General features: G+C 39.3%; 10 protein-coding genes across 25 annotated transcripts in view; 3 read left to right on the forward strand and 7 right to left on the reverse strand.

Moving 5' to 3' along the window:
- Positions 1-6374, reverse strand: part of LOC128615302 (pentraxin fusion protein-like) — an 11809-nt gene extending 5435 nt beyond the window's left edge. Inside the window, exons 1-4 of the mRNA XM_053637278.1 lie at positions 6280-6374; positions 6032-6096; positions 3757-4335; positions 1437-1442 (exon numbers count right to left, since the gene is read on the reverse strand). Coding sequence (XP_053493253.1) covers positions 1437-1442; positions 3757-4335; positions 6032-6092 — 646 coding nt within the window. The 5' untranslated portion in view covers positions 6093-6096; positions 6280-6374. The remainder of the gene's footprint in view (positions 1-1436; positions 1443-3756; positions 4336-6031; positions 6097-6279) is intronic.
- Positions 6375-15298: 8924 nt separating this feature from the next.
- On the reverse strand, positions 15299-21606 carry LOC128615312 (pentraxin fusion protein). The gene is made up of 5 exons (XM_053637287.1): positions 21544-21606; positions 21296-21360; positions 17477-19620; positions 15971-17193; positions 15299-15887 (listed from the first exon to the last, which is right to left on the reverse strand). Exons 2-3 carry the CDS (start codon positions 21354-21356, stop codon positions 19001-19003), a joined length of 681 nt encoding a protein of 226 aa, XP_053493262.1. The 5' UTR covers positions 21357-21360; positions 21544-21606; the 3' UTR covers positions 15299-15887; positions 15971-17193; positions 17477-19000.
- Positions 21607-36682: 15076 nt separating this feature from the next.
- LOC128615345 (pentraxin fusion protein) lies at positions 36683-40718 on the reverse strand. Of its 2 annotated transcripts, XM_053637347.1 has the most exons (3): positions 40250-40718; positions 39983-40053; positions 36683-37596 (listed from the first exon to the last, which is right to left on the reverse strand). In XM_053637347.1, exons 2-3 carry the CDS (start codon positions 40041-40043, stop codon positions 36950-36952), a joined length of 708 nt encoding a protein of 235 aa, XP_053493322.1. In that variant the 5' UTR covers positions 40044-40053; positions 40250-40718; the 3' UTR covers positions 36683-36949. The 2 variants fall into 2 exon arrangements, with proteins under 2 accessions (XP_053493322.1, XP_053493314.1); XM_053637339.1 differs by lacking the exon at positions 40250-40718 and having other exon boundaries at positions 39983-40218.
- A 5120-nt stretch (positions 40719-45838) lies between these two features.
- Positions 45839-64810, reverse strand: LOC128615321 (pentraxin fusion protein). Of its 5 annotated transcripts, XM_053637323.1 has the most exons (5): positions 59826-60414; positions 58446-58499; positions 57300-58332; positions 49314-49384; positions 45839-46933 (listed from the first exon to the last, which is right to left on the reverse strand). In XM_053637323.1, the coding sequence occupies exons 4-5, from the start codon at positions 49372-49374 to the stop codon at positions 46290-46292; spliced, it is 705 nt and encodes a 234-aa protein (XP_053493298.1). In that variant the 5' UTR covers positions 49375-49384; positions 57300-58332; positions 58446-58499; positions 59826-60414; the 3' UTR covers positions 45839-46289. The 5 variants fall into 5 exon arrangements, with proteins under 5 accessions (XP_053493298.1, XP_053493305.1, XP_053493288.1 ...); XM_053637313.1 differs by lacking the exons at positions 45839-46933; positions 49314-49384; positions 59826-60414 and adding exons at positions 54434-55274; positions 64724-64810; XM_053637307.1 differs by lacking the exons at positions 45839-46933; positions 49314-49384 and adding an exon at positions 54434-55274 and having other exon boundaries at positions 59826-60436.
- Positions 64811-66846: 2036 nt separating this feature from the next.
- On the reverse strand, positions 66847-74426 carry stub1 (STIP1 homology and U-Box containing protein 1). Of its 3 annotated transcripts, none has more exons than XM_053637384.1 (8): positions 73391-74426; positions 72701-72888; positions 70787-70985; positions 68837-69002; positions 68666-68744; positions 68515-68580; positions 68206-68322; positions 66847-68068 (listed from the first exon to the last, which is right to left on the reverse strand). In XM_053637384.1, exons 2-8 carry the CDS (start codon positions 72815-72817, stop codon positions 67943-67945), a joined length of 870 nt encoding a protein of 289 aa, XP_053493359.1. In that variant the 5' UTR covers positions 72818-72888; positions 73391-74426; the 3' UTR covers positions 66847-67942. The 3 variants fall into 3 exon arrangements, with proteins under 3 accessions (XP_053493359.1, XP_053493369.1, XP_053493379.1); XM_053637394.1 differs by having other exon boundaries at positions 68524-68580; positions 73391-73735; XM_053637404.1 differs by lacking the exon at positions 68515-68580.
- Positions 74427-74548: 122 nt separating this feature from the next.
- On the reverse strand, positions 74549-81339 carry luc7l (LUC7-like (S. cerevisiae)). 3 transcript variants are annotated; one of them, XM_053637367.1, is made up of 11 exons: positions 81093-81338; positions 78510-78580; positions 77135-77229; positions 76911-77009; positions 76532-76642; positions 76267-76410; positions 75977-76153; positions 75814-75902; positions 75664-75693; positions 75357-75527; positions 74549-75244 (listed from the first exon to the last, which is right to left on the reverse strand). In XM_053637367.1, exons 4-11 carry the CDS (start codon positions 77004-77006, stop codon positions 75172-75174), a joined length of 891 nt encoding a protein of 296 aa, XP_053493342.1. In that variant the 5' UTR covers positions 77007-77009; positions 77135-77229; positions 78510-78580; positions 81093-81338; the 3' UTR covers positions 74549-75171. The 3 variants fall into 3 exon arrangements, with proteins under 3 accessions (XP_053493342.1, XP_053493334.1, XP_053493348.1); XM_053637359.1 differs by lacking the exon at positions 78510-78580 and having other exon boundaries at positions 81093-81339; XM_053637373.1 differs by lacking the exon at positions 81093-81338 and having other exon boundaries at positions 78510-78599.
- A 1211-nt stretch (positions 81340-82550) lies between these two features.
- On the forward strand, positions 82551-89766 carry fam234a (family with sequence similarity 234 member A). 3 transcript variants are annotated; one of them, XM_053637418.1, is made up of 13 exons: positions 82607-82730; positions 83594-83760; positions 84630-84886; positions 85084-85194; positions 85356-85541; positions 85633-85760; positions 86120-86258; positions 86641-86770; positions 86936-87085; positions 87252-87333; positions 87887-88039; positions 88302-88404; positions 88613-89766. In XM_053637418.1, exons 2-13 carry the CDS (start codon positions 83735-83737, stop codon positions 88864-88866), a joined length of 1719 nt encoding a protein of 572 aa, XP_053493393.1. In that variant the 5' UTR covers positions 82607-82730; positions 83594-83734; the 3' UTR covers positions 88867-89766. The 3 variants fall into 3 exon arrangements, with proteins under 3 accessions (XP_053493410.1, XP_053493402.1, XP_053493393.1); XM_053637435.1 differs by lacking the exon at positions 83594-83760 and having other exon boundaries at positions 82551-82648; XM_053637427.1 differs by lacking the exon at positions 83594-83760 and having other exon boundaries at positions 82593-82730.
- A 2151-nt stretch (positions 89767-91917) lies between these two features.
- LOC128615394 (trichohyalin-like) lies at positions 91918-95422 on the forward strand. 2 transcript variants are annotated; one of them, XM_053637449.1, is made up of 2 exons: positions 91918-92207; positions 92490-95422. In XM_053637449.1, exon 2 carries the CDS (start codon positions 92516-92518, stop codon positions 93929-93931), a length of 1416 nt encoding a protein of 471 aa, XP_053493424.1. In that variant the 5' UTR covers positions 91918-92207; positions 92490-92515; the 3' UTR covers positions 93932-95422. The 2 variants fall into 2 exon arrangements, with proteins under 2 accessions (XP_053493424.1, XP_053493432.1); XM_053637457.1 differs by having other exon boundaries at positions 92514-95422.
- A 7027-nt stretch (positions 95423-102449) lies between these two features.
- Positions 102450-114578, reverse strand: LOC128615448 (protein NLRC3-like). 3 transcript variants are annotated; one of them, XM_053637556.1, is made up of 11 exons: positions 114517-114578; positions 113456-113549; positions 112579-112652; positions 112380-112496; positions 112161-112218; positions 111481-111685; positions 109626-111268; positions 108232-108405; positions 105382-105555; positions 102951-103124; positions 102450-102680 (listed from the first exon to the last, which is right to left on the reverse strand). In XM_053637556.1, exons 3-8 carry the CDS (start codon positions 112629-112631, stop codon positions 108370-108372), a joined length of 2112 nt encoding a protein of 703 aa, XP_053493531.1. In that variant the 5' UTR covers positions 112632-112652; positions 113456-113549; positions 114517-114578; the 3' UTR covers positions 102450-102680; positions 102951-103124; positions 105382-105555; positions 108232-108369. The 3 variants fall into 3 exon arrangements, with proteins under 3 accessions (XP_053493531.1, XP_053493541.1, XP_053493548.1); XM_053637566.1 differs by having other exon boundaries at positions 107548-108405; XM_053637573.1 differs by lacking the exon at positions 102951-103124.
- Positions 114579-122836: 8258 nt separating this feature from the next.
- LOC128615485 (cytochrome c oxidase subunit 6B1) overlaps positions 122837-125000 on the forward strand; it is a 4178-nt gene continuing 2014 nt past the window's right edge. The window contains exons 1-2 of one of the 2 annotated variants that reach the window (XM_053637631.1): positions 122837-122950; positions 124891-125000. The exon at positions 124891-125000 is cut by the window's right edge and continues 7 nt beyond it. In XM_053637631.1, the coding sequence (XP_053493606.1) occupies positions 124902-125000 (99 nt within the window). In that variant the 5' untranslated portion in view covers positions 122837-122950; positions 124891-124901. Of the gene's footprint in view, positions 122951-123651; positions 124352-124890 lie in introns of those variants that run through there. The other variant, XM_053637635.1, reaches the window with a different exon arrangement.

Below are 125000 nucleotides of genomic sequence, written 5' to 3' on the forward strand. Positions count from 1 at the left end.
TGCGGCCTCAGAAATTGTTCTCTCGATAATAAACTGAACAATAAATCCCAGAACTCAGTAACGCTGCCCACTCTCCAATAGAAATATAATTGTTCCTTCTTCCTACATTTTTGTTTCATTATTTTTTATATATAAAAATGCTGTATATTGTGATTGTGATAGACTATCAGTATTATTTCTACCAGTTTGTAAAAACACAATCTTTCCCTCTGCATTGTGTTACTATAAAGGACACCAGACCACACCTTCCCAAATTACTGGGGATTTATTTATTCTCCTGTAGACAGAATGGAAGTAGTACATGTGCAGTATGGATTCTCTCTCGCACACACAACCTGCTGTGAGAATGAGACTTAGCCCATTTTTACTAATCAATCTAAAAAATTATCCTCATTTTGACCCTAATCTTAACTAATCAGAACTGTACACACCCGTTGTCTTCAGGAGTTCTTAAAAATCTGCACTGGTGAGAATGTGAATTAGCATCACATTACATTAATAATCAAATACACCACATATCTCCCCAACCTTCTCCTCTAGTTCCTGTTTCATTCTCTCTATCTCTTCATCTTTCTTTTGTATTTGCTCTTTCTGTTGCTCTATCTCTCCATCTTTCTCTTTTATTTCTTCTTGCAGTTGCTCTATCTCTCCATCTTTCTCTTCTATTTCTTCTTGCAGTTGCTCTATCTCTCCTTGTAGTTCTTGTTTCATCCTCTCAACCTTTTCCTTTTTCTTTTCCAGTTTCAGTCTTTTACACTTTTCTCTCAAGATGTCCAGAAGGGTCTGCATTTTTCAGTAAGAATCCACACTGAGTGAATGTCCTCCTCTGTAACTATTCAGAAAAATCAGTCAGTCAAAAAAATACACAGTTAGAAGAATTAAAGACTTTTTTACATTATGAACGTAAGGACTCACCTGATAAAACACTACACTGAGCAGCAAGCATGGTCATCAGGAGAGACCATGAGGTCACACACAGACAGACAGAGAGAGACAGACACTGACTGACTGTCGGTCACATATGAGAGCACTTCAGCTCTGCGAGCACTGAGACCCACACTGTTCCTTTACCCACTCATACCAGGGTGTACACTTCAGTCCCAGGTCAAGTTAATCTTTTGAAAAATTTGTGGAGGATAAGAGACGTGCTCCTACTCCTGATTGCTCACTCCACTAATCCCCTTTCTTCTGGAAGCTGTAGGTAAAATGCCATCATGGAATTTTACTTTAAGTAAGATTGAAGTTTCCAGAAGAAAGGGGATTGCTTGAGAGTGAGCAATCAGATATTAAATTCACTCATGATCGAAGTGTAGACCAACAGATGACATGGAGATACGTTTTAAACGACAAACAAAAAATGACAGGCGATGTGTACATAAGATTTAAATGACAACAAAAAAAACAGATGGTGGCTGGACATGTTTTCCGACATGCACCGAGGCGTATCTTCCTGTACTGCCTGTGCCCAAGCCAAGGTACACTACCTCATTCGCAATCATCGGACTTCTGATCAGGCAACCTGATCCCAATTACACACACACCCCTCTTTATATAGAGGCGTTGTCCTGCCAGCTCTTTGCGAAGTAAACTTTGGACCAAAGTTCTTCAGCCTTTTATCAACTTCCTTGAGCTCCTCCATCATCTCAGGATCCATATCCCTTGCTTTTTGCTTAAGATCTCTCACGGTTCCTTTCAGGGCTTCCACCTCTACTGTTATCTCCTCCAGCATTTCTTCCTTTTCAACAATCATTTGCACCAATACATCACAATGTTTTTTCCAGCCACCTTTAACTATCTGCTGCCTGCTCTCCATTTTGTCCCATCGCTCTTTCTCCTTCTCCATGTTTCTTCTCTCTTCCTCAAGCTGGAGCACCAAGCTGTCCTTATCAGCCTGAAATGTTCTCATCATTTAATCCCTTTCCTTCACCAGAGCCTCCATCTCTTCTCTCATCTGAGCTTCTCTGGCATCGCTGTCTCTCAGCTGGAGCTCGAATCTCTCTTTCTCCTTCTCCATGTTTCTTCTCTCTTCCTCAAGCTGGAGCACCAAGCTGTCCTTATCAGCCTGAAATGTTGCCCTCATTTCATCTCTTTCCTTCTCCAGAGCCTCCATCTCTGATCAATTAAAATGATAAATTACTGAGAAACAACGTGAGAAAAACATGAATGAGTTAATACAACAAATATTAATAACAAAAAAATAGTTGTTCAACAATTAAATAAAGATATTTCCCTCATCAATTTTTTTTTTATTTAAGACAAATTAAAATGAGGAATTTAAAGTAAAACCGGGTCTGAACTGTGTGGAAGCTTTTCTCCACCACATTAGTAACATCTTTAGTCTAAAGTCGTTCTGGTCACATGACCTTTAATTACACAGAAAACTTGTTTTATCCAAACAAATATTTTTTCTCTTGCTTACCTGATCGTCCTTTTATCTTCTTTCATTTATGCAAACTTATAAACTCGCAGTAGTGTGTGTGTGTGTGTGTGTGTGTGTGTGTGAGAGAGAGAGAGAGAGAGAGAGAGAGATAGACTCTACAGCAGTCAGTTTGTAATTCTGCGCACTAGTGTGATTTCTGATGAGGAAAACACACACTGTTCATTGGTGATAACTGATTAGAATGTTAAATAAGTTTAAAAACTACTTGCACTACAGTCCCTTGAGGTTTACACTTTACAGTGGAACCAGTCGAATAAACTTTATTAATGACTGATGGCGTGACTTTCACTCGACTGTGCAAGGCATCATGGGTAAAGGGTGTCTCTGGTTAAGTGAAACACAAAAAAGAAAGAAAGAAAAGGGAACGATGGAAAAGTGTGAAAGAATAAAAAGAAACCAATAAACTAAGAAATAAAGAACAAAGAAGGAAAAAATGTAGAGATAGTGTTATAATAGTGTGTGTGTGTGTGTGTGTGTGTGTGTGTGTGTGTGTATGTGAGATTAGTGTATAGTCTGTGATTATTAATTCTAGTCTGTTAAAACTTAAAAGCTAGATGATTTGAGTTCAGCCGTGTCTTTATTAAACATTTACACTCTTTAATCAGTTTCCAGCTTTCAGAAATTCACCAGAGATCCAGAACATACCTGATCTACAGGTTTACACTAATCACATCTAATAACATCAACTCCTCACATTAAACCCAGCATCACACACACACACACACACACACACACACACACACACACACACACACACACACACACACACAGAGCAGTACAACACATCAACTGCTCAATATGTTCCTGTTGATTAAGTGTTCATGGATCAGAAGCTTTGATTGATTAACGATAAACCCGGTTCCCATGGAAACAGAGACAGAAAAAAAACAACTTTTTTTTAAATGGAAGAAAAAAGATTTCTAATAATCTTTTTTTTTTTCTAAAAAAGATTTCTAATAATTACAAATAAATCAGTCCAAAATATTTTGTCAGATTTATTCAAAGAACGCCTCCAACAAAACAGTTTTTGTGCTGCAGAGTTTTAAAGTTACACAGTAAGAAGAAAATGGAAGAGAGGGTAAATCAGTAATCAGGTGAAATCTAAGATTGAGCTAATATACATTTTTGTTTCAGAAACAGAGGATTTCTCTAAGAATACATTTTATATCTTAATCACAGACACTGATTCATCAGGAATGATAGTCACATTAGATAGTCTATTAGACATGGAAATCAAAGGAGAGAAATTCAGAAGCAGGTGTCAGAGACTTTTTAACAGTATTCTTCAGACATGTACTTCTCAACAACATTCCCATGGATTTTGTACTCGAGAAAATCCCAGTTGAGCACGTTCCCACTCGGAGCATTGTATTTTTTCTCATACAGCTGCTCAATCTGACATTCACTCAGAACACTATCAAACATGTGTACATCTGTAATTTCACCCACAAAGCTCTGTTTTTCATCAAAATTACCCAAAAATGAATCAGGATCCTGTCCGATAATTATAGCTCCATTTGGATGTACATTATGGCCACGCCTGTAGATGGTCAGCATGCTGCGGCATCCGTCCACCCAAAATGCGGTGTTTCCAGTGCTCGAATCCCAGGTGACACACAGATGAGTGGGTAAAGCTGACAGCATCGGGAGAGTAAAGAATGCAGCATCTTTACTGCTTCTCAAGTATAGAGAAAGTCTTCCATTTTTTTCTCTCCACACATTGAGCTCGTCAGCCTCTTGAGTGCGATAAGCGAACAGGATGATCTCTCGCTCGTACCAGATTTGAGTAGCAACGCGCATACAGAGTGTGAAGGCCTGCAAATTCAGAGGTTTCATTGGTGTGAGTTGCACATAGGCAGAGCTTGACTCTTCAGGGAAGACAAACACCTTACCTACTGGGAAAAATAACACAGAATAATACAGTTGTGTCCAAAAACCTCATGTGCACTTCTATTAACTGTTTTTATTCATGTGTTAGCCACAATGAACACAATCAGACATACTGTAGATTTAATGAATAAAACAGTGGTGAAGGTGATGAGGGAAAACTCCCAGAGATGAAGGATGGTGATGGATAGTGAGACTATAAATCGTTACAGAATAAAGGTGTAGAAGAGTAAAGACAAACAGTACTGAGTGTGTTGAAAGGATGTTCAATATGAACATATGGGATCATATTTGGGAACACAGTAAGGATTTAAAATTGGCATTAAATACATAAATATTCAGACCTCAGACATAACTACAGAATTGAGCGCTATTCAGAAGTTACGGGAGCATTACGAAAGGGCGTAAAATTCCTCTAAAGCAGGTGTGTCTCATTTACATGCCATTCTGACCTTGTACTTAAGTTATTTTTTAAAACAATGTGTTTATATATGGAATCTTTATTGTTCTAACTCATTTGGTAAGAACTGGCAACTGGGGGTGCTATTTGGGAAGAGTGCTAGGTCCCCACAAATCATCCAATCCATATACAGCATTCATTTGACAGGGTAAACTTTGAGCTGTCACCACTACTTGAATGGTAGTTCCCAATCTTACCCAAATTGGCCACTGGGGGCTCTATTCAGTTTTTTATCACATAATAAACAAGTATATCTCTTGTAAAATAAGGTGTAAAGTAAACCATAAATTTTTCCCTTTGGACCATTTAATCCTACCCTCTCAAATGTCTGATAATTTGAATAATATGAAAAACTTAGTTTTGTGAACTGCTCCTAGAATTTTTGCCCAATCTTCAAAGTTGGTGACAAATTACTCAGCAGTACCTGAAACTCAAAAATAATCAAAAACATGTCAAAAACAAGATTTGTAAACAATATGGCTGCCACTTGCTTATAAATCCTAGTGAGGCGGTCATTAATAGGGGGCAGATATAAGTTCAAATAACTGTGTCTCAAGCCATATAAGTCTAGTTGAGCTGAAATGTGGTGTACTGCATTGGCATGCCAAACTGTAACTGGATTTAAATTATGAGTGAATTACTTCAAAAACATCAAAAGCTTTCAGTAATGAGCATTGAGCTACATATATTCACAAAACTTGATAAGTATGTTCTTTTCTGGTCTCTTTATTGTTGTATGTAACTTGGCAAGAACTGATCATAGGGGGAGCTATTTGTGAAGGGTGCTTGGACCCCACAGATTGCTGCTTGTGGCTGTACTTCTTCTTCTTCTTCTTCTTCTTCTTCTTCTTCTTCTTCTTCTCATTATTATTATTATTATTATTATTATTATTATTATTATTATTATTTAAAGCAGTGCCTTCTTGGATAAAATATCATTTTAACTTTTAAAATTTGAATTTGATTAACAAAATGTGGTTTTATGCAGTTTAATTGAAGTAGTATCATGTATTATCTACACCAGTATTTCTGTAAAGCTGATTTGTGATAACACATATTGTTAAAAGCACTATACCAATAAAACATTTTACTCAGTTGATTTAAATTATATGAAGTCTGAGGTCATTAACAAAACACCAACAGCAAATAGTCACAGTAACGTAAACATTTTAGTCACATAAATGTAAACATTTTTCTAAAGGATTCTTAATTTGATTTGACATAAAATGTTGATAGAAACTTACAGTCAGTGGCTGAGGCCAGAACCAGAAGAAGCAACAACACCACAGTCACCTTCATCTTCATCTTACTGCAATTGTTTATTATTTAATAGGAAGTTACATAGTTAAATTATTAGAAATAATCATAACAGTTATATATAACAGTTATACTGTATATCTTAATGAAATTATGGTACCAGAGAAATATTACTGCAGACTATTTAAAAAATGCAGATTATAATATAAACAGCACATTTTATGAAAAAACTTACTTTTTTGAATACTTCTCAGCAAAAGAGAAATGCAGCTTTTGCTTAGAATGACTTGCACTTGTACATCACAGTGGATTTATAATGAAACGTGTGGGAGGAGGTTGGGCGTATCCAACCCAGTCTCACAGATAAAAAATATTTGCATTATTTTTTCCATGGAATGAACAGTCTGTCTCCCTGTTTTAAATATATTTGAAAAACAATAGTACATCTATCAAAGTCTTTGACCATTTGACATGCTGTGAAATCAACAAAACTCACTGGGCTTGGTAACGTCAATGATGTCAAATCACAGACAAAGTTATCCCTTGCATCCTAAAATGGCTTTTTCTTTTCACTTTTAATAAAACAGTTAATAAAACAGTCCCACACACATCTCTAGTTGAGAATGATTATGAACTGGAGTAATGTAGCTGAGGTAGAGGAACTGTCAGAGCCACAGGTGACACAATATACGGACAATTCAACTGCTTTTTTTTTTTTTTTTTTTTTCCACAATGTTTTACAGGGTACTAGGGGCAGAGTGGTAGGGTTCAGATTTAATTCATAACTCATGCAGGATGTCAAGTAAAGGAGGTGCTGATGAGGTGCTAATGCAGTTTAATCAGACAACAACAAATCCAAAGAATAAGGCAGAAGACAATAATCATGGGCAGGCAGAGGTCAGGCGATCAGGCAAACAGCAGAAACAGGGCAGGGCAAAGAGACAAAGTCAAAAATCTAAGCAAAGTCAACATACCAGAATAAACAGACATGATAATAAGGTTTAGTAACAACAGAGACAAGGCAACTGAGCATATACTTCACAAAGAGTGAATGCATAGAAGGTCCTTTTAAACGGTACTGATTGTGCTGTGAATTGGATGGAGGTGTGCATGATTAGAATGAAGGTGAGTGTTCTGGGAATTGCAGTCCATGGCGGCCATGTTTGTAGGACGAAGTGTAGGATGGGAAATGTAGTCACTGGTTTGCTGTGATATGACAGAGCCCCCACCCCCCCAGGGGCACTTCTCCCAAAGCGGCAAAATACACTCCCTCCCACAGCGGTCCTGGCCCTCTGGGCAAAATGTTCACACAGCCCCTCAGGTTCCAATGCAGGAATTGTCCAATAAGTAGTGTTGTGGATAAAAATGACATGAAATAAACATGAGGGAGACCTAGTATCCAGTAAAGGGGAGAAGAAGAAATGACGACGGGCACCTAGACACACAGAAGCGGTATTAGGCGGATATTGACGAATTGGATTCACACTTTAAAGATCTTTTAAGAGTAATACACTATGGTTTATTAGTCAAAAAGTCAAAAAGAAGTATAAGAGCTGAGGAGTGCTAACACACACACACACACTCTCTCGTACAGTCAAGGGCGGGCATGTAGACATAACACACACACACACTCTCTCTGTCTCTCTCTCTCTCACACACATAATATTATAACTTTATAAGATTAATAAAAAGGAGTATTACGATATTATAAGGGTAATATCTTATAATAATAAAATATATTCTCTTTATAAAAATAAAGAGTAGTAGGATATGTAGGATAGTAGAAGGGTAATATAATGATATTATGAAGTAGGAAGTACAGTAAACCATTTTGCAAGCAGTATAACTATATATAAAACAGAGATATAGAGCAAATGTGAAAATAAATTATAAACTAGAAATACAGAAAAATGTAACTTACTCATAATTCAGATGGTGAAGATTCTTGTCTCGCAAGGAAGGCCTTAATTTTAAGAGAAAACCATGAGGAGCCATTTATAAGGGTAGCTGAGTCAAGCTGCCCCCCCCCCTCCCCCCGCGAGATAATAGTGAGACCAAGGTCACTCTAAATTGTTTTGTCTCTCCGCTTTTGAATCTTATGGTAACTTGGAAAGCCCTTTTCCAAAACATAATGGTAACTTGGAAAGCCCTTTTTCAGAACCTATTGGTAAATTGGAAAGGCCTTTTTCAAAACATAATGGTAATGTAGATGAGCTCTTTTTTAACCCTATTGGTATTGATATCATAGTCTTTTTGAAATATATTGGTTATCTACTGTGTAAATACAGTATAAATACTGGAGCTTGAGCTCCGGGTGTCAGATCACTTCTGAGAATTCTCATCGGTGTGGATCTCGTGTGGTGGAACGGAACAATAAATCTGGACCCTTGCTTCTTCTCACTCACGGCTGGTGTCTTTTTTTCTATCTCCAACTGGGTTCAGAGGTAGATGTGAGTATTTGCTTCTATGTTGAATTTTAAGTGTTTTTGGGTAATAGGCTAAATTTGAGCCAGCAGTAGCAGGTTCATCAAGGAGCCGAGGAGTAGACATGAGTCTGGGGCTGGTTCGCTGGAATCATTAGGTAAGACCCAGGCTTGGGAAGTTGTGTCGTCAACTTTAGACGGGGGTTTGACTTGGTGCACTTTCTTGTGGCCTTTCTCGTCAGCCTTTCATAACTCATGCAGGATGTCACATAGAGGAAGTGCTGACAGAAACATTTGCAGGTATGGCAGTTTAATGAGACAACAACAATTCCAAAGAATAAGGCAGAAGACAATAATTAACAGGCAGAGGTCAGGCAAACAGCAGATACTGCAGTTATTTAGCAGTTATTAAACCCCTGATTAAAAAACCTGACCTTGTCCCCTCTCAACTGTCCAGCTATAGACCTATATCAAATCTCCCCTTCATCTCTAAGATCTTAGAAAAGGTTGTAGCAAAGCAGTTAATGTCGTACTTACATCGAACAATATTCATGAAATGTATCAGTCAGGATTTAGACCTCATCACAGCACAGAGACAGCGTTAGTTAAAGTAGTAAATGACCTTCTACTGACCTCTGATCAGGGTTGTATCTCGCTGCTTGTGTTACTCGACCTTAGTGCAGCTTTTGATACTATAGATCACACTATTCTCCTTGATAGATTAGAAAATGTTGTTGGCATTAAGGGAACAGTCCTCTCCTGGCTCAGGTCTTATCTGACCGATCGTTATCAGTTCGTAGATGTAAATGGTGAATTCTCCATGCGTACTGAGGTTACTTTTGGAATTCCACAGGGTTCTGTTTTAGGCCACTGCTCTTTAATTTATATATGCTACCCCTAGGACAAATTATTCGTAAACATGGAATTAGCTTCCACTGTTATGCTGATGATAGTTGTATGTTTCAGCGAAGCCAGAGGACAGACAGAAGCTTAGTAAAGTTGAGGATTGTGTAAAGGACATTAGACATTGGATGTTAACTAACTTCCTTCTACATAATTCTGGTAAAACAGAAATACTTTTATTAGGCCCACGTGTAGCTAGAAGTAATCTTTCTGATCACATGGTTACTCTGGATGGACTTTCTGTTTCATCATGTACAGCAGTTAAAGACCTTGGAGTGATTATTGACTCCAGCCTATCATTTGATGCTCATGTAGATAATTACTAGGATAGCTTTCTTTCATCTCAGAAATATTTCTAAAATAAGAAACATATTGTCACTACATGATGCGGAAATACTAGTTCATGCATTCGTCACCTCTAGATTAGATTACTGTAATGCCTTACTGTCTGGATGTTCCAGTAGGAATATAAATAAGCTCCAGTTAGTCCAGAATGCAGCTGCTAGAGTCCTAACTAGAACTAGAAGATACGACCATATCACACCAATATTATCAATACTGCATTGGCTCCCAGTAAAATCTCGCATTAACTATAAAATACTTTTATTAACCTATAAAGCACTAAACGGTCTTGCGCCACAATATCTAAGCGACCTTTTGGTTTTATATGATCCGCCACATCTACTTAGATCAAAAGATGCAGGCTATTTGACGGTACCTCGAATAGTGAAGGCTACAGCAGGGGGGAGAGCTTTCGCTTATAGAGCCCCACAGTTATGGAACAGTCTTCCTATTAGTGTTCGGGAATCAGACACAGTCTCAGTGTTTAAGTCTAGGCTTAAAACGTATTTGTTTACTCAAGCCTACCCTGACTAGATTCTGTTCTACTACTTCGCAGTCATAATAATCTTTTTTCTCCCTCTCTCCTTTCGCCGAGCCCCACACAAATTTATGGAGATACTAGAGATCCAGATCCTTTCTGCCTCTGGATGGAGCTCTCATCTACTCCAATTCCAGACTGCTGGGACTACGGCTGCTCCTAAGGCCATACAGACTTCATATAAATCCATAATGAACTTTTTCACACTAACTGTTGTTACCCAGATGAGGATGGGTTCCCTTCTGAGTCGGGTTCCTCTCAAGGTTTCTTCCCCTTAAAACATCTTAGGGAGTTTTTCCTCGCCACCGTCGCCACTCAGTGGCTTGCTCAGTTGGGATAAATTCACACCTTTAATATCCGTATACCATGTTGATATTTCTGTAAAGCTGCTTTGAGACAATGTCTATTGTAAAAAACGCTATACAAATAAAATTGAATTGAATTGAATACTGGGCAGGACAAAGAGACGAAGTTGTAAACCTAAGCAAAGTCAACATATCGGAATAAACAGACACGATAATAAGGTTTAGTAACGACAGAGACAAGGCAACTGAGCATATACTTCACAAAGAGTGAATGCACTGAAAGTCCTTTTAAACTGTGGTACTGATTGTGCTGTGAATTAGTTGGAGAGGTGCATAATTAGAATGAAGGTGAGTGTTCTGGGAATTGCAGTCCATGGCAGCCATGTTTGTAGGACGAAGTGTAGGATGGGAAATGTAGTCACTGGTTTGCTGTGATATGACACAGCCCCCACCCCCCCTAGGGGCGCTTCTCCCAAAGTGCCAAAATATACTCCCTCCCACAGCGGTCCTGGCCCTATGGGCAAAATGTTCACACAGCCCCTCAGGTTCCAATGCAGGAATTGTCCAATAAGTAGCAGGTTCTTCAAGGAGCCGAGGAGTAGACATGAGTCTGGGGCTGGTTCGCTGGAATCATTAGGTAAGACCCAGGCTTGGGAAGTTGTGTCGTCAACTTTAGACGGGGGCTTGACTTGGTGGGCCGTCTCATGGCCTTTCTCGTTGGCCTTTCATAACTCATGCAGGATGTCACGTAGAGGAGGTGCTGACAGAAGCATTTGCAGGTATGGCAGTTTAATGAGACAACAACAATTCCAAAGAATAACACAGAAGACAATCATTAACAGGCAGGCACAGGCAAACAGCATATACTGGGCAGGGCAAAGAGACGAAGTCGTAAACCTAAGCAAAGTCAACATACCAGAATAAACAGAGACAATAATAAGGCTCCTCTCGGGGAACCGTCACCATATCATGGTAGAGAGGTTTGTGTGTCCCTGTGAACCTGAGGGCTGTGTTGTCTGGAGCCTTGTGCTTCTGGTAGGGTCTCCCAAAGCAAAGTCATCTCAGGGGAGGGGCCAGACTAAGAATGGTTCACAGAAACCCTCATGAAAAAAACAAAGAGAGGAGGCGTTACCCTGCCTGGAGGAAGCCCGGGGCCCCCATCTGGAGCCAGGCCGAGAGGGAGGGCCCGACTGCGAGCGCCTGGTGGCTGGGTTTGCCACGGAGCCCAGCCGGGCAAAGCCCAGAAAAACAACGTGGCACCCTCCTCTCCATCCTATGGGCCCACCACTCGTGGGGTGAGCCGTGGGGGTCGGGTGCGCTGCTACACAGGTGGCAGTGAAGGTCAGGGGTCTCGACGGACCAGACTCGGGTGGCAGAGGCTGGCTCTGGGGACGTGGAATGTCACCTCTCTGTGGGGGAAGGAACTGGAACTTGTGCGGGAGGTGGAGTGCTACCAGTTAGATCTGGTGGGGCTTACCTCTATGCACAGTCTTGGTTCTGGAACCGTACTCCTGGATAGGGCATGGACTCTATTCTACTCTGGAGATGACCAGGGTGTGAGGCACCGGGCAGGTGTGGGGATACTCACAAGTCCCCGGTTGAGCACCGTTGCGTTGGAGTTTACCCCGGTGGATAAGAGGGTCGCCTCCTTACGCTTACGGGTTGTGGGGGGGTTGAAACTCTGACTGTTGTCTGTGCATATGCACTGAAAACCAGGTCAGAGTATTCGGCCTTCTTGGAGACCCTGAATGGAGTCCTGTATGGGGCACTGGTAGGGGACTCCATAGCTCTGCAGGGTGACTTCAAAATGCAGGTGGGCAATGATGGAGATACCTGGAGAGGCGTGATTGGGAGGAATGGCCTCCCTGATCTAAACCTGAGTGGCGTTTGTTGTTGGACTTCTGTGCTAGCCATGGATTGTCTATAACAAATACCATGTTCGAACATAAGGAGGCTCATAAGTGTACGTGGTACCAAAGCATCCTAGGCCGAAGGTCGATGATCGATTTTGTAATCGTATCATTTGATCTGAGGCTGCATGTTCTGGACACTCGGGTGAAGAGAGGGGCAGAGCTGTCAACTGATCACCATCTGGTGGTGAGTTGGGTCAAGGGGTGGGGGAAGACTCTGGACAGACCTGGAAAGCCTAAATGGGTAGTGCAGGTGAACTGAGAACGTCTGGAGGAGGCCCCTGTCCGTGAGATCTTCAAATCACACCTCTGGCAGAGCTTTTCTGGCACCCCTGTGGAGGTTGGGGGCATTGAGCCTGAGTGGGCAATGTTCAAAGCCTCCATTGCTGAAGCTGTGGCTGAGAGCCGTGGTCTCAAGGTCTTAGGTGCCTCAAGGGGTGGTAACCCTCGAACATCGTGGTGGACACCGGTGGTCAGGGAAGCCGTCTGACTGAAGAAGGAGGCCTTCCGGGATGTGTTATCCCGGAGGACTCCGGAGGCAGTTGCAAGGTACTTACAGGCCCGAAGGGCTGCAGCCTCTGCCGTGAAAGAGGCAAAGCAACGGGTGTGGGAGAAGTTCAGTGAGGACATGGAGAAGGACTTTCGGTCGGCACCAAGGTGTTTCTGGAAAACCATCTGCCACCTCAGGAAGGGGAAACGGGGAACCATCCAAGCTGTGTACAGTAAGGATAGGACGCTGTTGACCTCAACTGAGGAGGTGATTAGACGGTGGAAGGAACACTTTGAGGAACTCCTGAATCCGACTAACACGCCCTCTAAGGTAGAGGCAGAGGTGGAGGCTGGTGGGGGATCATCGTCAATTTCCCTGGTGGAGGTCACTGAGGTAGTTAAAGGACTACACAGTGGCAAAGCCCCGGGGGTTTGATGAGATCCGTCCAGAAATTCTGAAAGCTCTGGGTGTGGAGGGGATGTCTTGGATGACACGCCTCTTTAACATTGCGTGGAAGTCGGGGACAGTGCCAGAGGAGTGGCAGACCGGGGTGATGATTCCCCTGTTCAAAAAGGGGGACCAGAGAGTGTGTACCAATTATAGGAAATCTGGGATTTTTTTTCCATCAGAAGTGAACAGGTTATTTATTTATTTATTTATTTATTTATTTATTTATTTATTTATTTAAAACAATGCAAGGAAATATTCAATGTCTGGATTTTTTTATATTCAACATTCTGCATTAGTTTTAGGTTACTATTTAAATTTAAGCAAATTTGTGATACAGTGTTAACTATTGTGATACTGACTATGTGGTTAGATTTCCTTATAATCTTGTTCCTTCTACTAATAGGGCAGTGGCAGTGTTGGCTCGGTGGTTGAAGGTTCTGGGTTACTGATCAGAAGGTCAGGAGTTCAAGCCCCTACACTGGAAAGCTACCACTAGACCCTAGAGCAAGGCCCTTAACCCTCAAATGCTCAGATGTATAAAATATAGAAATGTAAGTCACTCTGGATAAGAACATCGGCCAAATGACGTAAATGTAAATGTAGTTTATCCGGTTTCCTGATCACCTGACTTACCTGTGAGTTTGCTCAGTGTTTGTCTCGTTTCCAGTGAACTGCTCTACCTGCACTTATATCTGTCTCAACCTCCATTGTGTAACCCAATGTACATAATTTTAGTGTTAAAGAGTTTGTAAAATGTTTATTTAAAAAAAGAAAGAAAACAATATTGAATGGGTATCAATATCCGAAAACAAACTGCTGAGAGCTGCTCGTGTACGTTTTCTCCCCTTAGTTTCGTTTTCTCCAAAATGTGTTTAAATGCAGAGGGCGAGGTTTCAGAAGACAAAGCAAATGTAAAACCATGAGGCGTAACCCTGTGAAATCACGGACTAACTAAAAACATTGTTCACTGTTATGTTTCACTTAATTAATGATACTTTTTAAGTATAATTATATCATACTACTTTACTATAGTAAATATTTATATAGAGTACTTTTGTCTAATTTATTTCTATAATATAAACTTTATATAATTAATGTATTCATTGCATTTATTCACATATTTATTCATTATTTACTCACATATGACAGTAGAAGTCATATTTAATTTAATCAATATTCAAAAACAATAATAATAAAAGACAGTATGTGCACGTTTGTATTTTTTTTTTCTCCTAAAAGGTTTCTATTTGTTTTTTACTTGAATTTTGTTGGTTGCTGTTTCACATTAAAGGTGGAAAAAGATCTGACATGATTTATCTTACATTTTTTTACATCAGATAAACCTGCAATTTTAACAGGGGTGTGTAAACTTTTTATATCCACTTGACCGTTTTTAAGCGAGCTGGGGTTCACTTCAGCAAATTTAGATAGTTTATACTATAATTGTACACAAATGCATTGTTAGAGAACATTTTTTGGATTAGTTGTTGTAACAAACTTTAAACTTTTCACCAGACGCGTTATTTCTTATTACTTTAATTATTTTTTAAATCATTCATTTCACTTTTACTCAACTGAATTATTACTAGAGTAGCCCCTTGTTTGTTTCTTCCTTGTTTACTTAACCTTTGGCCTTGAAGTAACATGATGCAGCCTCAGAAATTGTTCTCTCGATAATAAACTGAACAATAAATCCCAGAACTCAATAACGCTGCCCACTCTCCAATAGAAATATAATTGTTCCTTCTTCCTACATTTTTTTAAATTATTTTTTTTATATAAAAATGCTGTATATTGTGATTGTGATAGACTATCAGTATTATTTCTACCAGTTTGTAAAAACACAATCTTTCCCTCTGCATTGTGTTACTATAAAGGACACCAGACCACACCTTCCCAAATTACTGGGGATTTATTTATTCTCCTGTAGACAGAATGGAAGTAGTACATGTGCAGTATGGATTCTCTCTCGCACACACAACCTGCTGTGAGAATGAGACTTAGCCCATTTTTACTAATCAATCTAAAAACAAATTATCCTCATTTTGACCCTAATCTTAACTAATCAGAACTGTACACACCCGTTGTCTTCAGGAGTTCTTAAAAATCTGCACTGGTGAGAATGTGAATTAGCATCACATTACATTAATAATCAAATACACCACATATCTCCCCAACCTTCTCCTCTAGTTCCTGTTTCATTCTCTCTATCTCTTCATCTTTCTTTTGTATTTGCTCTTTCTGTTGCTCTATCTCTCCATCTTTCTCTTTTATTTCTTCTTGCAGTTGCTCTATCTCTCCATCTTTCTCTTCTATTTCTTCTTGCAGTTGCTCTATCTCTCCTTGTAGTTCTTGTTTCATCCTCTCAACCTTTTCCTTTTTCTTTTCCAGTTTCAGTCTTTTACACTTTTCTCTCAAGATGTCCAGAAGGGTCTGCATTTTTCAGTAAGAATCCACACTGAGTGAATGTCCTCCTCTGTAACTATTCAGAAAAATCAGTCAGTCAAAAAAATACACAGTTAGAAGAATTAAAGACTTTTTTACATTATGAACGTAAGGACTCACCTGATAAAACACTACACTGAGCAGCAAGCATGGTCATCAGGAGAGACCATGAGGTCACACACAGACAGACAGAGAGAGACAGACACTGACTGACTGTCGGTCACATATGAGAGCACTTCAGCTCTGCGAGCACTGAGACCCACACTGTTCCTTTACCCACTCATACCAGGGTGTACACTTCAGTCCCAGGTCAAGTTAATCTTTTGAAAAATTTGTGGAGGATAAGAGACGTGCTCCTACTCCTGATTGCTCACTCCACTAATCCCCTTTCTTCTGGAAGCTGTAGGTAAAATGCCATCATGGAATTTTACTTTAAGTAAGATTGAAGTTTCCAGAAGAAAGGGGATTGCTTGAGAGTGAGCAATCAGATATTAAATTCACTCATGATCGAAGTGTAGACCAACAGATGACATGGAGATACGTTTTAAACGACAAACAAAAAATGACAGGCGATGTGTACATAAGATTTAAATGACAACAAAAAAAACAGATGGTGGCTGGACATGTTTTCCGACATGCACCGAGGCGTATCTTCCTGTACTGCCTGTGCCCAAGCCAAGGTACACTACCTCATTCGCAATCATCGGACTTCTGATCAGGCAACCTGATCCCAATTACACACACACACCCCTCTTTATATAGAGGCGTTGTCCTGCCAGCTCTTTGCGAAGTAAACTTTGGACCAAAGTTCTTCAGCCTTTTATCAACTTCCTTGAGCTCCTCCATCATCTCAGGATCCATATCCCTTGCTTTTTGCTTAAGTTCTCTCACGGTTCCTTTCAGGGCTTCCACCTCTACTGTTATCTCCTCCAGCATTTCTTCCTTTTCAACAATCATTTGCACCAATACATCACAATGTTTTTTCCAGCCACCTTTAACTATCTGCTGCCTGCTCTCCATTTTGTCCCATCGCTCTTTCTCCTTCTCCATGTTTCTTCTCTCTTCCTCAAGCTGGAGCACCAAGCTGTCCTTATCAGCCTGAAATGTTCTCATCATTTCATCCCTTTCCTTCACCAGAGCCTCCATCTCTTCTCTCATCTGAGCTTCTCTGGCGTCGCTGTCTCTCAGCAGGAGCTCGAATCTCTCTTTCTCCTTCTCCATGTTTCTTCTCTCTTCCTCAAGCTGGAGCACCAAGCTGTCCTTATCAGCCTGAAATGTTCCCCTCATTTCATCTCTTTCCTTCTCCAGAGCCTCCATCTCTGATCAATTAAAATGATAAATTACTGAGAAACAACGTGAGAAAAACATGAATGAGTTAATACAACAAATATTAATAACAAAAAAATAGTTGTTCAACAATTAAATAAAGATATTTCCCTCATCAATTTTTTTTTTATTTAAGACAAATTAAAATGAGGAATTTAAAGTAAAACCGGGTCTGAACTGTGTGGAAGCTTTTCTCCACCACATTAGTAACATCTTTAGTCTAAAGTCGTTCTGGTCACATGACCTTTAATTACACAGAAAACTTGTTTTATCCAAACAAATATTTTTTCTCTTGCTTACCTGATCGTCCTTTTATCTTCTTTCATTTATGCAAACTTATAAACTCGCAGTAGTGTGTGTGTGTGTGTGTGTGTGTGTGTGTGTGTGTGTGTGAGAGAGAGAGAGAGAGAGAGAGAGAGAAACATGTTTTGGTATAGAATCAGAATCAGAACATCTCCATGGCATCAAAAAGCATCATTCCGTGACATCACTCCATGACATCGTTCCCCACAGATACACGAGTTCCTGATAACACACACTAACACTGTTCCACTGCTGCTAATGCTTTCCCTTCTTTTACATTTTTATAACAAACTTAAAGAAGAATAAAATAATAAAACATCTCAGATTTAAAACTCTACAGCAGTCAGTTTGTAATTCTGCGCACTAGTGTGATTTCTGATGAGGAAAACACACACTGTTCATTGGTGATAATTGATTAGAATGTTAAATAAGTTTAAAAACTACTTGCACTACAGTCCCTTGAGGTTTACACTTTACAGTGGAACCAGTCGAATAAACTTTATTAATGACTGATGGCGTGACTTTCACTCGACTGTGCAAGGCATCATGGGTAAAGGGTGTCTCTGGTTAAGTGAAACACAAAAAAGAAAGAAAGAAAAGGGAACGATGGAAGAAGTGTGAAAGAATAAAAAGAAACCAATAAACTAAGAAATAAAGAACAAAGAAGGAAAAAATGTAGAGATAGTGTTATAATAGTGTGTGTGTGTGTGTGTGTGTGTGTGTGTGTGTGTGTGTGAGAGATTAGTGTATAGTCTGTGATTATTAATTCTAGTCTGTTAAAACTTAAAAGCTAGATGATTTGAGTTCAGCCGTGTCTTTATTAAACATTTACACTCTTTAATCAGTTTCCAGCTTTCAGAAATTCACCAGAGATCCAGAACATACCTGATCTACAGGTTTACACTAATCACATCTAATAACATCAACTCCTCACATTAAACCCAGCATCACACACACACACACACACACACACACACACACACACACACACACACACACTCACACACACACACACACAGAGCAGTACAACACATCAACTGCTCAATATGTTCCTGTTGATTAAGTGTTCATGGATCAGAAGCTTTGATTGATTAACGATAAACCCGGTTCCCATGGAAACAGAGACAGAAAAAAAACAACTTTTTTTTAAATGGAAGAAAAAAGATTTCTAATAATCTTTTTTTTTTTTCTAAAAAAGATTTCTAATAATTACAAATAAATCAGTCCAAAATATTTTGTCAGATTTATTCAAAGAACGCCTCCAACAAAACAGTTTTTGTGCTGCAGAGTTTTAAAGTTACACAGTAAGAAGAAAATGGAAGAGAGGATAAATCAGTAATCAGGTGAAATCTAAGATTGAGCTAATATACATTTTTGTTTCAGAAACAGAGGATTTCTCTAAGAATACATTTTATATCTTAATCACAGACACTGATTCATCAGGAATGATAGTCACATTAGATAGTCTATTAGACATGGAAATCAAAGGAGAGAAATTCAGAAGCAGGTGTCAGAGACTTTTTAACAGTATTCTTCAGACATGTACTTCTCAACAACATTCCCATGGATTTTGTACTCGAGAAAATCCCAGTTGAGCACGTTCCCACTCGGAGCATTGTATTTTTTCTCATACAGCTGCTCAATCTGACATTCACTCAGAACACTATCAAACATGTGTACATCTGTAATTTCACCCACAAAGCTCTGTTTTTCATCAAAATTACCCAAAAATGAATCAGGATCCTGTCCGATAATTATAGCTCCATTTGGATGTACATTATGGCCACGCCTGTAGATGGTCAGCATGCTGCGGCGTCCGTCCACCCAAAATGCGGTGTTTCCAGTGCTCGAATCCCAGGTGACACACAGATGAGTGGGTAAAGCTGACAGCATCGGGAGAGTAAAGAATGCAGCATCTTTACTGCTTCTCAAGTATAGAGAAAGTCTTCCATTACTTTCTCTCCACACATTGAGCTCGTCAGCCTCTTGAGTGCGATAAGCGAACAGGATGATCTCTCGCTCGTACCAGATTTGAGTAGCAACGCGCATACAGAGTGTGAAGGCCTGCATATTCAGAGGTTTCATTGGTGTGAGTTGCACATAGGCAGAGCTTGACTCTTCAGGGAAGACAAACACCTTACCTAATGGGAAAAATAACACAGAATAATACAGTTGTGTCCAAAAACCTCATGTGCACTTCTATTAACTGTTTTTATTCATGTGTTAGCCACAATGAACACAATCAGACATACTGTAGATTTAATGAATAAAACAGTGGTGAAGGTGATGAGGGAAAACTCCCAGAGATGAAGGATGGTGATGGATAGTGAGACTATAAATCGTTACAGAATAAAGGTGTAGAAGAGTAAAGACAAACAGTACTCAGTGTGTTGAAAGGATGTTCAATATGAACATATGGGATCATATTTGGGAACACAGTAAGGATTTAAAATTGGCATTAAATACATAAATATTCAGACCTCAGACATAACTACAGAATTGAGCGCTATTCAGAAGTTACGGGAGCATTACGAAAGGGCGTAAAATTCCTCTAAAGCAGGTGTGTCTCATTTACATGCCATTCTGACCTTGTACTTAAGTTATTTTTTAAAACAATGTGTTTATATATGGAATCTTTATTGTTCTAACTCATTTGGTAAGAACTGGCAACTGGGGGTGCTATTTGGGAAGAGTGCTAGGTCCCCACAAATCATCCAATCCATATACAGCATTCATTTGACAGGGTAAACTTTGAGCTGTCACCACTACTTGAATGGTAGTTCCCAATCTTACCCAAATTGGCCACTGGGGGCTCTATTCAGTTTTTTATCACATAATAAACAAGTATATCTCTTGTAAAATAAGGTGTAAAGTAAACCATAAATTTTTCCCTTTGGACCATTTAATCCTACCCTCTCAAATGTCTGATAATTTGAATAATATGAAAAACTTAGTTTTGTGAACTGCTCCTAGAATTTTTGCCCAATCTTCAAAGTTGGTGACAAATTACTCAGCAGTACCTGAAACTCAAAAATAATCAAAAACATGTCAAAAACAAGATTTGTAAACAATATGGCTGCCACTTGCTTATAAATCCTAGTGAGGCGGTCATTAATAGGGGGCAGATATAAGTTCAAATAACTGTGTCTCAAGCCATATAAGTCTAGTTGAGCTGAAATGTGGTGTACTGCATTGGCATGCCAAACTGTAACTGGATTTAAATTATGAGTGAATTACTTCAAAAACATCAAAAGCTTTCAGTAATGAGCATTGAGCTACATATATTCACAAAACTTGATAAGTATGTTCTTTTCTGGTCTCTTTATTGTTGTATGTAACTTGGCAAGAACTGATCATAGGGGGAGCTATTTGTGAAGGGTGCTTGGACCCCACAGATTGCTGCTTGTGGCTGTACTTCTTCTTCTTCTTCTTCTTCTTCTTCTTCTTCTTATTATTATTATTATTATTATTATTATTATTTAAAGCAGTGCCTTCTTGGATAAAATATAATTTTAACTTTTAAAATTTGAATTTGATTAACAAAATGTGGTTTTATGCCGTTTAATTGAAGTAGTACCATGTATTATCTACACCAGTATTTCTGTAAAGCTGATTTGTGATAACACATATTGTTAAAAGCACTATACCAATAAAACATTTTACTCAGTTGATTTAAATTATATGAAGTCTGAGGTCATTAACAAAACACCAACAGCAAATAGTCACAGTAACGTAAACATTTTAGTCACATAAATGTAAACATTTTCCTAAAGGATTCTTAATTTGATTTGACATAAAATGTTGATAGAAACTTACAGTCAGTGGCTGAGGCCAGAACCAGAAGAAGCAACAACACCACAGTCACCTTCATCTTCATCTTACTGCAATTGTTTATTATTTAATAGGAAGTTACATAGTTAAATTATTAGAAATAATCATAACAGTTATATATAACAGTTATACTGTATATCTTAATGAAATTATGGTACCAGAGAAATATTACTGCAGACTATTTAAAAAATGCAGATTATAATATAAACAGCACATTTTATGAAAAAACTTACTTTTTTGAATACTTCTCAGCAAAAGAGAAATGCAGCTTTTGCTTAGAATGACTTGCACTTGTACATCACAGTGGATTTATAATGAAACGTGTGGGAGGAGGTTGGGCGTATCCAACCCAGTCTCACAGATAAAAAATATTTGCATTATTTTTTCCATGGAATGAACAGTCTGTCTCCCTGTTTTAAATATATTTGAAAAACAATAGTACATCTATCAAAGTCTTTGACCATTTGACATGCTGTGAAATCAACAAAACTCACTGGGCTTGGTAACGTCAATGATGTCAAATCACAGACAAAGTTATCCCTTGCATCCTAAAATGGCTTTTTCTTTTCACTTTTAATAAAACAGTTAATAAAACAGTCCCACACACATCTCTAGTTGAGAATGATTATGAACTGGAGTAATGTAGCTGAGGTAGAGGAACTGTCAGAGCCACAGGTGACACAATATACGGACAATTCAACTGCTTTTTTTTTTTTTTTTCCACAATGTTTTACAGGGTACTAGGGGCAGAGTGGTAGGGTTCAGATTTAATTCATAACTCATGCAGGATGTCAAGTAAAGGAGGTGCTGATGAGGTGCTAATGCAGTTTAATCAGACAACAACAAATCCAAAGAATAAGGCAGAAGACAATAATCATGGGCAGGCAGAGGTCAGGCGATCAGGCAAACAGCAGAAACAGGGCAGGGCAAAGAGACAAAGTCAAAAATCTAAGCAAAGTCAACATACCAGAATAAACAGACATGATAATAAGGTTTAGTAACAACAGAGACAAGGCAACTGAGCATATACTTCACAAAGAGTGAATGCATAGAAGGTCCTTTTAAACGGTACTGATTGTGCTGTGAATTGGATGGAGGTGTGCATGATTAGAATGAAGGTGAGTGTTCTGGGAATTGCAGTCCATGGCGGCCATGTTTGTAGGACGAAGTGTAGGATGGGAAATGTAGTCACTGGTTTGCTGTGATATGACAGAGCCCCCACCCCCCCAGGGGCACTTCTCCCAAAGCGGCAAAATACACTCCCTCCCACAGCGGTCCTGGCCCTCTGGGCAAAATGTTCACACAGCCCCTCAGGTTCCAATGCAGGAATTGTCCAATAAGTAGTGTTGTGGATAAAAATGACATGAAATAAACATGAGGGAGACCTAGTATCCAGTAAAGGGGAGAAGAAGAAATGACGACGGGCACCTAGACACACAGAAGCGGTATTAGGCGGATATTGACGAATTGGATTCACACTTTAAAGATCTTTTAAGAGTAATACACTATGGTTTATTAGTCAAAAAGTCAAAAAGAAGTATAAGAGCTGAGGAGTGCTAACACACACACACACACACTCTCTCGTACAGTCAAGGGCGGGCATGTAGACATAACACACACACACACTCTCTCTGTCTCTCTCTCTCTCTCACACACATAATATTATAACTTTATAAGATTAATAAAAAGGAGTATTACGATATTATAAGGGTAATATCTTATAATAATAAAATATATTCTCTTTATAAAAATAAAGAGTAGTAGGATATGTAGGATAGTAGAAGGGTAATATAATGATATTATGAAGTAGGAAGTACAGTAAACCATTTTGCAAGCAGTATAACTATATATAAAACAGAGATATAGAGCAAATGTGAAAATAAATTATAAACTAGAAATACAGAAAAATGTAACTTACTCATAATTCAGATGGTGAAGATTCTTGTCTCGCAAGGAAGGCCTTAATTTTAAGAGAAAACCATGAGGAGCCATTTATAAGGGTAGCTGAGTCAAGCTGCCCCCCCCCCTCCCCCCGCGAGATAATAGTGAGACCAAGGTCACTCTAAATTGTTTTGTCTCTCCGCTTTTGAATCTAATGGTAACTTGGAAAGCCCTTTTCCAAAACATAATGGTAACTTGGAAAGCCCTTTTTCAGAACCTATTGGTAAATTGGAAAGGCCTTTTTCAAAACATAATGGTAATGTAGATGAGCTCTTTTTTAACCCTATTGGTATTGATATCATAGTCTTTTTGAAATATATTGGTTATCTACTGTGTAAATACAGTATAAATACTGGAGCTTGAGCTCCGGGTGTCAGATCACTTCTGAGAATTCTCATCGGTGTGGATCTCGTGTGGTGGAACGGAACAATAAATCTGGACCCTTGCTTCTTCTCACTCACGGCTGGTGTCTTTTTTTCTATCTCCAACTGGGTTCAGAGGTAGATGTGAGTATTTGCTTCTATGTTGAATTTTAAGTGTTTTTGGGTAATAGGCTAAATTTGAGCCAGCAGTAGCAGGTTCATCAAGGAGCCGAGGAGTAGACATGAGTCTGGGGCTGGTTCGCCGGAATCATTAGGTAAGACCCAGGCTTGGGAAGTTGTGTCGTCAACTTTAGACGGGGGTTTGACTTGGTGGGCTTTCTTGTGGCCTTTCTCGTCAGCCTTTCATAACTCATGCAGGATGTCACATAGAGGAAGTGCTGACAGAAACATTTGCAGGTATGGCAGTTTAATGAGACAACAACAATTCCAAAGAATAAGGCAGAAGACAATAATTAACAGGCAGAGGTCAGGCAAACAGCAGATACTGCAGTTATTTAGCAGTTATTAAACCCCTGATTAAAAAACCTGACCTTGTCCCCTCTCAACTGTCCAGCTATAGACCTATATCAAATCTCCCCTTCATCTCTAAGATCTTAGAAAAGGTTGTAGCAAAGCAGTTAATGTCGTACTTACATCGAACAATATTCATGAAATGTATCAGTCAGGATTTAGACCTCATCACAGCACAGAGACAGCGTTAGTTAAAGTAGTAAATGACCTACTACTGACCTCTGATCAGGGTTGTGTCTCGCTGCTTGTGTTACTCGACCTTAGTGCAGCTTTTGATACTATAGATCACACTATTCTCCTTGATAGATTAGAAAATGTTGTTGGCATTAAGGGAACAGTCCTCTCCTGGCTCAGGTCTTATCTGACCGATCGTTATCAGTTCGTAGATGTAAATGGTGATTTCTTCATGCGTACTGAGGTTACTTTTGGAGTTCCACAGGGTTCTGTTTTAGGCCACTGCTCTTTAATTTATATATGCTACCCCTAGGACAAATTATTCGTAAACATGGAATTAGCTTCCACTGTTATGCTGATGATACACAGTTGTATGTTTCAGCGAAGCCAGAGGACAGACAGAAGCTTAGTAAAGTTGAGGATTGTGTAAAGGACATTAGACATTGGATGTTAACTAACTTCCTTCTACATAATTCTGGTAAAACAGAAATACTTTTATTAGGCCCACGTGTAGCTAGAAGTAATCTTTCTGATCACATGGTTACTCTGGATGGTCTTTCTGTTTCATCATGTACAGCAGTTAAAGACCTTGGAGTGATTATTGACTCCAGCCTATCATTTGATGCTCATGTAGATAATTACTAGGATAGCTTTCTTTCATCTCAGAAATATTTCTAAAATAAGAAACATATTGTCACTACATGATGCGGAAATACTAGTTCATGCATTCGTCACCTCTAGATTAGATTACTGTAATGCCTTACTGTCTGGATGTTCCAGTAGGAATATAAATAAGCTCCAGTTAGTCCAGAATGCAGCTGCTAGAGTCCTAACTAGAACTAGAAGATACGACCATATCACACCAATATTATCAATACTGCATTGGCTCCCAGTAAAATCTTGCATTAACTATAAAATACTTTTATTAACCTATAAAGCACTAAACGGTCTTGCGCCACAATATCTAAGCGACCTTTTGGTTTTATATGATCCGCCACATCTACTTAGATCAAAAGATGCAGGCTATTTGACGGTACCTCGAATAGTGAAGGCTACAGCAGGGGGGAGAGCTTTCGCTTATAGAGCCCCACAGTTATGGAACAGTCTTCCTATTAGTGTTCGGGAATCAGACACAGTCTCAGTGTTTAAGTCTAGGCTTAAAACGTATTTGTTTACTCAAGCCTACCCTGACTAGATTCTGTTCTACTACTTCGCAGTCATAATAATCTTTTTTCTCCCTCTCTCCTTTCGCCGAGCCCCACACAAATTTATGGAGATACTAGAGATCCAGATCCTTTCTGCCTCTGGATGGAGCTCTCATCTACTCCAATTCCAGACTGCTGGGACTACGGCTGCTCCTAAGGCCATACAGACTTCATATAAATCCATAATGAACTTTTTCACACTAACTGTTGTTACCCAGATGAGGATGGGTTCCCTTCTGAGTCGGGTTCCTCTCAAGGTTTCTTCCCCTTAAAACATCTTAGGGAGTTTTTCCTCGCCACCGTCGCCACTCAGTGGCTTGCTCAGTTGGGATAAATTCACACCTTTAATATCCGTATACCATGTTGATATTTCTGTAAAGCTGCTTTGAGACAATGTCTATTGTAAAAAACGCTATACAAATAAAATTGAATTGAATTGAATACTGGGCAGGACAAAGAGACGAAGTTGTAAACCTAAGCAAAGTCAACATATCGGAATAAACAGACACGATAATAAGGTTTAGTAACGACAGAGACAAGGCAACTGAGCATATACTTCACAAAGAGTGAATGCACTGAAAGTCCTTTTAAACTGTGGTACTGATTGTGCTGTGAATTAGTTGGAGAGGTGCATAATTAGAATGAAGGTGAGTGTTCTGGGAATTGCAGTCCATGGCAGCCATGTTTGTAGGACGAAGTGTAGGATGGGAAATGTAGTCACTGGTTTGCTGTGATATGACACAGCCCCCACCCCCCCTAGGGGCGCTTCTCCCAAAGTGCCAAAATATACTCCCTCCCACAGCGGTCCTGGCCCTATGGGCAAAATGTTCACACAGCCCCTCAGGTTCCAATGCAGGAATTGTCCAATAAGTAGCAGGTTCTTCAAGGAGCCGAGGAGTAGACATGAGTCTGGGGCTGGTTCGCTGGAATCATTAGGTAAGACCCAGGCTTGGGAAGTTGTGTCGTCAACTTTAGACGGGGGCTTGACTTGGTGGGCCGTCTCATGGCCTTTCTCGTTGGCCTTTCATAACTCATGCAGGATGTCACGTAGAGGAGGTGCTGACAGAAGCATTTGCAGGTATGGCAGTTTAATGAGACAACAACAATTCCAAAGAATAACACAGAAGACAATCATTAACAGGCAGGCACAGGCAAACAGCATATACTGGGCAGGGCAAAGAGACGAAGTCGTAAACCTAAGCAAAGTCAACATACCAGAATAAACAGAGACAATAATAAGGCTCCTCTCGGGGAACCGTGACCATATCATGGTAGAGAGGTTTGTGTGTCCCTGTGAACCTGAGGGCTGTGTTGTCTGGAGCCTTGTGCTTCTGGTAGGGTCTCCCAAAGCAAAGTCATCTCAGGGGAGGGGCCAGACTAAGAATGGTTCACAGAAACCCTCATGAAAAAAACAAAGAGAGGAGGCGTTACCCTGCCTGGAGGAAGCCCGGGGCCCCCATCTAGAGCCAGGCCGAGAGGGAGGGCCCGACTGCGAGCGCCTGGTGGCTGGGTTTGCCACGGAGCCCAGCCGGGCAAAGCCCGGAAAAACAACGTGGCACCCTCCTCTCCATCCTATGGGCCCACCACTCGTGGGGTGAGCCGTGGGGGTCGGGTGCGCTGCTACACAGGTGGCAGTGAAGGTCAGGGGTCTCGACGGACCAGACTCGGGTGGCAGAGGCTGGCTCTGGGGACGTGGAATGTCACCTCTCTGTGGGGGAAGGAACTGGAACTTGTGCGGGAGGTGGAGTGCTACCAGTTAGATCTGGTGGGGCTTACCTCTATGCACAGTCTTGGTTCTGGAACCGTACTCCTGGATAGGGCATGGACTCTATTCTACTCTGGAGATGACCAGGGTGTGAGGCACCGGGCAGGTGTGGGGATACTCACAAGTCCCCGGTTGAGCACCGTTGCGTTGGAGTTTACCCCGGTGGATAAGAGGGTCGCCTCCTTACGCTTACGGGTTGTGGGGGGGTTGAAACTCTGACTGTTGTCTGTGCATATGCACTGAAAACCAGGTCAGAGTATTCGGCCTTCTTGGAGACCCTGAATGGAGTCCTGTATGGGGCACTGGTAGGGGACTCCATAGCTCTGCAGGGTGACTTCAAAATGCAGGTGGGCAATGATGGAGATACCTGGAGAGGCGTGATTGGGAGGAATGGCCTCCCTGATCTAAACCTGAGTGGCGTTTGTTGTTGGACTTCTGTGCTAGCCATGGATTGTCTATAACAAATACCATGTTCGAACATAAGGAGGCTCATAAGTGTACGTGGTACCAAAGCATCCTAGGCCGAAGGTCGATGATCGATTTTGTAATCGTATCATTTGATCTGAGGCTGCATGTTCTGGACACTCGGGTGAAGAGAGGGGCAGAGCTGTCAACTGATCACCATCTGGTGGTGAGTTGGGTCAAGGGGTGGGGGAAGACTCTGGACAGACCTGGAAAGCCTAAATGGGTAGTGCAGGTGAACTGAGAACGTCTGGAGGAGGCCCCTGTCCGTGAGATCTTCAAATCACACCTCTGGCAGAGCTTTTCTGGCACCCCTGTGGAGGTTGGGGGCATTGAGCCTGAGTGGGCAATGTTCAAAGCCTCCATTGCTGAAGCTGTGGCTGAGAGCCGTGGTCTCAAGGTCTTAGGTGCCTCAAGGGGTGGTAACCCTCGAACATCGTGGTGGACACCGGTGGTCAGGGAAGCCGTCTGACTGAAGAAGGAGGCCTTCCGGGATGTGTTATCCCGGAGGACTCCGGAGGCAGTTGCAAGGTACTTACAGGCCCGAAGGGCTGCAGCCTCTGCCGTGAAAGAGGCAAAGCAACGGGTGTGGGAGAAGTTCAGAGAGGACATGGAGAAGGACTTTCGGTCGGCACCAAGGTGTTTCTGGAAAACCATCTGCCACCTCATGAAGGGGAAACGGGGAACCATCCAAGCTGTGTACAGTAAGGATGGGACGCTGTTGACCTCAACTGAGGAGGTGATTAGACGGTGGAAGGAACACTTTGAGGAACTCCTGAATCCGACTAACACGCCCTCTAAGGTAGAGGCAGAGGTGGAGGCTGGTGGGGGATCATCGTCAATTTCCCTGGTGGAGGTCACTGAGGTAGTTAAAGGACTACACAGTGGCAAAGCCCCGGGGGTTTGATGAGATCCGTCCAGAAATTCTGAAAGCTCTGGGTGTGGAGGGGATGTCTTGGATGACACGCCTCTTTAACATTGCGTGGAAGTCGGGGACAGTGCCAGAGGAGTGGCAGACCGGGGTGATGATTCCCCTGTTCAAAAAGGGGGACCAGAGAGTGTGTACCAATTATAGGAAATCTGGGATTTTTTTTCCATCAGAAGTGAACAGGTTATTTATTTATTTATTTATTTATTTATTTATTTATTTAAAACAATGAAAGGAAATATTCAATGTCTGGATTTTTTTATATTCAACATTCTGCATTAGTTTTAGGTTACTATTTAAATTTAAGCAAATTTGTGATACAGTGTTAACTATTGTGATACTGACTATGTGGTTAGATTTCCTTATAATCTTGTTCCTTCTACTAATAGGGCAGTGGCAGTGTTGGCTCGGTGGTTGAAGGTTCTGGGTTACTGATCAGAAGGTCAGGAGTTCAAGCCCCTACACTGGAAAGCTACCACTAGACCCTAGAGCAAGGCCCTTAACCCTCAAATGCTCAGATGTATAAAATATAGAAATGTAAGTCGCTCTGGATAAGAACATCGGCCAAATGACGTAAATGTAAATGTAAATGTAGTTTATCCGGTTTCCTGATCACCTGACTTACCTGTGAGTTTGCTCAGTGTTTGTCTCGTTTCCATTGAACTGCTCTACCTGCATTTACATCTGTCTCAACCTCCATTGTGTAACACAATGTACATAATTTTAGTGTTAAAGAGTTTGTAAAATGTTTATTTAAAAAAAGAAAGAAAACAATATTGAATGGGTATCAATATCCGAAAAGAAAAGAAAAGTCATGTCGTGTTGTTTCTATTTATAATCAGTGAGCGCCGTGTTAACTTCAGAAACTCAACAAATCAAATATATACAGATATGAGCAACAACAAGGGTTCACAGAAACTTACTTACAGAAATCTGATGAGTCATCAGCCATTTCTTAATGAAAACACAGTCTTCAGGTGTATTACACCTCACACTGCTGAGAGCTGCTCGTGTACGTTTCCTCCCCTTAGTTTCGTTTTCTCCTAAATGTGTTTAAATGCAGAGGGCGAGGTTTCAGAAGACAAAGCAAATGTAAAACCATGAGGCGTAACCCTGTGAAATCATGGACTCATTACAGTAATTAAACACATTGTTCACTGTTATGGTATGTTTCACTTAATTAATGATACTTTTTACGTATAATTATATCATACTACTCTACTGTAGTAAATATTTATATAGAGTACTTTAATATAATTTATTTCTATAATATAAACTTTATATAATTAATGTATTCACTGCATTTATTCACATATTTATTCATTATTTATTCACATATGACAGTAGAAGTCATATTTAATTTAATCAATATTCAAAAACAATAATAATAAAAGACAGTATGTGCACGTTTGTATTTTTTTTTCTCCTAAAGGGTTTCTATTTGTTTTTTACTTGAATTTTGTTGGTTGCTGTTTCACATTAAAGGTGGAAAAAGATCTGACATGATTTATCTTACATTTTTTTACATCAGATAAACCTGCAATTTTAACAGGGGTGTGTAAACTTTTTATATCCACTTCACCGTTTTTAAGCGAGCTGGGGTTCACTTCAGCAAATTTAGATAGTTTATACTATAATTGTTCACAAATGCATTGTTAGAGAACATTTTTTGGATTAGTTGTTGTAACAAACTTTAAACTTTTCACCAGACGCGTTATTTCTTATTACTTTAATTATTTTTTTAATCATTCATTTCACTTTTACTCAACTGAATTATTACTAGAGTAGCCCCTTGTTTGTTTCTTCCTTGTTTACTTAACCTTTGGCCTTGAAGTAACATGATGCGGCCTCAGAAATTGTTCTCTCGATAATAAACTGAACAATAAATCCCAGAACTCAATAACGCTGCCCACTCTCCAATAGAAATATAATTGTTCCTTCTTCCTACATTTTTGTTTCATTATTTTTTATATAAAAATGCTGTATGTTGTGATTGTGATAGACTATCAGTATTATTTCTACCAGTTTGTAAAAACACAATCTTTCCCTCTGCATTGTGTTACTATAAAGGACACCAGACCACACCTTCCCAAATTACTGGGGATTTATTTATTCTCCTGTAGACAGAATGGAAGTAGTACATGTGCAGTATGGATTCTCTCTCGCACACACAACCTGCTGTGAGAATGAGACTTAGCCCATTTTTACTAATCAATCTAAAAACAAATTATCCTCATTTTGACCCTAATCTTAACTAATCAGAACTGTACACACCCGTTGTCTTCAGGAGTTCTTAAAAATCTGCACTGGTGAGAATGTGAATTAGCATCACATTACATTAATAATCAAATATACCACATATCTCCCCAACCTTCTCCTCTAGTTCCTGTTTCATTCTCTCTATCTCTTCATCTTTCTCCTCTAGTTCCTCTTTCAGTTGCTCTATCTCTTCATCTTTCTCTTCTATTTCTTCTTGCAGTTGCTCTATCTCTTCATCTTTCTCTTCTATTTCTTCTCGCAGTTCGTTTATTGTTTCATCTTTCTCTTCCAGTTCTTGTCTTTGTTCTTCTAAATCATTATCTCTGTTTTCCAGCTTCTGTCTCTTTCTGTCAATATTTTCCTCTTTATTTTCTAGTTTCTCTTTCAGTTGCTCTATCTCTTCATCTTTCTCTTGTAGTTCTTGTTTCATCCTCTCAATCTTTTCCTTTTTCTTTTCCAGTTTCAGTCTTTTACACTCGATCTTCTCTTCTCGTTGTTCGAGCTCTTGTTTTACTATTTCTAAAATGTTGTCAGTTTCCTCGTGTAGTTTTTCTCTCAAGGTGTCCAGCGCGGTGTCCATTTTTCAGTAAGAATCCACACTGAGTGAATGTCCTCCTCTGTAACTATACAGAAAAATCAGAGTCAGTAAAAAAATACACAGTTAGAAGAATTAAAGACTTTTTTACATTATGAACGTAAGGACTCACCTGATAAAACACTACACTGAGTTTTAAGAATTAATTTCAATGTTACTGGATGTTCGAAACGGACGTGTCTGCTGAACTTCTTGTTTTGTAGTTCTGGGTTTGTTGACACAGGAAGTTAAAAGCCTATGTTAAATAAAAAAGAAAAATAAATCACATTTTTAAATAGTCTCTGTTATGCTTTTGGTGAAACTATCAGTATCTGCATTGTCAGTACACTAATAGAAATCTCTCAGAACTACACAGATGTCCACCACAGGTCATAGTGTAACAACCTGGAAGTGAAATGGACATAAGTGGGATTTTATGATATTAATAATCTACACAAAATGTGGAGGCGTGGGGGGAGGGGGAAGTTGCATTGGACATCATTAATCAGTTAAATGATGTCGACCTGCATGCAATTAAAGTGTCACATGATTTCATTATAAATACACCTGTTCCTGGAAGAACCCAGAGTTTATTACAGAACATTTCTAAACAAACAGCATCATGAAAACAAATTCAGGACAAAGTCTGGACATTGTTTAGTCCCAAACTTTAACCATCCTGTAGAGCAACCAAAAATCAATTAGTAAAACAAAATTATTTAAATATATAAATATTTACAGTGCTGCTTGAAGGTTTGTGAACATCATCAGATTTTCACACAAGTCCTAAAAGTAGATAAAGAGAACCCAATTAAACAAATGAGACAAATTATACTTTTACTTATTGAGGGAAATGATCCTATATTACATCTCTGTGAGTGGAAAGTATGTGAACGTCTAGGATTAGCAGTTCATTTGAAGATGACATTAGAGTCAGGTGTTTTCGAACAACGGGATGATGATCAGGTGTGAGTGAGTGAGCATCCTGTTTTATTTAAAGAACATGGATCTATCAGAGTCTGATCTTAACAATACATGTTGTGGAAGTACATCATGGCACGAACAAAGGAGATTTCTGAGGACCTCAGGAAAAGAGTTGCTGGAAAAGGTTACAAAACCGTCTCTAAAGAGTTTGGACTCCACCAATCCACAGTCAGATAGACTGTGTACAAATGGAGGAAATTCAAGGCCATTGTTCCCCTCCCCAGGAGTGGAGACCAACAAAGATCACTCCAAGAGCAAGACTTGTACTAGTCAACAATGCTGTGCATGGCAGGGCTGCAAGGAGAAAGTCTCTGCTCTCCAAAAAGAACATTGCTGCCCTTCTGCAGTTTGCTAAAGATCACGTGAACGAGCCAGAAGACTATTGGAAAAAAAAATTTGATGGATGAGACCAAAATAGAACTTTTTGGTTTAAATGAGAAGCGAAGGAAAACACTGCATTCCAGCATAAGAACCTTATCCCAGCTGTGAAACATGGTGGTGGTAGTGTCATGGTTTGGACCAGTTTTGCTGCATCTGGACCAGGACGACTCGCCATCATTGATGGAACAATGAATTTTGAACGATACCAGCAAACTCTAAAGGAAAATGTCAGGACATCTATCCATGAACTGAATCTGAAGAGAAAGTGGGTCATGCAGCAAGACAACGATCCTAAACACACGAGTCGTTCTATCAAAGAACAGTTAAAGAAGAATAAAGTTAATGTTTTGGAACGGCCGAGTCAAAGTCCTGACCTTAATCCAATAGAAATGTTGTGGAAGAACCTGAAGCGAGCAGTTCATGTGAGGAAACCCACCAACATCCCAGAGTTGAAGTTGTTCTGTACTGAGGAACGGGATAAAACTCCTCCAAGCTGATGTGCAGGACTGATCTAAACAAACTGGTAGTTTGCAGGGATTCATGACATAAATTTAAAGGGTGAATCCATATGCAAGGTGCTAGCTCTTTGTAGGACAGGTTTATCTGCAAGGACTCACTAGAGAACTTGTGAAGCCAGAGTATGAAGTGAAAGCAAAAGTGTTTATGCAAATCACAGGAGCAGAAGTATTTAAATATACCAAAAAGAATATATCAATATATACCAAATATACCCATAAGCCAAAAAGAACAATCCTGTTGCTGAGATTTATACTAAATTCAGTAACAATAGATCTGGATAACTGAGTAGATCTATGATCTGTGTGACTGAGTGACTATTTTGTTCATTAACAGTGACAGATGAAGTCATTTGGCCAAGAGAAAATTAATACTACCCTGGAATCATGGGATCATGACAGGCACAGCTAAATCAACATTTCCAGCTCAGTTCTCCATTTTGATGATGCATGATGGACTCTAATCAATTCACATTACAGTAAGGTCATATCGCAAACGTAAGATCCTGAAAAAAAAACATATTTTAAGTTTTATTGCAATTGGTAATATAGTTTATAAACAATATTTCTTCACAACCTCTCATAACAACTTCGCTCAACAGGACTAAACATCTTCAACTGACGATTAATTGGCTGTCCAGGCAAAATGTATCTATATAAGTAAGACAGGGCTGAGAGGCACGACTGTGTGTGTGTGTGTGTGTGTGTGTGTGTGTGTGTGTGTGTGAGAGAGAGAGAGAGAGAGAGAATTCAGTACTATAAGCACTGCAGTCTGGCCTCTTTAAATTCCTACCTGCATGTCTGCGCATGCTCGGTGTTTAATCATGTATTAACACTTACCTGTTGCTCTCACCAGAGGGCGCTCAGTGCTAAAAGTTCAAGCCACTTCATCTCAGCATGTTTATGGCGTCTCTCTTTATCAAGGAGACGTCTGTGGTAATCAAGCTCAGGTCATTTTCACCCTGTTTGTGTGTCTGATTGATTGTGGGTCTGATACAAATTATTTTGTACTTTTTATAAGCATTGCCACAAGCTTCAGACTCTTTATGTTTAGATATTTCCCCTCAGATTTTATCATGATGTCGTTTCTTCAGTGTATTCTCTAACACCCCTTTAATGCCTTCAAAAGAAGAAGCGGTATCTTCAAGATTCACATCAAGAATATTAACAAATACTAGAAAACAAGCGCACATGGGGCAGTGGTGGTTTGGTGTTTAAGGCTCTGGGTTACTGATCAGAAGGTCGGGGATTCAAGCCCCAGCACTGCCAAGCTGCCACTGTCGGGCCCTTGAGCAAGGCCCTTAACCCTCTCTGCTCTGGGGGCGCTGTATCATGGCTGACCCTGCACTCTGACCCCAACTCCCTGACATGCTGGGGTTTGTGAAGAAAAGAATTTCACTGTGATCTAATATATACGTGGCCAATAAAAACTCATTAGTATCATTATATTAGACCGGTTTGAGCATCACACACTTGCTGCCTGTTTCCTTTAGAATTGACTTAAACTTTTGATTATTAAATTTTACATATTTTAGCACCACAGCACCTGATAAACACCTGATAAACAATATTCAGAATCGTGTCTTAAGATGACACTTAAGAGTGTCACCTCATGCATTTTCTATAGTCCATGTGTGAAACTTAAAAAGAGCTCTTCACGTTTATGCACTAACATTTTACATTATTTTAATTATTTAATTATTTTAATTAATGTTTTGCTCTATTTTACACATTTTTATTTAAACATTTTCTCTTTCATATTTGCATTATTTTAATCTTTTTATCATTGTTATTATTTATTGTATTTTTATTGTTTGCCTGTTTTACAATTTCATGTTTGACTGCCTTTTTTATTTCTGTATATTTCACACTGTAAAACACTTTCAGATTTTAAATGTATGACGTTTGCTATACAAATTAGGCTTATTGTTGTTGTTGTTGTTAATAATAATAATAATAATAATAATAATAATAATAGTTTCACTCATTTTGTTTGTATTTGTGTGTGCATGATGATAAATGCCAAACAGCCATAAATGACCAAGCACTTTCCTGGCACAGCTGATTTACATTTAACCACGCCCACAAAACTCCATAAAAGGCAAATCTGACAAAGAGCTGAAAAAGATCAAATGAAGACTAAACAGTGAAACAGTGCCTCCTAAGTTTGGCCTGCACTAAATCATCCAGTAATGCAGCTCAGTCATTGCAGTGAGGTGCAGAGATCAACATAACCCAATGTGTGCACTGTTCCTTTTTATAGAAAAGAAAATGTTATATTTGTGAATCACACGTCCATATATGGATATGAAGGAAAAAGTAATAGGGTTTGAGGTTCCTATACTAACTATACTGTATTTTATGTTCATTGGACTGTCCACTTTAGCTATCGTTCATTCATTTATTCATTTATTCATTTTCCTTCCACTTTCCCTGGTGGGGGTCTCGGTTTCCACTTAAACTCACAAACTCATCATGTCCAGGTAATGACAGAAATTAAATATCTGACGATGTCCTGTGTGTGGTCTGGTGTTATATTTGAACAGTTTTATATTTACCGTCTAAAGGGCATGATGATAAACTTAAACTAAATTAAGACTATTTGCAAATGAACTAAATTAAATTGTCTGCTTCAAAATGTGTTTGTGATGGGAGATAAATTCTTGAGATGGGTGGGAACGTTTCCCAACTGGAAGGAGAACTACAAAGGTGCTAAGCTCTTTTGAGGTCATCACAGGCTGATGTACATCTCTCCAAGCACAACTGATTTAAGACGTTCATGCAGAAGAGAAGAACCTCCCGAAGACTATGACACTATGTAGTTGGGGCCACAGTGTAGAGATGAGTAGCTCGACTGGCCAACCATCAGTTTACACTCAGGTGACAACGTGGTGTTTGTTAATAAGAATACAGATGTTTTATTTTAGGTTGAATCGAAGCCGAGACTAATGAGGCGTGGATGGGAGATCTCCCTTAATTCTTTGAGGTCTGGGCTGGACAGCAACAGACTCATTATCACAGGAGGCTGCAATAGCGAGGGCCACCACCCCTTACAGCTAGCATTCATATTAAAGGCCAAAGCAATAGATTTGTATTTGTATTAAAATGAGGTCTCTGTAGTACATAGCTTTCTGAACAAAATTTCAGCATTTAGTATTTCTGCTAAATGAAATGCATAATTTCTTTCTTTGCTTGTATTTTCTCATTTGTAAGTCGCTTTGGATAAAAGCGTCTGCTAAATGAATAAATTTAATGCAATTTCTTGAATAATTACAAATAAATCAGTCCAAAATATTTTGTCAGATTTATTCAAAGAACGCCTCCAACAAAACAGTTTTTGTGATGCAGAGTTTTACAGTTACACAGTAAGAAGAAAATGGAAGAGAGGGTAAATCAGTAATCAGGTGAAATCTAAGATTGAGCTAATACACATTTTTGTTTCAGAAACAGAGGATTTCTCTAAGAATACATTTTATATCTTAATCACAGACACTGATTCATCAGGAATGATAGTCACATTAGATAGTCTATTAGACATGGAAATCAAAGGAGAGAAATTCAGAAGCAGGTGTCAGAGACTTTTTTAGAGTATTCCTGGTACGTGTACTTCTCAACAACATTCCCATGGATTTTGTACTTGAGAAAATCCCAGTTGAGCACGTTCCCACTCGGAGCATTGTATTGTTTCTCATACAGCTGCTCAATCTGACATGCCTTCAGAACACTATCAAACATGTGTACATCTGTAATTTCACCCACAAAGCTCTGATATACATCAAATTTACCCAAAAATGAATCAGGATCCTGTCCGATAATTATAGCTCCATTTGGATGTACATTATGGCCACGCCTGTAGATTTTCAGCATGCTGCGGCGTCCGTCCACCCAAAATGCGGTGTTTCCAGTGCTCGAATCCCAGGTGACACACAGATGAGTGGGTAAAGCTGACAGCATCGGGAGAGTAAAGAATGCACCATCTTTACTGCTTCTCAAGTATAGAGAAAGTCTTCCATTACTTTCTCTCCACACATTGAGCTCGTCAGCCTCTTGAGTGCGATAAGCGAACAGGATGATCTCTCGCTTGTACCAGATTTGAGTAGCAACGCGCATACAGAGTGTGAAGGCCTGCAAATTCAGAGGTTTCATTGGTGTGAGTTGCACATAGGCAGAGCTTGACTCTTCAGGGAAGACAAACACCTTACCTACTGGGAAAAATAACACAGAATAGTACAATTGTGTCCAAACCCCAATGTGCACTTCTATTAACTGTTTTTATTCATGTGTTAGCCACAATGAACACAATGACTGCGTTTACATGGACAACAATAATCCACTCTTAATCTAATTAAGACCATAATTTGATTAAGAAACTACCATGTAAACAGCAACCTTAATCTAATTATGGTCATAATCTAATTAAGCTCTAATCGAATTAAGACAGGTGGATTACTCCTGTTTTAATCATATTATGGACGTGCATTACAGACATGTAAACACCTTAATCACATTATGAACGTCGTGTGAGAGTTTTCACCGCATTTTGCGACAGGACACGATCACACACGGCAGTTTTACGCTTTACGGCGAACAAGAGAGTTCGGCTGTGTCCCAAACTGCATATTTGCCTACTATAGGCCGGTAGTGGGGAAAAATACATGCATCTCGGCTACTATACAGTAGGTAAGTATGCGATTTGAGACGCAGCCCACGGCTTCAAGCAGTCGTCTATTTGCACGTATAGCATGACTAATAATTAACCGCACTTGAAGCGTTCGTAAAAAAAATTTAATAAAAACACCCAAAACTGTATACGGTACCATAACGAGGACGAACTGTATGTTGATACGTGAAATTCTGGAGGGACGTCGGACGGCGTGGCGCGGTGACGTAATGACGCGGGCTCTTAATCTAATTATGATCAATAACATGTAAAACGGGTACATGACTGGAGTATTCTAAAAGCGACTCATGTAAACACCTTAATCACATTATTACCTTACTTAGATTAAGGTCAATAATTAGATTATTGCTGTCCATGTAAACATAGTCATTCAGACGTACTGTAGATTTAATGAATAAAACAGTGGTGAAGGTGATGAGGGAAAACTCCCAGAGATGAAGGAACTTTGAGAGGAATCAGATTCAAAAGGGAACCCATCCTTTTTTGGGTGATGGATAGTGAGACTATAAATCATTACAGAATAAAGGACAAACAGTACTCAGTGTGTTGAAAGGATGTTCAATATGAACATATGGGATCATATTTGGGAACACAGTAAGGATTTAAAATTGGCATTGAATACATCAATATTCAGACCGCAGACATAACTACAGAATTGAGCGCTATTCAGAAGTTACGGGAGCATTACGAAAGGGCATAAAATTCCTCTAAAGCAGGTGCGTCTCATTTACATGCCATTCTGACCTTGTACTTAAGTTATTTTTTTAAACACTTAAAGTTGAAGTCAGAAAACTCTATGGACGTTTTATAATAACTCCTAATTAAGCTACTGATCACTTCGACATTAATTTCCAATAGCTAAGCCTTAGCTTCCTCCTGGAGATCTACTACCTAATATACCTTAACCTATTCCAATTCATCAGTGTCAAAAATGTAAAGGTCTAATAAATATTAGTTACTATTTACTTTTATTTTGCAAGTGCTCACAAAACTACAAAATAGGAAGTGATGTTTAATTGAACCGATTGGACTATTGTAATCGACACATGCAGACCATGTTCTTATTTTTCAGCAAAACCCAGCAGCCTTCAGTATGTTGTTGTTTTTTTTTTAATCTGAAAAGTGTTTCTTACATAATACGTTGCTTTATTTACTAAAATATAAACATTTTTCTGTAACATTTAATTTTGTGCTGGAAAACTAATGCTAGGAAACCTGAAATGTTTTTGAACTGACTTGAAAATGTAGTACCCATAGAATAAAAATCTATAACATAGTTTGTACTTAAACAAAATCGGGTGCCTAAGACTTTTGCACAGTACTGTATCATCATAAAACTTGATAAATGGGTTTATATATGGAATCTTTATTGTTCTATCTCATTTGGTAAGAACTGGTCATTGGTGAAGCTATTTGGGAAGAATGCTTGGACCCCACAGATTGCTGCTTGTGGCTGTACTTCTCCTTCTTCTTCTCCTCCTTCTCCTTCTTCTTCTTCTCCTTCCTCTTATTATTATTATTATTATTATTATTCTTAATAATAATAATAATAATAATAATAATAATAATAATATTTAAAGCAGTGACTTGTGGATAAAATATCATTTTAACTTTTAAAATTTGAATTTGATTAACAAAATGTGGTTTTATGCAGTTTAATTGAAGTAGTATCATGTATTATCTACACCAGTATTTCTGTAAAGCTGATTTGTGATAACACATATTGTTAAAAGCACTATACCAATAAAACATTTTACTCAGTTGATTTAAATTATATGAAGTCTGAGGTCATTAACAAAACACCAACAGCAAATAGTCACAGTAACGTAAACATTTTAGTCACATAAATGTAAACATTTTCCTAAAGGATTCTTAATTTGATTTGACATAAAATGTTGTTAGAAACTTACTGTCAGTGGCTGAGGCCAGAACCAGAAGAAGCAACAACACCACAGTCACCTTCATCTTCATCTTACTGCAACTGTTTATTATTTAATAGGAAGTTACATAGTTAAATTATTAGAAATAATCATAACAGTTATATATAAGAGTTATACTGTATATCTTAATGAAATTATGGTACCACAGAAATATTACTGCAGACATTTTAATTTGATTACAAAACACATATTTTGCAGATGATTATAATATAAACGGCACATTTTATGAAAACTTACTTTTTTGAATACTTCTTTTGAAAGACCAGCAAAAGAGAAATGCAGCTTTTGCTTAGAATGACTTGCACTTGTACATCACAGTGGATTTATAATGAAACGTGTGGGAGGAGGTTGGGCGTATCCAACCCAGTCTCACAGATAAAAATGTTTGCATGATTTTTTCCATGCGATGAATTAACATTCTGTCTTCCTGTTTTAAATATATTTTTTTTAAAAACGATAGTACATCTATCAAAGTCTTTGACCATTTGACATGCTGTGAAATCAACAAAACTCACTTGACTTGGTAACGTCAATGATGTCAAATCACAGACAAAGTTATCCCTTGCATCCTAAAATTTTATGTTAAATTTAATATGAAATCAGATTCCAAGTGATGGGAAATCCTTCCCGTTATGTTTATAGAACATATAAGCTAATATTTTATTTCTATTTCCATTCTATCCTAGATAGAACCTAGATTTTGAAATGTGTGTGTGTGGGGGGGATGTTTAATGGCTCATGTATAATGGCTCATATGCCCATGTATATAAATTCTTTTCTTCTTATATATCCCAGCTTGTCAGGAAGTGCAGGGTCAGCCATGTTTTACATTTCTAAAATGGGGCAGTTTCCTCGTTAAGTTTTTCTCTCAAGGTGTCCAGCAGGTGTCATTTAGTAAGAATCCACACTTGAACCCCTCAACATACAGAAAAATAAGTCAGTAAATCTTACAGGTTAAAGACTTAAAGACTTTTTTACTTATACATAACGACTTATCACTGTGGCCAAAGAATTAATTTAAATGTTACTGTTTTCGAAATGACTCTCTTTTCTTGTTTTGTAGTTCTGGGTTTGTTGACACAGGAAGTTAAAAGCCTATGTTAAATAAAAAAGAAAAATAAATCACATTTTTAAATAGTCTCTGTTATGCTTTTGGTGAAACTATCAGTATCTGCATTGTCAGTACATTAATAGAAATCTCTCAGAACTACACAGATGTCCACCACAGGTCATAGTGTAACAACCTGGAAGTGAAATGGACATAAGTGGGATTTTATGATATTAATAATCTACACAAAATGTGGAGGCGTGGGGGAGGGGGAAGTTGCATTGGACATCATTAATCAGTTAAATGATGTCGACCTGCATGCAATTAAAGTGTCACATGATTTCATTATAAATACACCTGTTCCTGGAAGAACCCAGAGTTTATTACAGAACATTTCTAAACAAACAGCATCATGAAAACAAATTCAGGACAAAGTCTGGACATTGTTTAGTCCCAAACTTTAACCATCCTGTAGAGCAACCAAAAATCAATTAGTAAAACAAAATTATTTAAAAATATATAAATATTTACAGTGCTGCTTGAAGGTTTGTGAACATCATCAGATTTTCACACAAGTCCTAAAAGTAGATAAAGAGAACCCAATTAAACAAATGAGACAAATTATACTTTTACTTATTGAGGGAAATGATCCTATATTACATCTCTGTGAGTGGAAAGTATGTGAACGTCTAGGATTAGCAGTTCATTTGAAGATGACATTAGAGTCAGGTGTTTTCGAACAACGGGATGATGATCAGGTGTGAGTGAGTGAGCATCCTGTTTTATTTAAAGAACATGGATCTATCAGAGTCTGATCTTAACAATACATGTTGTGGAAGTACATCATGGCACGAACAAAGGAGATTTCTGAGGACCTCAGGAAAAGAGTTGCTGGAAAAGGTTACAAAACCGTCTCTAAAGAGTTTGGACTCCACCAATCCACAGTCAGATAGACTGTGTACAAATGGAGGAAATTCAAGGCCATTGTTCCCCTCCCCAGGAGTGGAGACCAACAAAGATCACTCCAAGAGCAAGACTTGTACTAGTCAACAATGCTGTGCATGGCAGGGCTGCAAGGAGAAAGTCTCTGCTCTCCAAAAAGAACATTGCTGCCCTTCTGCAGTTTGCTAAAGATCACGTGAACGAGCCAGAAGACTATTGGAAAAAAAAATTTGATGGATGAGACCAAAATAGAACTTTTTGGTTTAAATGAGAAGCGAAGGAAAACACTGCATTCCAGCATAAGAACCTTATCCCAGCTGTGAAACATGGTGGTGGTAGTGTCATGGTTTGGACCAGTTTTGCTGCATCTGGACCAGGACGACTCGCCATCATTGATGGAACAATGAATTTTGAACGATACCAGCAAACTCTAAAGGAAAATGTCAGGACATCTATCCATGAACTGAATCTGAAGAGAAAGTGGGTCATGCAGCAAGACAACGATCCTAAACACACGAGTCGTTCTATCAAAGAACAGTTAAAGAAGAATAAAGTTAATGTTTTGGAACGGCCGAGTCAAAGTCCTGACCTTAATCCAATAGAAATGTTGTGGAAGAACCTGAAGCGAGCAGTTCATGTGAGGAAACCCACCAACATCCCAGAGTTGAAGTTGTTCTGTACTGAGGAACGGGATAAAACTCCTCCAAGCTGATGTGCAGGACTGATCTAAACAAACTGGTAGTTTGCAGGGATTCATGACATAAATTTAAAGGGTGAATCCATATGCAAGGTGCTAGCTCTTTGTAGGACAGGTTTATCTGCAAGGACTCACTAGAGAACTTGTGAAGCCAGAGTATGAAGTGAAAGCAAAAGTGTTTATGCAAATCACAGGAGCAGAAGTATTTAAATATACCAAAAAGAATATATCAATATATACCAAATATACCCATAAGCCAAAAAGAACAATCCTGTTGCTGAGATTTATACAAAATTCAGTAACAATAGATCTGGATAACTGAGTAGATCTATGATCTGTGTGACTGAGTGACTATTTTGTTCATTAACAGTGACAGATGAAGTCATTTGACCAAGAGAAAATTAATACTACCCTGGAATCATGGGATCATGACAGGCACAGCTAAATCAACATTTCCAGCTCAGTTCTCCATTTTGATGATGCATGATGGACTCTAATCAATTCACATTACAGTAAGGTCATATCACAAACGTAAGATCCTGAAAAAAAAACATATTTTAAGTTTTATTGCAATTGGTAATATAGTTTATAAACAATATTTCTTCACAACCTCTCATAACAACTTCGCTCAACAGGACTAAACATCTTCAACTGACGATTAATTGGCTGTCCAGGCAAAATGTATCTATATAAGTAAGACAGGGCTGAGAGGCACGACTGTGTGTGTGTGTGTGTGTGTGTGTGTGTGTGTGTGTGTGTGAGAGAGAGAGAGAGAGAATTCAGTACTATAAGCACTGCAGTCTGGCCTCTTTAAATTCCTACCTGCATGTCTGCGCATGCTCGGTGTTTAATCATGTATTAACACTTACCTGTTGCTCTCACCAGAGGGCGCTCAGTGCTAAAAGTTCAAGCCACTTCATCTCAGCATGTTTATGGCGTCTCTCTTTATCAAGGAGACATCTGTGGTAATCAAGCTCAGGTCATTTTCACCCTGTTTGTGTGTCTGATTGATTGTGGGTCTGATACAAATTATTTTGTACTTTTTATAAGCATTGCCACAAGCTTCAGACTCTTTATGTTTAGATATTTCCCCTCAGATTTTATCATGATGTCGTTTCTTCAGTGTATTCTCTAACACCCCTTTAATGCCTTCAAAAGAAGAAGCGGTATCTTCAAGATTCACATCAAGAATATTAACAAATACTAGAAAACAAGCGCACATGGGGCAGTGGTGGTTTGGTGTTTAAGGCTCTGGGTTACTGATCAGAAGGTCGGGGATTCAAGCCCCAGCACTGCCAAGCTGCCACTGTCGGGCCCTTGAGCAAGACCCTTAACCCTCTCTGCTCTGGGGGCGCTGTATCATGGCTGACCCTGCACTCTGACCCCAACTCCCTGACATGCTGGGGTTTGTGAAGAAAAGAATTTCACTGTGATCTAATATATACGTGGCCAATAAAAACTCATTAGTATCATTATATTAGACCGGTTTGAGCATCACACACTTGCTGCCTGTTTCCTTTAGAATTGACTTAAACTTTTGATTATTAAATTTTACATATTTTAGCACCACAGCACCTGATAAACACCTGATAAACAATATTCAGAATCGTGTCTTAAGATGACACTTAAGAGTGTCACCTCATGCATTTTCTATAGTCCATGTGTGAAACTTAAAAAGAGCTCTTCACGTTTATGCACTAACATTTTACATTATTTTAATTATTTAATTATTTTAATTAATGTTTTGCTCTATTTTACACATTTTTATTTAAACATTTTCTCTTTCATATTTGCATTATTTTAATCTTTTTATCATTGTTATTATTTATTGTATTTTTATTGTTTGCCTGTTTTACAATTTCATGTTTGACTGCCTTTTTTATTTCTGTATATTTCACACTGTAAAACACTTTCAGATTTTAAATGTATGACGTTTGCTATACAAATTAGGCTTATTGTTGTTGTTGTTGTTAATAATAATAATAATAATAATAATAATAATAATAGTTTCACTCATTTTGTTTGTATTTGTGTGTGCATGATGATAAATGCCAAACAGCCATAAATGACCAAGCACTTTCCTGGCACAGCTGATTTACATTTAACCACGCCCACAAAACTCCATAAAAGGCAAATCTGACAAAGAGCTGAAAAAGATCAAATGAAGACTAAACAGTGAAACAGTGCCTCCTAAGTTTGGCCTGCACTAAATCATCCAGTAATGCAGCTCAGTCATTGCAGTGAGGTGCAGAGATCAACATAACCCAATGTGTGCACTGTTCCTTTTTATAGAAAAGAAAATGTTATATTTGTGAATCACACGTCCATATATGGATATGAAGGAAAAAGTAATAGGGTTTGAGGTTCCTATACTAACTATACTGTATTTTATGTTCATTGGACTGTCCACTTTAGCTATCGTTCATTCATTTATTCATTTATTCATTTTCCTTCCACTTTCCCTGGTGGGGGTCTCGGTTTCCACTTAAACTCACAAACTCATCATGTCCAGGTAATGACAGAAATTAAATATCTGACAATGTCCTGTGTGTGGTGTGATGTTATATTTGAACAGTTTTATATTTACCGTCTAAAGGGCATGATGATAAACTTAAACTAAATTAAGACTATTTGTAAATGAACTACATTAAATTGTCTGCTTCAAAATGTGTTTGTGATGGGAGATAAATTCTTGAGATGGGTGGGAACGTTTCCCAACTGGAAGGAGAACTACAAAGGTGCTAAGCTCTTTTGAGGTCATCACAGGCTGATGTACATCTCTCCAAGCACAACTGATTTAAGACGTTCATGCAGAAGAGAAGAACCTCCCGAAGACTATGACACTATGTAGTTGGGGCCACAGTGTAGAGATGAGTAGCTCGACTGGCCAACCATCAGTTTACACTCAGGTGACAACGTGGTGTTTGTTAATAAGAATACAGATGTTTTATTTTAGGTTGAATCGAAGCCGAGACTAATGAGGCGTGGATGGGAGATCTCCCTTAATTCTTTGAGGTCTGGGCTGGACAGCAACAGACTCATTATCACAGGAGGCTGCAATAGTGAGGGCCACCACCCCTTACAGCTAGCATTCATATTAAAGGCCAAAGCAATAGATTTGTATTTGTATTAAAATGAGGTCTCTGTAGTACATAGCTTTCTGAACAAAATTTCAGCATTTAGTATTTCTGCTAAATGAAATGCATAATTTCTTTCTTTGCTTGTATTTTCTCATTTGTAAGTCGCTTTGGATAAAAGCGTCTGCTAAATGAATAAATTTAATGCAATTTCTTGAATAATTACAAATAAATCAGTCCAAAATATTTTGTCAGATTTATTCAAAGAACGCCTCCAACAAAACAGTTTTTGTGATGCAGAGTTTTAAAGTTACACAGTAAGAAGAAAATGGAAGAGAGGGTAAATCAGTAATCAGGTGAAATCTAAGATTGAGCTAATACACATTTTTGTTTCAGAAACAGAGGATTTCTCTAAGAATACATTTTATATCTTAATCACAGACACTGATTCATCAGGAATGATAGTCACATTAGATAGTCTATTAGACATGGAAATCAAAGGAGAGAAATTCATTAGCAGGTGTCAGAGACTTTTTTAGAGTATTCCTGGTATGTGTATTTCTCAACAACATTCCCATGGATTTTGTACTCGAGAAAATCCCAGTTGAGCACGTTCCCACTCGGAGCATTGTATTGTTTCTCATACAGCTGCTCAATCTGACATGCCTTCAGAACACTATCAAACATGTGTACATCTGTAATTTCACCCACAAAGCTCTGATATACATCAAATTTACCCAAAAATGAATCAGGATCCTGTCCGATAATTATAGCTCCATTTGGATGTACATTATGGCCACGCCTGTAGATTTTCAGCATGCTGCGGCGTCCGTCCACCCAAAATGCGGTGTTTCCAGTGCTCGAATCCCAGGTGACACACAGATGAGTGGGTAAAGCTGACAGCATCGGGAGAGTAAAGAATGCACCATCTTTACTGCTTCTCAAGTATAGAGAAAGTCTTCCATTACTTTCTCTCCACACATTGAGCTCGTCAGCCTCTTGAGTGCGATAAGCGAACAGGATGATCTCTCGCTTGTACCAGATTTGAGTAGCAACGCGCATACAGAGTGTGAAGGCCTGCAAATTCAGAGGTTTCATTGGTGTGAGTTGCACATAGGCAGAGCTTGACTCTTCAGGGAAGACAAACACCTTACCTACTGGGAAAAATAACACAGAATAGTACAATTGTGTCCAAACCCCAATGTGCACTTCTATTAACTGTTTTTATTCATGTGTTAGCCACAATGAACACAATGACTGCGTTTACATGGACAACAATAATCCACTCTTAATCTAATTAAGACCATAATTTGATTAAGAAACTACCATGTAAACAGCAACCTTAATCTAATTATGGTCATAATCTAATTAAGCTCTAATCGAATTAAGACAGGTGGATTACTCCTGTTTTAATCATATTATGGACGTGCATTACAGACATGTAAACACCTTAATCACATTATGAACGTCGTGTGAGAGTTTTCACCGCATTTTGCGACAGGACACGATCACACACGGCAGTTTTACGCTTTACGGCGAACAAGAGAGTTCGGCTGTGTCCCAAACTGCATATTTGCCTACTATAGGCCGGTAGTGGGGAAAAATACATGCATCTCGGCTACTATACAGTAGGTAAGTATGCGATTTGAGACGCAGCCCACGGCTTCAAGCAGTCGTCTATTTGCACGTATAGCATGACTAATAATTAACCGCACTTGAAGCGTTCGTAAAAAAAATTTAATAAAAACACCCAAAACTGTATACGGTACCATAACGAGGACGAACTGTATGTTGATACGTGAAATTCTGGAGGGACGTCGGACGGCGTGGCGCGGTGACGTAATGACGCGGGCTCTTAATCTAATTATGATCAATAACATGTAAAACGGGTACATGACTGGAGTATTCTAAAAGCGACTCATGTAAACACCTTAATCACATTATTACCTTACTTAGATTAAGGTCAATAATTAGATTATTGCTGTCCATGTAAACATAGTCATTCAGACATACTGTAGATTTAATGAATAAAACAGTGGTGAAGGTGATGAGGGAAAACTCCCAGAGATGAAGGAACTTTGAGAGGAATCAGATTCAAAAGGGAACCCATCCTTTTTTGGGTGATGGATAGTGAGACTATAAATCATTACAGAATAAAGGACAAACAGTACTCAGTGTGTTGAAAGGATGTTCAATATGAACATATGGGATCATATTTGGGAACACAGTAAGGATTTAAAATTGGCATTGAATACATCAATATTCAGACCGCAGACATAGCTACAGAATTGAGCGCTATTCAGAATTTACGGGAGCATTACGAAAGGGCATAAAATTCCTCTAAAGCAGGTGCGTCTCATTTACATGCCATTCTGACCTTGTACTTAAGTTATTTTTTTAAACACTTAAAGTTGAAGTCAGAAAACTCTATGGACGTTTTATAATAACTCCTAATTAAGCTACTGATCACTTCGACATTAATTTCCAATAGCTAAGCCTTAGCTTCCTCCTGGAGATCTACTACCTAATATACCTTAACCTATTCCAATTCATCAGTGTCAAAAATGTAAAGGTCTAATAAATATTAGTTACTATTTACTTTTATTTTGCAAGTGCTCACAAAACTACAAAATAGGAAGTGATGTTTAATTGAACCGATTGGACTATTGTAATCAACACATGCAGACCATGTTCTTATTTTTCAGCAAAACCCAGCAGCCTTCAGTATGTTGTTGTTTTTTTTTTAATCTGAAAAGTGTTTCTTACATAATATGCTGCTTTATTTACTAAAATATAAACATTTTTCTGTAACATTTAATTTTGTGCTGGAAAACTAATGCTAGGAAACCTGAAATGTTTTTGAACTGACTTGAAAATGTAGTACCCATAGAATAAAAATCTATAACATAGTTTGTACTTAAACAAAATCGGGTGCCTAAGACTTTTGCACAGTACTGTATCATCATAAAACTTGATAAATGGGTTTATATATGGAATCTTTATTGTTCTATCTCATTTGGTAAGAACTGGTCATTGGTGAAGCTATTTGGGAAGAATGCTTGGACCCCACAGATTGCTGCTTGTGGCTGTACTTCTCCTTCTTCTTCTCCTCCTTCTCCTTCTTCTTCTTCTCCTTCCTCTTATTATTATTATTATTATTATTATTCTTAATAATAATAATAATAATAATAATAATAATATTTAAAGCAGTGACTTGTGGATAAAATATCATTTTAACTTTTAAAATTTGAATTTGATTAACAAAATGTGGTTTTATGCAGTTTAATTGAAGTAGTACCATGTATTATCTACACCAGTATTTCTGTAAAGCTGATTTGTGATAACACATATTGTTAAAAGTACTATACCAATAAAACATTTTACTCAGTTGATTTAAATTATATGAAGTCTGAGGTCATTAACAAAACACCAACAGCAAATAGTCACAGTAACGTAAACATTTTAGTCACATAAATGTAAACATTTTCCTAAAGGATTCTTAATTTGATTTGACATAAAATGTTGTTAGAAACTTACAGTCAGTGGCTGAGGCCAGAACCAGAAGAAGCAACAACACCACAGTCACCTTCATCTTCATCTTACTGCAACTGTTTATTATTTAATAGGAAGTTACATAGTTAAATTATTAGAAATAATCATAACAGTTATATATAAGAGTTATACTGTATATCTTAATGAAATTATGGTACCACAGAAATATTACTGCAGACATTTTAATTTGATTACAAAACACATATTTTGCAGATGATTATAATATAAACGGCACATTTTATGTAAACTTACTTTTTTGAATACTTCTTTTGAAAGACCAGCAAAAGAGAAATGCAGCTTTTGCTTAGAATGACTTGCACTTGTACATCACAGTGGATTTATAATGAAACGTGTGGGAGGAGGTTGGGCGTATCCAACCCAGTCTCACAGATAAAAATGTTTGCATGATTTTTTCCATGCGATGAATTAACATTCTGTCTTCCTGTTTTAAATATATTTTTTTTAAAAACGATAGTACATCTATCAAAGTCTTTGACCATTTGACATGCTGTGAAATCAACAAAACTCACTTGACTTGGTAACGTCAATGATGTCAAATCACAGACAAAGTTATCCCTTGCATCCTAAAATTTTATGTTAAATTTAATATGAAATCAGATTCCAAGTGATGGGAAATCCTTCCCGTTATGTTTATAGAACATATAAGCTAATATTTTATTTCTATTTCCATTCTATCCTAGATAGAACCTAGATTTTGAAATGTGTGTGTGTGTGGGGGATGTTTAATGGCTCATGTATAATGGCTCATATGCCCATGTATATAAATTCTTTTCTTCTTATATATCCCAGCTTGTCAGGAAGTGCAGGGTCAGCCATGATACAGCACCCCTGGGGCAGAGAGGGTTAAGGGCTTCGTTCAGGGGCCCAACAGTGGCAGCTAGGTGATGGTGGGGCTTGAACCCCCAACATACTGATCAGTAACCCAGAGTTAATCTTCAGGCTAACAGACTCACTCTTTTTCCTGCATACATAACGCTTATCATTGTGGCCAAACAGTTAATTTTTTTGTTTTATATGACTCTTTATTTTTTATATATAATTTTTGTTTTATTTGAAAAGGGTGATGATCACCTGCAAACTTAAGTTTGGATTTTTATGCTGGTCTTTGAGTAGAGGCTTCATCCTTGCAAGACCATGGTGCTGTAGGTGAGAGGCCCAGGTAATGGTCTTGAACAGGCACAGTTAGAGAGCAGCACAAAAGAGGAAGGATATTTTTTATCTTGTTCATTTCCCCAGCTCAGTAAGGATAAGTAAATTGCTTACTCAGAGGGTGTGGAGGTAGCATGACAGACAAACGTTCATCCAGTAAACGAATATAAAACTCAGATGAACAAAGTTATGGACCAAGGATGTCACTTTTGGAATCACTTCAGACTTACACCACCCATGTCCAGTCTGGACCCAAACAAAATAAAAAAGCCAATAGATTAATGGTTGTCTACATTTACTTTTATGGCATTTGAGACCCTTTTCCAGAGTGACTTACATTTATTTCATTTTATACAACTGAACAATTGAGGGCCTTGCTAGGGCCCAGCAGTGTAAGGCTTGCAGTGCTGGTATTTGAACTCATCACCTTCCAATGTCTTCAACACAGAACTACCACTGCTCCTAAACTTATTTTGTATATTCGTTAACTATTCTATAAACCTCTGCCCATCTTTACCTCTGAGAGACTCCGCCTCTCTAATATAATCTTTTAATACCCGATCATGTTACTGTCCTGTTCCCAATTAACCTCCAGCTGTTTCTTTTTAATAACACTTACTTTTCCAGCCTTTTGTTGCCCTGTCCCTACTTTTTTGAGACGTCTTGTGGCCATCAAATTCAAAATTACCTTATTTTTTTCTTAAAACAGTACATTTCCTCAGTTTAAACATTTGAAATGTTTTCTATTTGTGAATAAAATATGGGTTTGTGAGATTTGCAAATCATTGCATTGTTTTTATTGACATTTTTCCCAGCGTCCTTTTTTGGAATCGTGGTTGTACAATATTACATCGCTGTTGCCGTCTTCTGACTGTGCAAATAAGAACATCTAATCATAAGCTCATAGTAAGTTTATTAAATTGTACTTTCACTAGACAGTCATATCTGATGTATCTGTTTGTTATTCACCATGATTCATCGTTATGGGGAAACCTACCCCAGGAGCACAGGGTCGCTGTGTCATTATTTAGCCAGTCATGGTCTAAAAAGAGAAATGGACAACAATAATCTACAAAGGCTTCAAATGCAGCACTGAGTACCAACAATATTCCATTAACTAACTTACAACAGGGTTGAAAGTTATTTACTTTTAGGTAGCAGAATATGAATGCGTCAGTAATTATTAATGGATTATTATGTGTTGCACTTTATAATATTTTATACTTTATAATGTTAATAACACATATAGACATTGAAGTTGTAATTGGAAGTATAGGAATTGGTATATAAGGGAAGTAAATCTCCAGGAGGAAGGTAATCATTAGCTATGGGAAATGAATGTGGATGTGATCAGTACTTATTCAGTAGTTACTTTTTAAAAGCCATAGTTCCTTGGATTCTCCAAAGCAAAGAACCATTCAGTTGTGCCTGGTTATATTTTGAGCTAATTTGCATAAAATATCACTTCTAGTTTTACAACTGGGCCTTTCTTCACAAAATTGGTGTGAAATTACTCAGCAGAGTCTGAAGCTCAATAAATATCAGAAATGTTGAGATTTGTAAACAATATGGCCACCACAAGCCAATAAATCCTAGTGGTTCAGAGCTTGGTTTACTCAAATAGCTGTAACTCTGGACTGGTTGCATGGATTTGCACAAAACCTTCAGTACAAGGTTTGAAGTGAAGTGCTTCTATCTATCTATCTATCTATCTATCTATCTATCTATCCATCCATCCATCTATCCATCTATCTATCTATCTTCTTTCCTTTTAGCTACCTATCAGATATTACTCTATTACACACTCACATATATCATGATGGTTTACCTACATAAAATAACCCCCGTGATCTCTCTCACATTAAAAAACACAAATCTCATAAATACCTCTGATCTGCTGTCCACTGCAACCCTTCTGCCCCGTTATCCCTACCTCAAAACACGCACACACACACACACACACACAACACCCACGGTCCCTGAAACAACACAGAACAAAAAAACCTCTGGTATAAGCTTGACTGTGTTACATTAGTTCATTCCACTGACGTCTCACTCCTCAGCAATGCCATGACCTTTTATCCTCTGTTGCTAACTGTTGTTCTTTTTTATTTGACCAGTGTGTTTCAGATATACACCACCATGCTCACATACAAAACAACCCAATAAAATAACACCAACAAGTAACCTATCGCACACAGCAATACTCACATAGACCATACATCAATAGTACACCACTGATAAACCCAACAAGAGATCTCCCAAAAACATGTCATTGATCAAATTCCTGACAGGCAGAAATAAAAAAGTACTACAGCATCTGACTACACTAAACGCAGATATATGCTTACTCGAAGAAACACAAGTTACAAATTACACACCCCACAATTCAACCACATTTCCGCTGCGCACTGCTTTACCAAACAAAGAGGTGTAGCAATTTTAACAAACAAAAAAACTCTCATTCACACACAGTGCCACTATCACCGACCCTGAAGGCAGATACATCATAAACATCTCTATCAACAACAGCCTGATAACAATAGCAAACATATATGGACCAAATACAGACAACCCCTTGATCTTCTGCCCTCTTCACACATCTCACAAACGTCCCGGATTCCCCATCATAATCGATGGCGACTTTAACCCAGTCATCAACCCAGAATTATATAAAACCACTAGTACACATAAAACAGAACTGTTAGTACACACTACACAGAACTGGCAGAGCACACAAACAATAAGGCAATACATGTCTGTCTCTGGACTTGGCGATTGTTTGCGACTACAACACCCAAACACCAAGGAACACACATATTACTCCTCAGCTCACCACACATACACACACACACACACACACACACACACACACACACACACACTCGGATTGAATTCTTTCTCACCAGCAATACCATATTATATATCAGTCTATTACAATTCACTCTATTACACTCGGTCTGGACACAGAAGACATCAATAACTTTCTAAATAATATCAAACTACCAAAATTAACTGAAGAACCAGAGATTTCCTTCGATAAACTGATAGAACCAGATGAGATCTATAACACCCTTAACAGCATGCCTAATATTAAAGCACCAGGGGGAACACTTTAGAATACAGATCCGTCATTAATGATTAATCACACAGGAAGAAATGAATAATGCAATATTAACATTCTAGTAACTGCTATTAACTAGAAACTCTGATTCACGAATATGTAAACAAGAGCACACAGATGAATGCGGTAGTTCAGCATTTGCTAATCAATAACTACTTTCTTTCATGCCTCCTGGAGAACTACTAAGAAAATATATACAGAATTAATGAGAAGCCGCTACTGTTACTGTACATAATCAGTAGGTAATAGTAGACTTATGATTTGGGTAAGCTGTTTGTGAGGGTTCGAGGCAGTCAAGGCACAAGGGACACAGTTTCCCGAAAATGAGTTTAATGAATCAAAATATATATTAACAAATAAATCTATCCATCCATCCTCTATACCGCTTATCCTTTTCAGGGTCACGGGGAACCTGGAGCCTATCCCAGGGAGAATCGGGCACGGGGGGGGGACAAAACATTTCAAAGTATGACATTAAAGACAAGGCCAGCTGAATAATTGAAATAAAGATAGAAATAAATATATAATATAATAGAAAGAAAGAAAGAAAGATGTAATTATGAATAAGGAAGTAAAGAAAACGAGCACAAAACATCCCACTTTCCCCCACAGTCAACCTGCCTCTTGGTATTGGCAAGCAGAACTAAAAATAGCAGTGAATGCTAATTTAAATCTAAAAAAATGTATAACAACAAAATACATATATTAGTATACAAATATGTCTAAGGATTTTGGGAACTAAAAACCTAAAGAAAAATACATACAGTACTGTGCAAAAGTTTTAGGCACCTATTTTTTTTTAGTACAAACTTTGTTACAGATTTTTATTTGATGACTTCGACATATCGAGTCAGTACAAACACATTTTAGATTCCCAAACTTTAGTTTTCCAGCACAGAATTAAATGTTACAGAAAAATGTTCATCAGTAAAGAAAGCGGCATTCTGCAAGATGCTCAATAAAGCTTACAGCTCATTTCCTTATAAAACTGCACTAACTCTACCTGAGACTACTATTTTTATTTTTATTTTTTGTCACACTAAATATTGACTTTGTTTCATTTACTACTGTTTACTGCTCTTTACTGTATTTCAGTATTTTGAAGGCATCAGCATTTCTTTGCATATGCCTAAAACTTTTGCACAGTACTGTATGTACAGTATGTATGTAAGTATTAAAATTTTTTTTTAATTAATTAAAGTTAAATTTCATTAAAATTAAATTTAAATTTAAAAAAATATTTTTTAAAAAGTATTTTTTTAAAAATAAAAAAAAAAAAAACAAAAACACCTAATTTTTACTTTAGTTTTTTTTTCCACATAAACGTCACAGGCGTATATCGTATCAGCAAGTTTTTTGTTTGTTTGTTTTTTACAGTTTTGTTGCCTGACTCAGGAATGGGAATTTGGCTGGCTGCTCGGTTCACAGGACACACATAATATTAAGTAGTTTTGATAAGTGGTTGTTCATGCTCGACTGTTGAGTTTGTGTCCTCTTTATTTTAACGTGGCCTCTGTTAAAAATATTATTATCAGAATAATGTTCTGATCTCTATTCAAGTCTCGTACAGATCCAGTATATATTCAGGTAAGGTACTAATTTCTTCCTCTTCTTCCACCTGAAGGTTTCTTCTTCCAGCCGGTGTTCATGCACTGTAAAAGAATTCAATAAAACAAAGTCTGAGTCACAATAAAGTTTACATTTTCCACTAGTTTGTAGACATTTGTATTTTTGGGTGTTACAAAGCCTATCTAAATAAGATATTTTACTTAAAGTTTAAAGTTTCTTGTTGCAGCGGTCTCTGTACATCACCCTATCAAGTTCCTATCAAACTCTGGTAGAGTGGAGTTAGTAACAGTTAGTACTGCACATGAAGTGCAAATCTTTTTTAGCCCTCATTTGAGCAGGCTAAACCGACCCCTCTGCTAGCTGCACTGACTCATCACCTAGTTCCACAATATTAAGACTGTGTCTGTTCTCCGAGCTAAACAGAAACGTAGATAGATAAATACATCACACTCGTCTAAATGGCAGAGGCGGAGGTCTCACAGTTATTTATAATGATAATGTAGTCGTCACACCTGGACATGAATTCGAAGCGTTTGAAGTTCTTTATACTAAAATAACACATTGTGGCAACAAAAATAAACCCAAATAAACCTTTGAGAAGCGTTATGTTTGGAGAAAGGAAAACACTGCATTCCAGCATAAGAACTTTATCCCATCTGTGAAACATGGTGGTGGTAGTGTCATGGTTTGGGCCTGTTTTGCTGCATCTGGACCAGGACGACTTGCAGACATTGATGGCTGAATTCTGAATGATACCAGCGATTTCTAAAGGAAAATATCAGGACATCTGTCCACGAACAGAACCTGAAGAGAAAGTGGGTCATGCAGCAAGACAACGAGCCTGACGTGCCGCGTCAAAAACTGGCCGACCGATGAGATTCGCGTTTTTGTTCACATGCCCAGAGCCACCGAAGTTACGTAAAAGTACGACTTGATGGCGCTCAAGTACAAAACTGTCTTAAAGACGAAGAAGAAGCCGAAAAAGAAGAAGAATCCCACCATTTTAGTGAGAGTACGTACGTGACCCTAAATAAAATACTCACTGCTAATAAATCCTTCTGCCTACACACACAAACAAGGTGTCTTTGGAAAACACCAGATTCCAAATTGCACACTAAATTATATATAAATAAAGTGTATTTATTATGTTGTGACTATGTTTTGACAACACTGAAATGTAAGCATATTGTAAATGATCCATTTAATTCTTTCAGTGTTATTTTCTACACTAAATAGCATCTTTTGTTTCTTTGTAAATGATTATCCGCTGATTGATCCATTGTATTTATTTTATCCTGGTATATATGTGTGTGTGTGTGTGTGTGTGTGTGTGTGTGTGTGTGTATAAGTATTCTTCACCTCTTATTCAAATATCTAAGAGCCCCATTATTGAGTAGTCGTATTATCATATTGACCACAAAAAAGACTATTCATAGTCACCAGTTCATCAATTTGCAGGAACATAATTTTTTTTGTTTACAACAATAGTTGCGTTATACCCACTCCCTCCCTCCTCCAAAAATTAGATTCAAAAATTAAATTATCTGGGTCTTCCCATAAGTATGTGAATGCTATTGCTGTGACTTTGATATAATTAAAATCATTACTTATTTAAAAAGAGTATACTGTTTAAAATGGGAACTTTAAGTATTTGTTGCAGCGTAAATCAGCAAATATCTTACGTTTCCCAAAAGTGCTTTACAGAGTTCACAAAAAGTGTGTGAACGGCTTAAAGACTTAAATACCGGCTCTCTTCTTCTCAGTGATGAGCAGGTGTCAGAAACAGAAAGTTGTGCAGCGCCACCTTGTGTAACGGCGTATTACTGCGTTTCAATAAGCGCCATCTACTGTCAGGGAGTGAATTTGCACTTTTATTCAGCGCATCGCCCGTGTTTAACGCCTGGGTGTGAACACAAAAAAACCTGTGGCGAAAAAAGTCCTGGTGTGAACAGGACCTTATTCATCACACAGCCTCGCTATGAGCCAAGGGACAAACATCAGTCTATCTAGTCTATCTCACATCTAGTGATGTGAGAAAATTGTCTTTCAGAGAAAATGAGTAATAAATAGAGATACACAGAAAAAAAAAGTATTTTCTGTTGACTCACCAGGTCTACTGTCTGTTTCTGCACTGAATGGGTTACTCATCAACAGAGTGCTCTTTCTCTTCTTCATCAGGATGTTCTCTCTTTTGCTTCTTGGAACTTTTCATGAATGAACTTCTTTCCTGTTTTTCATTTTCTCTATCTGCAGAATTAAGATGTCTCAGGTCATGTTGTGCAAGATTTTTTTCTTTCTCTTCCAAACGAATCTCCTTTCCCTCCAGGCGCTGTTCTCTCTCATCCACACGACTCTCTCTTCTATCTATACGCATTTCCCTCTTTTCCAGTTGAACCTCTCTTCCATCCAGACACTTTCCTCTCTCTTGCAAACTATTCTCTCTCCCCAACAGATGCTTTAAACGTTCATCTAAAGAAACTTCTTTTTCTTCCAGATGTTTTGTTCTCTCTTGCAAACTATTCTCTCTCCCCAACAGATGCTTTAAGCTTTCTTCTAAAGAAATGTCTTTTTCTTCCAGATGTTTTGTTCTCTCTTGCAAGCGAGTCTCTCTTCCATCTAGATATTTTGATGTTTTCACCAAATTATTCTCTCTTACAAACAGTTGTTTTTCTTTCTCTTCAAATTGAACTTCTTTTCCATCCAGATGCTTTTCTTTCTCTTGCAAATTAATCTCTCTTTGCTGTAGATGCTTTTCTTTTTCTGCTAAATTCTTTTCTTTTCCATTCAGATGCTTTTCTTTTTCTTCAAATTGAACTTCTTTTCCATCCAGATGCTTTTCTTTCTCTTGCAAAGTAATTTCTTTTTGTTGTAGATGCTTTTCTTTTTCTGCTAAATTCGTTTCTTTTTCATTCAGATGCTTTTCTCTCTCTTCCAGATGAATTTCTCTTCTATCCTGATGGGTTTCTCTCTTTTCTACAGCAATCTCTCTTGCTTCCAGATTCTTTTCTTTCTTTTCATAATTAACTTTCATATGCAGATGTTTTTCTTTCTTTTCCTTCTTATTTTTCTTGATTTTGCACGTTTGCTTTGTTGTATCCTCTATGGTCTGCGAGGGATTGTTCCCAGTAGCTGTGCCCATTTCTAAAAACAAAATAGACTTGATATAAGAGAACCAAAGATCAATAAAAAGAATAACTCAATACGAGTATTCCATTGTGCTTTAAAATAAAAATATATATATATATTTGATTTACCTTTTACTGGGGGATAATAATAATATGTTTCTGGTGTGTCAGGAGAACTTAGACCTAGATATAGTAAAACAGAGATGGTATCATATAAAATACATATAAAACAGAATATTCTGTATTCATTATAAGGAAACTTGTTTAACTCTCTGAACAGCACAATGGCCACAAGCATTCAACCCAACACAGGAATAATTGTGGGACTCACATTTACTAAGCAGTCTTCATGCTGATGTACTGTGCAAATGTAGAATATGGCCTGATAGACCATTGCTGCATGCACTGTTGCTCACCAGGCCCTTCTCCTTGTCCTGCCTTAGTCTTTGACCCTGCTCCTTACTTGGTTTTAGGTACTGATCATTGCCTTTGTCTCAATATTAAGCACTGCTTTTTGTTCTGTCTTAGCTTTGGGTCCTGCTCCTTCCCCTTCCTGAGTTTAGCCCTGATCGGGTCCTGCTCAATGCCTGTTCTGTAAGACTCTGTTCTTTACAATATCTCACTCTCAGGTCCTGATCTGTCTTTGCTAATACTGTTATAAAGGCCAACATCATTCAGAGTGTGAAAATGTTTTCACGTACATGCAGTCCAGTCCAAATGTCTAAGACCACACGGGAAATCTGGGATTTTTTTCCATCAGAAGTGAACAGTTTTTTTTTATTATTTATTTATTTATTTATTTAAAACAATGAAAGGAAATATTCAATGTCTGGAATTTTTTATATTCAACATTCTGCATTAGTTTTAGGTTACTATTTAAATTTAAGCAAATTTGTGATACAATGTTAACTATTGTGATACTGACTGTGTGGTTACATTTCCTTATAATCTTGTTCCTTCTACTAATAGGGCAGTGGCAGTGTTGGCTCGGTGGTTGAAGGTTCTGGGTTACTGATCAGAAGGTCAGGAGTTCAAGCCCCTGCACTGCAAAGCTACCACTGTTGGACCCTTGAGCAAGACCCTTAACCCTCAGATGCTCAGATGTATAAAATATAGAAATGTAAGTCGCTCTGGATAAGAACATCGGCCAAATGACGTAAATGTAAATGTAATGTAGTTTATCCGGTTTCCTGATCACCTGACTTACCTGTGAGTTTGCTCAGTGTTTGTCTCGTTTCCATTGAACTGCTCTACCTGCATTTACATCTGTCTCAACCTCCATTGTGTAACACAATGTACATAATTTTAGTGTTAAAGAGTTTGTAAAATGTTTATTTAAAAAAAGAAAGAAAACAATATTGAATGGGTATCAATATCCGAAAAGAAAAGAAAAGTCATGTCGTGTTGTTTCTATTTATAATCAGTGAGCGCCGTGTTAACTTCAGAAACTCAACAAATCAAATATATACAGATATGAGCAACAACAAGGGTTCACAGAAACTTACTTACAGAAATCTGATGAGTCATCAGCCATTTCTTAATGAAAACACAGTCTTCAGGTGTATTACACCTCACACTGCTGAGAGCTGCTCGTGTACGTTTCCTCCCCTTAGTTTCGTTTTCTCCAAAATGTGTTTAAATGCAGAGGGCGAGGTTTCAGAAGACAAAGCAAATGTAAAACCATGAGGCGTAACCCTGTGAAATCATGGACTCATTACAGTAATTAAACACATTGTTCACTGTTATGGTATGTTTCACTTAATTAATGATACTTTTTACGTATAATTATATCATACTACTCTACTGTAGTAAATATTTATATAGAGTACTTTAATATAATTTATTTCTATAATATAAACTTTATATAATTAATGTATTCACTGCATTTATTCACATATTTATTCATTATTTATTCACATATGACAGTAGAAGTCATATTTAATTTAATCAATATTCAAAAACAATAATAATAAAAGACAGTATGTGCACGTTTGTATTTTTTTTTCTCCTAAAAGGTTTCTATTTGTTTTTTACTTGAATTTTGTTGGTTGCTGTTTCACATTAAAGGTGGAAAAAGATCTGACATGATTTATCTTACATTTTTTTACATCAGATAAACCTGCAATTTTAACAGGGGTGTGTAAACTTTTTATATCCACTTCACCGTTTTTAAGCGAGCTGGGGTTCACTTCAGCAAATTTAGATAGTTTATACTATAATTGTTCACAAATGCATTGTTAGAGAACATTTTTTGGATTAGTTGTTGTAACAAACTTTAAACTTTTCACCAGACGCGTTATTTCTTATTACTTTAATTATTTTTTTAATCATTCATTTCACTTTTACTCAACTGAATTATTACTAGAGTAGCCCCTTGTTTGTTTCTTCCTTGTTTACTTAACCTTTGGCCTTGAAGTAACATGATGCAGCCTCAGAAATTGTTCTCTCGATAATAAACTGAACAATAAATCCCAGAACTCAGTAACGCTGCCCACTCTCCAATAGAAATATAATTGTTCCTTCTTCCTACATTTTTGTTTCATTATTTTTTATATAAAAATGCTGTATGTTGTGATTGTGATAGACTATCAGTATTATTTCTACCAGTTTGTAAAAACACAATCTTTCCCTCTGCATTGTGTTACTATAAAGGACACCAGACCACACCTTCCCAAATTACTGGGGATTTATTTATTCTCCTGTAGACAGAATGGAAGTAGTACATGTGCAGTATGGATTCTCTCTCGCACACACAACCTGCTGTGAGAATGAGACTTAGCCCATTTTTACTAATCAATCTAAAAACAAATTATCCTCATTTTGACCCTAATCTTAACTAATCAGAACTGTACACACCCGTTGTCTTCAGGAGTTCTTAAAAATCTGCACTGGTGAGAATGTGAATTAGCATCACATTACATTAATAATCAAATATACCACATATCTCCCCAACCTTCTCCTCTAGTTCCTGTTTCATTCTCTCTATCTCTTCATCTTTCTCCTCTAGTTCCTCTTTCAGTTGCTCTATCTCTTCATCTTTCTCTTCTATTTCTTCTCGCAGTTGCTCTATCTCTCCTTGTAGTTCTTGTTTCATCCTCTCAATCTTTTCCTTTTTCTTTTCCAGTTTCAGTCTTTTACACTCGATCTTCTCTTCTCGTTGTTCGAGCTCTTGTTTTACTATTTCTAAAATGTTTTCAGTTTCCTCGTGTAGTTTTTCTCTCAAGGTGTCCAGCACGGTGTCCATTTTTCAGTAAGAATCCACACTGAGTGAATGTCCTCCTCTGTAACTATACAGAAAAATCAGAGTCAGTAAAAAAAATACACAGTTAGAAGAATTAAAGACTTTTTTACATAATGAACGTAAGGACTCACCTGATAAAACACTACACTGAGTTTTAAGAATTAATTTAAATGTTACTGGATGTTCGAAACGGACGTGTCTGCTGAACTTCTTGTTTTGTAGTTCTGGGTTTGTTGACACAGGAAGTTAAAAGCCTATGTTAAATAAAAAAGAAAAATAAATCACATTTTTAAATAGTCTCTGTTATGCTTTTGGTGAAACTATCAGTATCTGCATTGTCAGTACACTAATAGAAATCTCTCAGAACTACACAGATGTCCACCACAGGTCATAGTGTAACAACCTGGAAGTGAAATGGACATAAGTGGGATTTTATGATATTAATAATCTACACAAAATGTGGAGGCGTGGGGGGAGGGGGGAGTTGCATTGGACATCATTAATTAGTTAAATGATGTCGACCTGCATGCAATTAAAGTGTCACATGATTTCATTATAAATACACCTGTTCCTGGAAGAACCCAGAGTTTATTACAGAACATTTCTAAACAAACAGCATCATGAAAACAAATTCAGGACAAAGTCTGGACATTGTTTAGTCCCAAACTTTAACCATCCTGTACAGCAACCAAAAATCAATTAGTAAAACAAACCTGCTGCTGGAAGGTTTGTGAACATCATCAGATTTTCACACGAGTCCTAAAAGTAGATAAAGAGAACCCAATTAAACAAATGAGATAGTAATATTATACTTGGTCATATATTTATTGAGGAAAATGATCCTATATTACATCTCTGTGAGTGGTAAAAGTATGTGAACGTCTAGAATTAGCAGCTAATCTGAAGGTGAAATTAGAGTCAGGTGTTTTCAAGCAATGGTATGATGATCAGGTGTGAGTGACGCCCAGTTTTATTTAAAGAACCGGGATCTATCAGAGTCTGATCTTCACAACACACGTTTGTGGAAGTGCATCATGCAAGGAGATTTCTGATCATCTCAGAAAAATAGTTGTTGAAGCTCATCAGGCTGGAAAAGGTCACAAAACCATCTCTAAAGAGTTTGGACTCCACAAATCCACAGTCAGACAGATTGTGTACAAATGGAGGAAATTCAAGGCCACTGTTACGTAATAGTCAACAGTGGTGTACATAGCAGGGTTGCAAGGAGAAAGCCACTGCTCTCCAAAAAGAACATTGCTGCCAGAAGGCTAATGGAAAATTGTTTTGTGGATGGATGAGACCAAAATAGAACTTTTGCTTTAAATGAGAAGCGTTATGTTTGGAGAAAGGAAAACACTGCATTCCAGCATAAGAACCTTATCCCATCCGTGAAACATGGTGGTGGTAGTATCAGGGTTTGGCCCTGTTTTGCTGCATCTGGACCAGGACAACTTGCAATCATTGATGGAACAATGAGTTCTGAATTATTCCAGTGAATTCTAAAGGAAAATATCAGGACATCTGTCCATGAACTGAATCTGAAGAGAAAGTGGGTCATGCAGCAAGACAACGATCCTAAACACACGAGCGTTCTACCAAAGAATGGTTAAAGAAGAATGAAGTTAATGTTTTGGAACGGCCGAGTCAAAGTCCTGACCTTAATCCAATAGAAATGTTGTGGAAGGACCTGAAGCAAGCAATCTTCCAACTTCACAAGGAAACGGTTATAATAATGATTGTAGACTGATTCTCTAAATCATTCCCTTGTTCATTCCCCTGCTCAACCTACCATCCATCTTTAAGACAACTGAGCTCCTCTTCCAAGGTGTTTTCTGGTATTTACTACCACCCATAATCCAATGGTCAGGTCTAAGAGGTGAATAGACAAAGATTTCAAAGAACCTTCTGTGCCATCAGTTTCTCCCTTGAGCTGAATACGCCTGAAACTCCCTGCTACACTATGCCACCCAGCTGTCGCCATTCCAATGAGTACTTAGGTACCAACCACACCTATTTCCCTGGAATGTGACCATCACTGACTCACCAGATGTGGATGAATGGTTTAATGGTTTTAGGAGACCAACCACCAAGTGGCATAAACTAATAAAAGTTCACAGATTGGCATAGAGGAGAGAGCTAATAAAATGTTATTTGGCATCCCTGATTGATTAATGTTCATTTCTGTATCAGTGTCATTTTTGGAACATTAGAAAAACATTAATAGTACATAATAACATAGTATTCGCTTTTTAGGTCCATTAAAATGGTATCAGTGCATCCATAACACTTATTATTATATCACTAATAATTCACACTTATTTACGAACTCATTCTCACAGCAAGCACCACAGCCTACAAATATGGCCTCCTGGGACCTCCACCCCTCCCCGATCCCCACCTAGCCCCCCAGTCACCGAGCTTCTGATTGAACATGCCTGTGTTGAACACTCCTGAACACACCTGTATTCAATCAGCCTCACACACACAAGCACCCTTTAAAAAATACCTTCACTCATTCATTCTCTGCGAAGTATATGTTCAGCTTATCATGTGTTCTGATGTTACCAAGCCATGTTTTCCTGGTTTGATCCTGTTTATGTCCAGTTCCTGTGTTTATTGATTGACTTTATTGCTTAGAGTCAGTGGTTAATACAGTGGTTGGACTACTGATCAGAAGGTCATGAGTTCAAATCTCAGCACTGCCAAGCTGCCACTGCTGGGCCCTTGAGCAAGGCCCTTAAGCCTCAACTGCTCAGATGTATAAATGAGATAAATTTAAGTCACTCTGGATAAGAACGTCTGCCAAATGATGTAAATGTAAATGTAAAACGCAGTATTTCCGGTTTCCTGATCACCTGACTTACCTGTGAGTTTGCTCAGTGTTTGTCTCGTTTCCACTGAACTGCTCTGCCTGCACTTATATCTGTCTCAACCTCAATTGTGTAACACAATGTACATAATTTTTGAATTAGAGAGTTTAATTGTAAAATGTTTAAAAAAAGAAAGAAAACAATATTAAATGGGTATCAATATCCGAAAAGAAAAGAAAAGTCATGTCGTGTTGTTTCTATTTATAATCAATGAGCGCCGTGTTAACTTCAGAAACTCAACAAATCAAATATATACAGATATGAGCAACAACAAGGGTTCACAGAAACTTACTTACAGAAATCTGATGAGTGATCAGCCATTTCTTAATGAAAACACAGTCTTCAGGTGTATTACACCTCACACTGCTGAGAGCTGCTCGTGTACGTTTTCTCCCCTCAGTTCTATTTTCTCCAAAATGTGTTTAAATGCAGAGGGCGAGGTTTCAGAAGACAAAGCAAATGTAAAACCATGAGGCGTAACCCTGTGAAATCATGGACTCATTACAGTAATTAAACACATTGTTCACTGTTATGGTATGTTTCACTTAATTAATGATACTTTTTACGTATAATTATATCATACTACTCTACTGTAGTAAATATTTATAAAGAGTACTTTAATATAATTTATTTCTATAATATAAACTTTATATAAATAATGTTTATATGGGTTCTTCACTAATCACAGGGACGGCGGTTCGATTCCCGGCCCACATGACTCCACATGCCGAAGTGTCCTTGGGCAAGACACTGAACCCCAAATTGCTCCCGATGACAAGCTCTGCTACCATTGGGGTGTGTGTGAGAGAGTGAGTGAGACAGAGAGAGAGAGAGAGAGAGAGAGAGAGTGTGAGTGAGTGAATTCAGTACTCTAAGCACTGCAGTCTTGCCTTTTTAAATTCCTACCTGCATGTCTGCGCATGCTTGGTGTTTAATCATGTATTAACACCTGCCTGTTGCTCTCACCAGAGGGCGCTCAGTGCTAAAAGTTCAAGCCACTTCATCTCAGCATGTTTATGGCGTCTCTCTTTATGAAGGAGACGTCTGTGATAATCAAGCTCAGGTCATTTTCATCCTGTTTGTGTGTCTGATTGATTGTGTGTTTGATACAAATTATTTTGTACTTTTTATAAGCATTGCCACAAGCTTCAGACTCTTTATGTTTAGATATTTCCCCTCAGATTTTAACATGATGTCGTTTCTTCAGTGTATTCTCTAACACCCTTTTAATGCCTTCAAAAGAAGAAGCGGTATCTTCAAGATTCACATCAAGAATATTAACACAATATCAAAACAAGCTCATATTAGACCAGTTTTAGTAAAAATATTAATGAATGGTTTTTTGGCGTGACAGCGGCGAGTTCCGGTTACCTTGACATCACGTGCATACCCCCATTAAGACTTGGTACCTGTCATCACAAGCATGTCCTAGAGGTAGCTGCACGGTTTCGGCACAGTGCCACCTAGTGGTCAAGGGATATGAAAAATTTAAAATTTTGCTTATAACTTCTGAACAGGTTGACCAAAAATCACGGGTCGTGTCTCATTAGATTTGAGACGGCATCCCGAGTCAAACGGTAACCAATTTTCCCATGTCGGCCATTTTGAATTTTGTATTAAAATGCTATATTTGACAAACCCATCGTTGAGAAACTCGATGCGTGTCGTAGAAAATACACAGGAAGTTTTGAGAAAAAGTCAAATGAAATTTAAATAAATGCTAATAGCTTAGGAATGCTTGTGCCTATTGTAATGAACGTGGTCGTGATGGATTCCGTGAGTCATGCCGAGAACAATGATACCAATTATGCCATAGTATTTCTCACTTAAACAGAAGAAAATACTTACCGTTCCTCTAATAAAAACATCTTACTTTCACTTAATGATTTCCAAAAAAATTTACTGACATTTCAAAAATAATTTATAATCACAGTGTGTGTTGCTGTTATAATAAAATACCGAGTGACACAGTGGTGGTGGAGTTACTGTTACCACCCTGAAGTTGATTACTTTCCTGTAACAGCACGTCCCAAAGTGTTTAAATCCTCTTACACCACAATTTACCAACAATTACTAATTTATTATCTATTAAAGAACGTCATGTGCTTTATCCATTTATAGTTACATTTAATGTTGGCAAGATGAGTGAGTTCCTGTTGTCACTTATATTTTAGCAGCTATGAACATTCCCTCATTCGTTCCGTTACATTTGATACCGAGGCTCTGAAGCATGTTTTGAATGACGGAAACAAAATCCCACAGAAACACTGTATCGAGGCTTGTGTTGTTTTCAGACTGATGATAAACGATTCCTCTGCCGTGAGGTTACGACTCGGTGACACTTTCAATAATCTGCACTCATGACATAACAGGAACACAAACAAACAACACAAACAGAGAAAACAAGTATAGCTGTAGGTTTTTAGAAAAAATAAGATTTATTTAACATGCGCCCAGCCATTCCACTTCCTGCCTGAATACTTGCAGCGAACTGTAACGTTGAACTTTAGCAACTTGTCTATGTAAAGCTAACGGCACAAGGTGTGTGTGTGTGTGTTCGGGAGAAAACAAAACATCCAATACACTATATTCCTCCCTCTTACTGTCTCTCTCACCCACACACACACACAAAACAAGATCCCGTCTGCCGTTACCCCGATTGCATCCTGTTGTGATTCTCAAGCTCCGCCCCATTTTCTCTGATTGGTTAGCAGTGATTTAGAACCTACTGAACTTTGATGGATAGAAACACTTGTGTCTGTGTGTGTGTGTATTATGTAAAAACATACAACATTAGGAGAGACACACACACAGATCCAATTGTAGTTAACTACAACTCTAACATTTTAATTAAACTGTAATAACATCCTACATGTTTAATATGCGCTTATTAAGCATTGTGAAGCTCCTTAATTCCCCAAGACTGTTGAACATGGATGTGTGCGTGTGTGTGTGTATAATATATATATATATATACACACACACACACACACACCCACCCACACACACACACACCCACACACACCCAAACTGAATATTACAGTGCGTTTTATCCCCGTAATACATGTGAAGAGTAACTGATCTTCTCATGGTCCAGCACTTAACACGCTCAGGAGCAACAGGAGGCACAGGTAAAGTGTTCTTGTGTGTGAGATCAGTCAGGAACATAAAGTACACACTCTTCACCTTTATCAAGTTCACACTGATACGACATTACATCAGAGCAGAGAGAGAGAGAGAGAGAGAGAGAGAGAGAGAGAGAGAGAGAGAAAGAGGATACACAGATGGAGATAAAATGGACAGAATAAGACATAGATATATAGATAGAGAGGGAGACCTGAGAGAGTCCAGCATTAGGGAGTGAGTCAGAGCAAAGTTCCCCTGTTTAAAGTGCACACATACATCCAGAAGCAACTCTGACCCACCCTCACACCCCTCACACCCCTCCCGTCTCTGTGTGTGTGTGTGTGTGTGTGTGTGTGTGTGTGTGTGTGTGTGTGTGTGTGTGTGTGTGTTTAGTAGTCCTCCACCCAGCCGTTCTCCTGGATAAAGGCATCGATCACCTCCTTCATGGCCAGGTTAGGGATCAGCTGATCCTGGGTCAGGGGACTTCGGGTCACGGGGTCAAAATGGCCGACACGCTACACAGATGGAGGAGTGGAGGGAGGGGGGGAGTAAAGAGAGGCTTATGAGGGAATTAAATGTTTTGCTTTTTTTAAAAACACAATGTGATGCAATTTTGAAATGTCGTCCATTGTGTATGTGTTTGTGCAGGTACCTGTAAGTGCTCCTCGATGTCTTTGCGGTCGTATGTGATGCCGCTCGGTGTGATGCACGGTTCCCTCATTAGCTCAAAGCTGATCTTTCCACACAGATAGTCAGGGATCTCTCGCTTCTACACACACACACACACACACACACACACACACACACACACACACACACACAGCACCTGTAAATACACACTCATCTTGTAATTTCAGCACAGTCTTTTTGCCGTTCAACAACACGTGAGGAAAACAATGACATTCCTAAAACTGTCACGTGATCATTCGTCATCACCTCACTAACACACACACACACTCACCCAACTCACCTTCCTCTTCTCATCCACTTGGGAAAAGAGCTCATCCATGTCCATCAGATATTTATCCTTACACACACACACACACAAATTAGAAACACAGCAGTGTGTTTACTCCTTTATTAAACACAGAATCTGAAACGGTGTCTCTCACGTGTTTCGTTTTGATTTTGCTGATGTCACTGTCGATCAGATTGTCGTCACCCTGCTTCTCTCTGTAGTCTTCGAGTTCCCTGCGCGCACACACACACACACACACACGTTAAGCAGAGTGTTGATGGCGGTCAGCATTACACCAGGCGTTAGTAACGGAGTGTGGATTTACCGCTCGCGCTCAGCCAGGATGAGTTTGGTGAGATAGGCGTGCAGCTCATTCTCCTGGCTGATGCGCTTCTCCTCCATGCTGTTCCATCGCTTCTTCTTGGCGTAACGCAGGGCGCTGGGAATGTCATCGCCAAAGTTCAGACGCTGCTCTTTAGCCAGGTTATACGCTGTGTGGAAACAGCGGCAGCACAGCGGTTAGTTCACGTCTTAACATGCCTTTAAAATGCATCCTTATATTACTTTAATTAGAATTAATGGGGAAATCAACTCCCCACTTACAACCTAGTCCGTTAGGTATACATGGTTACTACGTCACTGCTGTGAGGAAAATAAAACAATAATACGGTGGATATAAAAAAGGTTACACACCCTGTTAAAATGGCAGGTTTCTGTGATGTAAAAAAATTCAACCAAGATAACTCATGTCAGAACTTTTTCTACCTTTATTGTGAAATTTTAACCTAGATTCAATTAATAAGATTCATTTTAGGGGTAAAAATAAAAAAGGTACAATAACCTGGGTGCATAGGTGTACACACCCCTAAACTAATACTTAGTTGAAGCACCTGTAGATTTTCTCACACCATTCAATCTTTTTTGGTAAGAGTCCATCATTTCGGCATCTTGTCTTCACTTAACAATATTTTGCCATTCTTCCTTGTGAAAGTGTTCTAACTCTGTCAAGATTGTTTGGGAGTCTCCTGTACACTGCCCTCTTCAGGTCACCACACAGATCTTTGATTGGATTTAGGTCTGGCCTCTGGTGGGGACGCTGACCTTGTTTGGGTGACGCGGTTCCTTTCTTGATCTGGAGGTCATGCTGAAAGGTGAAATTCCTCTTCATCTGAAGTGCTTTAGCAGAAGCTTTTGTGACAGAATTGACTGGTATTTGGAGTTATTCATTATTCCCTCCACCCTGATTAGAACCCCAGTTCCATCTGAAGAAAAACAGCCCAAAAGTGTTATGCCGCCGCCACCGTGCTTCAACGTGGGGATGGTGTATTTTGGTGATGTGCTGTGTTTTTGTGCCAAACATATCTTTTGGTATTATGGCCAAAAAGTTCAGATCATAACACTTCATTTCAGATGGTTTTGGGAGACTGGATGTATTTATTTATTTTATTTTATTTTATTTATTTATTTTTATGGGGGGGGGGGGGGGGGGGGGTTAAAGGCTTCCATCTTGCCCCCCTACCCCACAGCCCAGAGATATGAAGAAATTGGTGTCACATGTAGGGAATACCCAGTACTTATCAGAAACTCCTGCAGTTATTTTACTGTTGCTGATATGGTTTTCTCGTGATCTTCTCATCAGTTTTAGAGGGACGTCCTGTTCTTACTAGTGTCACTGTCGTACCATATTTTCTCCACGTGTTGATTATTGTCTTTACAGAGTTCCATGGTATATCCAAAGCAAAATATTGGAAATATTTTGTAACCTTCTCCTGATTAATAATTTTCAACAGTGAGATACCGTGCCTGGTCTGTTATCTCTTTATGGCCCATGACTTTTCCAGTTGTATGTTACCGAGAAGATGTCAGGAGAATCCTACAGGAACAGCTGGACTTTATTTAGGGTTAATCAGTCACTTTAATTGAAGGCAGGTGTACACTAGTTAGTATTTAAAATGAGTTTGAATGTGATTGGTTGATTCTGAACACTGACACCTTCCCAGTTATAAAAGGGTGTGTAGAGTTATGCAAGCTGGGGATTGGAAGTTTTTATTTTTATTTATTTCACCAAAAACATTTCTGGGTGTTGGTCACGTGATATTTATATGTTGAAATTTCACAGTAAAGGTGAAAAAGGTTCTGACATGATTTAACTTCATTTTTTTACATCACAAAAACCTGCCATGTTAACAGGGGTGTGTAGACTTTTTACACCCACTGTATATATTCAGCATGTATTATAATATCTCTATATTAAACTCTTTACACGCATGTGTACCTCTTTGTAGATTTCCGATAGCCTCTTCATAGTTCTCCAGCTCCAGATGACACTGACCCAGGAAGAAATGTGCTTTCACTGACTGGCTGTCCAGCTCCAGCGCATGTTTACAGTCGGCCAGAGCCTTATCATACTGCTGCAGCTTCACGTAGCACAGCGCTCTATTAGTGTAGTACACCGCTACTGATGGGTTCCGGTTCTGCACAACAACAAACACCAGCACACAACATCAGGTTTACCTACTGATTAAGTATAAGATTTATATCTTCTTACGGAACAGGGCAAGCTTCTGCAGGAAACTCAGGCCTACAGTGCCATCTAGTGGGCAACTGGAGAAGCAACTACCATACCCGACCGCTCACGGAAGCGACTACCGCACCCGACCGCTCACGGAAGCGACTACCGCACCCGACCGCTCACGGAAGCGACTACCGTACCCGACCGCTCACCGAGGCAACTACCGTACCCGACCGCTCACCGAGGCGACTACCGTACCCGACCGCTCACCGAAACGACTACCGCACCCGACCGCTCACGGAGGCGACTACCGCACCCGACCGCTCACCGAAACGACTACCGCACCCGACCGCTCACGGAGGCGACTACCGCACCCGACCGCTCACCGAGGCGACTACCGCACCCGAGCGCTCACGGAGGCGACGACCGTACCCGACCGCTCACGGAGGCGACTACCGTACCCGACCGCTCACGGAGGCGACTACCGTACCCGACCGCTCACCGAAATGACTGCCGCACCCGAGCGCTCACGGAGGCGACTGCCGCACCCGAGCGCTCGCGGAGGCGACTGCCGTACCCGAGCGCTCACCGAAACGACTACCGCACCCGAGCGCTCACGGAGGCGACGACCGTACCCGGCCGCTCACGGAGGCGACTACCGCACCCGGCCGCTCACCGAAATGACTGCCGCACCCGAGCGCTCACGGAGGCGACTGCCGCACCCGAGCGCTCACGGAGGCGACTGCCGCACCCGAGCGCTCACGGAGGCGACTGCCGCACCCGAGCGCTCACGGAGGCGACTGCCGCACCCGAGCGCTCACGGAGGCGACTGCCGCACCCGAGCGCTCACGGAGGCGACTGCCGCACCCGAGCGCTCACCGAAATGACTACCGCACCTGACCGCTCACCGAAATGACTACCGTACCCGACCGCTCACGGAGGTAACTACCGTACCCGACCGCTCACGGAGGCGACTACCATACCCGACCGCTCACCGAAACAACTACCGCACCCGACCGCTCACGGAGGCGACGACCGTACCCGACCGCTCACGGAGGCAACTACCATACCCGACCGCTCACCGAAATGACTACCGTACCCGACTGCTCACCGAATCAACCACCGTACCCGACCGCTCACAAAGCTATCCGTCATACCTGGCCTATCATACATGTAAATACAATACCTGGTGGATCACAGAGGTATGTAATATACGTTACCTATCAGAGAGGTAACTACCGTACCTGGCTGATCAGAGAGTTAACTACCATCCCTGACCCATCACAGAGGCAACTAATTTACCTGACCAATTAGAGTAAACTACCCTACCTGAGCGATCAGACAGCTGTACCTGAACCATCAGAGAGGTAACTACCATACTTAACCAATCACAAATTTAATTCACCTGACCAATCAGAGAGATAACTATTGTACCTGACAGATCAGAGAGATAATTTACCCGCCCAATCGCTGGGGTAACTACTGTACCTGACCACTCACAGAGGTAATTTACCTGACCAAACTGAGAAGTAACTACCATACCTACCCAATCACAGAGGTAACTACCTTACCTGAATAATCACAGAGGTAATTTACCTGACCAGAAACACATTCTGTCCATCAACGATTATCTATTCTAATGTCTGACTGCACTCCTCCTACCAAACACACACTCACGATAGCTTTGCTGTAGCAGGTGACGGCCTCCTGGTACTTCCTGCAGAGGAACAGGCGGTTGCCATGCTCTTTGAGCTCCTGAGCTGAGGAGCAGCTCTTCTCCGGGCTGCCTGCCATCTTCTCCACGGGCTCGGCACCGGCCGCCGCTTCCCCCTGCTGCTTCCCAATCCTGTTCCCCGTCTCTTCAGCTAACACACACACACACAAAACATACATGTGCATATAACAACCATGTTCCACATCTATTCAGATAAAACACCTTTTTGGATCGAATTCGTAACGACACAGTGATATCTACACTTTAGCACACTGCATATGATAAATCTGCATCTGTATTTTATTTATCTATAGGATTTAAAGCAGGATGCTAACACGATGCTAGCTGAGCTAAGCTAGACTTTGGTTTGGTAAAAGATCAATTGCGCAAGTCATCGTCACAAATTCCCCAAACTGTTATTAACCAGTGTAATCATAACATTATATTTCAAATAGAGCAAGTTAAAATAAATAACTTACGGCAAATAAACAGTTTGGTGAATTGATATGAAATAATGAGCTACACAATTAGATGTATAATATAATAACTGCTCTAGTTACACAGCTCCTTTAACGCTGAATAAACTAATCACAGTTTATATAAATCTATTGAACACATCCTCTCTGTAGGCTGTTCTCCAAACCGAGACGTACCGGTTGTAAACACAGCTTTCTTCCACACTGCAGCACCTCCTGCCCCGGTTACACAGCCGAGACACAGCCGGGAGCCTCAGTCGCTAATGCTAATGCTAATGCTAACGCTAACGAGCTCTGTGCCTACCGAACTAAATCACTGTCTTTCTCTTGTCTCTGCCTGCGGTTATATAATTACCAAACCCATTATGGAAGAAAAAATATCGCCATGTTTAGCAAAACTAGAGAAATTCAGACATTATATATTAACGTGAAAAAACGCTATCATCTTGCAGCTTGTTTTGGTTACATGACGTGAGACGGCCATAACAGAAACCTCAGTTACGTAAAGTTGCGTCGCCTACAACGGACGTAAATGCGTCATCACGCAGAACCAGACGACGTCCCGTGCGTGGCGCTCGGGTGTCAACTAAGTGAACTCGGTTGATGAATCGACTCCTGCGGATCATGGATCTCATATATATATATATATATATCTCTGATATATAAGATCAAATAAACTTGTATTTTAAACAGTCTCATTTTTAAATCATGTCAAAGACTTTATTGGACTTCTGAGAAGAATATTGTTTGTTTTAATTGTTACTGATTATTAACATTTTATTATAAATAATCAGCAGTATCTTCCCCTACCTAAAATCCACTTTGATCATCTCAGTACTGACCATCTGACATCTTAAAATGCAGAGAAATAAAAAGAAAGAAAGAAAGAAAGAAAAGCAAATAAGTTCCAAAGCCCATTCTTTTTATCAATCAATGCAGGGGGAATGTTTAGCATACCCATTTCCTGGGGGGAAAAAAAACAAAACAAAAAAAAACTAAAATAATCAATTTGTATAAAGCTGACCACCTAAGGATTAATTACAATTTATTGATGTCTGTTTTAAATTAAATGGCTATATAACCTAAAGCCTACAGGATTAATATGACACCTGGCAATTACAGAGTAATTACAGAGCAGGAACTTTTAGGAATCTTAAAAATAACTAACTAAATAAATAAATAAATAAATAAGAAAATAAGATGCATTAAAATACCAGATCTGACACACACTATCGTAGGATTAAAATAATTAAATAAATAAATAAACAAACAAACCTAACTGCAGAATAAGACACTTTTCTAAGCACTCACACAAAACCAGACACAACAAGCTGGTGTTGATAAAATCCATTTAATAATGCATCAGGGAGGGACGAGACAAATCAGAGGGAGTTTATAAAAGAACAGGAAGTGGAATAAGGAGAAGAATTATACACAGTTATGAGTCCTATATTATTCAGTTCATCACACTGATGTCTAACCTTCTGCTCCAGCAGGAGTGTGGGGCATTAATCTCAGTCATCTGTTTGGGGAAACAGGCTGACACACACACACACACACACACACACACACACACACACACACACCTCAGAACACCTCGCACACACTAGCTGTACAGGTCCACACTAAACCTCTAACAGGTCGAATTCAGTCAAAGCAGTTTCTCCCCAGACTCAGAGTGTAAACACTACAAAGACCATAATGCACTGGGGCACAGCGAACATGGTGTAAAAGCAGTGCTGATCATTCCCACTGACAGGACTGAGCGGAATAAAGAGCAGTGACTCAACACTGCACTTGTCTGTATCGGTACATAAAAACGAAACGTAAAAGCTCGGGGGGGGGGGGGGGGGGGGGGGGGGGGTGAGGGTGTGAGAGGGTAGAAGGATGTACGCATAGCCAAGTGACACAGTAGTTCCCATTGTAACTGTGCCAGAGGGGATTGTGGGTAATGGCCCTCAGAGCTCTCCGGACTCTCTGTCTCCGGAGCGACGAGACTCCGCCCTCCCGTTAAGACGGTCCCGGGATGACCTGAAACACATATGCATACCATTACAATGTCCAGGTTGTCACTACAATTAAATGTCTATCTGTGTGTGTACCTGTGCACGTGTTCTCTGGGAGAGTGGGCAAGTGTGTGTACCTGTGCGAGTGCTCTCTGCGAGGGCGTGATTGAGATCTGGAGCGTGATCGGTGTCTCCTGCGTCTCTCTCTGTCTCTGGACCGAGATCTTGACTTGCGTCTCTCCTTCGAGGACGAGCGAGATCTCCGCCGTCTCCTCTCTCTCTCACGCTCGCGATCACGAGAACGAGACCTACACACACACACACACACACACACACACACACAATGAGCCTTTATCAGGTTCTCCCTTCTCAAGATAAAGAGAACTCAGCTTCTCTTTACACATGAGAGAGTAAAATCAAAGTGCGTGTGTGTGTGTTCCTGACCTCCTGCGCTCCCGGCTGCGTGATCTGGTCCTGCAAAAATACAAAGGAATTAAAAAAAATAATAAAATAAAAAAAATCAGTTACACTTTTATATTTATCACCCTTGTGGCGATCACACACACACAGTGTACGTGTGGTGATGTTCCTCACCTCCTCCTCATCCTCTCCTCACGCTCTCTCTCCTCTCTCCGCTTCAGTCTCTCCTGGTTTCGTCGCTCCTGCTTATCCAGGACCGTTTTCTACACAGACACACACACATGTCACACAGAGCTCTGTCTCACAGGAAATGCACAGATTACTTCACACCACGCACCTTTAGCTGCTCCAGCTTTTCTCTGATCTGGATGAAGCCCAGGTGCAGTTTCCCACCGAAATGGTCGGCAAGGCGACGGTCATTGTCATGGAGACCCAGATAGGCAGAGCACACCTCACACACACGGAGCTTCTGCTGCTGGAAACTAGAAGCAGGCATCGAGTTCCTGTACTCCTCCTGCACACACACACACAATCACATTCAGGTGAGAAGGTACATCATTTCAGTCCAATCTATAGGTTCACTGCAGCTGTGTGTGTGTGTGTGTGTGTGTGTGCACGCACGCTTACCTCCGCATCCTTCTTCTTAGTGCGCACTTTCTCCACTTCCTGTAGCACCTTCTGTGCTTCATCCACGTTTCCCTCAGCACCGAGCTGCTCCGCCTTCGCCAGCAGCTTCCCGATCTCCTCGTTCAGCTCGTGCACCTTCTCCGCCTTCACAACAGCGATTACATAAACGTGTAAACAGCGTGTAAAGCACGTGATGGGTGAGGCCATACAGAGCATGACCGGTGAATATACAGTGATTTTATATAATAAAAGTAACAGTTCTAACCTTGGCAGCGACCTCAGCGCTGATCTCCTCCTGCGTTTCGGCGAGGCGTTTCTTCGCCAGCTCTGTTCTGCGGTCGCAGTCGGCGATGAATGACTCCAGGTGATCCACGGCCTGAATGCAGAGCAGAACATACACGTCACAGTCATTACACAACTGACCTCGTTACTAGGGCTGGGCGATATAGTCGATATAATATCCATATCGTGATAAATGATCACACAATACACTTTCATGATATCTCGCTGGTATCGTGATGGGGTTTCTTTTTTACATTTTGTATAATTACAAATTAAATGGTACTGAATGGAGAGGTTTTTTTTTTTGCCATATCTCCCAGCACTAATTCATACAGCAGACACATCGAACACCGCGCACTCACGTCCAACTCGAAGAACAGATCTCTCTCTTTAGATGCGATCTCATAGTCCGCCCTCAGGGCCAGGTCATGGATCTTGGAGCACTCGCCCAGGTCCATACGCTACACACAGAGAGAGAGAGAGAGAGAGAGAGAGAGAGAGAGAGAGAGAGAGAGAAAGTTATTCTATCCAGAGGAGCTTTTATTAATATATTACATGGTATCTGGGTGCCAATACTTGTACTCACCGTGCCGGAGAGGATGTCATGTGGACAGCAGTTCAGCAGGTGAGACTTACACACTCGCTCGTCCGTGAACTTCACCCGCTGTCGAGACTCGTCTCCTGCAACAGCAACACGCGCACGCAGTGAGCGAAAACACACACGCACACCTGAACACGCCTCTCTCTCTCACACACACACATACACACTCTGCTAAACCTGGGGGGAAGGGGTGGGACCTCACAGTAGAGGGGATGATGGGAATTTACAGCTAATTAATACGGGGCATAATTTTCAGAATGAACGTCTTCGCAGGGAGTTCCTTAATGAAATGTATATATAAAAAATGTAAACAATATTTATATAGAAAGCAGTTGAGAAGGGGCAGAGTGGTGTGTATGTTTAACTGGGGCAGTGGAGGATGTGTACTGCTTATGTAGAACATGGCGCCTGGGCTCAAGATGGCAAACAGCGATATTTAACACACACAACATGGTTACCAAGGAGACCTGGAGGAGTCCGCGCTGGCTTCCTGTGGAAATAAAACCAGTCCTGTTTAGAAAGGACTAGGTTCATGCAGATACACATCTACGTAGCTTAAGTACACACGGACAATTATCAGCTCTGTCCACTAGAGGGCAGGATGGAGATGTTGGACAGGTTTCCATGGCGACCAGTACAATTTTTAGGGGGGATTTTTTTCCAGACACACTGATGAACTCTGGTTCTCGTATTAATAAAGACAGTAATCTAACGTTATAGTCATCTACACGATCAGTTAGACACGCAGGAGATGAAAGGACGTTCGTGATAAACGTGTTGTGCGTGTTAAATATCGTAACGTATTGTACAGGTGATTATCAGCTTCCACTCCTTCAGTGAATAACATGGTGAGGGAAGGAAAAGAAAAACACACAAAACCAAATTAAACATGAAAATAAGAGCATGAACTGTTAGTTTTATACACACTGCGAGCTCTCTCTCGCACTTGCTCGCTCACTCTTTCGCGCTCTCTCTCTCTCTTTCTCTCTCGCCCATACTGTACCCGCCTGGAGCTCCAGCCCTTCGGTGGCCTTATTAAAGATTAAAAAGCTTTTCTTGACCAAACCTGCAATGAGGAAGTTGGGAATCATACACAAGAGTCAAAGTGCAGAGCGTGGGCGCAGGATTGCAGGATTGTTTTCTTTCTCTTTAAATGTAGTCCTGTGTCAGTCAGCGTACTAAGGCAGCGCAAACGGCGGCGGCGCACGTTAAAGCCCGCCTGCTTTTCTTTTGTTATTTTTTTTTATTTCTCTTTACTGTGGCTGACAGAATAAGTTGTGGAAAAGCAAATATCATTGACTACCATTGCTGTGTGATTATAATTGGATCATAACAGCGTTAAAAATCATGTGTGACTCACGGCTCGATGAACATGAGGCTTTTCTGCAACTCCCGTGCAGATTGATGTAGGCTGGCAAAGATACACTGAACCTTAATGAATAGAATAAAGGGGCCACAATTGTTCAGTCTGCAGGAAACATGAATTCAGCTCAGCACTCACATACACACAATATACACACACACAGATACACACACACACTCGCGCTCTCTCTCTCTCTGTGGCAGTGGAGGCCCTCAGCTCGACTCACATTTCACAATTTAACTCGCTCCCATTGCCTACTGATCACGGCCGAAGCCGCACACATCATCATCATTTCCTAAAGCACGGTTTCCTCAGAAATGCCATTTAACAGTCATAAAAACGGCGCGATTACATCTAAATCTCGTGGGACAGCTAGAGATACGCAAGCGGCGGGCGATAGAGAAAAATCTTCACTACCTTGAACTCACTGTGAAGGATGCGAGTGCTTGTGTGAGCTTGTTTCCTGTGCAAGCTGAATATCCAGATCGTGCTAACTGGCGACGTAAGCAGAACATAATCAATCGCTAATTTTGCTAATCTGAGGTCTATCGTTAAAGGATCTTCATCGCGCAGGAATAATCTGACATGGAGAAGACTTCGGGTAATAACCTTAAAAGAACACAGAGTAAAACTGGACTATGATGTTTTTTATTGGATCATGTAGCTACCAAGAAACAGAAGCACAATGGAGGCGTGGCCTAAAGTCTGATGGCCAGGTTATATGCGAGAAGTCGACTGATTTTGGCGAGTAATCAGTACAGATAGTTTTTCAGGTTGCGGGAGCGACTAAGAAGGATCCTCGGTCATAACACACGATAGCAACCTCTAAAGGCGAAATAAAAACTATCGCTGACTAATTTTGTTGTTGTATTTGAAGTGTTTTTTGATTCATGTTGGAGGTCTTTTTTTATTTGTTACTTGGAATGTTACTTGTCTTTAATATTCATCAACAGTTAATATATATTAATATTTAGATGTTTATTTCATTATAAAAGTACAGTACATTTTCATAGCACAGGCAGTACTGTTTATTTTTGTAATAAAGTTCAGAATTACTTTACTTTGAATTTTGTTTTCATTCAGTATCAATTTTAAAAACTATGGGTTGATTAATCGGTTATTGGCAGGTACTGCTATCTATCAGTCGACCGCTGGATAAGTTTTTACATCAGATTTGATTGGACTCATTGTGACTTTTTAAATAAGCAAATGCCGTAATTGAAGCGAAGGCGTACGTTACTTGTTAGCTACATTCGCTTCACATGAAGAGAAATACGTCTTTGGTTGATTGACTACATTCAGATATTAATCACAATTACGTATGAGGTTTTTAATCATCTAAGATATCATTTCATAAAATTTTATCAGCCAGGGTGATGAAGCATGATCTTATTAACCCTTTCATGCACACTATCCACACTTATTAATTACAGCATTCATTTATGGGTGTATCTTTTAAGTAAAATTTATTTATATCATCTCCAAAATCACTCAACACCATTACTGTAATTTAATATTAATCATTATCCTGATTTCTGTTCACATCTAGATTCGCTATCCTCAATGCATCAAGTCTCTGATACTCCAATGACCACCTTTGCTTTTTTTTTTCCCCAAACTAGTATATTGGTGATAATGTTTTTAATTTGGTACATGTTAAGAATATGGATACGTTGTTGAAAATTATATTTTCCTGCATTTAATATTTTAGACCTGAATGTTAAAGATTTTTTCGGGAATATTTAATCATTTTCCCTCACTCGTGGTACTTCTCTTTTATGACATGAAATGTCATGTTTAAAAAACGTCAATAATCTGGACGTGCTTTTAATCGTGTATACAGTAAAGACTTATTTGTATTTGATTGTTTTATGGCGGTTAAATGATCAGGCATTATCTAGCTGGTTTGCTAAGGCCATTGTTCGCAGTTAGCTTAGCATAGACGAGATTATTGTGAACCCGTATTCTGACAGGATTTTGTACAAGTTTATTTTCGCTCCTGTGAAGCAAATCCATTTCTAATACTTCTAACAGACTAAATAGTGCCATTTCACACCATTTTTATTTTACAAAATATATTTAAAAAAAATAGAAACATGTTCCTCAGAAATAGCAGCCAAAAAAGTTGAGGGAAAATAAACTGTGATCTCGCGCTTTATTAAAATACCGTGTGATATCGCGATATTTCTGGGAGGGGGGCGCGAGATTACCGCATCATCAATACTATCCACACAGCTGTAATGTTAACAAACGCTAATATTTAAATATATGATTTACCGATTGGAATCTTTTTAAAAATATATATAAAGTAAATGTTAATACTATAACGTTACAGAGCTTGTATAATTATATTAAGTTATCCGCGGATAGGCCTAAGCTACGCAATTAGCAATCTATATAAACAACTTGTGGCTCTGATCAATAAAGTATTGGGGATGTAACCATTAAATGGCCGCATTTCGAGAGGAAAGTCGTTGCATGTTAATATCCGTCAAATGCATATAAAGACAATAAACACGGCACCACAATGAGCGGGTTTCTCCTCTCTCCAGCCTGTGCTAATGCTAGCTGGTTACTCACCGTCCCTCGCCGTTCCCATCAACTGATCGAGCAGCGCTCTCATTTGAGCCTGAGCCGACATCTTTCTGACGATTAAACTATCACGCACGGTATTTACTCCCTTATAACATAAAGAATATAAACTCTAGCTGATGATCTTGTAAAAATATTCCTATATTTAACTAACAGTCTGCTATTAATGGGGTAAAAAACATGGCCCCTTCGACACCACCGCCGTCTCTTCCTCTAGCAGGCGCTCGAGTGACGTAACACCTTTTCAGAGCCAATGAAATCGCGTTACGTCATCTTAAAGACGCAGGCCGCCGTAAGTGAGTCACGTGATTTCGTTTAGCTTGGTAAACCGTTAATTTCAATGGGGTTTGTTTTAAAGTAGATAATTTTCCTTTATTTTTAATGACGATTAAAAAAAGTTGATTGAAGACTCATACACAAGATATAGTCCAATAAACACTTTTTTGATGTAGTGAATGAAGTGTAATGAAAACAACATAACAACATCCACATTTATATTTAATCAACTAGATATATCGCTTTGCTTGTATTTTTCTCATTTGTTAGTCGCTTTGGATAAAAGCGTCTGCTAAGTGAATAAATGTAAATGTAAATATAGCTTTATGATCTGGTAATGGTGTAGGGAGTCAATGTGTGAACTTGTGTCCTCACATTACTGAATAGAATATCTCTCTAGATCAGGGGTGTCCAATCTTATCTGCAAAGGGCCGATGTGGGTGCAGGTTTTCATTCCAATCAACCTGATTCCACCTGTTTAATCAGTTGATCTTGACTTTCAATAGACTCAGGTGTGGCTTCTGCTTGGTTGGAATGAAAACCTGCAGCCACACTGACCCTTTCTGGATAAGACTGGACACACCTGCTCTATATAGAAATACTGTTGAATACTTGGTTTAACTAGGTGAAAAAAATATAAGCATATATTATAACTATACAAGAAACTGTACAAGCTGGTGTAAAGTGACAAGTGCTGTAACAGGTCAAGTCTGTCTGCAATATGAATGGAAGGACATAAGTTATAAAACACTGAATGTAAAAATATAACACAGAAAGCATAAAACAGTTTAGAACAGAATAAAAGCTAAAAACATTAAATATAAAAAATACTCCGAAGTGTCTAAAACACTGTGTGAAAGACAGAATCGTAACAACTCTTCAGTGTGTTTATTAAAACTATGTTGTGAAGGAAAAATACAAAACGCGTGTGGTCTGTGCTGTTCGGGACACCGTACTGAGGGAATTCTGGATCTTTTCAGTGAGTCACTCGGCTCAGCTGAACAGTTAAACAGTTAGGAGCTGATTATTTCGACTCCCAAACAACACGTTTCTACTTTTTGTTTATCTTTGCCTATAGATCGATTAAATTGTTTAATAAAATCTCTTTGATTTATAAAAACAGCATTGTACATCTCACTGCGCTCGGTTTAAAGCATAAATAAAATAAATGGCTCTTCAGAAAAGCGAGTCGACTCCCAACGGTTATTTAAAAGAGTCGGTTTAAAGAGTCGACTCTTTCGCGGACGACGTGTGAGTGTTGTGCAGAGGTAAGCTGTTATGAAACAGCAGCGTGTGTTTTAACGTGATGAGCGTCTGAATTTCTCTGTTAGGAGATAAAAACACTAAAATGTGAGTATTATTCCTTCTTACAGTGGTGTTTAGAGAGAAAAAGAGTGGTGAAGTTAGTTAAAGTGTGTGTGCGCGCGCGCTAACAGGCTAAAGGAAGCAGAAGTTAAACCGCACGAGCTCAGATTGAAGCGGTTTTCTGTCTCTCTTTGTGTTGTTTATTTTTTTTATTAATAAGTAAACAGTTTATATTATTAATATAATATAAATGTTGTGTTTAAACATGTTGTGTTAGTTATAGTGTTGAGTTATTATTACAGTGTGACGTGTTCAGGGTCACTACATTCTCTGTGTACACACATTTATATTATTATTATTATTATTATTATTATATTAAATACTGATTTTAGTATAATTTTTTTTACTAAATCCAACAACAAAGGGCAAAAGCCCCCCAACCCCCCGCCCCCCCCCCCCCAAAAAAAAAAAAAAAAACAAAAAAAAAAAAAACATTTAAGGAAACAGGAACTAAATAAATGATTGCTGGAGATGACAAATGAGAGAGTTATAAAATAATCCGTTTTTAATTAATTTATTTTTATGACGGTAAATAAATAAATAAACTCTTAAATTTTTATTTCACTTATTTTATTCTATTATATTTATAGTTTATGAAAGATATCAGTGTTTCTCCACATAGAAAAACACTAACACACACACACACACACACACACACACACACACAGAGGAAATAAACATCCTCATTTATCTGACCTGTTATTACTGTAACACACTCTCTCACCGTGTGTGTGTGTTTTTAGGGTGTCACTATGGGTATTGTCATAGTAACTGTGAGCACTGCACTGCATAGTTAGCTTATTAACAGCATGATATGTGTGTGTGTGTGTGTGTGTGTGTTTTTACAGAGGATTCAGTTAAACTGCTGAGCTGGTCCTGGTGCTCAGAGCCATGCTCTGTGTGTGTGTGTGTGTGTGTGTATGTGTATACGTACGTACGTATGTACGCATGCGAGTGTGTGCGCGAGGGGATAAAAGGTTACCGGTTTCATGATAATGTTCCCCGGCAGTAAGAGGTGAGATGACTGATTTTAATAACTGATATTCACAGATTAAGGGACTGTTTCTAATAATAATAATAATAATTATTATTATTATTATTATTATTATACACGAGTCTAACTTAAATAACATCTGAAGAGAAGTCTCCTGAGCGCTCACTGCTTCCACCATGTTCTCTAACTGAGCTAAACCATTTTTATTACTATAAAAAATGAAAAACCACAGGGGGGCGGAGCTGCGTTGGGGGCGGAGCTGCGTTGGGGCAGAGTTGCGTTGGGGGCAGTGTGGGCGAAGCCTCGTTTGGGGCAGTGTGGGCGAAGCCACGTTGGGGGCAGTGTGGGCGGAGCCGTGTTGGGGGTGGTGCCACAGTGCGTAAGTGATGTAATCGTGTGCGGTGAACACTGGGAACCGCGACTATCACAGCGAGCCTAATGACATCCATCACTTTATAGTGGAATATAAACCTGTGTAAATGATTCGAGTGTGTATCAGTACTTTGTACATTTACAGCACAGTTTAACACTACACTGATTATACTCATAGACTTGCTATGAAATTTTCATACTGTTACATCTCTATAACTGTGTGTGTGTGTGTGTTAGGACTACTACAGTGTAAGTGTACAGTGTTTGATAGTAACTGATTGTGTAATAGCAGCTGGTGATCTGTAGGTCATGTGACTGTGAGCTGTGATTCCTTTGGCTATACTCTCTCTCTCACTCTTTGTCTCTCTCACTCTCTTTCTCTCTCTCTCGCTCGCTCGCTGTCTCTCTCGCTCGCTGTCTCTCTCTCTCTCACTGTCTCTCTCGCTTGCTGTCTCTTGCTCTCTCTCTCTCGCTATCCCGCTCTCTCTCTCTCTCTCTCTCTCTCTGTCTCTCTCTAGATCTGTGATGTCAGACTCGGTGGCCCATACGACGGAAGCGGAGCCTCTGAAAGGCCGACAAGAAGAAACAGGTGGGCCCAATGGGCGGGGCTGTGCAGGCAAAGTGGGCATGGCTAAACTGTCAGGGTGGCGCACGGCGGCGTTCCTGCTCTCAATGTTCATCTGCCTGAGCGTGGTGTTTGCCTTCTCCTTCATCCTGCCCTGTCCTGTCAGACCACAGTACCAGTCCACCTGGAACCTGACTCTACCTGCTGCAGGTAACACACACACACACATGGCACCTGTCCACCTGGAACCTGAGATAAAAGTGAGTCTTCATAGGTTTACTACAGATTTATAAGAACACTTTTAAATATTACACACCGCCACTTTAATCTGTGCTGTATGAAATTGTTCTGTTTGAGATGAGCTTTTTTAGCCAATCTCTCTCTCTTTCTGTGTGTGTGTGTTTCAGTGACATACAACTTCCTGGCTGTTGGTGATGCGAGTAAAGACAAAGTGCTGGACGTGTTCCTCATCTATAAGAGTTCAGAGGGTCGCATGAACCACACCTGCATTGGGGAAGGTCTCTCGCTCTCTCTCTCACACACACACACACACTCACACACACACACTCTCTCACTCACTCACACACACACAGCTAGTTACTGTTTAAAACTCTCTAGTATTTACTACTGAATACTGTATAGTGAAGTGTGTGTGTGTGTGTGTGTGTGTGTGTGTTAGGTCTGTCTTCCCCGTGTCTCTTTCTCCTGGCTGTTGATGGAACTGGTGGACAGTATCTATGGGAACGACCTCTAGCTGCTGAATTTGATTGGGCGGAATGTGGAGTGGGCGGAGTCAAAGGTAAAGGAGGGAACCTTTGTGTGGTGGCTCATGCTGATAAACTCACCGCCGTTGACATACACACAGGTACGTCTCACACACACAGGCTGTGTTTCTAGGGACTAAGAAAGGACATGGTGAGATTTAGAAAGGTGTGTGTGTGTGTGTGTGTGTGTAGGTGAAATCCTGTGGAAGAGTTCTCGATCTCTGGTTGCTAACGGTAACCGCCCAGTGATCAGTCTGAACAACGACAAAACCAATGACATCGCAGTGCTGAGTTACTCAACCACCGACACACCTGCAGTGGTACACACACACACACACACACACATATATATACACCTACACTGGTACCTTCAAGGGGATTTCTAAACTTACTGAATTTCCTGAAATGGTTCCTGCAGCAGAAATGCTCCTGAAGTTCCTCAAAAGGTTCCTCTTGTGGAAATGTCCCTGAAGTTGCTGAAAAGGTTCTTGCAGTAGAAATGCACTTTAACTTTGGATCTCTGGATGTTAGTCTGAAAGCCGTCAGAATAATAATTTATCCACACAGATCACTGTTATGTCAGCCCCGCCCACGTTCCATTGGCTACACAGTTTTGATCTGAATAGCTATGAATAATAATAATTAGTATGTTTTTATTCAAACCCTCTTACTCTTTCAGAAGGACCTGGTGTTCTTCTCAGGTATATCCGGTGAGATGATTGGCTCCAAGGTTGATGTGGGCGTGGCTCCGGGTCAGATGAAGTCTCACCTGCAGTTCAGCACAGCGAGTGAAGCGCAGTACGTCCTGCTCCACACAGGTGAGTGCTGCGTGAACGTGTGTAATGTTTCTAACACCTGTAGAGGTGATTGAGGCTCTGTAGTTACTGTGTAGATTCTTTTGATCATGAAGTTCCAGTGGATTCTGATGTTTAGCATGAAGAGTAAACGTTTTTATAGTGTGAAGGATTAAATATTTCCTAAATGATTACATTATTAAATTATTTTCATCTTTAGAATTGAGTGCTGAGTGTAAAAGTAACAACAGCAGCATTTGTTCCAGGACATGAACCTGAACACAGGAAGTAGAACATCACACAACCTGTACAGCTGAAATACACTGTACACCAACCTGTCTGTCTTCTTCCTGTCTGTCTGTCTCTCTGTCTCTCTCTCTCTCTCTTTCTCTTCTCTCTCTCTCAGACCGAGGGCTGTATGCGGTGAGTTTGGGAAGGTTGGCAGCGAGTGCTCTCTCTGGTCTCGACTCCAGTCTGAAGAGAGATAAAAGCTGGGAGCAAAGAGCCGATAACCAGGGACTCATCACACTATATGAGTACATACACACACACACACATATACATACACACATATATATACACACACGTGCATACACACAAACACTAGTTCAGATTTATTTACAATGTTAACTAAAACCTTTGCCATTTATAAGTCTAAATATAGTAATATATGCAACTCCCAACCCCCCCCCCCCCCCCAGCTCGGGCTCTTTGCAGTCGGTCGTGAAGGTGAGGGGTGGATATTCGAGCTCCTCTCCCTCACTGCTGCTCCAGACCAACTCCGCTGTGATGCTTTTCGACACACAGAAACTCAGCGTTACTTGGACCACCAACACAAGCACCCTGATCAGGTACACACACACACACACATACACACATACAGAAGGTTATAACAAGTTTATAATTTCACTATATATTATTGAGACAAAAGGTTTCCTGTGCACTACTTCTGTGTGTGTGTGTGTGTGTGTGTGTGTGTGTGTGTGTGTGTGTGTGTGTGTGTGCGGGTGTGTTCAGTACTCCATCATTTGGACACTTCAACAAAGATAGAGTTCCTGATATCATGCTTGAGGAAGACCAGAGAAACGACACCAAGAGAGTGAGTATCTGACTACAGATTGGACGAGCCATGACCTCAACAGCCATTTAATTCAGTTACGCTGTACTTCTACGCTGGGATTGGGTGGGATGAGTCAGGGTCAGTCAGGTTAAAGGTGTTCAGTCGTGATTATACAGGATCAGGTCAGTTTTAGGTAGGGTGGGATTGTTCAATCAGGTAGGTTTAGTTGGCTTTGTTCTTTGGGATTATTCTGGATTAGTCACCAGACACTCAGTCGGCCAGGGCGGTCAACTCGGGTTTGATCACTTAGGATCAGTCAGTTAGTCAGGGGGTCGACTTGGGATCAGTTAGTGGTGGAGGTGGTGGGATGGTCCTTCAGGATCAGTCTAGATTTGTCCATTAATTGGGTGATCTGTCAGTCAGGGACATTAATGGGATAGATCATTCAGCATCAGTGAGGTTTAAGGGATTAGTATAGATCAGTCACTCAGTAATGAGAATCAGTAAGAGTCAGGATCAGGAAATTGGGAACAGAGAGTTAGTCAGTAAAGACCAGACAGATGTATGATGATGGTGTGTGTGTGTGTGTGAGGTGGTGATTTTAGATGGAGAGACGGGCAGTGTGCTGTGGGAGTTGTTCCTGCCGTTCCACTTTAACAATCCACAACCAGCTTCTATTCTCACAATCAACTACTACTCTGTGTTCATGCTGTGGGGAGAGACACACACACACACCAATGACACGGTGAGTGTACACACACACACACACACACACACACACACACACACACACACACACACACACACACACCAATGACACGGTGAGTGTACACACACACACACACACACACACACACACACACACACACACACACACACCCCACCAAAACTTGATTAAAAAGTTCATAACTTTTCATTAAATCTGTTTAATTCATGTGATCTATGTGATGGGGCTACTGACCTGACATCGTGTGTGTGTGTGTGTGTGTGTGTGTGTGTGTGTGTAGAGCGTGGAGGGAGAGGAACGCTCTTCGTATCTACTCTACCCACTCCATTCTGATGTCTTGCTGGAGAGGAGAAACCCCGCCCAACACATCATTGCCTTTAAAGGTACACACACACACATTCACACACACTCTCTCACACACAAAAGTAAATACACACAGGGACAGATTTAAATTCAGAAGATACCATAGAGTTACACATAGGTGTGTGTGTATGTGTGTGTGTGTATGTGTGTGTATGTGTGTGTATGTGTGTATGTGTGTATGTGTGTGTGTGTGTGTGTGTGTGCGTGTGTGTGTGTGTGTGTGTGTAGCACTTCTCTTGGAACGAGGCCGTCATGCCAGTTACCTCATCCTGACCGAAGAGGACGGAGCCCTGAACAGCAGCTCGGTGCTTGATGGGACGAAGCAGGTGGTCCTGACCAAGCGGAAGATCAAAGGCGACGTCTCTGAGAGCAGCGTGCTAAGAGTGGGCGGAGCTGGCAGACTGGATGGAGACGTCTCCTGGCAGGAGGAGTCTGTGAAGGAGGCGTTCTATAGGCTGAGGTTCAGCGATCAACTTCAGTGATGTTTAAATTCACAAAAGTCTGTGTGTGCGCTACTGATCTGATTTCATCTGTTTGGGAATCAGTGTGAGGGGATCAGTGCTGGGATTAGAGTGAGAAAATGAGTGGGAGGGGATTAGTGTGAGGTGATCAATGCGGGATTAGTGCTGGGATTAGAGTGAGGGGATTAATGTTGGGGGATTAGTGCTGGGATTAGTGTGAGGGGATCAGTGCATGGGAATTTGTGTGTGGGGATCAGTGCTGGGATTAGAGTGAGGGGATTAATGTTGGGGGATTAGTGCTGGGATTAGTGTGAGGGGATCAGTGCTGGATTAGAGGGAACAGAACAGAACAGGAATAGAAACAGCTGTCAGTAGTGCATTCAGACTTGTAGCCCCAACTCTATCACATTCAATCCTTTGGTCCAGAACAATTTCAAAGACTCTCTCTCTCTCTCTCTCTCTCTCTCTCTCTCTCTCTCTCTCTGTATTACTCTACATATTTGGGAGCTACACTGGATTTTGTACGTTGAACACTACTACTTGCTGTGCTTTAATCCTTACGCACCAGGTCTTGTCCCATTTCACTGAAGGAGCCTTCCTCTAGGACTGTGTTTTACTCCCGTACTCTTGAATTTAGTACTCTAAACCCTAACTCTAATACCTGTGCATTGAACCAGGCAGTGTTTGACCCCAGACGTGTGTACCCTAATCCCTAGTTACTACACTGTAATCTCTATGCACCAAATGGGAATGCTCTTGCCCCATTATACTGAAGCAGCCTTCCTCTAGACTGCGCTCGGTGCCTTTTATAAACACTGTGTAAATGAGACACGACCTTCAGCTGCGAAGACAAAAACCAAGACAATCGAGACGTTTACATTCGATGATTATTTGCTTAGAAATAAACGTAGAAACAGGAAAGTAACGATACAGAGAAATAAGAGCATCTGTTATATTAAACACAGGAGCACTTTATCAGGGAACATAACACCTGTACACCTGTGTGTGTGTGTGTGTGTGTGCGTGTGTGTGTGTGTGGACGCTCTAGATGTCAACCCTCGTTTATTAGAGGAGCAAAATGATTAATTATTATTGTTTACTCAGACTTTATCACTATAGGAAAGTAATTTACTCTGATATTTTATTTGAATACAATCTTATTCTGGTGTACAGATTGACTTTGATGAGTGATGTCGTTGAAATTCAGTGTGTGAAGATTTAAACACTAAACTGGAGGCCGTGAGCTTCCTTTGATTGTTAGCTGCATTAGCATTAACATTACCTCCAGGGCAAAGTTAAAGCACTTCACACACCAACACCAAACATGTCCTGGATAAGTAATGAGTTGCATTGTAGATATACAGAGTGCCTTTGTGTGTGTGTGTGTGTGTGTGTGTGTGTGTGTGTGTGTGTGTGTAGAATAATGAACCAAAGCAGCTGGTTTAAACCCAAAGTTATTATTATTATTATTATTATTATAGCTGCTCTGATCCTGTATAACACACTGTGCCTTACAGCGCCCTCATCCCCCATTTCTTTCTGTAAAAGATAAAATAACACACTGTGACCTGTAGTGACCCCTAACCCACTCCTACACATTCACTCGGCACAAACCGAGGACAAAACACACAAACTGAACAACAAGGAATATCCGAATAAAATGTGTAAAATAATCACTCTGAAAAAATGCACAGAAAAGAGAAATGTAAAAGAGCAAACACAATAGAACACAAACGTAAACAGTGTGTGAAAGAAAAATAACGGAAACGCAAATAACAACAACAGAAATCAACAAAATAAAATGATTAAAGAAAATGTAGAGATAAATGTACAAACAGCAACAAAACAACAAGAAAGGAAAGCAGAAAAGTAAATAAATGAATAATAAAGATTGGAGGAAAAGAAAGTCCTGAAAAAAGAACGACTCCTTCCTGCTCAGTTTATTATTATTACTATTATTATTATTATTTTACTTCCTGCTTCCTGTTCAGTGATGATCCACGGCTGTACCTCCGTCACACTTGGATACTATCCGTACTAAACAGTATCTGAGATGAAAATGTGTGTGGAAAAGGTGGAGTTTAAAAGTGCGTCTCAATTCATTCATCTGTTATTTCTGTTCTTCTCCACACGAATCTGACACTGTCTAATCTAACGCGCATCAGATGTCATCAGTTTCTGTTTAATGCTGCTGCTGTTTCAAGAAAAAAAATCAATCAGTTTAAAAAACATTTTGAAAAGATCAGATTATTTTTTCACACATTCACTAAAATCTTTTTTTCTTCCATTTAAAAAAAAAAGTATTTTTTTTCTGTCTGTTTCCATGGGAACCAGGTTTATCGTTAATCAATCAAAGCTTCTGCTCCATGAACACTTAATCAACAGGACCATGTTGAGCAGGTGATGTGCTGTACTGCTCTGTGTGTGTGTGTGTGTGTGTGTGTGTGTGTGTGTGTGATGCTGGGTTTAATGTGAGGAGTTGATGTTATTAGATGTGATTAGTGTAAACCTGTAGATCAGGTATGTTCTGGATCTCATGCTGAATTTCTGAAAGCTGGAAACTGATTAAAGAGTGTAAATGTTTAATAAAGACACGGCTGAACTCAAATCATCTAGCTTTTAAGTTTTAACAGACTAGAATTAATAATCACAGACTATACACTAATCTCTCTCGCTCACACACACACACTCACACACTATTATAACACTCTCTAAATTTTTTTCCTTCTTTGTTATTTATTTGTTAGTTTATTTGTTTCTTTGTATTCTTTCACACTTCTTCCATCGTTCCCTTTTCTTTCTTTCTTTTTTGTGTTTCACTTAACCAGAGACACCTTTTACCCATGATGCCTTGCACAGTCGAGTGAAAGTCACTCCATCAGTCATTAATAAAGTTTATTCGACTGGTTCCACTGTAAAGTGTAAACCTCAAGGGACTGTAGTGCAAGTAGTTTTTAAACTTATTTAACATTCTAATCAATTATCACCAATGAACAGTGTGTGTTTTCCTCATCAGAAATCACACTAGTGCGCAGAATTACAAACTGACTGCTGTAGAGTTTTAAATCTGAGATGTTTTATTATTTTATTCTTCTTTAGGTTTGTTATAAAAATGTAAAAGAAGGGAAAGCATTAGCAGCAGTGGAACAGTGTTAGTGTGTGTTATCAGGAACTCGTGTATCTGTGGGGAACGATGTCATGGAGTGATGTCACGGAATGATGCTTTTTGATGCCATGGAGATGTTCTGATTCTGATTCTATACCAAAACATGTTTCTCTCTCTCTCTCTCTCTCTCTCTCACACACACACTACTGCGAGTTTATAAGTTTGCATAAATGAAAGAAGATAAAAGGACGATCAGGTAAGCAAGAGAAAAAATATTTGTTTGGATAAAACAAGTTTTCTGTGTAATTAAAGGTCATGTGACCAGAACGACTTTAGACTAAAGATGTTACTAATGTGGTGGAGAAAAGCTTCCACACAGTTCAGACCCAGTTTTACTTTAAATTCCTCATTTTAATTTGTGTTAAATAATAAAAAATTGATGAGGGAAATATCTTTATTTAATTGTTGAACAACTATTTTTTTGTTATTAATATTTGTTGTATTAACTCATTCATGTTTTTCTCACGTTGTTTCTCAGTAATTTATCATTTTAATTGATCAGAGATGGAGGCTCTGGAGAAGGAAAGGGATGAAATGAGGACAACATTTCAGGCTGATAAAGACAGTTTGGTGCTCCAGCTTGAGGAAGAGAGAAGAAACATGGAGAAGGAGAAAGAGAGATTCGAGCTCCAGCTGAGAGACAGCGACGCCAGAGAAGCTCAGATGAGAGAAGAGATGGAGGCTCTGGTGAAGGAAAGGGATGAAATGATGAGAACATTTCAGGCTGATAAGGACAGCTTGGTGCTCCAGCTTGAGGAAGAGAGAAGAAACATGGAGAAGGAGAAAGAGCGATGGGACAAAATGGAGAGCAGGCAGCAGATAGTTAAAGGTGGTTGGAAAAAACATTGTGATGTATTGGTGCAAATGATTGTTGAAAAGGAAGAAATGCTGGAGGAGATAACAGTAGAGGTGGAAGCCCTGAAAGGAACCGTGAGAGAACTTAAGCAAAAAGCAAGGGATATGGATCCTGAGATGATGGAGGAGCTCAAGGAAGTTGATAAAAGGCTGAAGAACTTTGGTCCAAAGTGGTTCCAGAAGCTCAGGAAGAAGAAGAACATGAAGCAAAGACAGTACCTGGAGAAAGAGATAGAGAGACTTGAGCTCCAGCTGAGAGACAGCAAAGCCAGAGAAGCTCGGTCCACAGAAGTGATTAATATTATGATGAAGGAAAGGCTTAAGATGAAGAGACAGTTAGCGATTCATAGCTTGTTGACAGACATATTTCAGAGAAGGTCTAAAAGGGAAAATGACGAACAGCAAGAGAGATTGGATCTCGAGCTGAGAGAAAGCATGGCCAGAGAAGATAGCACAACGGACATGATTAATGCTCTGGTGAAGGAAAGGGTTGAAATGATGAAAAGGTTTCAGGAAGAAAAGGAGAGCATGACACTCAAGCTTAAGACCGAGAGGGAGAACATGGAGAAGGAGAAAAATCAAGAGAGATTCAAGCTCCTGAAGACAGAGAGAGAGGCCATGGAAGAGTTCATGGTGGAAAAAATGAATGAACTGAGGACACAGTTTCAGGCTGAAAAGGAAAGGTTGGAGAAGAAGATTCTGGAGAAGGACAAAATGCTGGAGATAACAGAAGAGATGGAGGACTCTGCAGAAATGATGAAGAAAGCAGGAATGAAGGAGGGACTCAATAAAGTCGATAAGAAGCTGAAACACTCTCCCCTACAGTGTTTCCAGAAACTCTGGAAGAAGAAGAACATAAAGGGGAGACAGCAGATGGAGAAAGAGCAAAAGAGACTCGAGCTCCAGTGGAGAGAGAGCGACGCCAGTGAAGCTCAGATGAGAGAAGAGGCTCTGGTGGAGGAAAGATTTCAGCCTCAAAAGGAGAAGATGGTGGTCAAGTTTGAGAAGGAGAGGGAGAACATGGAGAAGGAACTGCATCAGATTGTGGTGACAGTGGTAATCTGAAAAAACGAGGAAGGTGAGGAGAGAAAAATCTGTGAAACGCCAAAAGATTTAGACTTTGGGTCGAGTTCAGAGTCGCTTCAGTTCAGAAGATACGCAGGTAGATTCAGTAGATTTAGACTCGTGCTGTTCAGGTGTTTAACTGGATTTTCTGAGCAGAACGTTTATTGAAGTGACCTGTGTATAGCTCTCAGCTCTGTGGTGTTTAAATGACTCCATTAACAGAGAGCGTGAGGACGGCTGACCTGAGCACACAGCAGCATCAGCAAGTACGGCCATTAAGAGAGAGAGTGGAATGATGTGGACTTGCGTACACACACGAAGGTACTCACGGGCTGCGAGTGGTGATACGCAGGAATGACCTGCAAAAGCAGGTAAGGCAACTTTAATGAAAGTCTGTGCAACAAATCCAAAAACATAAGGCAGAGGCAAAAAGAAGAAACAGGCAGAAGTCAGGCGATCCACAAACAGGATATCAGAAAGAGACAAAATACGTAATCAGTAAACAAAGTCAAAGTCAGAACCAGTATAAATCAGGCGGCAAAATACAATGTCTGGGTAATGTCAAAGACACCAAGGAATTGAGTGTTTACTTCGCAAAGAGCTGGCAGGACAACGCCTCTATATAAAGAGGGGTGTGTGTGTAATTGGGATCAGGTTGCCTGATCAGAAGTCCGATGATTGCGAATGAGGTAGTGTACCTTGGCTTGGGCACAGGCAGTACAGGAAGATACGCCTCGGTGCATGTCGGAAAACATGTCCAGCCACCATCTGTTTTTTTTTGGTCGTCATTTAAATCGTATCTACACATCGCCTGTCATTTTTTGTTTGTCGTTTAAAACGTATCTCCATGTCATCTGTTGGTCTACACTTTGATCATGAGTGAATTTAATATCTGATTGCTCACTCTCAAGCAATCCCCTTTCTTCCGGAAACCTCAATCTTATTTAAAGTAAAATTCCAAGATGGCATTTTACCTACAGCTTCCAGAAGAAAGGGGATTAGTGGAGTGAGCAATCAGGAGTAGGAGCACGTCTCTTATCCCCAACAAATTTTTCAAAAGATTAACTTGACCTGGGACTGAAGTGTACACCCTGGTATGAGTGGGTAAAGGAACGGTGTGGGTCTCAGTGCTCGCAGTGCTCAAGTGCTCTCACGTGTGACCGACAGTCAGTGTCTGTCTCTCTCTGTCGGTCTGTGTGTGACCTCATGGTCTCTCCTGATGACCATGCTTGCTGCTCGGCACGCTCAGGTCAGCAGTCCTCACGCTCTCTGTTCACGTCATACAGGTTTCCATGTTTTCCAGGTAATTCAGTAAATAACTTGTAAACTCATAAACATCACATTCAGCAGCTATGCAGCACGAATCTGAATACAGAGAACGTTCCCCATGTAAATACTGACATCTTGATCATCAGCTGTCGACTCTGGATTTGGCCCATAACCATCGTGCTCTCCTTCCAACTGAACAATAAACCTCTCAGTTTAAAAAGACACAGTGTTTGGTTTGTTTTTATAATTATGGATGAACTGACTGCAATAAATTGACTTCAATCATGAACTCTCTGAAACTAAACTGGGCTTTGCTCGACAGTAGCAGTTTGTTAACATGGCTGGAGGCTAAGATGATGAAGCTTGCTGTGGTGATTAGTAGATCCAGGTCTTTGGCCATGTGTGTGTTCAGATTGTGAAGGGCCAGATGCTCGACCTGCTTCAGAAAGGACACCTGTTCCATTTGAACACCTGACAGAGAAACAGGGATGCACATGGTGTTTATACAAAATATTAAAAACACACACACACACACACACACACACACACACAGAGTATATAATCCACCTCTTCTGCTGGAATCTGTGCTGAAGCAGAGAGGACAGCTTTACTGGGCAAAGCAGCTGCACTGTCTCAAGAACATGGTGTTGAGGAGAAGCAGAAGAAGCTTCAAAAACTAAGTTCCTGCAGAATGATCTGACGAGCTTTCTTGTGAAACTGTCAGTTTCAGTAGGTGCTCTTATTTAGATTAAATTAAAAAAAAATCTTTTGTAGCCGACTACACCACCTAGAGTTTAAAATAAGGCCCTATGAATACTAATTAGGTCCGTTATCGGGGGTAAGGAACAGTGGAAAGGAAACGCCCAACAAAGCTCAGATAAAAAGAACCTTTTATTACAATAAAACTGATCAAAAGAAAAGGATAAAAGAGCACCAAAGTCCAAGACTCAGCAAAACAGTCCAAGCTCAAATCAGACTCTGCTTAGCATCTGAACAGCGTCTGACGTCCGAATCTCTCCGTCCCGACAGAGGTCGTAACCGTGGCAATACTGGAAAACAGAAAAACGACTGCCAGCATCAAGTGTTCCATCACTTAATATCCACACAACTTGTACATTTATTAGTAAAAACTAGTACATCATAGGGAAAACGTGTCCGATTAAGAGTCAGTGACTATGTTTACATGGACAGCAGTAATCTAATTATTGAGCTACAGTTCATTGAGGGAACCATGAATGCCAACATGTACTATGACATACTGAAGCAGAGCATGATCCCCTCCCTTAGGAGACTGGGCCGCAGGGCAGTATTCCAACATGATAACGACCCCAAACACACCTCCAAGACGACCACTGCCTTGCTAAAGAAGCTGAGGGTGAAGGTGATGGACTGGCCAAGCATGTCTCCAGACCTAAACCCTATTGAGCATCTGTGGGGCATCCTCAAACGGAAGGTGGAGGAGCACAAGGTCTCGAACATCCACCAGCTCCGTGATGTGGTCATGGAGGAGTGGAAGAGGACTCCAGTGGCAACCTGTGAAGCTCTGGTGAACTCCATGTCCAAGAGGGTTAAGGCAGTGCTGGAAAATAATGGTGGCCACACAAAATATTGACACTTTGGGCCCAATTTGGACATTTTCACTTAGGGGTGTACTCACTTTTGTTGCCAGCGGTTTAGACATTAATGGCTGTGTGTTGAGTTATTTTGAGGGGACAGCAAATTTACACTGTTACACAAGCTGTACACTCACTACTTTACATTGTAGCAAAGTGTCATTTCTTCAGTGTTGTCACAGGAAATGATATCATCAAATATTTACAAAAATGTGAGGGGTGCAATCACTTTTGTGAGATCCTGTATATTCCTATGTATTTGTAGCATATATTAAATATGTACTATATAGATGATGTGTAGACCAGATATCAGAAGACTAAAGGGTACATAGGAGGTAGTGGATTGAAACAATAACAGTGACAGCACAACCGATAAGGTAAATATAGAGTGAGAGAAATTAAACATGTACAATACATATAATACCCTAGGGTGCACCCTCTAAGTTAAGCCTAAGATAAAATATATACATACACAGAATATAACAAAACTTAAATAAAATAAAATCACATCCAGAATTACAATGTCTCTGCAATTTCTTTTACTCTGAATGAAAGCACTCCTCTAGAGTATTTTCATTTGTAGTCCTTTGCAGAAAAAACAAAATAATATAAAATAAAAATACCGTACCTTCAAGACACAGTTGTTCTGGTTGTAAAGCTTCTTCCCATGGAATCAAAAAAACCTTACCAAGTTTCACGTTGGATTAAACTGAAGTTCCTCAGCACTCCAACTGGCAGTAGTACTTTTTCGACCTTTGTTTTCACTCTTTCAAACAGTTAATTATAATATATGATTATAATTTAGGCTTTTTCTATTTTTCTCTGTCTCCTTTTCTCTCCTCACTTTGGCTGTATGTGCGTCTGCGCAGTAAAAAAAAAAAAAAAAAAAGAAACACATTCTCCTGCTGTCACCTGTCAATCAAGGCGGGATCTACATGTAGAATGGTGTTAATTGGTCAAAATTATCTACATGAAGCATTTTAACTGGTTCAAATAACATATGAAAGTATAGTGGTTTACATTCTGATTTATTTTTAATTAATCTATATTGTTTTAAATTCGGTTTAAAATATTTATTCATATACATTTTCTAGTGGGCTATATATTCATGCAAATAGAAAACATGATAATATAACACTCGGTTCCATTGTTTTGTTTACTATAGATGAATTTAAACTGATTTTTGACATACATGTACACCGACTAATCACTGCATCAGATAATCCAGTGTTAGATGACAATAAGAACAGACTATGGTAATATTTTTAATTTCATCTATAATAAAACTGCACTCCCCTAATTGACGTTCAAGTCCTTTATGTGTATTAGATGCATTGCTATTCAATTCTAAAGTAGCAACCATTATTATACACATCTGCAGATACAGTTCTAGCACAGTTTCCTGTGACCTCTCCACCAGATATCAGGACTGTCCTCAAAAGAAAGTGCAGCAATGAGCACTAGTCAAAGAGAAGTCAAGAAAGTGATCAAAGTTGCCAAAAGACTATTAATAAAACTATTACCCAGTGAGGAACGGACTACAAGACTGAACTGACAGACAGAGGGGATAACAGATGGACAGAGAATAACAGACAGGAATAACAGACTGACAGATCCAGCTAAATGACATGAGATGAGTTATATTTTATCTTTATAATCTCTTTTTGCTTTATTGAGGCTTTTATTTTCCTTCTCTGGTGTTGGCACAAGTATAATTACTTTGTTCAATGACTCGGGTCGTGTGAATTAATTTAAATAAACTTGTTGTACATTCATTCAGCTTTTGATTTATTATTTCTTTACAAATCAAGGCTTATATAGGAGATTCAGCAGCAAGTTCATGTATCATATGTATTACTTCACCCAAGAGCTTATTTTTAAATATATATTTTAAGTGTAGTTTGTAATTTGTGTCTTAGTAATGCATGCTTAACTAAACTTAACTACATTTAATTTGTTCCAGAAAAGAACACTTGGACATTATTTAAGTATAATTTAAATACAAGTCTACATATATTTATTCCATTTTATTGTATACTTAAGTATGCATTTTCTGAAATTACACTTACATGTGTATTATATATTAAATATATTTTGTGACATTGAAATATTTAAAATAAGTATTTTAGTTGCAGTATATCTTAAACTAGTATACAATGTGGAACAGTACACTCAGTAATACATTTATAATACACCTCAAGAGTAAATGGCGCACTTATATAGTGCTTTTATCCAAAGCGCTTTACACTGTGTCTCATTCACCCATTCTCACACACACACACACACACACACACCAGTGGTAGCAGAGCTGCCATGCAAGGCACTAACTTGCCATCAGGAGCAACTTGAGGTTCAGCGTCTTGCCCAAGGACATTTCGGTATGTGGGGTCATGTGGAGGCCAGGAATCGAACCGGCAACCCTATGATTAGTGGATTAATGGACAACCTGCTCAACCACCTGAGCCACAGCCGCCCCTTAATGTGTAAACATACACTGGAGTGCAGCTTCATTTATATGAAAAGTACAACTAAATGCATGAGATATTTAAATAATGTACAAAGTGTTAACACTAAAAAATAAGTGTACTTGATCATACACTTAAATACACTTTTGTTTAACAAGAGCCAACACAAGAAGCATTGCACTAAAGCTCCCTTACAAACTCAGAAAAAGAGGTCACACAAAAGCATGTGACCTGCAGGAACAACGTGGCAGCAGAGTCAGAATGGCTGACCTGGCTGAGTTTGTCCATTTCCGGCAGAAATCACGTGCTCTCTCCACTCAGGAAAAGATTCTGGATTGTAAATACAAACTCTGCTGCTCGTAAAGTCAGATCCAAACGTGTGGTCTACAGACGTATCAGAGGAAAAACTGGGGAACAGAAGATAGCTGACCTACCCCAGGAAATACTCAGAGCAGACCTGCCTCCCTTCAGGGGTAGACTACTTTGGACCCTTTGATAAAAAAGAGGGAAAAAAGAGGAGAACACATGCCAAAATGTATGGAGTGTTATTTACCTGTATATCAAGTAGAACAGTGCACCTAGAGATGTCTCACTCCTTAAACACTGACTCCTGCATTAATGCACTGAGAAGATTCATATGCAGGAGAGGTCAAGGAGCACAGATCCGTTCTGACTATGGATCTGACCTTGTTGGTGCAAAAAGAGAACTTCAGGAGTCACTTTCAGCCTGGAACCATGATAAGATTGAGAAGGTCATGGTTCAGAAAGGATTTCAGTGGAGTTTTAATTCACCTACAGCTCCACATCAGGGTGGAATTTGGGAAAGGCTGATGTCTATGGTGAGACAAATCATTTGCTCCATTCTACAGCAGCAAACCCTTGATGATGAAAGTCTACACACTCTTCTTTGTGAAGTAGAGGCCAATCTAAATAACAGTCCTGTCAGAAGACAAACAAGTTCCTGCGCTGCTAACTCTAACCATATTCTTCTTCTGAAATCACATCCCGCTCTTCCACCAGATGTCAGACACGAATATAACACAAAGACCAATTACAAAGCTGTGCAAAACCAATTTTGGGCAATTAGGAAAACTGAGTGGATAATTACGGTGTATTTAGTTTTCACAGGTGAGAGGTGGTTTCATTCATTAGCACACTGAGTTCTGATTGGTGACTCCAGTGTTTAGGAAAATGAGACAGCTGTGTTCCTGGTGAGAAGTACAGCATGTGTGAGAAGTGTGTGTAGAACTTTACTAAATGAATTCAGCAGAACTGCTAACTATGTTGAATCAATGAGAATGTGTTTATGGTTTGTGAGGGAATATTGTGTGATTATGGGATTTTAGCATAAGGAATCAATTATTTGGTGAATTCATTCAGTTACAGTGTGTATCCTAATGAGAAAAACTATAAAACCACATGAGTGTCATATCAGGAAGATCCACTAACTGTATTACGTGTCACAGGAGTGATGGAGATCTATGGAATAGATGACTGTTTGAAGCCATGGGCTGCGTCCCAAACCGTGTTCTTACCTACTATATAGTAGCCGAAGTAAATGTATTTCTCCTACTACAGGCCTATAGTAGGCAAGTACGTGTTTTCGGACGCAGCCGTGCTCTCTTTTTTGCCGTAAAACGCTTGAGCACTGCCGTGTGTGTACGTGTCCTGTCACACAATGCGGTGAAAACTCTCTCACAACGTTAATAGTGTGATTAAGGTGTGTACGTGTCTGTAATACATGTCGATAATGTGACTAAAACATTAATACTCCACATGTCTTAATTCGATTTGTGTTTACTTCGAGTATGACTTTAATCGGATTAAGGTGATCAATAATAACTGTTTACATGCTAGTTTCTTAATCAGAGTATCGTCTTAATCAGGTTAATATCGGATTATTGTTGTCCATGTAAACGGACCGAGTGTCTCAAAGAGGCTTCCAGAAAATAACATGCTGATCAATAATCAATATTTCAATGTTTTATGGCCTCCCTAATACACACATTGGCAATACCATCCACCTACATACACACACACACACACACACACACACTGTACATTCTTACACACACAGTCATGAACACGTGTTCATTCAAATACTCTCCTACTTACCTACACACGACACAGACATAAACACTCTGCATGTGTCGTGGAATCTCTTCAGCAAAAATAAAAACTCAGGGTTTTTGATGGTAAAACAATAGACTTTATTACTGAAGCAATAGAGCCGAGTCGGTTTACAAAGCCACTGCTGGACTCCATCTTCATACACTCTTTTATACACTTTCAAAACACACACTCTTTATAGATCATCTCTCTGTTATGTGATGAGTATAAAGGAAGTCTTTCAGCAAAACACACACACACACACACACACACACACACACGTCCTTGAACATTGGTGCATCTTCTCAGTACGTGTACATTCTGTATTTTTCTAATTCTGCAGTTTGAACAATAGACCCCTCATAAAGCTTGGCAATAACAGTGGATACACGCTAATAAATAAATTCCAAACCATCAAAAAGATACAGAGGAAAAGATCAATTAATTCAAAAAGATACAAAAGAAGTGAGAAATGTGCTCAGTGATTTCCCACAAGCCAGAGTTCCATCAATTTGTCCTAGTTTCCTTAATGAACATGCATGAATACTCTCATATCTTATACACTGATGATACGTGATTGGATTATACTGTGAAAAGTCAGTTATAAACAGTGTAGAACTTTGTTCAAAGACCAAATTACTGCACTGAACTGATACTATAAGATATTTATAATGTGTTTTAAACATTAATGTTTCCTTCTGCTCGATGTAAATGGAAAAATATGAACATACTGTAAATATAAAACTATTAAATGATGTTATAGAGCATTAACGGTTTCTGTTTCACTGTTAAATAGAAAAGATTCATTACTGTTCAGTTAAAGTTTATTTCTCCACTGGTGCATTTTTACAAACAATTAGAGAAGTGAAAGTCCTGACATGTTGTACATCATCTGATTATCACTAAAGTATAATGTTTTCTAAACACTTTGTACAGTTTATCCTCATCATCCTCAGTGTGTTAGAGTCGGATCAGCTCAGACCAGATCAGATCAGATCACATCCCCACACTACCCTCATCAAATTCTTCACAACAAAAATCTGTTTAAATACTGTGTGTGTGTGTGTGTGTGTGTGTGTGTGTGTGTGTGTGTGTGTGTTTCTGTCAGTAACTCACTGTAGTGTCTCCAGTTTACAGTGTGGATCCTTCAGTAGATCAGAGAGCAGCTTCTCTCCTGATTCTCCTGGTTTATTGTGTTTCAGATTCAGTTCTTTCAGGTGTGATGAGGTGTTTGACCTCAGAGCTGAAACCAGAGCAGCACAACCTTCACCTGTAATACTGCACCATTCCAGCCTGTAGAGAGATCAACAATTATAGATCAACCTACACACACACACACACACACTCATACACACAAAATGTCTCACAGCCCATGAAGTGTGTGTATGAAAGCCAGAAGTAAATCCAGATTGTTACACGTCTATGTCGTTGTTTGTTATTTTTGAATGTGGAAAACTATAGCAGTTGTTGCTGCTCTATAAAAATCTATAGCAACATTTTATTAATCTAAAACAGCCATATGACAGAAATGCAGGATCCACAGTGTGTGTGTGATGATCTGACCTCAGTATCTCCAGTGTACAGTGTGGATCCTCCAGTCCAGCAGAGAGCAGCGTCACTCCTGAATCCTGCAGGTTATTCTTACTCAGGTCCAGTTCTCTCAGTCTGGAGGAGTTTGATCTGAGAACTGAGGACAGAACTCTACAGCTTTCCTCTGTGAGAAAACACCAATGCAGCCTGGGAGAGAAATGATGATATATCAGAACACTGACATCCAAAACACAAACATAAGGTTTAAGCGTTTAGAAATGAAGCAGTTTTTATACACACTGAAAGCTCTCTTGTACCTGCACTAATGAAATAATTAAACACACCTGAGTAATCACAAACACCTGTGAAGCCCCATGTCCCAAACATTATGGAAATGGGGAGTAAAGTATAAAAAGTGGTGTAATTTCTACATGATAAAACATAAATGTATAAAGATATTATTGCTTAAATTGTGAGAATGTGACTTTAACCACATGTGAATTGTTGGAGTATAAATTTAAACCTGTGGAGTTCAGAGAAAAATAAAATAAATCCTATATACATACACTGGCATGTGTGTACTTCTATAGAAAAGATCACAAAGACGGCAGTCCATTATTCTATTATTCATCACTATTCATCATCTTTATTCATCACGATTTCAGTTTTTTTCAGAGTTATATAAGCCGTTTTTGTCAATGATGTGTCCACAATAAGAGATTTATAAGCATTTGGTAAGCCTGTAACAGTGACATTGTGGACCTGTTTACATTTATGATTAGAACTTTTGTCTCTGTGGGAGTTTTCACTTTGGTTGTGTTTTTTCTGTCTGTTTTACACACCCTCTCTATGTGGCCTTGTCTGGGACATCTTTTGGATGATTGATGACATCATGGGATGATTTTCCACATCAATACCATTTCTGGCTTTTTGCAATGTTCAGAGACATTTTGTGAGTCTCACCTTCTAAACTCTTTTTCTGTAACTCTGACGCATCCTTTCCTGCCGTCTCCATTGATATTGCAGAGGTCAGAGTTCATTCAAGGGTTAGTCTCTCTCTGTCAGGAGCCTCTATTGAGTGCTTTGATTATGTATGCCACATACAGGCCTGTCTCTTAATCCATCAGAAAGTCCATCTCCAAAGTCACAGTACTGGGAAAGTTGATGCAGGTCTGCAGTGTATTTGGAAAAGCCCATCGTCACCTTCACTTTCTACTTGAATGTCTGTCACGGTGTCCTGTACACCATTACTCACACATCTCTTTTACAAGCTAGCATCAGTGACTACCTTCTCTATACTGGTCCTCTCTTTCCTCTCGCTGACGCTCTGCTTTCCTCTGAATGATTCAGTGCTAGAATTAGAGTTTTATGTAGTGAACACAGACAAGTGGAGTGATACACACAGTGAAATGCACCTGTGCTGTTATATTAAATATCTGTACTCTTGGATCTCCACTTATCCAATCAAATTACTGTCGCAGAACTAACTGTTGTATAATAATAGAGAAATAAATAATAGCAAGCACAAAAAGGAAGACAATAATAATAATAATAATAATAATAATAATAATAATAATAATAATAATAAATACAAAATTTTATAAACCGTGTAAAAAATAGAATAAACTTCAGGAATTAATAAAAATATAAAAGTAATGTAAAAGTAACATGACAGTGAAAGAAAAAAGAAAAAGAAAATAATAAAATTATAGAATACAGTTTTAATAATGTTATTAATAATGTTATTCATTTGTGGATTAAAAGATAAATCAGAGTCCAGAATTACACAAACATTTCTAACTTCAGTTCAAACATTTCTGTCTTGTCCTTATTTACTTCTGAATAAAATGTGATGAGTTTAGACAACAACGCTGGACAAACAGGTAACAGCTTCTCAGCAGTAGTTATATCTGGCCTTACAGATATGTAGAACTGTGTATCATCTGCAAAGCTATGGAAATTAACTCCATGCTTCTTAATAATCTGGTATTAACAGCTACATATACTAGGTCTAAACCCAAGGGCCAATCAATACTTCAAACCCTTAAGTATTGATTAGCTTGAAATTGTTTTCAATAAACACAGTGAGGGGCCAAGAGCCGGAGATTTAACAATGTCACGGATAACGAGACACACCCTTCCTCCCAATTTACGTAATTGGAGTGTTTTTAGAACGCGAGAAGAATGTAATGCAACATGTTTTACATGCAAAATAGTCCACGTTATTACAGACTAGTTCTCGTGTTTAGAGTAGTTATAGTGTTCAGAAACATTTCAGATCATTCATGTTCCATAACCATACCCGTTATATAGTTTAATAGAAGTCATAAGTTATTTAAAAAACCAGAAAAGTTATGAAAAGTAATTAAAAATATATTTATCTATGAAAAACATTTTAATATTATTATTTTTATACTATAATAGTGACAATAAAATAAACACAATGTGAAAGTGATGATCTGACCTCAGTATCTCCAGTGTACAGTGTGGATTCTCCAGTCCAGCAGAGAGCAGCGTCACTCCTGAATCCTGCAGGTTATTGTGACTCAGGTCCAGTTCTCTCAGTCTGGAGGAGTTTGATCTGAGAACTGAGGACAGAACTCTACAGCTTTCCTCTGTGAGATCACACCGACACAGCCTGGGAGAGAAATGATGATATATCAGAACACTGACATCCCTCTCTCTCACTCTCTCTCTCTCTCGCACATATCATTAACTACTGTCACAGCAGCAGTAGTTGTGCTATGGGATTTTCTAAAAGCAGACTGGTATTCATCTAGTCATGTATTCACTATATAAATGTTCCTTTAATTGTTCACTTATTATAAGTTCTAGTGTTCTGGAAAGAGCTGATAATTTGGAAATATCTCTATATATAGGTCTATATTTATTAAGATTACCAGGTTCTCCACCTTTTAGCAGCGGGAGGTTTAAGAAGTAAGCTGTAAGAAGTAAACATCTAAACCATCTGGGTCTGCAGATTTTCTAGGATTGAGCGCTTTACATACTTCAGGCTCTGTGAAGAGGATCAAATCAAATACATTACTGAATAAAATATTATATAAGATTATATAAGTTTCACTATAAAATACAATATTCATGCTGTATCCTGCAGTCCAGACCTGCAGTTAAAACAGGACATATTTGTGTTTTTATTCAATTAAATTAAATGTATACACGTACTCATTATGTGTTATCACATTTCGAACAAATATGTGTTTAATGGGTTGAAATCTGACTTTTTTCAATAAATTAATAAATTTTCTCTTTTTTACTGTTATGATTTATCTTAGTTCTATATATTTCATGTACATTTTATCTTATTTTGTTTGTTTAATGTGTTTTTAAATGAATAAACCACTGAGTGTGGAATAAATTCACCGTGAGAACAATCTTATTTTAATTAGATTTGGTATTTAAAATGTACAAAGGTAAGCAGAAAAAACATTTAAACAAAAACAACAAATAGCTATTTATTTAATGACTCTCTTCAAGAATGTTCCTCATTCTCCTTACATACAGAACAGCGGACTGATTAGACCAGTGGTTCTCAACCAGGGAGAGATCAGAAGGGGGCACAAACTGTTTTCATAAAATAAACACAGACAGGGCATTATTTGGGTTCTCTGTGTATTTTATAGATTTTCAAATAGAATGTGTATAAATGAAAACCTCCGTGTTCTCTCTACCTCTGTATTTTCTTTTTGTTGGTTGGAGGCGGAGTTTAGCTGCATTTTATCTATCTGTCAGTGCAGACCAGTGTTCCCAACTTAGTCACTTTTCAGACCCCTTTAGCAACTTTTTGGACAAACCTTAGTGACTTTCCAAATATCAGCAGTACTGTCCTGTAAGTGCAAGGCCTTGCTTTCCCGCTGCACTCTCACCTCTCTCTGCGTCTGCTCTGTTCAGTGAGGTGCTGAGAGCCAGAGATCTAACAATGTCATGGATAACGAGACGCGCCCTTCATCCCAGTTTACATCATTCTTATACGAATGTTTTTAGAACGCAAGACAAATATAATGCAACATGTTTTACATGTAAAATAGTCCACGTTATTACAGACTAGTTCTCTTGTTCAGAGTAAACATTTCAGATCATTCATGTTCCATACCTGTCCGTTATATAGTTTTATAAAAGTCATAAAAGTTATTTTTTTTAAATCATAAAAGTTATGAAAAGTAGGGCTGCAACTAATGATTATTTTCATAATTGATTAATTGGACGATTATTATTATTTTCGATTAATCGGATGGGGGCGGGGCAAACTTTCAGAACCATTTTTTTGTTTATTTAAAATTAAATCCACAAACTGAGTGTTACAAATATAAACTTCAGACTAAAACTTCACACAACTGTTTGTCTAATTATATAACACTGAAAAGAACCCAATACACACACACCAGAATATATATTAATAAGTTAGGACTGTAGTTTAATTCAGTGAAATATATATATATATATATATATATATATATATATATATATATATATATATATATATATATATATATATATATACACACACACACATATACACACATACACACACACATACAGAGAGAGAGAGAGAGAGAGAGAGAGATTGATAGATAGATAGGTAGATTTTACACAGAATAGATAATCATTATACCTGGTCTCCTCCATTATCCTCCAAGGAAGGGGGGGGGCATGCCATGTGATAGGGGAGGCTTGGGGGGCTTTAGTTACAAAAGGTTGAGAAACTCTGAACTAGACAGTGTAAAAGGGTAAACAATACACAAAGCAGAGGTCTAAACAAGCAACAATCAAAGAACAGAACACACACACAAATATATATAATAATATATATAAGGAGTGTGTGTCAGTGTGAACAGTTCTGCATGATGAAGTCCAGTGATTGGTAAAGAGATGGGTGTTTGGTTGTCATGTGACATGGTGTCTGGCTGGGAATCATGGAAATGGGAGTTCTCCTGACGAGGCATTGCACATGTGGACCTGACCACTGGTTTCATAAATGAACAAGCTATTTGAGGATTTAGTATTTTACTAAGTGGTCCTAGTGTATAAATTAATCTAAAGACAACTTACAATGCACCTATAGGGGGCGTACATGTGCTCTAATAGATCTTCTGTACCCAGAATGCATTTACAAATAAAACCGATAAAAGATTTTAATTTATTTTATAGTTTAACCTGATTATTAACCATCCCAATTTTTTATATTTTGTCAACCTCTTGTTATACATCAGACTTGTTGATCTACATTTTAATATTATTAGGTTTATACTATAATAGTGACAATAAAATAAACACAATGTGAAAGTGATGATCTGACCTCAGTATCTCCAGTGTACAGTGTGGATCCTCCAGTCCAGCAGAGAGCAGCTTCACTCCTGAATCCTGCAGGTTATTGTGACTCAGGTCCAGTTCTCTCAGTCTGGAGGAGTTTGATCTGAGAACTGAGGACAGAACTCTACAGCTTTCCTCTGTGAGATAACACCGACACAGCCTGGGAGAGAAATGATGATATATCAGAACACTGACACATCTCTCTCTCTCTCTCTCTCTCTCTCTCTCACACACACGCACACACGCACACACAATTTAAATGTTATGCCTCTCACACCACAAATATCAGTTTAAAGTCAGATTTTCATGATTACGGTTCATTCACAAAATCAAGGTATAAAATCAGTGCACTGTGTAAACATCAGCAGGTTGTAATGTCACACAGAGCAGCACAAAGTAATGTAAAAACATGGAAATGTAAAAAGGGGCGGAGTTTGAATGAATTTTCTTCTTCCATTAAGAATGGAGTGTGTGATATCAGCACAGTGATATAATTTCTGTAATGATGTGTGATTACAGTTCACTTAGAGAACTCCTGCTGATATTTTGGTATAAAATGTCAGTAAATATATTTGTCACTAGATTTTATGTTGAAATTTAGTGTTAGTGTCACAAATGCATATACAGATACATATCCAATAATTAACGTTACATCTAAATCATTTTAAATGATCATATATTGTAAATAAGCAGCACAGCAGTGATATGTTTGTAGATAAACTATACCAGTGGATTATGTGGCGTAGTGTTAAAGAGGTCCAGTTCACTTTAGTGTACAGTGTGCAGTGATGAGTTACACAGGTACACAGTATAGAACAGGTGTAGAGAGGAGGTGCTAGCAGTACTGTATAAAACACTGCTATAATCTAAAAGGGGTTAAAAGGTTGTCTTGGTCTTTCGTGTGCATTAAAAGAAAAACTACTTTTATATTTCAGAAGTAAAATCCCAGTCTTACTTTCAGCTTTTTAGTTAATATCTCAATATGAGTATTAAAAGTTCAATTAGAGAGAGATGCATGTGTCACTGTAAAGACCATCATTTTAATGATCTGAGGTGGGATTCTATTTCCTTAAAAGCTTTTTGAAGTTTATTTATTGCTTCAGCCAAGATAGGAGCACAGCAATAAATAACATCATATCATCAGCATAAAAGTGCGTATTTGTGTAATCAACATTTCCATCCATCCATCCATCCATCTATCTTCAACCGCTTACTCCTTTTCAGGGTCGTGGGGGAACCTGGAGCCTATCCCAGGGAGCATTGGGCACAAGGCGGGGTACACCCTGGACAGGGTGCCAGTCCATCGCAGGGCACAATCACATACACATTCACACACACATTCATACACTACGGACACTTTAGACACGCCAATCAGCCTACCATGCATGTCTTTGGACTGGGGGAGGAAACCGGAGTACCCGGAGGAAACCCCCGCAGCACGGGGAGAACATGCAAACTCCGCACACACAGGGCCACAGGAATCGAACCCCGACCCTGGAGGTGTGAGGCGAACGTGATAACCACTGGAGATGGATTCTTCTTCTTGATGTACTCGACTGTTTCCTGTTTGTTGTGAGAGTTGCTTCCTGTCTGGGGCAGTAGGTCTCTTAAGAGAGTCTGATTGGACTCCAGTGAGAGACCCAGAAGGAAGCGGAGGAACAGGTCCAGGTGTCCATTCTCACTCTGTAAGGCCTTGTCCACTGCACTCCTGAGGAAATCAGACATGTTTGACTTGGTGAGAAGATCAGACAGATCAGTTTGGTGTTCTGTTTCATTTCTGTCGATGAAGGAGAGAAATGCGTATAAAGCAGCCAGAAACTCCTGAACACTCAGATGTACAAAGCTGAACACCTTCCCCAGGTGAAGCCCAAACTCCTCTCTGAAGATTTGGGTACACACTCCTGAGTACACTGACACTTCTCTCACATCAATGCCACACTCTCTCAGGTCTTCCTCATAGAAGATCAGGTTTCCTTTCTCCAGCTGTTGGAAAGCCAGTTTTCCCAGTGCCAGGATACTCTCTCTGGTCTGCTGAGGATCAGGGTCACATTTCTGATGGTACTTTTGGTCCTTGTGTTTGATCTGAAAGATCAGGAAGTGTGTGAACATTTGAGTCAGAGTCTTGGGGATCTCTCCACGCTCTGCTTCACCCAACATTCTCTCTAGAACAGTGGCTGAGATCCAGCAGAAGACTGGGATGTGACACATGATGTAGAGGCTTCTTGAAGACTTCATGTGTGAGATGATTTTATTGGCCAGGCTCTGATCACTGATCCTCTTCCTGAAGTACTCCTCTTTCTGAGGATCACTGAACCCTCGTACCTCTGTTACCTGGTCTACACACTCAGGAGGGATCTGATTGGCTGCTCCTGGGCGAGAGGTTATCCAGAGGAGAGCAGAGGGAAGCAGATTCCCCTTGATGAGGTTCGTCAGCAGCACATCCACTGAGGCTGACTCTGTCACATCACACAATCTCTCATTCTTCTGGAAATTTAGAGGAAGTCGACACTCATCCAGACCATCAAAGATGAACAGGACTTTGTTGATCTCACAGTCTATTAATCCTAATTCTTTTATTTCTGGGAAAAAGTGATGAAGAAGCTCCATCAGACTGAGATGTTTCTGCTTCATCAGATTCAGCTCTCTAAAGGGAAGTGGAAACATGAAGGTGACGTCCTGATTTGCTTTTCCTTCAGTCCAGTCCAGAATGACCTTCTGCACAGAGACTGTTTTTCCAATTCCAGCAACTCCTTTAGTCAGCACTCTTCTGATGGACTTGTCTTTAAAGAGATCTTTACATTTGATGGGTGTCTCCTGTGCTGCTGGTCTCCTGGACGCTGTCTCAATCTGTCTCACCTCATGTTCATTATTGACGTCTCCACTCCAACCCTCTGTGATGTAGAGATCTGTGTAGATCTCATTCAGAAGTGCTGAACTTCCAGGCTGTGAGATTCCTTCATTAATTCTTTTACATTTCTCTCTCAGTCTGGATTTGAGTTCTCGCTGGTGCACAGAGACGAGTTCTGATAAAAAGAAGAATAAAATGTACACTCTATGATCATCTCTGTTGACTATTGATATTTTCATAGCTGTGTATCATATGTAATGTCAGTACTGATCTGTTATTATATTGTGTTGATAAAAGCACATCATTATGATGAGACGTGTTTAATAAATTTAGAGCAGTTTCCTTCCTCTAAAGTTAAAGTGATGTTATAACCCCATGAGCTCTTACTGTTCTGCAGTGTGTTAGCGAGACCTGTGAGGTTCATGTTCTTCAGGAAGTGCAGTGTGATCTTCAGCACTCCCTCTCTGACACTGCTCTGATCCTCCTCCTCCTCCACCTCCCTCTCAGAGCATGCTGGGTAATCTGGACTCAGGAGCTTCTTAAATCTCTTCAGCTCATTCTTTATCAGACTGATGACTTTGTGCTCCAGCTCCTGATTAGAAACAGGAAGAAAAAATACAAAAACTCTATAATGTCACATGAGTGTGTGTTCATTACCGAATATAAAACTACATTTTGTCTGATTAATCATAAAGATTCTACACGCAGATGTAATAAATAAAAGTTCTGCACCAAACACAGCTTTGGGATTAGAATAGTGTATTCCAGGCCGATTCAATAGGTGGCATCCAGACAAACTGGTTTCAGCTGAGGACGTAGACGAGTAAATAAATGAAGGTGAGTGATTGAACATTTCTGTGTGTTTGAAACCAATGAGGAAAACACAATACACTCGTGTTCTCTCTTAGTGTTGCTCAGTATTTTGTTCTGTCACATTGCAGTGAGAGTGGAATAGGTGTAATGATTACTCACATCTCTGCAGCACACAGAGATATTCATTACACTGCTGGGATTAGTACACACACACATACACACACACACATACACACACACACACACACACACACCTTGAATACGTCCTCCAAATGACTCTTCTCAGTGAATTTTGATTTATTCTTCTGCGGTCTATGAACAAACAAAACAGGTGTTAAAAGTTGAACAAGGACTATAAATCATATTCATAACTACAAACACAAACCAGTGAATACACAGATATTTGAGAGATGTTTGATTATGTGAGAGTGTGAGAGATAAAACACTGCACTCATACATTACACTGTACTCACCTCAGATCAGTAGCACAGTCTGTGTCTCTGAAGTGTATTCGACGATCCAATGACCTGTCACTCTTCATGGACACACAGCTGGGTTCAGGTGAGTCTGATCTCTTACCCTGAATCAGACTAAACACACACAACCACGGCATCATTATTACTGTTCTGTAGCAATACTGAATAATGAACCTGTAGTTGTCACACACTTCACCTCTCGCCTTTCTTTGTGTCCTCTTTCACAGACACACTCATTTTGGAGGTCATGCCCCTTCCTACAGATTACACCTGTAAATCCACACACACACACACACACACACACAGAGAGAGAGAGAGAGAGAGAGAGAGAGAATGAATTTGAATTTAAAAACTCCCTTTATTGATTCAGTCAGATGATAATTCATTTTTTTAAATGATAATTACAAGGGACGGAACAAGAAAAAAATTCATGAAATCCATTTCAAAAAGGAAAAGGGAAAAAAATGCAAAAGACAAGACCCCTTCTTAATAAAGTAAAAACTAGCACACAATTAGAAATTAAAAAGTGGCTTGGCGGTTAAGGCTCTGAGTTACTGATCGGAAGGTTGGGGGTGCAAGGCCCAGCTGCCACTGTTGGGCTCTTGTGTATTGGTGTATTGTCTCAGCTACAGAGGAACATTTATATCTGTTGCTTCACTCATTGAAGTTTAAAGAACCCACTCTCAGCAACTCCATGTGAAAAAGAAAGAAGAGAAGCAAGTGAAGCAGTAATTTAGAGGAAAGCGACACCCCGTGATGCAGGACTGGTTACTAGGCTCCAAACTACTCCTGTAATAAAGGCCACTCTTCATAACTGGGTTAAAAGGTGTGGTTAATTCAATCAATTTATTTATTTTTATAGTGCTTTTAACAATGGACATTGTCTCAAAGCAGCTTTACAGAAACATATGAACACAGGATACAGATTTTAAGTGTGTGACTTTATCCCTATTCATGTATTTATTACTTCAAGGATTGATCATTGTAATGCGCTTTTTTTTTTAACCTACCTGCAAAATACAGTATATTAAACGATTACAGTACATCCAGAATTCAGCAGCACGTACTCTCACCTTTACGTCAACACGTTGCTGGATCACTGCACAGGTTCTCATTTTACTTCTTTATTTCAGAATTCACCTTAACATGTGGATCAAGGTGTGGTTACTATAGAAAGAAAAATACCAATATTGAAATTACACCTGTAATTTTATATTTTTTATATAACATTAATCAGTAATATGCCTTTGCTGTGATTATAACAGAGAGAATTATACTCCTTAACAGATAAAATGCAAATAATCACAGAAGTTCCAATAATACGTCTGAACCACACCTCAGAACGACTGATAACAAATAACTATCAAGTTATACAAACTTACATCAATATCCATAAACATATACTACAATATAACAATAAATATTACAATATAATATTAAAGATTCAATTTATAACAGCAAAGTGGTCTGAATACAGAATCATCCAACTGACTTAATAACTGACAAATGACAACAGTGTAATCCTCATATATATGTATGTATATATATTACGACTAACACTGATACACGCTCATAATCCACATTATCAAAGAAAATAACTGAAATTCTCTTCAGTCTGTGCAATAGACTCCAACTCTCTTCTAAAATAGCTGCCATCATGCGCTCAGAGTCAGTTGTGTAACAGCTATTTCAGAACAGTCAGTAGCGCCTCCACGCTACTGACAAAGCAAAAACACTTCTTTTCACTTAGGAAGTCAAACCCCACATCAGACTCAGTAACATCAGACTCAGAGCCGCCATCACCATCACTCTCTTCCTGTCTCTTATGAGGACATGCGAGCTGTTTGTACCGATATCACCATATTAAACACAGCATGTTTACACACACCATGTAGGATCTACATTCAGGTTTCACATCAAGGAGACATGGACCGTATTTTCTGGCGAGTAGAGGAACATAAACCCTGTCTCCTGAAATATGGGAGGTGCTTCAGTGTCACTGTTTACACTCAGAGATACCATTTTAAAGAACTAGAGGTTTCCACAGTAGTAAGAGTTAAAGGCTCCAGCGCTTCATTTGGCTAAAAGGTGACAGTTAATTATATTTATATAAGCTTTAGATTTAGATACTTACTGTGTTTTTCTCCCGTGGAAGTCTACTTCCTCTCTTCACAAAATGAAGTTTGTTTTTCACTGGAGGTGTGGTTTAATCTACAGAGGAGGAAGGGCAGGGCAGGGCAGGTAGGTAGGCAGGCAGGCAGGCAGACAGACAGACACACACACACACACACAGTGTTTTTACGACTCTCTAATTTCTAACACAGAACATTAGTAAACCTGTTAAAGACATGTCTGTTGAGAAGAATACTAGATGTATGATTGATGATTGATATGAGATGTCGATTTTTGATTTGAGTGTTTTATAGATTTAAGTGTTTTGTATGATTTTGTATTCCCCTACTGTTATTTCATTATAATAAATGTGCGCGTGCTATAATCCCAGTCTCTACATTATTATGGGATTAATTTCCCGTCAAAAGTTTTGCGGTCGAAAAATAATCAGTGAATCAAACATTTAAAAATACATGCAGAATTATATAACACACAACTGAAACATGAAATAAAAGTTTTTAATCGCGCACAAAACCATGTTTCTTTGGTTATATTACTGTGTTTTTGTGATCTCTGACATTTTCTGCTCATGTTTTCTTTTTCTGAACGCTCGCGCTGGTTTTCCCTTCACGCTTATTTACACATTCTTCTCTTACTTTTCCAAAAGCTGCAGTACAAGTTTCATGTAAATGAGGGTGGGTTTACACGGGTGCACGGTGGCTTAGTGGTCAGCACGTTTGCCGCACACCTCCCGGGTCAGGGGTTCGATTCCCACTGTGGCCCTGTGTGTGTGGAGTTTGCATGTTCTCCCTGTGCTGCGGGGGTTTCCTCCCCCAGTCCAAAGACATGCATGGTAGGCTAATTGGCATGTCTAAAGTGTCCATAGTGTATGAATGGGTGTGTATGTGACTGCGACGGACTGGCACACTGTCCAGGATGTACCCTGCCTTGTGCCCGATGCTCCCTGGGATAGGGTCCAGGTTCCCTGTGACCCTGAAAAGGAGTAAGCGGTAGAAGATGGATAGATGGAATCAATCCAGTGGTTCTCAACCAGGGAGAGATCTGAAGGGGGGTGCAAATTGTTTTCAAGTTCTCTTGTATTCTGTAGTTCTCTTGTTCAAGTAGTTGTGGTGTTCAGAAACATTTTTGATCATTCATGTTCCATACCTGTCCCTTATTTATTTTTATAAAAGTTATTTAAATAACTTAACTCATAAAAGTTCTGAAAAGTAATTTAAAAAAGTAAAAAAAATATCTATCTATCTATCTATCTATCTATCAAAACAGATTATAGATTAGGTATATTTTATATATATATATATATACATATATATATATATATATATATATATATATCTGTATATATATATATATATATATATATATACATATATATATATATATATATATATATATATATATATACATACATATATATATATATATATATATATATATATATATATATATATATATATATATATATATATGTATGTATATAGTCGCGACGGACAGACAGCCGGCGCACAAGGTATTAAAATCGCTCCTTCCCCGACTACCGTGCTGGCGCGGAAGAGACAGCCCCGCGTCAAGAACAATAAGCAGGATGGGCTCGTTGAAAGGTTCAACCAAACCTTAAAGCAGATGCTACGGAGGGTGGTGAACGAAGAAGGAAGGAACTGGGATCTCCGCCTACCCTATGTCCTTTTCGCCGTCCAGGAGTGCCCCCAGGCCTCCATGGGCTTTACCCCCTACGAGCTCCTCTTTGGGCGGCGACCTTGAGGACTGCTGGAAATGGCACGGGAAGCCTGGAAGGAACAGCCCTCCCCATTCCGCTCGGTCATTGAGTACGTGCAGGAAATGCAGGAGAAGATTGACCGAGTGACCTGGCCGTCCACATGATGTAAAAGAAAACGTGATTCATCAGACCAGGCCACCTTCTTCCATTGCTCCATGGTCCAGTTCTGAAGCTCATGTGCCCATTGTAGGAGCATTCTGTGGTGGACAGGGGTCAGCATGGGCACTCTGACCCATCTGCAGCTACGCAGCAAGCTGTGATGCTCTGTGAGTTCTGACACCTTTCTATCAGAGCCAGCATGAACTTTTTCAGCAGTTTGTGCTACATTAGCTCTTCTGTGGGATCGGACCAGACAGGCTAGCCTTCACTCCCCATACACATCAATGAGCCTTGGATGACTATGACCCCAACTGGCTCACCAGTTGCCCTTCCTTGGAACCTTTCGGTAGGTACTAACCACTGCATACTGGGAAGACCACACTAGACCAGCCATTTTGGAAATGCACTGACCCCTAGTCCAGCATTTCCCAATCTTTTTTCAGTCACGGCACCCTTTGAAAATGTAAAAAAAAATTGTGGTACCCCACACAAACACTAATGTTAGACAGCGTTAAGTCTGGTTTATACTCGACGCATCCACAATAGCGCAAGGGAGCACGCGGCAAAAATGACATCAACGCGGAGTGGGCGGTCGAGCGTGTTGAGTGCGCAAAGCCTCATTTCTCGTGGTGGTTTGCATGGTATTTTTTGTAACTTGCCGCGTGGTGCGTGTGATCCATCCATCCGGGACCATATTGATAGCCAGATGGCACAAAATTCATGAAAAAGTTTTTAAAAAATAGTGATTTGGATTTGCTTTGTAAATACTGTTGAAAGAATAAAGCCAAAGCTGAAAGTTTTTTGTGGTGCACCATGTTTTCATTCATCAGTATCTTCACAAATAAACACAGTCACTACACTACACCATCAGACCCAGTGATTATACCTCATTCTGCTGTCTTTATACACAGAGACATTTACACTGACGGGTGAACATACAGAGTGATCATTCTGTAATATCTTTCTTTTGTCTCTATACATAAAGAGACATTTACACTGATGGTGAACATAATCACCTGATTTTGTAAATCTGAGAAATGACATCTGCAGGAAGCTCGACTTTTTGTTTATGTCTACAGTAATTGCTAACATTTACAAAATGAGCCTACAATAAATAATAAGTCTATTTAATGAAAGTAAAGATCCATGTTTAAAAAAAATCTTAATGAAATGAATAAAAAAATTGAGGTTCAATTTAGTTTTATACATGTTCTAATATTTATAGCTATATTTTGTTGTATATGTGACAAGTGATAATCTCAACTTTTACTAGGTTTTATATGATTCTTATATGATTCTTTGCTCTTTTTTCATATTGTGGGTTTTAGTGAAGTTTACTGAAAACAAACATCAACAACAACAAACACAACAATTCCTCCTCAGCATTCAGCAACTCCACACCAGACGCTATAGTCGTTCCGACAAACTACTTCTTCTCTCAGCCACTTCCCGTTGGTTTATAGGGTGATTACTCAGAGTCGCCCCTTTCGGTTCAAAGAATATTACACGGGCGAGAACGTCAAGTATGAACGCCTTGACCGTTTGTGGAGGTGCGCGCGCAGTCAGTGGAGGCTCGCACTGCGGAGCCAGGCGGAAGTATAAACAAGGCTTTAGCTCCATAAGGATGAAGTTGATGATCCAGAAGCATCTGGAGCTTTTCTTTTAAGAACTCTGTCCATATTCTTTTGCACTACACACACACTGTCACACACTAATTATTAGGATAAAACACACGCATACTGATGTTGACGTGCTGCTGACAGCTCAGCGAGGGGGGCCGAGGGGGAGGGATTTATTACTTTTACAGTGCATCCGGAAAGTATTCAGTGCTTCACTTTTTCCACATTTTGTTATGTTACAGCTTTATTCCAAAAGGGATTAAATTTATTATTTTCCTCAAAGTTCTACAAACAATACCCCATAACGACAACGTGAAAGAAGTTTGTTTGAAATCGTTGCAAATTTATTAAAAATAAAAAGTAAAAAAGCACATGCACATACAGTATCTCACAAAAGTGAGTACACCCCTCACATTTTTGTAAATATTTGATTATATAATTTCATTGACAACACTGAAGAAATGACACTTTGCTACAATGTAAAGTAGTGAGTGTACAGCTTGTGTAACAGTGTAAATTTGCTGTCCCCTCAAAATAACTCAACACACAGCCATTAATGTCTAAACCGCTGGCAACAAAAGTGAGTACACCCCTAAGTGAAAATGTCCAAATTGGGCCCAATTAGCCATTTTCCCTCCCCGGTGTCATGTGACTTGTTAGTGTTACAAGGTCTCAGATGTGAATGTGGAGCAGGTGTGTTAAATTTGGTGTCATCGCTCTCACACTCCCTCATACTGGTCACTAGAAGTTCAACATGGCACCTCATGGCAAAGAACTCTCTGAGGATCTGAAAAAAAGAATTGTTGTTCTACATAAAGACGGCCTAGGCTATAAGAAGATTGCCAAGACCCTGACACTGAGCTGCAGCACGGTGGCCAAGACCATACAGCGGTTTAACAGGACAGGTTCCACTCAGAACAGGCCTCGCCATGGTCCACCAAAGAAGTTGAGTGCACGTGCTCAGCGTCATATCCAGAGGTTGTCTTTGGGAAATAGACGTATGAGTGCTGCCAGCATTGCTGCAGAGGTTGAAGGGGTGGGGGGTCAGCCTGTCAGTACTCAGACCATACGCCGTACACTGCATCAAATTGGTCTACATGGCTGTCATCCCAGAAGGAAGCCTCTTCTAAAGATGATGCACAAGAAAGCCCGCAAACAGTTTGCAGAAGACAAGCAGACTAAGGACATGGATTACTGGAACCATGTCCTGTGGTCTGATGAGACCAAGATAAACTTATTTGGTTCAGATGGTGTCAAGCGTGTGTGGCGGCAACCAGGTGAGGAGTACAAAGACAAGTGTGTCTTGCCTACAGTCAAGCATGGTTTTGGGAGTGTCCTGGTCTGGGGCTGCATGAGTGCTGCCGGCACTGGGGAGCTACAGTTCATTGAGGGAATCATGAATACCAACATGTACTGTGACACACTGAAGCAGAGCATGATCCCCTCCCTTCGGAGACTGGGCCGCAGGGCGGTATTCCAGCATGATAACGACCCCAAACACACCTCCAAGACGACCACTGCCTTGATAAAGAAGCTGAGGGTGAAGGTGATGGACTGGCCAAGCATGTCTCCAGACCTAAACCCTATTGCGCATCTGTGGGGCATCCTCAAACGGAAGGTGGAGGAGCACAAGGTCTCTAACATCCACCAGCTCCGTGATGTCGTCATGGAGGAGTGGAAGAGGACTCCAGTGGCAACCTGTGAAGCTCTGGTGAACTCCATGCCCAAGAGGGTTAAGGCAATGCTGGAAAATAATGGTGACCACACAAAATACTGACACTTTGGGCCCAATTTGGACATTTTCACTTAGGGGTGTACTCACTTTTGTTGCCAGCGGTTTAGACATTAATGGCTGTGTGCTGAGTTATTTTGAGGGGACAGCAAATTTACACTGTTACACAAGCTGTACACTCACTACTTTACATTGTAGCAAAGTGTCATTTCTTCAGTGTTGTCACATGAAAAGATATAATCAAATATTTACAAAAATGTGAGGGGTGTACTCACTTTTGTGAGATACTGTAACTTACATTTTTACACAGCCACAACACAATATGAAAATTCCTGAGCAGCAAATCAAGAACAGAGAGTAAATTGCTCTACTAAAACAGCCCTTCTCCACAGCCACTACTTGGAGTCACAACAAGCTACAACTGTCAACAGTGGGCGGGGCTTCAATGACACCAACAGCGTAATAGGGATTTTCAACACAGTGGTAAACAGTAGACTGTGCCAACTTTTTTGGAGTGTGTTGCAGTCATCAGATTTGAAATGTATATTTTCAAAAATAAATTAAATTCACAAAGTAAAGCATCAAATAATATGTAAATTATGTGTTCCCTTTCAAAGGGAACTCAACGTTGCTTAAGCTTCACGCTGTGGGGAGCGCCTTCACACATGACTGGTATCTGAAGTCTGGGTAAAATCACGCCAATTTATATTTGTATATAAAATCACGCCGATTTAAATTACATGGTCAGGTGACCTGACATTTTGCATGTCGCATGATTATAAACAGCACCTGTAAAACATGTCATCAGCTAATTTGTCTTTAGTGAAGTTGCAAGTCGGTTGTCTGTGTGAACAAACATTACAAAAACTCTTCACTTCTATTTTCCTGATATATATATATATATACATATATATATATATATATATATATATATATATATATATATATATATATACACAAAACCCCAATTCCAAAAAAGTTGGGACGCTGGGTAAAATGTAAGTAAAAACAGAATGTATTGATTTGCAAATCTCATAAACCCATAATTTATTCACAATAGAACAGAGAAAACATCAAATGTTAAAACTGAGGAAATTTACCATTTTAAGAAAAAAATAAGGTAATTTTGAATTTGATGGCCACAACACATCTCAAAATAGTTGGGACAGGGCCATGTTTAACACTGTGTAGCATCCCCACTTCTTTTAACAAAAGTCCATATACGACTGGGAACTGAGGAGACCAGTTGCTGGAGTTTTGAGAGAGGAAGATTGTTCCATTTGTGTCTGACACAGGATTCTAGTTGCTCAACAGTCCTGGGTCTTTGTTGTATTTTTCGTTTCATGATGCGGCAATGTTTTCAACTGGTGAAAGTTCTGGACTGCAGCCAGGCCAGTTACATGTTTTCTATGTTCTATTATGAATAAAATATGGGTTTTATGAGATTTGCAAATCATTGCATTCTGTTTTTATTTACATTTTACACAGCGTCCCAACTTTTTTGGAATTGGGGTTGTATTTTGACACTTGATAGCTTCATTAAAAATCAAAGTGTACTTGTGGTATCGTTCTTTAAAATAAATGCCACATGGCTTGACATTTATAAGTGTGGCTTACACTAAGTGTCCAAATACCATTCGGGGCCACTGTATATAAAAAATATAGTATAGTAAAACTATAGAATAAATTGCTTGTTGTTATGGTTACCTTCCAACATGTACGCATAGTATAAGATTCAGGAATTTGTGGAACAATTGTATTTACATGGATATATCGACTTATTTAAACACAGCAAAAATACAAAAGTGTAGAAAGTCATGTCCCTTTATGCTTTTGGCTAATCCACCATTTCCTCAACAGAAAACACTCAACACATCACCATGTTGCAAATGAATAAACAAACAAACAAATAAGTGAAACAAGTGAATGGCTATGTACAAATAAAACAGTAAAATAGAATTTAAACAAAACATAAGCCTGCAGTTCTCCATTATGATAAAAGATTACATTTCATACACAAGCATGATGTGATTGTGCCCTGTGATGGATTGGCACCCTGTCCAGGGTGTACCCCGCCTTGTGCCCGATGCTCCCTGGGATAGGCTCCAGGTTCCCCGTGACCCATAAGAAGGATAAGTGGTATAGAAGATGGATGGATGGACACAAGCATGATTGATAAAGACGCTCTCCTAGACATTATCACTGCACCCCAAATCAATACAGGATAAATCCAGCCCTGATGTCCAGCATGAAGGCTCCCATTCGTGAAAGGTAAACCTCCCTGCTGAATAGTACAACAGAAACCCTCATAGAATCTGCAATGGTTATAATGGGAATTGTATTGGTTTTAACAGAAACTGTAATGGTCCCTGTGGGTCTCTACTGGTAATTTGTTGTCTTCTGTTGGTGGCATGTTATGTCTAGTGGATACCATTATGGACCGGTAACGGTAATGGTTTTAATGGTTAGCTGGTGGTTTGTAATGGTATTTGTAGTGGACACCATTAGAATTTTCCCCCCAGCATAAATGTTTTATCCCTACCTTATCACACCCACATGGTAAGTGTTAGGAGAGTATTGATGTAAATGTTTCGGCACCAAACGCCGTCTATAATAACAAATTATTTACTACGTTACGCACGAGCGATGACGCAATCACTTCGGTACTCCGAAGCCTATATAAGCACCTGCATCACCATCATCACTATCATCATCATCATCATCATCATCATGTGTGGTCGTTCACAGGGTCGAGGCTCCATCCCAAGATGCACATTACCTTACTGAACACACTAAATACAGCAGTGTATTCATTAAAACAGTACGAGATGTAAGGAAGTATCAAGAGTCTGGAGCTGCTCGTGAACATTTCACCCAACTGAAGCGCGAGCGTTTATAATAATACTAATAATAATAATAATAATAATAATAATAATAATAATAATGCACACTACTGTAATAGGATGCAGAAGTAGTGCATAGCGTCACGTGACGCGCTGATTTCATGTACAGTAGTGTGAGTCCAGCCTATAGGGAAAGAATTTCAATGTCACCTGCATCCGCCATGCTGCTTTAACAATACTGCACGGCTACACACGCACGCACGCGCACACACACACACACACACACGCGCGCGCGCGCGCACACCCACTGAAATTCCGTGCTTATCAGCGACTGTGCAAAAGTCAGCCAGCTTCCTGACAGAGAGGTAAAGGTCGAATTATTTTATCCTTTTCCATTTGATATATTCATTTCCGTGATATAGTTAATCCCTGTAATAACAACAACAACAACAACAACAACAACAATCATTTATTCTTTAATTCCCGACATATGGACTGAATATGAAGTGAAAGTGAATAAGGAAATGGTGTATGTGTGTGTGTGTGTGTGTGTGTACTGCACTTGTGTTGAACACCGAGCTCACACTCATTTCCTGCTTTATTTGAACAATAACTCGATATATTTCTACAGTGTAATATATATATACATGTACTGCAGTGTCACGCGCGCGGTTTCTGCCCTTGTCGTCTAATCCCTCACGAGCCTCTCATAAAGGTGTTAATCCGGTTAAACCAGACTGCAGATTATGCGACTAAATAATAATAATAACAATAATGAAAAAGAAAAGTGTGATAAAAGAACCGGGATGTTTCTGGAATAATCCACCTTCAAGATGCGCGCGTGCGTTGATGTGCTGATATGCGGTGTGCGCGCGCGCGCTCGCTCGTTTCACACGCTTATTGTAATCTATGTAACTGTGATATTATTATATTAATTATATTATATTATATTATATTATATTATATTATATTTCATTGAATCGGGTGGATGTATGATGCGTTCCGGTATAAAGTGTCGGTTTTGTGTTTATTTGAAGTAAACGGGTTAACATAGCTGTCGTTCTGTACGTGTGTGTGAAGGGTGAATCAAGAACGAATCGACTCTCTTTTGAACGAGTCTTTTCCCCGAATCGGCTCGCACGCTCGAATAACCGAAGAAACTTCCCGTTGCCTGTTTAAATGTTGTTGGGTTTTTTTTTTTTAATTAACGGCACTGGAATAAAGTCGGTGTGATGTTCGACGTTCGATATTCGCAGGTATGTGGAAATTAAGGGACCGTCTGTAAAGTTACATCCGACATTGTTAAACACGATTCTAACTTCAATAGCATTTGAAGGGAATGACTTACAGTCATATAACCCACTGTACAGTGTTCATCAAAATAAGCCATTAAATCATATATAAATATTGTCATGTATTTTATTACTGCATGGGCCCATACACAAAATATAAAATTTTTGTCTAATTTAAATGTGATTTAATAACTTATTTTGATAAATATCAAAAATCTAAAAGGTGTGCATCATACCTGACACCTAGATGAACACTGTACAGTTGGTCATATGATTGTAAGTCATTCACTTCAAATGCTATTGAAGTTAGAATCGTGTATAACAATGTCGTATGTAACTTTAGAGACGGTCCTTTAATTTCCGATTTTCCGCGAATATCGAACATCCAACACCACACCGACTTTATTCCAGTGTTAATGGATCGTATTAGCAACCAGGCTAGCGACTTTTAGAAAGTAAAGATTACATCAGGAAGTAAGGTTTTTTATATTGATTTTCAAAATATTGCTTTAATTTTTAAAGTATTTTTACACGATTGTTCCTGAACAGACAGTGATGTATAAAATCAGCCATGTAGAAATTATCTATTTATCTATGTAAATTACATTCCTGAGACCCTAAACACACATTATTTAACCAGCTAGCTAGCCAACATTCATTTGTTTTAAAATAAACACACACGCATGTATAATTTATCAGCAACACTAACTCAATAATATTTGAGTGCTGTTCTATACTTTGTGCAGGATTATTACTTGGCAGCCATCTTGAATAGTAACATGTCTTCTCTTTTATATATATGATGTTGTGTGTTCTTATTTCTTCCTATTCCATATAATAATCATAGAGCACGAGAACTGATAGAACTGGTCCATTATTGGTGTTGTTATTTAACGCTTTGTACGGTGCGGTTTCAGACATAGACTGAAGTAACACACTCGCTCAAGTGGAAATATTAATCGAGCATCACTACCCAGTCATAACTTGCGCACGTTGGTGTGTTTTGTGCGCAGGTGAAGTCGTGATGGCGGAAGATATTCAGCAGAAACTTCAGAAGTACCGCACAGCTCCGTTCGACGCCCGTTTCCCAAACCAGAACCAGACCAGGAACTGCTGGCAGAAT

The sequence above is a fragment of the Ictalurus furcatus genome, chromosome 1 (genome assembly GCF_023375685.1).
Source record: "Ictalurus furcatus strain D&B chromosome 1, Billie_1.0, whole genome shotgun sequence".
Classification (NCBI taxonomy): Eukaryota; Metazoa; Chordata; class Actinopteri; order Siluriformes; family Ictaluridae; genus Ictalurus; species Ictalurus furcatus.

Excerpts from the sequence above, each read along its gene's own strand:
- LOC128615312 (XM_053637287.1), bottom strand. The coding sequence starts at position 21,356 with ATGAAGATGAAGGTGACTGTGGTGTTGTTGCTTCTTCTGGTTCTGGCC. Across the intron at positions 19,621-21,295 it reads TCTGGCCTCAGCCACTGACT|GTAAGGTGTTTGTCTTCCCT; the intron begins GTAAGTTTCTAT and ends TTTTCCCATTAG.
- LOC128615345 (XM_053637347.1), bottom strand. The coding sequence starts at position 40,043 with ATGAAGATGAAGGTGACTGTGGTGTTGTTGCTTCTTCTGGTTCTGGCC. Across the intron at positions 37,597-39,982 it reads TCTGGCCTCAGCCACTGACA|TAGGTAAGGTGTTTGTCTTC; the intron begins GTAAGTTTCTAA and ends TATTTTTCCCAG.
- LOC128615321 (XM_053637299.1), bottom strand. The coding sequence starts at position 58,614 with ATGCTTGTGGCCATTGTGCTGTTCAGAGAGTTAAACAAGTTTCCTTAT. Across the intron at positions 58,333-58,445 it reads TTATTATCCCCCAGTAAAAG|AAATGGGCACAGCTACTGGG; the intron begins GTAAATCAAATA and ends TTTTGTTTTTAG.
- stub1 (XM_053637384.1), bottom strand. The coding sequence starts at position 72,817 with ATGGCAGGCAGCCCGGAGAAGAGCTGCTCCTCAGCTCAGGAGCTCAAA. Across the intron at positions 70,986-72,700 it reads CCTGCTACAGCAAAGCTATC|AACCGGAACCCATCAGTAGC; the intron begins GTGAGTGTGTGT and ends GTTGTTGTGCAG. Across the intron at positions 68,323-68,514 it reads AGAAGAGGAAGGTGAGTTGG|AAGCGAGAGATCCCTGACTA; the intron begins GTGAGTGTGTGT and ends GTGTGTGTGTAG.
- luc7l (XM_053637359.1), bottom strand. The coding sequence starts at position 81,153 with ATGTCGGCTCAGGCTCAAATGAGAGCGCTGCTCGATCAGTTGATGGGA. Across the intron at positions 76,411-76,531 it reads GCGCTGAGGTCGCTGCCAAG|GCGGAGAAGGTGCACGAGCT; the intron begins GTTAGAACTGTT and ends GCTGTTGTGAAG. Across the intron at positions 75,903-75,976 it reads AAAAGCTGGAGCAGCTAAAG|AAAACGGTCCTGGATAAGCA; the intron begins GTGCGTGGTGTG and ends GTGTCTGTGTAG.
- fam234a (XM_053637418.1), top strand. The coding sequence starts at position 83,735 with ATGATAATGTTCCCCGGCAGTAAGAG. Across the intron at positions 85,542-85,632 it reads CGCCGTTGACATACACACAG|GTGAAATCCTGTGGAAGAGT; the intron begins GTACGTCTCACA and ends GTGTGTGTGTAG. Across the intron at positions 87,334-87,886 it reads AGAGAAACGACACCAAGAGA|GTGGTGATTTTAGATGGAGA; the intron begins GTGAGTATCTGA and ends TGTGTGTGTGAG.
- LOC128615394 (XM_053637449.1), top strand. The coding sequence starts at position 92,516 with ATGGAGGCTCTGGAGAAGGAAAGGGATGAAATGAGGACAACATTTCAG.
- LOC128615448 (XM_053637573.1), bottom strand. The coding sequence starts at position 112,631 with ATGACCTCCAAAATGAGTGTGTCTGTGAAAGAGGACACAAAGAAAGGC. Across the intron at positions 112,219-112,379 it reads GACTGTGCTACTGATCTGAG|ACCGCAGAAGAATAAATCAA; the intron begins GTGAGTACAGTG and ends GTTTGTTCATAG. Across the intron at positions 111,686-112,160 it reads ATTTGGAGGACGTATTCAAG|GAGCTGGAGCACAAAGTCAT; the intron begins GTGTGTGTGTGT and ends GTTTCTAATCAG.